General features: G+C 45.9%; 1 protein-coding gene and 1 pseudogene across 2 annotated transcripts; both read right to left on the bottom strand.

Moving 5' to 3' along the window:
- Nucleotides 1–49,644: 49,644 nt before the first annotated feature.
- On the bottom strand, nt 49,645–60,165 carry LOC144115334 (uncharacterized). Its single transcript, XM_077649676.1, has 7 exons — nt 59,767–60,165; nt 58,203–58,392; nt 57,935–58,129; nt 56,249–56,299; nt 52,691–52,741; nt 50,951–51,151; nt 49,645–49,664 (listed from the first exon to the last, which is right to left on the bottom strand). The coding sequence occupies exons 1-7, from the start codon at nt 60,163–60,165 to the stop codon at nt 49,645–49,647; spliced, it is 1,107 nt and encodes a 368-aa protein (XP_077505802.1).
- Nucleotides 60,166–73,056: 12,891 nt separating this feature from the next.
- On the bottom strand, nt 73,057–122,293 carry LOC144112716 (uncharacterized; annotated as a pseudogene). Its single transcript, XR_013310390.1, has 6 exons — nt 122,167–122,293; nt 82,173–82,448; nt 79,645–79,761; nt 77,058–77,156; nt 75,972–76,024; nt 73,057–73,328 (listed from the first exon to the last, which is right to left on the bottom strand). The product of XR_013310390.1 is annotated as an uncharacterized LOC144112716 (transcript).
- Nucleotides 122,294–144,179: the final 21,886 nt, after the last annotated feature.

The raw sequence follows: 144,179 nt of genomic DNA, 5'->3' as shown, positions 1-144,179 counted from the left end.
TAAAACCTTGGGGATATTGACCCACATCCCATCTGTGCTTTATGTGTCAAGCACGAACGGGCCTATAGAAATTCGCCTCCATTGAAATGCGACATGAAATTGTAGAGGCCCGTTGTGTGCGATGTCAGTGCAAGTTAAAGCAGCACAGGTGGTCGAAATTTCCCGAGCTCTCCTCTACGGCGTCCATCATAGCCTGACTCTCTTTGAGATGCTAAACCCCCATTAGCCAACTTCGAGGTCCTGGCGTTTTCTGTTTCCTATCGACGCCGATCTGTTGTTTCCTCTCTTTGAACGCGCTAAGCCAAGAACGTGGTAAAGGACGTCCTATCAACGAACCCTCTTCGCAGTCGTAGAGACGCCAACCTGTGCGTGTTGTTTATGCGCAGCATCCCTAGCTGAGGTTCCTCCACGGGGCCGTTGCGCCTTAAGTGCTTTCATCGCGAATGTCTTGGCAAGTGGAGGCACTTTGTCTCGAATCGTATTAATACCCGCTAACGTCAGTTGCAAGCGTTTGAATCTCTGCTGTCTAAAAAATGAAAATTGGTTTTTTGGGGGAAGGAAATGAAGCAGTAACTGTCTCACATATCTGAAGCAGTAACTGTCTCACATATCTCGGTGGACACCCCGTATAAGGATAAAGAAGGTGGTGAAAGAAGGAAAAAATGGTCTGGCTTAGCTAAGGTTAAGCCTAGGATGCGAAGCATAATTTGTGAAAGGGTATAGCCTGGTGACACTTGGTCATACTTGGTAATGCTTGGATGCACTTGGTTTATGCTTGGTAATGCTGTGTGACTGCCTCGGCGTGAGGAGCGGGGCTCTTTTATACAATGCCGCGACGACAATCGCCCCCTAGCGGGAGGAGCGGGAGTTAGCCTTGGTAGTCGCGACCGCGCGAGTTGAGCCCCGTTTCTCCACAGCTGGCGTGACGTCAGACCACGTGCTCGGCTGCAGCACCCCTAGCGGGAGGAGTGGGAGTTAGTCTTGGTTGTCGCGGCCGCGCGGCGACCGCGCGAGTTGAGCCCCGTCTCAGTTCAGAAAAACTTTATTTCCAGCAGATGGTGGTCTCCCTACCCCCTCTCAGGCTCGGCCGAAGCCTAAGCCCGATTAGGAGAAGAGGCCGTCGGCTGAGGACGGTGTAGCTGATGCTTCACGGCCTCAGCCGCCACGCGGGTGGCTTTGCGCTGCGCGTTGGGGTCCTCGCTCCGCAGCAGCGCCTCCCAGGCTTCAAAACTATTTATTTCTTCCTTAGCCCCTGGTGAGCTAAGACATTCCCAAATAATGTGGTTTAGTGTACCCCTTTCCCCACAGTCGATATATTTTTTGTCACCTGGGTTCTCAGCAATTTTGACTGGCGATATGATACCCCTGCTTGGATCCTCCTCCAGATATACGCCTCTTTGTGAGTAAGGGGTACGTCTGGAGGAGGGTATATTCTTCTCCCTAATTTGTAACCATCCCCTCAGCTGGCGTGACGTCAGACCACGTGCTCGGCTGCAGCGCCCCTAGCGGGAGGAGCGGGAGTTAGCCTTGGTGGTCGCGGCCGCGCCAGGCTGGGCTATGGTTGAGCTAAGTAGTGTCGCTATTATGCTTCGCATAAAAGAGAGGTGGCGTAGCGGAGGGCTCACGTGTGATGTCAGTTCATGCTAAAGACGCCATGTGGTCAATATTATTCCGCAGCCCCCCACTACCTGCATCCCTCTGCGCGGCGGATAAAAGTGGAAAAGGAGCGAGCACGAGCGAATGCAAGCACAGGGGAGGGAAAGCATGAGGGAGGGTGAAGGGCAGAGAGTGGGTGCCTTCGAACGCGCATGACGCTCGCTTGACCTTACCGATCACTGTCGAGAGCGAACGCGTCGGTGATGCTGGCAATTTTGACGCGACAGCTTTAAGGAGCACGTGTCCAGAAAAGCCGATGTCGTCGGCGTCCTTGGCCGTGAGCGAAAAATGGGGATCTCGGTGGACACCTGAACCGCGCCTAAGGCCCGTTTCACATGCTGCGAATTTTGTCGCACCGGCACTGCGAATTCGGTGCCGCCGCAGACGCCGCAATGCGATTGCCGCTCAGTCCTTTCACATGCTACGCAGAACCTGCGAATTCGTTCGGTTGTGACAACATTATTGCTAGATGTCTGTTTATCCAACCTGCGAACAAATGCGGCAGTATTGTAACACGGAATGTGTTTATGTTGTTTTAGTCATGCGCACTTTCAGATACAATTAAGGTAACATTTCGTATCTTTTTATCAAAGTAAACAGTTCCGAATTATTCGAAAAGTACACGATGGCGAAAGCTAAGCCTGGCCAAAGCCAAGCCTGACAGAGAGCCAAGCAGTGGATACTCCCTATTGGTCAGTCGCAGAGCGAACATACCGACGCTGCGAATGAATTCCAACCGGACGGAAATCGTTCGCAAGCCGTCTGCGGCAAGAGCGGCGGCCCTCTCCAGCCGCAGACGGAACGAATTCGCAGTGCCGGACGGTGAAATTCGCAGCATGTGAAACGGGCCTAAGGGAAGGGATTTTTACGCGGCAGCGTTAAGGGTTGATTAAGAGATGGATTGATTGATTGATCGATCGATCGATTTTTCCTTCCCTGATGGCGCGATCCGCGTGTCCAGCGAGAAAATTGAGACAGGCGTCATTTCCTTCTTTAAAAGCAATTGTTCATTTCATTTTCCTTCCTTATGGCCGGGTTCCGGTGTCCCCCAAGATATGTGAGACAGGCGTCCTTTCCTTAAATTGTCCATCGCCGAACGGGTGATGGGGTGATGGTGTTCCGTGTACTCCTCAGCAACCCTGCGACGTGCAGTCGCATCTCACTCTTAAAGACGAACCTTAAGCATCCTCCAATTTTTGTTCCTTGGTTTCGTGTGGAACCCGCCGCGGTGGCTCAGTGGTTAGGGCGCTCGGCTACTGATCCTGAGTTCCCGAGTTCGAACCCGACCGCGGCGGCTGCGTTTTTATGGAGGCAAAACACTAAGGCACTCGTGTGCTGCGCGATGTCAGTGCATGTTAAAGATCTACAGGTAGTCGAAATTATTCCTGGGCCTCAGCTACTGCACCTCTTTCTTTTTTTCTACTTTCGCCCCTCCTTTATCCCCTCTCTTACAGCGCGGTTTAGGTGTGCAAGGATATGTGAGACAGATACTGCACCATTTCCTTCCCCAATAACCAATTAATATTCTTATTGGCTTGGTGTGGTGTGGTTTGGTTTTTGGGCTAAACGTCCTAAAGCGACTCAGGCTATGAGGGACGCTGTAGAGGAGGGCTGCAGAAATTTTGACCACCTGGACTTCTTTAACGAGGAGTGACATCGCACAGTGCACGGGCCAATTTCGCCGCCATCGAAACTCCTACCTTTAATCCGGAGATTGGGCATGAAAGTATCTCATCTCGTTTCCGTGTCGCAGTGCCCTGTCACTATCACTACTCCTTGGCTCGCTTTGGCCTCACTACTTCTTTTTCGGCACATTCAAGCATTACCCAGCCTGTTTCATTTGCGGGATATATAGGGCTCCACGATAAAACTTTGCAACCTGTGTGTTGGAATTTATTTTTGATGCTCAATCTGGTGTAAAATGCTATGCCCAGGAAGAACCACGCCGAGACAGTAAACACTGAAAAAAAAACACATTTGTGTTCACGGCGGGTGCACGTGAACACAAACAATGATGATTACAGATATGGTCGAGCAGATGAGTGCTAGCTTGACAGCATTGCTTGTGAACTTGCTGTATTTGATTTTAATGGTGCTGTCTAACATGATTGAGTGATGATTGCTTTGTCGCTCCGGCGGTGTTACGAGCACTTTGTAGGGTGAAAAGTGTATTGGAATTACTCACTTTAGCATATTATCGTGCAGCGCTTTTACCTCGACCGCCCTCATCCAGAGAGGAACAGACATACAAAAGCTGTATTGAGGTGCTTGTGAGGTGTGCGCTTGCGTTGATCCAGCCCACATGCATAAGCATGCATATATGCCTTAAGCACGCGTTCTAGTGACTGCCCACCGAATCATCCATTGCTGCTTCGGCAGGTTAGTGTGGAACAGTGCAGCTTTCCAATAGCATGTGGCTGTTCGACCCGCCGCGCGTTTCAAGTCAGAAACACAAGGTAGCGTCCCTTCTGCGTCGCGTCAGCGTTTCGGCTACTGGTGTCGCCTGTGGCACAATTCCGGCGCTTAGAGGAAGCCGACACAGGGAGTCACAGATATCTGGCTAGGCCACGTGTCAGCGTCGGCGCCGGAAATACCTCTCAGGTGAAGATTGGTGGAAATTAATGTCTAGCCGCGCGTTGGCAGCGACTTGCAGATCAATCCGCATAACTATGATGGCACCCCTGCCCCTGCGGTCCCTGGGCTAGTGTCCCCCTTGCCTACGTAGTAGCTACGGACAGATGATACTTGAGTGGCTTTATACATGATATTCGAACATCCTCCTCAGGAAACGTCACAATGCCCTCATGTGTTTGGTCGTCATCTTCCGCGACCGCCGAGCGACAACGCCGGTAGACCAGACACTGGCGCTATACGGAATAAACAGTGCCTTGTGCACTCCGGCCTACGTGTTCAGACCTGGACGCTTCACCTCGGCACATTTTTAGCGCTCTCGTAGCGAGAATCGTGTGTCATTTCGCTCCTGATGGCTTTATTAATGCATATGCCTTGAATGGCTATGTTTGCGGTAGTCACAGGATCAGGGGTGTTTTCGGGGCGAAATGATGCAGTGTGTTTTCTGCTCTTCGTCTGTAAATTTAAGACAGCTGCGTCTGTAAATTTAAATCGCATCTGGACAGCCTCTGACTGCCACTAATCGGTATATCGTGTGCGGATAACCATATACTTATAATAATATATCACTGCGCCAAATTTAAATACAATGCGCAGACATCCGACCTCACAAAGCTCCATAGGGCTTGCGTGGCCGAGCCGGACAGGCAGCGGAACCGCGCATGCATGTACAGAGGACATTATACGACATAATAAACATGCAATGCTTTAATAATTATACATGCCCGCAGTCGCCGATGTGTATTCCTGAAAAAGCAAGGTGTTATTTTTACCGTTAGACATAAATGCGCACTTTTGAGGTAGCAGCTTTAGAGCGTCTTTTTGTGCGCCATACTCGTGTCTTTCAGCAGTTATAAAACTGTGCGAAGAAGACACGTAGGGAGGAGAACCCAAAGATGCACGCATAAAACGTATCTGCACTTTCCGTAACAACTGGTGATGGCGTTCGCTATGGCGAGCGTTGGACTGGCAGCAAAGTGCAAGCTACAACTGTGCTCTCTGGTTTACATACCCACTCGATCACTGCGCGTCTAGGCCTAATGAGGCATTCAGTTTCCTTGGAACCGCTCTGAAGATCAAAGAAGTACAGGGTGTTCACGAGAAAAGATCAATAAATTTTCAAACACAGGCATTTTTAGTTCAAACTCGATTCTTTCGCGATCATGGCAACGGCATTGATGGGCACCGAAGGGGCTGTGATAGAAGTTGACTATACATTAAGTTACTGAAATTTGCCAATTAATGTTTAAATTTCAAGAGTTCGGCGCTTGCTAGCAAGTAGAGAAATGTAGGGGGTCATCAGGGCAGCTAGTGCCGGTTAGTAGATGTGTAAAGATGTAATTTCTTGCGGCTCTACGATGCTTGGAATTTCGGCCGTGCAGACGCATCCAACGGACGCGGCGCGGCTGCAGAGCCCGGATAGTCACTCCCACAAAGTGACGTAGGTCAGAGCGGACGCATCACGTTCCTTTCGTGATTTCTCTCTGGTTAGAGTGGCGGTATGCGAGGCAAAGCTACGGCAGGGGTGGAGAGAGGTAGACGTGGCTGCGCTCTGCTTACGTGTCCTTTAGGTAAATCTGAACAGCTGAAATTACTTGAGCCACTGTACTAAGGGCCGTTTTACATTTCTGCACACCCGATAATTGATGTAAGACACCCTGACAGATCGCTCCTATCACTAAATGAAAAGAACATCCTAAGAGGTTATACATAAGAGTTCATTCACATATCTAAGTTTATTAGCCTACAAATGGATTATGGCGTCCGTCATTTCCATCCCTATGATCGCGAAAGAATCATTTTAGCTCAAACAGCCTTTGAGGACACCGTATATTGCTTCTCACCTTCAGAATTTCAAGTCAGTCCCTATTGAACGCCATCCTTTCGGTGTCAGTTACACTTTTGGACGGCTTTTACTTGATACTTGACGAGTACTCAGTTTTTGTCTTATTTGTGCCACCTGTGTTGGCATGAATATGAAGGGTGAAGAGCGGACTTTGTACAACGCTGTGTTCGGATGGCTGGGAATTGTTTGCCTCGTAAGCTCTACAAGTTCCACATTTTAGAAAAAAGTGACTCCTTTCATAACTGTGCACATTTTGTTTTAGAGCCACTCGTTTCATCTGACTGGTTCAATGAGGGACTCAAGCCATTTCAGATACGGACCTTGCACCGCCCACGAGCACTGCTATTGCCTTGTGCCTGTCACGTGCAAAATTAACTGTCAATGACAATTGTTCATGTCTAATATAGCTTTTGCATCCATAAAGAGCAATGTGACCTTTTAGACAACCCCGCCGCGGTCGCTCAGTGGTTAGGGCGCTCGACTACTGATCTGGAGTTCCCGGGTTCGAACCCGACTGCGGCGGCTGCGTTTTTAGGGAGGAAAAACGCTAAGGCGCCCGTGTGCTGTGCGATGTCAGTGCACGTTAAAGATCCCCAAGTGGTCTAAATTATTCTGGAGCCCTCCACTACGGCACCTCTTCTTCCTTTCTTCTTTCACTCCCTCCTTTATCCCTTCCCTTACGGCGCGCGGCGTGGTTCAGGTGTCCAATGATATTTGAGACATACTGCATCATTTCCTTTCCCCCAAAACCAATTATTATTACTTTTAGACACATTATAAAGGGCGATCCGTATTTACAGCAGTCACTCGGGGTGATTGCGCGCACAGATATTTCAAGATGCTTGCAGTTCCAACATTGCATGCATTGAAATGCGACAGCCGTGGCCCGGGGCATGACTTGATGGCGGGAACTTCCACTCAGCATGTGGCGCGACTGTGCCACAATTACAATAGCGTATGGTTATTTCTTGATTTTTTGTTTCTTTCTTGTAGTCCCTCTTTTGAGGGTACTACATAAGAGGGGGCTGTAAAAAGCAAATTTTAGTCACAATATAGTAATGAAAGCACACAGAAACAAACAAGAAAAACTAAGCAAAAATATATGCGCCATATTCTAATTAATTTTGTGACAAAAATTTTACAACGCTAGTATTATCACTAGACTACGGAATGATAATGACAGGTAAATCGCTAAAGCTGAACAAATGCATTGGAACAAAATTTTGGGGTTCATAATGAACCGTCGCAACAGGTGCATCTTCAAATAAAAAAAGAATGTAAGAAAGAAAGGGCGACACCTAATGGACTGTGGTTTAAGTTACATGTCATTCAAACCACGAATTAGCTCATGAAGTTTAGTTGTGTCTTATTTGGTACCTTTATTTATTGGCAAATGGTTTCATTCGGTGATTGTGCATAGAATGAATGACTTCGCGAATAGGAATTCCTGCAAAATGTGCGCATTCTGAGCGTTTGAAGTTAAAGGCCGGCTTTTTTTATGGTGACACAGTGACAGCGGTGTACAGCACATTCTCCACACTAAGCTTTGTGGGCGTCTGAGCCTCATATTGGACGCGCAGACTTAGGTGGGAGGGGGTGTTTTAATAATAATTGGTTTTTGGTGGAAAGGAAATGGCGCAGTATCTGTCTCATATATCGTTGGACACCTGAACCGCGCCGTAAGGGAAGGGATAAAGGAGGGAGTGAAAGAAGAGAGAACAAATAGGTCCGTAGTGGAGGGCTCCGGAATAATTTCGACCACCTGGGGATATTTAACATGCACTGACATCGCACAGCACACGGGCGCCTTAGCGTTTTTCCTCCATAAAAACGCAGCCGCCGCGGTCGGGTTCGAACCCGGGAACTCCGGATCAGTAGTCGAGCGCCCTAACCACTGAGCCACCGCGGCGGGGGGGATGTTTTGGAGAATATCCGATCTCTGGCTAGGCGACTTGCATATGCAAATGAGAGGGCAAGTGCAGCACAATCAAGGTGTGGTTATGGTTGAGCCACCGCGGCGGGGGGGATGTTTTGGAGAATATCCGATCTCTGGCTAGGCGACTTGCATATGCAAATGAGAGGGCAAGTGCAGCACAATCAAGGTGTGGTTATGGTTCACTGCGCATTATCAACGCTCTATATTTGCCCAAGCATCCATCATTCTCTGACACTATTTTTTTCTTCGATGAATCGCACAGTGTTGGCACTCTGTTCGTCAATCTTTCTTCGTTTTGCGAGGGATCGTACATAATTGCAATTGATGTCTATTAGTGCTTATTTACATGGTTAATATTCCACTCAAATCAAGCATACTCTTTCAATTGAAGCAGTAGAAAGAAACATTAGGAAGTGCATGCCATAACACAAGTGTGTTGCGACAATATGCTATGTAGCACTATACACTTTTTGTGGACAGGGAGGAAGCGAAAGCTTTAAAAGAAAACACTAAGCATCGAGTACATGCTGCGCTAGAGTCACCAAGGCCAATTTGTTCGTCAGCTGGTCAGTTGTCAGCCAGGCACGCTTGACAGGTGTGTGGAGTCCGGATTGAAGGAGATTAAATTGCTACATGGCAGGATGGAAGGGTAGGTTTCAGATTAACGTGTGCTTTCAGGGAAGTTGGAAAATGCAGGATGGCGATGAAGTACCAGGGCACCAAATGTTATTGATTAGCAAATACTCGGTTACTGAATTTCATGTTGACCTGACATCACGATTCCCCCAAGACATGAAAAAGAAAACAATTTTATTGAGAAAGGGCTTTGAACTGAATGAAGTGAGACTAATCCATCTGATGGTTTGCCCGCTCCCGGTGCATTTGCGCTGTCTATGGTATGAAGTCAGATGTTCAGGTGAAAGAGCTTTTGGCAATTTTTGGCATTACCACCTCCCCTTACAAATACAGTTTACATAGGATGCGTGTGAGAATATTTTAAGCGTGATTTGTGGGAGACAAATAATGCCTTCAGGCTTTGCACTGAGTTACTATTGCCACCTTGTTTTAGACGGTGGAAACAGCAGGCTTGTTCATCATTTCAAAGCCTCCAGAGCCACACACAATTCTTTCTCGCTCCCGGAATTCCGAAGGACCCAAAGGCCTAGTGCGATTCCCAACTCGGAACTCGTTGGTAGTTAGAGGTTTTAACCCGTGTGCTCTGCAAAAGCTTGGGAACCCACACGCAGTCAGATAACATTCTGGAGCTCTGTGATGCTAAACTCGCTCCTCTTATTGGCATCGCACCGCCTTGCACGTGACCAGCTTTCAGCTAGGGCATCAGCTTCACCGCCATTCTATGCACACCCATGAGTTTCAGGTGCCCGGAGCTGTAGCATGGAACCAGAGCAGTAGAGGGCCTGCCATTCCATCCTTTGAATCTCAGGTCACGCATGACTGTATCCTGCAAGACCGTATCCTGCAGTGGAACCAGCCTCGCGAGAAGCGTGCCGCTTTGAGGAAGGTATCTGCATTTTTTTTCGAGCGAGGAGCTTCACAGCGCCAGCTTTTCAAGCCGTCAGTGGGGCCGCAAGCTTGACCTTGAAAGTAGCTAAAAATCAGCGAGGCCGCAAGATTGACCTTCAGTGTAGCTAGAGGTGAAACCATGAGCATAACTGGTGGTAGTCACGTTCGACACATGACTTCAGCTACAGCAGGCGACCCTAGCGGCTGTTGCGCCATCTATCTCGAATTTGACCTTGACCTTCGGTCAAGCAAAACTGCGGGAAAGCGTCTGCCGGCATTGCATGCGCAGGTCATGAAAGTGGATTCTTCACAAAACGCTGCTGCGCTTTGATGCGTCCATCGGAACGCTAGATGTGATTGATGCCACTCCTGCCGTGGAGAGCGGCAGATGTGCGCTTCGTCACTGCATTGGGAAGAGGAGGAAAGGAGGCATCCAAGGTATGCTGCCTACTCCGTGCATAACGTCACACTCCTCGACCGAGCGAAGCCAGAAAGCAGGGTCTGGAATCTCATGCGCAGGGCATCAAAGTTCGTTCTGCATAATACACCTGTGAACTTTTATGCGTTTAGCCTAAAGCTAGGTGTGTGCGATGCGGCGCCTGCCGTGCAGACCACACGTTCCTCGGCCACAAACGTAACCATGGAGATGGAGCTTTTCTCTTTCGACCAGCGTTAACCAGAGCTAAACCATCAGCAATTTTTTGGACTGGCAGAGATGCGCGCGTTAAGAAATATATACCAGCTCTTGTTCACACGGCAGTCATTGTAAGAAGCAGTGCCTGTGGGGCTGCGGCTGTCATCTCTAACCTTCCCTTCTATTGTTCTTGGGAAATACTTTCATTCTTACTGTCAAAGCTGTCGTGAGGAACCCGCACTAAGATGGCCGGGACACTCTAATGCATGTCCCGGCACACAGCATACAGGATCACGAGCATACTGTGAGCTGACAGCCAGGCATGAGACAAGCGGCTAGTTGTGTGGATAATCGCTGGAACCAAGCGTCGTCTAATAAGGTGCACGAACCGCGTGAAGATTTCCTCTTGTTAAAGACGACCAAAATTGGAATAAGCGCCAACAGTCGTTGGTACCGATACCACGCCCTTCCTATGCGCCATTACCTATAGAAGGTGACCCATAGCAGTTCCTGCCGTTTTTTTTTCCGCATACCTTTCTGCGTTTTAAATACCAGTACATTGCTTCCACAGACGTCAGTGGAGGGAGGAAATTTGGCTGCTTCAAGTGCAACAACAGCCGCAGTAGGATACTTCCGATGAACTTAAATTCCTTTTAACAAAAGTTCCCAGAGGTATAGCGCAGGAGAGCGAAGGCACACTGAACACAAAGCAATGGAGGATATTTGTGAGGTGATTTAATCCTGCCAGGTTCGGTCGTGGGAACCGCAACCTTCAAGCATCTCGCGCACTCCATAACAGGTGAACCCGTAATTTATATTGTCGACAGCATGACAACTTCGAAATCCTCACTGAGTAACCTTCCGGTTCGTGTTTAGATGAAGATCACCCAAATACCCCGACCGGGCGTAACCTGAAAAGGCCTCATCTTTTCCCCTTGGGAACAGCACCAAGCATAATAAAGGTTCCTTATGCCACAATGCGTGCAGTGAAAAACGGAACGTCCAAAAGCGTTGTAGGTTGTATGTCCGCAACTCTTATCTTTTTTTGTTCTGCTTTTGGTGACTAGGTTGCGCAAATCGATGCGGACTGCGACCCCGCAGGCGGGCTGCCGACCGACAAATTACTTGAATGAATTTATGGGTGGGTACAGCTTGCCATCTGAACTTCCTTATTCTCTGTCCTCACCTATGGTTTCGGCATTCGGTATGCTATACCAACCAGCCCAAGAAACAACTGAAATACGCTGAGGCGAGGCCGAGATACGGTATGTCGAGGATGATGCAGCTGAGACAGCCACGCTTCCTGATACAGCTGAGACAGCTGATGCAGCTGAGACCCAGCCACGCACCGACTGTCTCTGGCAGCCGTGGCTCACTGAAGTATTCAGCATTTTGGTGAAATGTGTTTTAGCATCCAAAAAGGTAAAATGCACTAACACTTATGGGGAGGGCTACATTAACAACGCAAGATTAGTTCCCCCAACTCAAGCAGCTTAATATCATAAAAACTCAGCGCCGACCGCTGCAAAAAAAGGAGCACTTCGTCATCTTCAGACTGGCTGGCCAAGAAAGGAATGAAATGAACAGTTGTGACGATTTTTACGCATTCACTCTAGAATTACAGTGTCGGATAATGTTACATGTGATGTTCGGGAGCAGGCTGACATAATTGTATCTCCCTCTTTTCATCGTGTCGTGAGGGTCGAATGCTCCCAAACTACAATACCTTTTCCTGGCAGCAAACATGCTCCTTTATGATCAGGTATGGTTTGTAGCTCTCGTGATTGGGCTGGACATGGACTCTTCAGAAGACACCCTAAATCGGAGGACACTTAAGCTCCGCCTTAAAGCGAATGTTAGAAAAACCTAGGCACATTCGTTCATAGAATAAGCACGCAAATATGATAATTACTAAGCAGAAACGTGTCGTGGTCCCCTTGCCTCCTCTTATTTTGCACCTAGCCACTGAAAACACTAGACATCTTCTAAGAGGCTGCAATACAAGGACAGTGGTTCAAACGCCTGTCATTCACTCCAGAAGAAATTGGTGTTTTTTCAGCATTGTATTCAATATTTGGCTGCCTTGAAACACCGAATGCATGACACCTAATGCATGAACGAACAGTGCATTGATTATATTGCATCCTCTCGGCGAGTCGGGCAGGTTAATTTAAAACGCTGCGTTTTAAATTCGAAAAGCAGCCTTTTACCCTTATGAGCTGCTTTGAATCAACAAAGTTTTGTTTCGTTTGCACGTGATACTGAGGGTACATCTTGACAAAAATGTACACGAAAGCGAAGGACTTGAGCTCAAACGGGAAATGCCATGTTTCGTAGTATATTATACATGGCGCTCTAGAGTTCCTCACTGATAGCTGCATTGAGAACTCGGACCACTGTCTGCACGAGTTTCTTGAGCACTGCTTTATCCATGTAGAGAATGCCAGAAGACGAGGCTTTTAACCTGCCTTCGCTAGTGCTCGGCCGAAAACGTGTATTCTGCCTCGGATGCGGTATACATGTGGAGGCTTTGCAGAAATGCTGACCGATGTATGCAGAATAAATTACTTCAAAAGTGCAATTTTTCACTTCGATCAATTTAACGCCAGTGCCAATTAGGTGCCAGGCTCGTGTGGAAACTTTGACAGCACTTCTTCGAGGTTTTGCCGCGTGGAAGGTCTTATTGTTGCAGCTGAATTCATGCCTAACAATTGCCAAGCCAAATACGAAAGCTCATGTTTACGGCATTTCTATGCCTTTCCATGGTAGATGTTAGCTTTTTCTCTAATATTGAGAAACTCTGCACTTGTGGCATCTGTAGCACTTCCCTTCATGCGTGCGAGATAGCTGTAGCTTAGAGATTGAAATTCATGTTGATAAAATTATTCGCTAACCCAAAGGTACCGGCAACCGGGTTTTGACCTTTTTTGTCCTAAAGCCCCTTTTGCCATTGCAAACAAATATTTGGCATGCCAAGGCCAAGCAGAGTTGGAGCGAGGCACTTCTAGCGTGGCTGGCGACAAGTTTATTGCGGAGGCGGGAACATTGCACATCTTGTTAAGAGAGCCCACTGTCTGCCACAGTTCGGACTCATCTGCACTGTTACTTTGTTTTCAGGACTCTATGCTGCAGGCGAACAATTGGGACCTATTGTCGGATCGAAGGCTGTACAGGTGAGAGCTGCATTCCACTCTCTTATGGAAATCCATGCACTGCTCTTTTAAACGTGAATGAAGTCCAGAGGTTAATAGTTTCTTTTCTGTAAAAACTGCACAGCCGCCATTGAAGTGCCACAGTGGGTAAACAGTAAACAATTTGTCTTTCACGCAGTACGAAACTTTGAGTCTTTGAGTATAGGCGCACTTTTCATTTCGCTTTAATTGAAATGCGAACGCACCTTGTCCAGGTTTCACTAGAGGGAGGGTGGAAGCCGCGCGATTGACCCTCAGTGCTCGTAATGTTTGTGATGTCTACGGATTAGATCGTAAATTCAATCTTTAGGCATTTCCTGCTGGCTGCACATTGTAGTTCTATTGATCTGGTCGACTGAAATCGGCACACTGTGTGAGGAGCGGGTTTTTCCGGGCCTATGGGATCGCTTTTGAAGCTATCAATGCGAGGACGATCCACTTCGCCCAGGAAACGCCCATAACTGGCAAGCAGGGCTGCTACATCACTAACTGGTGGTGCAGCTGTTTGGCACAAAGTGAATCCTGGCCAACAATTCTACACAGAAGCTATTTTGATTGATGAAGATATCTTGAAACCAGTTTTGTCATATAGTGCAAGGTTTTCCTATTACACTCAATATACCTGCAGATCTCGCTATTAATGTTTTTTGCTATTGTCCAAAACGTTTCCCATCGGTTTTCTATGGCATTCTTAAATGCTGCAATGCGATTGATGGAGAAACTTTAAAAGAAAGATCTTGTTGAGCTTCCAAAGAATACAACATTACCTCAAATATTTCCATAATAGCAGGGTACATTATTTAAATAGTCGAAACTTTTATGCGAAAATGCCGGGCATGTAAAGCCTGAGAGTACTTTTTGACCATTGACAAGTGTTGTATGCCGTTCTCATCCTACTCTCCTTTTGTGGATGACCTTTCATGCGAGCCGTCGAAGGTGATTTCGACTCGTTGCGCTGCTAATTTCAATCTGATTGCCCAAAGACCCGCTGTATGCCAGAATAAGAGGTGTTCAGGATAGTGGTCCCCGTGTAGTTACTGATGCACTTTCACAGCGCTGTTATATAAAAACAGTGTGCCTAGTAACGCCTGTGTAATTTCCGATTGACGAGAATAACGCTTATACCGAATTCAAAGACTACACAACAAACGGGACCAGTTATTCCCCTCTGCATTTATTTTAAATCTTGGCCATGGGCACCTGCGAGAAATTGCCTGCTGGTTTATTTGAGGAAAATTGGCTTCCACGGAAAACCCCAAGCAATGTTCAGAGAGTACCGCCTAGAAAAACAAATATGAAAAATGTCCTTGCTTCTCTACATGCAATACACTGTACCACCCTGTGTGCGTTGAGCTTGCAGCAATCGGTATCTACGTACTTTGGAAGAAAACAGAATGCGATAATTTTCGGATGTTTTTCTGCAGGTGCAGTTATTTCAGGCATCCCAAGGCGCCCCAAACAGCTGGACCAGTAACGTGTTGGGAATTTCTGCTACTGGATTTTCTACTGTCCAGTGTGTGGCTCCTGGGACAGGCAGCACCAGTGAGGAACAAGAGGTGCCATGCTCACGCAATCGCGCGAGGAGGAAGGTGAGGGCAGTCGCCATAGTGACTCTGCATTGTACGGATAAGCTTGTGGTGATGATAATACAGTCTCTCTATGAGACGCTCGATAGCTGCATCAGGAAATGGCCAAGCCATTTGTGATTCAGTTCCTTCGCAAGTCAGTTGCAAAAGAAATGCATTTTTTCTTACTTCCGCCACTATTGCCTGAACCCGTCTTTGCACCTCATCATCATCGTCAGCCTGACCACAAACGCTGCAGGGTAAAGGCCTCGCCCATGTCTCTCCAATTAACCCTCTCCTGTGCCAGCTGCGACCACAGTCTCCCAGCAAACTTATTACTCTCATCTGCCCACCTAAATTTCTGCCTCCCCAGCTGCACTTGCCTTCTCTTGAAATGCACTCCATTACTTTTAAGCACCAGTGGTTATCTTGCCTTCGTATCACAAGCCCTGCACAAGACCATTTCGTCCCGTTGATTTCGACTAGGATGTCATTAACCCGCGTTTGTTCCCTCACCCACTGCGTGCTTTCGGTCTCTTAACGTTGCACCTATCATTTCTCTTTCCATGGCTCGCTACATTTTCCCTAACTTATGCTGAACCCTTTTCGTTAGCCTCCACGTATCTGCCCCATATGTGAGTACTGCCAATATACAGGTGTTGTATCCATTTCTCATGAGGGGCATTGGTAAACGGCTAGTTCTGATCTCAGAGAACCTGCCATATCTGCTAGAGCTGATTATTATTCTACTAGTTCATGATCCAGATCAGCGGTCACTATCTGCCCTAAGTAAACTTATTCAGTTCCAGTACCTTCCTACCAATTGTGAACTGCTGTTCTCTTGCGAGACCATTGAACGTCGCTTGTTTTTCTGCGTGTTAATTTTTAGACCCACTCTTCTGGTCTACCTGTCTAACTTGTTGACCATGCTTTGCATTTCATCTTCTGGGTGACTTAGCAAGGCAATGTCATCAGCTCATCGCAGATTACTTAGGTATTGCCCATTAACACTTATTCCCAACTGTTCCCAATCCAGAGCTTGGAATACTTCCTGTGCACGGCCAGTGAATAGCAATTTCAAGATCATGTCTAAATTCCTGACACCCTTTCTTATTGGAATTATATAGCTGACTTTGTTTATGACTATGGCAGCTGAGCAATTGTTATAGATAATTTTAAGTATTTTCACATAAGGCTTACATAAGATTCCGCAGTGCCTGCTTGTTGATAAAGTTTCCCCTGAGTTAAATGTTTTGTCGTAATCATGAGGTTTATATATAGGTGTACGTTATATTCAGGGCACGTCCCTGCCACCTGATAGTGTGAATATGGCCTATTGCCGAGTACCCTTTATGAAACCCTGCCTGATGATTCGGTAGTGAGAGGTTGATCAGATGGTTCTTGATAATTACAAAGTGAACAAGGGAGGGAAAACCTCAGGATGTTTGCCAACGTAATGACACAATGACTTGTGTTCGTCAGGGCAAAGTATTTATCATTGGAGGGGTTTAATTACAGTCATACCTTCAATGAGGAAGGAGTCGTGAGGGGTAGGAAGGTATGAAGTTTGAATGGTGTTAGGATGGGGAGAGTTAATCTTGTCTAGGCATGATGGCTGCTCAAGTTGATTAACCAGCTGACCTGCAAAACTCTAGAAAGGAAAAGGACAGCTCAGGAGAAAGGAATCCCGTGGTGTGGAGCGTGGAGAGATAGAGAGTGTGGGATTGATAGGTTGTGTGTCCAGCTGCATCAGGTGGTTCAGGTGGCGTCAGTTGGCTTGGTATATTCGGCTTTAACTGAGAAATATGCTCTTGATGTTCATGCAATGAATGATAATCTGACAGCTATCATTACGGAGTGCGCAGTTGAAGTAGGCAGTCGGACGATTCGACAGGATACCGGCAAGCTTTCTCAGGTGACGAGGATCTGATTAAGAAACGCCAATGAATGAGGGTATCTAACCCTACCGACGAATAGAACTGGCAGAGATATAAAAGGTTATAACTAAGCGGAAGGCAGCCGACATAAGAAAGTTTAATATGGAGAGAATAGAGCATGCTCTAAAGAACGGAGGTAGCCTAAAAGCTGTGAAGAAAAAACTAGGCATAGGTAACAACCATATGTATGCGTTAAGAGACAAGGAGGGCAATGTAATTAGCAATATGGATAAGATAGTTAAACTAGCCGAAGAGTTCTACACAAATCTATACAGTAGTCAATGCAATTAAAATGTTAATGAGAGACAGTAGTGCACAGCAATGCATCATCGCGCCAGTAGCGAAAGAGGAGGTAAAGAAGGCCTTAGGAGCAATGGAAAGGGGAAACCCAGCTGGGGAGGATCAGGTAACAGCAGATCAGTTGGATGGAGGGAAGATCGTGCTTGAAAAACTAGGCACCCTGTATACGCAATGCTTTATGACCTCGACTGTATCAGTAGCTTAGAAGAATACAAACATTATCTTAATTGACAAGCAAGGAGACGCCAAGGACCTGAAAAGTTACAGACCGACCAGCTTACTATCCGTTGCCTACAAGGTATTTACTAAGGTAATCGGTAATAGAGTCAGGGCAACCTTAGACTTTATTCAACCAAATGGTCAGGCAGCCTTTCGTAAAGGATATTCCACAATAGATCATATTCACTCTATCAATCAATTGATAGAGAAATGAGCACAATATAACCAACCTCTATATATAGCCTTCATTGATTACTAGAAAGCATTCGACTTGGTGGAAACCTTAGCAGTCATACAGGCATTGTGTAATAAGTGTGTAGCAGAGTCTTATGTCAAAATAATGGAAGATATATATAGCAACTGCACAGCTACCATACTCGTGCATAAAGTGAGCAATAAAATTCCAATAAGGAAAGGCATCAGGCAGGGAGACACATCTCACCATTGCTAATCACTGCCTGTTTACAGGAGGTATTATGAAGCCTGAGTTGGGAACAGTTGGGAATAAGTGTTAATGGAAAATACCTAAATAGTCTGCAATTCTCTGATACATTGCCTTGTTGAGTCACTCAGGAGGTGAACTGCAAATCATGATCAATGAGTTAGACAGGCAGAGCAGAACGCTGGATCTAAAAATTAACATGCAGAAAACCAAACTAATGTCAACAGTCTAGCAAGGGAACAGGAGTTCACAATTGGCAGCGAGGGGCTGGAAGCGGTAAAGGAATACGTCTACTTTGGCAGGTAGTGACAGCTGATCCGGATCATGAGAGGGAAATAGCTAGAAGGATAAGAATGAGCTGGAGCGCATATATATGGCGGGTTCTCCCAGATCATGAATGGCAATTTACCAATATGCCTTAAGAGAAAAGTGTACAACAGCTGTATCTTACCAGTACTCACCTACAGGGCAGAAACATAGAGGCTAATGAAAAGTATTCAGCTTAAGTTAAGGACAATGCAGTGAGCCATGGAAAGAGAAATGATAGTTGTAACGGTAAGAGACCGTGCGGCCAGAGTGGGTGAGGGAACAAACACGGGTAAATGACGTCCTAGTCGAAATCAAGAGGAAGAAATGGGCTTGGGTAGGCCATGTAATGCGAAGGCAAGATAACCGACGGTCCTTAAAGGTAACGGAGTGGATTCGAAGAGAAAGTAAGCATAGCAGGGTGGGACAGAAGGTTAGTTGGGAGGATGAGTTTAGGAATTTTGCAGGGAACGGTTGGGTGCAGCTGGGAAAGGGCAGGGTTAATTTTAGAGGCATGGAGATGCCTTTGCCCTGCAGTGGGTGTAGTCAGGCTGATGATGATGATGATGATTAAATTGTCCCGCCTTTGCCTTCTGTAGGCTCCTTGCTGTCAGCTCGATGACATTTAGTCTGGCGCTCATTGATTGCCCGGTTTACCCGATATATTGCATCGGACAAGAGGAGCATCAAAGCATGTCGATAACATTAGACAATGTGCAATTAAAGCTTGCCTTTATATCGAACCTGAAGTTCCCTGTCACGCCTCTAACAGTATTGCCGCTTTTTAAATGATTTCATATGTCTTGCTATGAGGACATTTCTACATGCCACGAAGCGAGGGTATGGGCACTAAAAGCTATGACTGCGAAATCACATTCTGAGCCTCTTTGCACAGGCACTCATGTATCAGTACACGTCATCATGATCCAGCTGTACTAGTTGTTACCTTCATGATATTAATTGACATTGATGACCACTGTAATCATCGACATCATCACTTTGTCTGCTTCCCGGAAAAGCTGCTCCCAGTAGCTCGCGGCGCGTGGCAAAGGCGGGACACTTGTTTCTCCTGCCCTCTCTGTGTCTCCTCCCTTGGTTGTGTTCGGCAAGAGCTTATAAGGAATGTTACGGACATGCACCACGCATTAGGCATGTAAGAGACTACACTTGGTACCTGTAGGCGGGGCTAGGGCATTGGCGCTCGAGCCGAATAAGGCAAACGCCACGTTTGAACTGTATTTAATCTAAATGGTGAATTGCAGCAGAAACCGACACGGGCGCAAGCAAGCGGCGGAGAGGTAAAGGTGGCGATGTGGCGCTGATACCGGTACAGCCTTTGTCCAAAGTTTAGAGCACATGGGGTCTGTTTTAATCTCTGTACAGGGGCTTTTGTAGCGTCCGTGGGAGTCTGAGTTTGCAGAAGAGTGAGGTATAGAATTACTGTTCTCTCCACGAGGCCTGTTGATTCATAACAATCCACACTTCATGCATCAAGGGCGAGCTTCCTTAGCTGTAAACAGTGCACAGAGGGTATACCTTATCTCTGAAATTTACATCATTGCAGCTAGATCAAATTGACGCCATTTACACTCCACATTTTTGTGTGTCGACAGCAGCCACTTGAAAGATGACTGATGCAAGCGTTACCAGGACATACGTTCTAAGGTGTGCATGATTTTTGAGTTTCCCAGATATTGTGGCGCTCCAATTTTCAATACTTTTTTTCTGTCAAATGTTCACAGCATAGACGAAAGTGCCCGCGATTAAAACAGCTTGCCTCTGTTCGTGACCGCCTCTCCTCAGAGAACCCCTTACCTTGCTGCTGTCGACTTCATTGCGGAAACTGTCATGTGAGCTCGTGTCCTTTAAAGCATTGGGTCGTGCATGGCGATATATGCGCACAGGCGTGTTTCATGCAAGCAATGCTGCATTTCCTTCGATATTCAATAGAGACTCCCGCTCGGACTCTACCCTGCTTCACTGCAGCAGCGTCGCTTCACTGTTGACAGGAAGCAGTGGCAAGGCTTATCATCAGGGCCGCATTATGCGCTTATTTTTTGTAATGTGAGGAATTAATCTCATGTGCGACATTTATCAATGCTCTTCCTTTTCTATTCATTTTATTAGCAGAAATGGCCACCTAAGAATACTATCACTGGAAGCCTGCATACTTCTCGGACGAAACATGGCGTAAACTCCCGGATGACATCAAGAAGCGCTACGGGAATGTTGACAGACATGGATTAATAAAGGAAAGGTAAGTTTGCACTCGTTTAAAAAGTTAAATCAGGTTAATTATAATTTCTCATCACTGCTAGAACCTTAGTTGCGTTAGAGTACAACTCATTTGTCAAGGGCTGTATCATCATTGTAAGATTTGTAAAATCAGGCATGCAATGCAAGCACCATTTTTATTGTGGGGTAGTTGAATAGGATCGAATTTCTAGTGCACCAAAACAGAAACCGAAGAACAGTTGGCTGCGTTTATACTTCTTGAAATGTGTGCTTTTTGGTTTTGTATGATTTTACCAACAGGAAGCCTAGCTGTGGCACTTAGCTTGGAGATGCTATGTGACCAGGCATTGTATGCTCCGAAAACTTCTTATGCCACAAAAGAGTGCGATGAGATCCGGCAACTTGAGTTCCAGATGCTGGCTATAACTCGGTGGCTCGGCATCCTGTCTGCTAACGTTGTAAGAAGGAGGAAATGTTTCTCTGTCAGCACTTCTGCCAGCCAGGAGTAGCGGTGCAGTAGGAAGGACCAGGGAAGGCCCAAAGCGGATGCTGGAGCAAGAGGTGGCGAAAGAGGGGGACTGGTGGATTCGACATACTCGAAACGGCAGTAATAGAGTGACTTCTCCACTTAAGCTGTGGTTCCAGGTTCGTACCCCGGACCAGGACGAATTTTTCTTTGATCGCGAAGCTTCTGAGAAAGCTGTATATCTTTCCTTTGTAGTCGTATGACTGCGCATGGATGGATGCCAGTGAGCAATGTACCCTTAATACAAATTTACTCCACCTTGGGTTTGGGGTTCCCCTAAACATCTGAGCAGGTATATGTGTACGTTAATAATCGAACACTATGCTGGAAGTTTCAAATCAGAAGGATGCATAGCGAACACGTCTAAAAGTGGCACCTCCAGCGCTGGTGCGGATTTTGTGGTTTCGGACACCAGTATTTCCGCTACTGCGACATGTCGTGTCGAAGTGCTGTAAGGCAGAAGCTATCATTCTGCCTTAGCGCATCCAACATAGTGACACTCAGTCCTCACAGAATTATTAGTAATTAGGAAACTGGCACTGGCAAATGGACCTTGTAGGCAACGTGCTAAAAAATTAAGGGGACACTTAAGCTGTGCCTTAAGGGTATGATGCCAAAGCATTAATGGTTATTTGCTCCATTCTTTCGTAATTAACGCCTCTTTCTAATCATACGTACTCATTACCATATTTAAGCACATGCACTAGAGCAGGTGAAATACAAGAATACACTTGAAGTCTTTCCTTAACCAAGTAGAACGAAAGTGCCTCTTTGGCCTAGGGATAGTGTATCTGACTTGTAACCCATGTGTCATGGCTTCGATTTCCGGTATATTTCAGCAGTTTTTTTAAAGCATAATTAATTTACATTCCTACATGTTATGATGACATTTCAGGCATGCTAAGGCCTCATAGTCAAATACAGATAGGGGTTTTGGTTGTTTTCATTCCACAGGTGAACGTGTGACCTTCAGAATGCTGTAGATCAATCCTTAATTAGTGCAACAACGTGCACGACTTTTCTTCTGAACCTCTGCTCTGCACTGTCGCGTTAGCTCTGATTTCATTTCTTTCTACTTTTGTCTCAGTGCCATTCAAAGTAACTTCATTGTGTACAAACAACGAGCCATTTGGCAAGTATATTATAAAACGATGTGCTTATGAAGAGAAGGATATGGAGAGCTAACAACAGGCAGTCTCTCCGCTTTAAAGACAGAATGTGTTCATATTCAGTTAGGAAGAAAGGAGCGTGACACTCTGTCCAAAGTCACTTGAAGAGATAACTCACCTTTTGGGGCTGACTTACTAACTTCAGGTTTGACGGGATGGGGTGCGAAAGACGCTAATCTCAGCTTCGTGGTGTATGGTGATGGAAGGCAGCCTGCAGATTTGTTTACATTGCCTGGCGTGTTTGCATAATCCAGGGCTCTTAAATCTACCGCACTGGTGGGTTTGGCCTTTGAGTTAGCTACCCTCGAATTCTCAAAATCGGCTTGATGATCCAAGTTTTCGGAATGCTCCCTGAGAGCACAGAAGAGAAAGAAATTCAGCATTAGTGCATGTTGGCCGAGGCTTGAACCTCCTGATGTTTTAAAATGACATGTGACAAACCTGCATTTCCTGCTCATGAAACAGGTGCCCCGGCATTTCACTGCTGCTTTTGACATAAGGAACAGGGATGTGGCTTGGTTTGGAGGCCTGGGTAGTTTGCTCTTTTTTTCAGCTTGCAGTTAAGGTGTCAGACACCCGTAGTCATAAGTTCATGTTGTCATTGCGGCAGAGATCACCCAAGATGCTTTCTTTCTCTAGCTTTGGTTTCATGTCTGAGGAGCATTTTTTTCTTAGCTTTCGTCAGCGAAATGAGGCCATGGTTGCTTTGCGTGTTGTCGAATATTTTGATCGCAATTCTAGAAAGTACCCAGAATAAGTGGGTTTGCTTTAAACAAGGAATGCCAATTATAATCCTGTTCACTGCAATTGCCTGTCAAGACAATAATCTGTTGCTTGCCTCATGTTGCAGGCTGAAATTGGTGTCCAGATTGTATAAGTATACAAGAATGTCTTCTCCTGCGGACTTCTTTAGGATGGCAAGAGAGTCATACACGGTATAACGTGGGTCGATTCGTGAAAAACTTGGAGCTGGTTACTAGATCGCGTTGTCACATAGGCACTGGTTGTTTGCATTCCCAGTCGCACTTAGACAGTGAGAGAGTACCTGTTGCGGTCACTCAGGAGATGCCCTTAACTCAACAGGAGAAGCACAGTGGAATCTAGCCACCAAATGGAAAAAGGGTGCCCCTTTGGTGTCCAACTTTCGGCTGTCAGAACCCGGAGGATTGGCTGGAATCCCAATGGTTCACAAACAAAGCAAAGCTTTGTACAGCCAAGAGATGATACCGGCGGAATTACTCAGTACTCATAAAAAAAATGAATGCAACACATGCAGAGCACTAAACAGATGCTACAGTACAAAGAGGGATGTTGCACGAACAGTGATCGAATGCACTGGAGAGAATAGCAAAAGAAACAATTTAGTCAGCGGGTACTATATCAGTCTGTCGACCAGAGGATCACGATGGGCTGTCCTGAAAACTGCCGCGTGCTCCCTCGCCAGTTCGTAGCTGGGTGTCAGTGGCGTTTACCTGGAAGTTGTGCGGGAGTGCGTTGGAGTTAAACTTCTCCATCATCTGGCCACCGCCGCTTGACATTCGTCAACTACAGGGTGCGCCGCACCTGTAAATCTTGTTCTGACCCAACGCTGCTGCTTCTGAGCGATTGGAAGAGGTCATCACTTAATACGAGCGAAGCCAGGCATCCATGAGTTTTTCTCCACATTAATGGGTCCTTCTGTGGCATCGGGAACCCAGTTTTCGTTTGCGCCGCTCCAACTTATGAACGTGTACTGAATTTCCAGTCATACCTCCATCGTCTGCTTTGCAGTGGTCCCCGATATTGCCGCTCACATCGCGGTTGCAGCGGCTTGCCTGAAAAATTCTTATTTAACGCAGAAGTTGGTCGTCTACGCTGAGGCACTCCCTTTCGGAAAATCGGCCAACCACTTTGAGCCCTATCCTTGCTTTGGTTGGTTTCGTTTAAAGATTTAAATGTGACAGTCAGTATTTGTACTTGGTTCGTGCACACAGGCTTCTCAAATAATAACTGAAGTTGTCTGGCTTTTTTAGTCAATGATACTGAATTAAACTCAGTGGCTTACTTATCCAGTGGCAAGCCTCTGTTTTTTTATTTTGAAATTTCATTATCTGCTTGTGAAGTCGGTGGTGTGACTTTTGGTAGCATCATGATGGTGACCTCTGGGTTGGAGCTATTGATTCGTAGTGTCGTTTCAGAATTCAGCCATCTGAATTCACATGTTGCGATGATGCACTTTCAAGCCTAGAAAAGACTGGGAAAAAGAACATCACACGCAGAAAGGTTAATAAAAGAAAAGAAAAGATGAGTTTGCCGGGTGGAGAGGAGGGTCTTCTCGGCAAGGGTTTGCATAGGACACCGAATGATGTAAGGCTGGACCTGCAGTGCGAGTACAGCCATATAAAACACTTGCAGTTCTACGAGGCAAGGCAGATGTGGAAATGACTGCTCTATGAGGTGTTGCAAACCAGTTCCGCTGCCACTTCTACCGATCTAGTGCCAGGGGTGCACAGCAAGCCCAGTGAGCGATGTAGCGATGCCCAGGGAGTCCTCATTGTAATGGTCTACAGGGGCGCTACTGCTAAACCAATATGGCTGCTGTGCCACTTTGGTGGCTCAGTGGTTAGGCATTCGGCTGCTGACCTGAAAAACGTGGCAGTTGAATTTCGTAGGACGCGAAAATCTGGAGGCCGCAGTGTAATGTGCGTTGTTAGTGCACATTAAAAAACCCCAGGTGTTCAAAATTTCCAGAGCCCTTCACTGCGCTGTCCCTCATAGTCTGAGTCGCTTTCGGATATTAAACCCCATAAACAAACCAGTCAACCAGTATTTCTGCTCTCGAGGGGATCAGGCAGCCACCGCGAAGTTGGTGTGTGTACGTTTGCTCCCTTTTAGATACTTGAGTCCATAATGCTTGCACAGTTTAGGAACCAGCTTACTGTGCGCTGCAATATATCCCACGTTAGAGTTGAGCAAGTCACCAATTTGGTGTCTTGTAGAAAGCTAAGAGGTGTTGAACTTAGGCTGGCCACATCATATCCTTTGGTGGGACAGTGTCGTCGTGCTCAGTGCGAGATCTGCGCATTCAGGCATCAGAATAGTGACAAGAACCATGTGCATTGTTATTGTGTCGATGCAGTTTTCAACTTTTCTTAAGTAGAACGACCGAGTCCTTGCTTCAAGTGCACAGCATTTGCTAAGGATATAAAAAATTCTCATTTCGAGATTGGGAAGAAAAAGCACTCTCTGTGGGTGATGCCAAGTGTTTGACCTTAGTAAAGCAGCCTGCTACAGGGCCAACACACTCCAAGATTCAGTGGCAGCTATGTGCGTGAGTGAATTAAAGCATACCTGGTGTCATAAGTACTGAGCATAGTGGTTTTAATAGAAAACATTTGTTCATTGCACCAATGGCATGGTGCAGTTCTGGTTTTAAAACCACAATGTTGCGGTCTTGATGCAGATTAGGGGAAAAATTCTTCACCCCATTCGGGGTCTGCACTAGTGGTCTTGAAACTACTATGGTTTGCTTTGCAACACATGAAAGGGTCGTATCCTTGAGAATGAGCAAAGAAAAGAGGATTCATTTGCAACCACTGCTAGCGCACGCTTTTAAGCTGTCTTGATTGTATTTGTATATAAATTTATGCAAAATTTTTTTTTCGCTTGATGGCAGATGCTAGGCAGGAAGCATTGCAAGCACTTTTTGCTAGCATGCCCTTATTTGGTCATAGGTATTAGCCACTTTCTGGCACAAGCTGCCATTGTTTGGCATCCATACTGCATGCAACATACAAAGGTGATGCCAAACCTGCTCCCAGATGGTCACAAAACCACCTGTAATGCTGCTTGACTGCTTGCATGCTGCACCCCACAAGAGACTCCAGTAGGACAGACTCTCTCTGCACTCTCGCATAGGCTTCATTACTTATCTGCCAATGTGCAATTTCATTAGTGCCTCTCGCCCAAAACAAACGCGCTGGCTGCAGATTACTATCTAATTTGTGGTATGCTGCAAATACAGTCACTGCTGTATTACCTTCTCTTTCCAAGCGTGGTAATGCACTTACAGACATCAGCATTGGCTTTCAAGCTTTTCTGTATGCAGAGAACATGTTGAAAATGAAAGGTGCGGCAAATGTGAACAAAGCAGCACCTGTGTGCTCTTCATCATTGTTGCACTATGCCCTCATCGAGTATTCCAGAGGGGGCCGTGTGGCGGTGCCTCCATTCTTGAAAATCATGAATACTGAATCGTGCCATATTGACGTGGCTGGATTGAGCGTGTAGATGTGGAACAACATCTGAAGGGCACGTGCAGAAGGATTCTGTGCTTGCATCATGTTCTCGAAATCGATAATGAACAACTATAATTAGAACAGTAACTTTGTCGGGAACCAGCTGCTACAAATACGATTTTTAAAACATCCATTTGCATCAAGCATTGCAGCGTCTGGCTACGAGAGCTGTTGTGTTTCGGATGGCATTGGAATTCCACTATGAGCATAGCCCTCAGCTGCCCATGCTGGGAAAGCACTGAAACGGCAGAAAGGGAGATATTACATGAAGCTTTGATCTTTGTGTTAATTTTTGTAGCACTTCATTTATGTTTTACTGACATGCTTTCTTTTGTTTGCATTCGCAGCATCTCAAAAGTTTTTATTGCCTGTTTGCCAAAAAAAAAACCTTGTACAACCTAGCATATCCATCTGGCTCAGAGTTTGATGCTCGATGCTACAGTATGATTTGGATGGAATTACCAAAAATTGCCAATAATTTTTGAGAATAGCATGGATTTAATAGAAATATTTTATGTCCAAAGCTACTCGTGAATATCTGCAAAGCTCTACTGAGCGAATGGCCTGTACTTCCAAATTCAACATACTTGGACTCTACAATCATTTACACCCTCCAGGTTTTAGGGAGCACAAGCATTATTAGTTAATGCATGCCTTGCATCTACTTGCTATTGACAATCCTCGCAGCTTTGGCAGCATATGCCCGGTAACTCATAATGTGCGGAAGACATGACAACGAGGTGGCAGAAAGTATAGTGGTAACAGTTCCTCAGTCCACTAATCATGAACCAGCTGTTTTTTCCTACAGGGTGTGAAATTGTATGTGCTAGCTGTGGTCCTCTATGAGAGCATTCGTGTTGTAAGAGAGCATGTCTCAATGGTGCCTTGGTCGTCTGCAAGAAAAAAATGGCTGGTAGTTTAGCACTGCTAAGCATGAAACATTCTACGATAGCATGCCACACGGCCAAGGAACTTCCATACCATGTGACCAAGCAACTGTCATATCACATGACCATTCAAGTAGCAACAGTATTTACTTTCATAACAAAATGATCGTTTCTGTAACCACGCAGTATACAAGGCAACTTTCATGCCATGTGACCATTACATTAGCATCACCGTAAGCAAGCCGATTTCTTTAAACTTTAATTTCAAATTTTATTTAAACTTGTAATGCACATGATCATACAGTAGCCGCATAACCTTCCCCTAACCACACAGTATCGGAGTCATTTCATCTAAAGGTCAAAGGGCGGAGGTCGAGGGTTAGGGGACCCATCGGTTTTTTCTGGATCACTAGTGAAGTAATACTTTTGCACTAAAAAACCAGTGCCTTATATGTGTAGTCACAGTTGCTTCACTGACAATCCACAGAAGCTCTTCCACTGTGCTGTTTGAATCTGCCTTCCAAATGCATGACTGGCACCAAGAATGTACTTGTGTTGAACACGGAGGAATTGAGCACAGCTGCCTATGAGCATTTGGTTTTTGTTATATACATGCTTTATTGCTCTCTTTATTTTCGCAGGCATTGAAGCTCCCCCAGGAAGATAAAGACGAGCTTGCAAGAAAATGCTGCTACAAAATGAGTCAAGCCGATATTCATGGTTTTATTGTAGCTTGAAATCATAGATTGTAAAATAATGTATGATGTACCTAAGCACAGTGGGGCATTCCCGTGTTCTTCCCTGTGTACCAATGGTATTGCTGTGGCTGTCAATGTCCTCTGCTGCTACAGCTAAGTATACATCTGTTTCTGCAAGTCCATGTGTATAAGTGCACATACTGCATCGGGCTTTATCTTTCTTACCATACTATAAGGTACAGTTCCTTATCTTCTGTTTCTTACTTTTCCATGTCTAGCATCTCTGCTAGCCCGCAAAGTTACAAAACAAGATTCTATGGAGTAAGCCTGTCTTTGTGGTCCTCGTTGGCTCTTGCATGTATTTTTGTTCATGTCTTTCTTTTGATGATTCTTAACAAATGGCTGTCTTCCTGATTCATTTTGATTTCCTGATTCCTGTTATGTAGTGATGTTCTGGCATTATTTGCTTACTTTTGGGCAGATGAATCTTTGGGCATCAGTGCATGTGAACCGTCACATAGACCTGGGCCTTTACTTGTAAAGTACCTTTTTCTCAGAACGTTAACGAGATGTTAACTGCTGATGACCGTGTTGTGTGTAACTGTTGTAATCGGTCATAATCTCTGTAAAGTAAAGCATTTCTCAGTGCTATGCTGTCATCATAAGCTTCTCCCGGCTCTTCCCCAATGCTTTTGCTGTCTTCCTTTCATGCTTGTGTTTGTCACCAATGGTTACTAATCAGAATACTTCACCTTTGACAACTCGTGCGGACATAAAATTTATGTTTTAGAAGTGTGCTCTACATTTTGGAGTAGAAAAAGAGGCTCTTTTTGTCTTAATATTTAGCGTAAGCATTTTATATTTGAAAAGAATGTTGAGTTTTGAATCCTTAAGTATATTATGTATGTGGTGGTAGAAATATATAAATACGGATGAGGTCAAGAAAGAAAGGTAATCAAGATAAGAAGCCTTTCTTCATGGGGCCATCCATGCATTAATTTTGTCTTGTGTTGCTCATTCAGTTTTCACTAAAAAGATGCCCTGCTGATTAGTCGTGGTCATCCTGTAACCCCATCTTTCCCATTATTTTCCACCGCCATCATTTTCCACCTCCATTGTTTTCCAACCCCATTATTTTTCACTGTTGTCAAGTGCCCACGTGCTTTGCATAGGGCCAAAGCTTTTCCCTCTGGCATGGTGTTCTGCTCCTCTGGCGTAGAACGCTTGGGAATATTGCTCTTTGATCCCACTTTGTGCAGGACTCCTTGGTCAAGCTGCCTTTGTACCATTAAAATCAGTTCGTAATCATTGTACATTGTTTCCCAGTGCACACACTTGTACCGTACTTTGCACAAGGCTTTGATGTTAATGCAGCTGTCCTTGTACATGAACAATCTGTGATAGCCAAGAGCATTTCATTTAGAGGACCTGTTTTCTATAGGGGCAAAATCGTTTTTTTAGGGTTTGTTGCAGGTATTGTGTAGGTAGAAATGCACGTTGCTTAAGGGCATTTCACACATCTATGCCATTGTAATAGGCCTCTTGTTCTGGCTCTTCTCCAACACTTGGACTACCTTCTAATGCCATTGTGTATTTGTTGCCTGTGCCAAGTAACCATAATACCTCTCCTTAATGAGAGGAGCAAGTAGCACAGGAAAGAAATGATTTGCAGCTACTGTGCACACTTTATTTGGGAGTGGCAAATAAGACTTCATTCTTTTCTTTTTGATAGTACATGAAAAGGACATCTAGTTTGCACTTCGCATTTTATATGTGGCAACAACAAGCCAGTGGTTTTGCCAATGTGGGCACTTTGCAGGTAAATGTACAACATGTAAGCTGGCCTGTACAGCGCAGCTATCTCAATGCTTCAACAATCATTCAGAGGATCCACTACTCTTCCTGTCCGAAACCATGCGTTGTATTTGAACTCTTCAGCAGACATTGCAGGTATCCTCTGGCTGTTTGCTTTTGCATTCTGCAGTGGCACCAACAAAAACCTTGACATTCTCCTCTTTTTTGGTGTCCGAAATGTCTGAAAAGGAAAAATATATTAGCAAGGTTAGAGCAAAGTCTTGGGTACCAACAATGTATTTCCTCTTTTTTTGATTCTTTTTCAGGTGGGAAAGCTATCTTCTGACATGTTTGACAAAGTGGAAATCTCCCTTTTGCAGGTCTATGATTTGCTCACAGCCAAGCCCGTCTTACTTTCACTCCTCACTCCTGTACTGATCTGTGAAGAGTGTCTCAGGATTAACTGATGTGCACCACACATTCACAGTCTGTTGTGACAACGTTATGCCTGTATTGTCTTCACCTTTTATATGATCTAGTATGCATGTTTATCTCATCTATATTCATTGCACACTTCCAGTAGCAACAATTATTCTGCAATTTTCTGTTTATGGTGTTCAAGCTGCACTTTGTTATTGGATGGCAACTGCATAAATTTTCAGAGATGTTTGCATATGCTAAACAAGAAATGGATCAGCAGTGCAGTCACATTATTGGTTCTTTTTGACCGCTATAGAATATGAAACATAGAAAATTTTACTAACTTTGATTAAAGAATCACCTAATGACACATTGCTTCAATATTAAGGTCTTTTTCCTTTTACCATAGTTTTCTTCAGGGGCAGGCTTCTAACAGTGTCTGTGCTTTTGGAGCACACAGAGACTGCCAGCAGGGATTGGATCAAAAGGTTCAGAAATTGTTCCTGCAACCAGAGGAGCCTTTACAGCATATTTGGCATTAAAATTCATGGAAATGAAAGGGGCCATATGGAAGTGGAATGAGTATTTTATGCATCCAAAAAAAAACACCACTGCCAGTTATAGCTGCAGGATGTTTGGCTGTGAAGCATGACACATTGTATGATCGCATGCCACACGAACAAGCAACTTCCTTACCATGTGGCCAAGCAACTGTCATATCACATGACCATTCAAGTAGCAACAGTATTTAACTTTCATACCACGCAATTGTTTCTTTAATCACACAGTATACAAGGCAACTTTCATGCCATGTGGCCATTACATTATCATCACAGTAAGCAAGCCTGTTTAACTTGTTATGCACATTATCATACAGTAGCCACATGACCTTCCCCTAATCACACTGTATGTGAGTCATTTAATATGAAGGTCAATGGCCAGAGGTCGAGGGTTAGGGGACCCATTGGTTTTTTCTGGATCACTAGTGAAGTAATACTTTCGCACTAAAAGACCTGTACCTTATATATGTAGTCACAGTTGCTTCACTGATAATCCACAGAAGCTGTTCCACTCTGCTGTTTGAATCTGCCTTCCAAATGCATGACTGGCACCAAGAATGTACTTGTGGAGAACACAGAGGAATTGAGCACAGCTGCCTATGAGCATTTATTTTTTGTTATAAACATGCTGTATTGCTCTGTTTATTTTTGCAGGCATTGAAGCTCCACCCAGGAAGATAAAGACGAGCTTGCAGGGAAATGCTGATACAAAATGAGTCAAGCCGATATTCATGGTTTGATTGTAGCTTGAAATCATAGTATATAAATAGTGTATGATGCACCTAAGCACAGTGGGGCATTCCTGTTTTCTTTCCTGTGTACCAATGGTATTGCTGTGGCTGTGAACGTCCACTGCTGCTACAACTATGCATGCATGTGTTTCTGCAAGTCCATGTGTATAAGTGCACATACTGCATCAGGATTAATCTTTTCTACCATAGTACAAGGGACAGTTCCTTATCTTCGGTCTCTTATTTTTCCATGCCTGGCATCTCTGCTAGCCCACATCATTACAAGACAAGAGTCCATGGGATGAGCCTGTCTTCTTGGTGCTCCTTGGCCTTTGAATGTATGATTGTTGATGTTTTTCTTTTGATGATTCGTAACAAATTTCTTTCTTTCTGATTGATTTTGATTTCCTGATTCCTGTTGTGTAGCGATGTTCTCGCATTTTTATTTGCTTACTTTTGTGCAGATGAATCTTTGGACATCAGTGCATGTGAACGGTCACATAGGCTTGGCCTTTCCTTGTAATGTACCTTTTTCTCAAAACGTTAACGAGATGTTGACTTTGGTGATGACCGTGTTGTGTGTAACTGTTGTAATCGGTCATAATCTGTGTAAAGTAAAGCATTTCTCAGGGCTGTGCTGTCATGATAAGTTTCTCCCGGTTCTTCCCCAATGCTTTTGCTATCTTCCTTTCATGGTTGTGTTTGCCACCAATGGCTAATAATCAGAATACTTCACCTTAGTATGACAACTCGTGTGGACATAAAAGTTTTAAAAGTATGTTCTACATTTTGGAGTAGAAAATGGGGCCCCTTTTGTCTTACTATTTAGCGTAAGCATTTTATATTTAAAAAGAATGTTGAGTATTTCAACCCTTAAGTATATTATGTATATGGCGGTGGAAATATATAATTACTGATGAGGTCAAGAAAGAAAGGTAATCGAGATAAGAAGCCTTTCTTCATGGGGCTATCCATGCATTAATTTTGTCTTGTGTTGCTTTATCGGTTTTCACTAAACAAGTGCCCTGCTGATTATTTGTGGTTATCCTGTAACCCCATCTTTCCCATTATTTTCCACCCCCATTATTTTCCAACCCCGTTATTTTTCACTGTCATCAAGTGCCCATGTGCTTTGCATTAGGCAGAAGCTTTTCCCTTTGGCGTGGTGTTCATCTCCTCTGGCGTAGAACGCTTGGGAATATTGGTCTTTGATCCCACTTTGTGCAGGACTCCTTGGTCAAGCTGCCTTTGTACCATTAAAATCAGTTTGTAATCATTGTACATTCTTTCCCAGTGCACACTTGTACCGTACTTTGCACAAGGCTTTGATGTTAATGCAGCTGTCCTTGTACATGAACAATCTTAGATATCCTAGAGCATAGCCTTTTAGGGGACCTGCTTTCCATAGGGGCGAAATCATTTTTTTAAGGTTTGTATCGGGTATTGTGTAGCTAGAAATGCTTAAGGGCATTTCACACATTTATGCCATTGTGATAGGCTTCTTGTTCTGGCTCTTCTCCAACACTTGGACTACCTTCTAATGCCATGGTTTATTTGTTGCCTGTGCCAAGTAACCATAATACCTCTCCTTAATGAGAGGAGCAAGTAGCACAGGAAAGAAATGATTTGCAGCTACTGTGCACACTTTATTTGGGAGTAGCAAATAAGACTTCATTCTCTTATTTTCTTTTTGATAGTACATGAAAAGGACATCATCTAGTTTGCACTCTATTTTTCACATTTTATATGTGGCAACAACAAGCCAGTGGTTTTGCCAATGTGGGCACTTTGCAGGTAAATGTACAACATGTAAGCTGGCCTGTACAGCGCAGCTATCTCAATGCTTCAACAATCATTCAGAGGATCCACTACTCTTCCTGTCTGAAACCATGTGTTGTATTTGAACTCTTCAGCAGACATTGCGGGTATCCTCTGGCTGTTTGCTTTTGCATTCTGCAGCGGCACCAACAAAAACCTTGACATTCTCCTCTTTTTTGGTGTCCGAAATGTCTGAAAAGGAACAATATATTAGCAAGGTTGGAGCAAAGTCTTGGGTACCAATAATGTATTTCCTCTTTTTTTGCTTCTTTTTCAGGTGGGAAAGCTATCTTCTGACATGTTTGACAAAGTAGTGTTCTCCATTTTGGTGGTCTGTGAACTGCTCACAGCGAAGCCCTTCTACAGATCTGTGAAGAGTGTCTTAGCATTAACTAATGTGCATCACACATTCACACTCTGTTGTGACAATGTTACGCCTGTATTGTCTTCACATTTTACATGCTCCATTATGTATATTTATCTTTGCTGTATTCATTGTACCCTTTCAGTAACAACAATTGTTCTCCCATTTCCTGTTTAGGATGTTCAAGCTGCGCTTTGTTATTAGATGGGTACTGTGTACATTTTCACGGAGATATTTACATATGCTAAACAAGGAGTGGATCAGCAGTGGTCACATTGTTGGTTCTGTTTGGCCACTATAGAATATGAAACATGGAATGTTTTACTAAATTTGAATAATGAATCACCTAATGTCACATTGCTTCAATATTAAGGCCTTTTTTGTTACCATTGTATTCTTCTGGGGCAGGCTTCTAGCAGTGTCTGCTGCTGGGGCACTGCAAGGCTGCCAACAGGGATTGGATCAAAAGGTTCACAATTTGTGCCTCCGACCAGAGGGTGCTTTACAGCATATTTGGCATTAAAATTCAGAGAAATGAAAGGGGCCATGGGGAAGTGAAATGAGTATTTTATGCATCCAAAAAAACACCAGTGGCAGTTACAGATGCCGGATGCTTTTTCTGTCAAGTAATGCAGGTTCAAGAGTATATGCATATTCTGTAGTCTTCTTTCCCCTAGTGTTCCTATAATAACTAGTAGTCATAGTGTGTTGTACTATCGGGGCCAAAATTAACAACCCCCACTCCAAGTTTCGAACTGTGCCAAATTGCATCTGGCAATGACCTGATGATGCACTCCTGGTGCCGAGACTAGCACACTGCACCAATCTCAACATCAGGTGTGCATCGGCAAGTGGTGCTCGCATGCAATGTGACGTGGTTCAGAATTTGCTGTTGCTTTTGACTCCAAAAGTACTTTTTTGTTTAAGTGTATATTAATATTTTACTTGCAAGTCTTTCCGCAAAGCTTTAAAAGATTTATTGTCTGGCCAGAATGAATAATGTGCAGTTTTTTGTGGCCTTACACTGCAGATTTTCTCAGTGAAAATCTTAAAATTGATAGCGGTGGTGGTAAGATTGGGTTAGGCGTGATCTGAACCCTGTTAAAATGGTGATGATGACAACTCATATATTATTTTATGCTGTTAACACTATTTCGACAACAGGACAGTGATTTTTCTTGTGTCTTTAAACCTGTGTTCGGCTTTGCTTATTTTCCGTAATATTTCTGTTCATGGTGTACCTTCTCATGATTTATGTCTCATACTTATGCATATGCAGAAAGCAAAAAGTAACTGTCAAGATGAGTTACAACGTGTAACCAATGTCCACTCCTAATGTCATCTGTGACTCTGGGAAATGGAGTTCTCTATTCCATTCTCCTATCTACCCATCTAGATGTTGCCTGTGTGCTTTCATGTCCTCTGCTCAACTTTTAAATTGAGCACGCATGGTTGAGCACATAAAGAAAAATTGCTAGCGTCAGGTTTGGCTCTGTGACAAAGATTTCTGTTTGTGTCTGCTTGTGAAAGCAAACCTGTTTTGTGTGTCCTCACAGCCGACTTCTAATCAGTGAAGCTTGTGAATATAAGCGAGTGATGTCATTTTCATTCTGCAAGTCTTGTTTACAAGGCTGCGCATTGCCTAAACCACCATTCATGGTTGCATGTCTTGGTTCCAGAACCTAAAGGAAGAAACAGAGTTTGGTAATGAGACCGTGCTTCAAGTGAAACTGTTTCTTGGTAGAGTTGCAGTTCATTTTGTGTAACTGCCTTTACGATCCCCGTCCTGGGACATTGCAATTGCATGTCTTTGGAGAACTTAGAGAGGCTGCAAGTAGCTGCTTTTCACATGTGAAATTTTTCTTTTGGATGTCATCACGATTTTGGAACATGTATGATATGAAGCTCTGATGTAAAGCTGTTGTAGGTAGTGTGTGGTTTGCTGTTCACTTTCTTTTTGTCAACTGAAGTGATCAGAAGTCATGCAGTGTCTCAAAATTTCTAGTTTTTAACCTAGCTGCAACATAGCCACAGCATTTTGAGATGATAAGTTTTTGTGAACTGTTATGCTGATTATAAATGCATGCCAGCTTTGACCCAGAAAATTTTTTTATGAAGATCGAGATCTCTCAAGCATTGACTCGCTCAAGTTCACTCCACATTTGCCAGCTACACAAGATGGTGTGTGTAAAAGTATGCTTCTCATGAACTAATGTTTTGAGATGTTGGCCAGCTCTAATTTATTTTTCGCATTTTCTCCTATTGCGCAGGACCTGACTCAACTCTGGCCACCTGTGATGCGCCATCTCAACAAGGATCGAAAATGAAAAAAAACCATTTTGTATGCCTTGAGTGTGAATATTCCACACCTAACAGAAGCAGCTTCATTAACCACAAGAAGACACACACTGGAGAGCTCCCCTTCACGTGCAGTTGCGGTCTAGGCTTTCAATGGAAGTGCAGGCTGGTGGAGCACCTTCGCACCCACACGGACGAGAGGCCATACAAGTGCATGTATTGCAGCCACAGCTTTAAAACAAAGAGCAATCTAACAGTGCACATTCCTAGCTGTAAGCGCAAGCTGCCATTTAAATGTTGCATATGTTCCAAGGGCTTTACAGAGAGGTCAGACCTAAGACATCATGTGCAAGCCCACTTGTAAAAACTATTCATGCGCCACTTTTGCTCAAGCACATTTGCACGCAGTACGTAAGTACGTAATGTTTAAGCCGCGAAATAAACCTGAAAATTTTAATATCCAGGTCAAGTACCAAGACTCAGCCCTTGAACGCGTTTCCATATATAGATTCTTAGGTGTCCTATTTGAGGAAAACTTAAGCTGGACTTCTCATATAAATAAGGTTCACACAAATATCTCTAGATCTCTAGGCATTTTGTATAAAGTGAGATATTTGGTTCCCAGCTCTATTAAACGTCAGTTGTATTTTGCTTTAGTACAGTCTCATTTACATTACTGTCTGTTAATCTGGGGCATCACTACCAAGACAAACTTGCGCAGGCTTGAGATATTGCAAAAACGAGCTCTGCGTTGCATAGAAGATGTAGGTCCGCTAGAACATACATACCCATTATTCTTAAAACATAATTTACTCAAGATAAACGGACTGTTTCAACTAAAGCTTGCATATCATATATATCATGAAGTCACCCGTGACCCAGTTTCCTTTTATGCATTATACTTCCCTAACAAGAAACCTTATGATTTCAGGTATAGTCACTTTCAAATGCCTCTGATAAGAACGAATTATGGTATGCAGCACATTGATTACTTAATTCCTGATTTACTTAATAAACACCCACGTATTATGGAACTTCTGCAGCAGCCTCGTTCCCCCCGTAACTTCAAGAACAATGTTAAAATTACCTTCTGTCCCTGTCTCCTCCATAAAGTGTCCAGTTTCTAGTTTTTTTGTTTTTTTTTACTCGCTGGGTGTATGTCCAGGTTCGCTATTTTTGGTTTTGTTGTCCTAAAGACGTAGGAGACATGCGATGCGGTTTTCATTGTTTTTTGTTTGCGTGCTATTTCTCCCCTTGCCTGTATGTTAATTCTGTGTATCTAATTGTTAATTCTGTGTATCTCCCTCCCCGCCCTAACTGCGCTGTCTTTTTTAGTATGTTTGTTAAATTTTGTGACAGAATTACCCTGAAATTGTATGCCCCCCCCCCCTTCCTAGCTGCCTCGTTGTCTGGAGGGCTGTTTCTCTTTTTGCACCTGTGGTTTCGGGATTTGAGACAGTGGGCTAACATGAGGCATTCGATTATTTTTTTTGGGGTGGTCACCCACTCTGTATGCATCTTTTGTACCACCAGTCATGAGTGTGTATACATTGTTATGGTTGCACTGAACAATAAAGTTCCCTTTATAAGAGTACCAGTTTTGCAGAGCTGCCGGTTTCGTCTTCAGTGTAACAAGTTCTACTTCCATGCCATTGCATATACTGTTCAAAGAAAAAGAATAACACCGAACAGGCGTTCAAGGTTTCATCTTCAGAGCCAGAAACCATCCTTTAATCCGCTGTACACCAGCCAGCGTACACCAGCGGGGCACATCTTGTGGATCGAGCGACGGCGGTGGCGCATATATATATATATATATATATATATATATATATATATATATATATATATATATATATATATATATATATATATATATATATATATATATAAGAAGGAGAGGGCACAGGCAAAAAGCACTTTATTACTAACGTTTCGACCGGGGTCCGGCCTTCGTCAGAGTGAACAATATCGTTGCTGACAGGAGACTTTTAAGCCAGCAACTATCAATATCAAAACCTTATCACGACTAGGAACAAAGTACAGATATCATGTGAATGCGTGGATACAATCAGGAATGACATTGAAAGATACAGAAAAAGCGGTAATTTAAAACGTGGCGCACATATGTGGTCAGTAAAATTGTTAGCGGGGCAGACAAGATAGTACACCAGGACTTTCGTTTAAACCAGCAGAAACAGTATCAAATTTGTAAATGAGATATGACTCACGGGTTTCTCTATCATGATGTGTCCTAATACCTGATTGTAAAATGGTAACTTTTATTTTGTCGAATGAGTGACCGGGAATTCTGATGTGTTTAGATAGCGGAAGGTTGTGGAGAGAGGTGCAGTGAGCCCTGTGGTTATTGAAGCGTAAACAGAATGCAGTTTCGGTTTTCCCTATGTACTGCTTGTTGCACACAGAGCACTCCAACAGATAGATTATGTTTGAAGTGTCGCAGCAAAAAGTCACATTAATTCTCATCTGATAGACTTGGTGCTCTGTGGCTGAGGTAGTCATATGTGCGAAGATTCTGCATCTTGGCTTATTACATGGGCGGCAGCCTTCCGAGACATGCTGTAAAATTCTTGAAGTCAACAAGTCACATAGATTTTTTGACCGTCTGTAGACTACTCTTGGTGGGTCTGGGAATGTAAGTTTAAGGCGTTGGCTTTGTCCGATGATGTTTGCGAAGAATGCCGGTGACGTTAGGAATAGAAGCTGAATGGGTCAGAATCAAGTTGGTTTGCTGAACTAAGTCAGAGCGATGGGATGTGTCCAAGAGAGCTCTTCGGTCAAGGTGGTCCGCACATGCAAACGCGTCGTCGATTAGAGAAGCGGGGTACTTTTGTTGTGTTAATGCCTTTTTCAGGGCCATGCAGTTATGGTTTAAATCAGATTGTTCAGAGCAGATCCGTTTGTAGCGGAGTGCTTAGCCGTAGAGAATACTGGTCTTGCAGTGCTTTACGTGGCTACTATGGAAGTGAAGGTACCGGTGTCTGTCAGTGGGTTTCTTGTAGAGCGTCGTTACTAGTTTGCCATCACGAAGAAGTACTGTCGCATCCAAAAAGTTAATACGCTCAGCGTGCGGATATGATATTGAAATATGTACGTGATTAAAAGCAGCGATGAAAGAAAGGAGTTCAGGCTCGCCATGCTCCCAAATTAGGAATATGTCGTCTATGTAGCGTTTATAATAAAAAGGCTTGAGTGAGCGACCGGACAAGAAGTTGTTTTCTATTACACCCATGAATATATTTTTGTACCGATCGACGTACCACTGATTTGAACATAATGATCGTTATTAAATTCAAAATTGTTAAGCTCAAGGATTAATTTCAGCAAAGCAGCAAGGGTTCCGCCATCGACACGATCGTTAATGGATAAAGTCTCATAGACTTGTTTTACGGATTGAATACCATCCTCGTGGGGTATATTAGTGTACAGCGAACACACATCTAAGGTAACGAGAAGAGAGTCGCATGGGATATGAAGGTCAGCAATGTCTCGTAAAAAGTGGTTGCTGTCTTTTATATAAGACGAAAATGTAGAGGGTATATGGCTGATAAGGGAAGCAACAAAACGAGAAAGGTTTTCTGTTACAGTTCCTATGCCTGAAACAATTGGTCGTCCAGGGACATCAGGCTTGTGTACCTTCGGCAAGAGATAGAATCTGCCTGAAATCGGGCTTAGTGGAATAATGGAGCACTTGTCGTTATCAGTGATTGTTTTTTCTTTACATAGTTTCTCAATCTCGTCTTTAATTATAGATTAGAACTGTTCAGTGGGATCGATTTCAATTGCCTGTGAGCCTCCGCGACGTAGTCGTTCATGTTCATAATGACGATCGCACCACCTTTGTCGGCGGGCTTGATGACGATGTCGCTGTTGTTCGCCAATTTTTTTTATCGCATTGCTTTCCTCAGCTGAAATATTGTGTTTAAATCGACGTTGCCTGTTGTAGGCTTCCAGTATGTCGTTTTGAACTGCCTTTATGTAAAGATCAAGGCATCTCTCGCGCTGGCTGAGGGGTTTCCACCGTTTATTTGAAACAGTGGCTAGTGGCGTTTGTTGGGGCGGGTCGATCGTAAAAGTATTCTCGTAGTCGCAGATTTCTAGCGAAATTTGTCTTTCAAAAGTTGAAATTCATCAAAACTACCGGTGCTGGGACAAAAATTCAACCCTCGTGACAAAACACTAATATCCTCTCTGGATAAGCTATAACAGGAAAGATTGGCTATGTTATGGGAATCTGCTGGGTTATTTGATGTCCTTACAGTGGTTTCATCGCTTGTCAGGGCTTGCGAGGATTCAGGCATAGGCACATCATCACGAAGGAGTTTTTTTGCTTTTACCGCGCCGAGTTCGTCTTTCTTTTCACGGTATGTGTTTAGCAACGAAATTTCTTTACCCGACAATCTGGACTGAAAAAGAAGCTGGTTCTCTGTGTTTAGCCGTGACTTAGCATAATGCTCATGGTGGCACGCGACAATACGGGTAAGTTCTAAGGAGGATTTCTTCAGCGTTTGATCCCATTTAGCACGGTTGACAGAACACAGATCTACGGCAGGCTTCTTCAAAATAGCGAGGCCTTTAGGAGCAATTGACGCAGATAGGTACGTCTTTAAAGTAGACACATGTAGATTGGAGCGGACTCTCTTCTCAACTACTTTGCGAGCCCGTAGAAAATTGCTACTTATGCCAACAGAAAGGGTCGTACCAGAAGGATGCTTAGGGCCTAGTCCTGTGCAGGCAACCTGGACACCTCGGCGGGGCTTGCGCACGGGTGAAGCGCTGGACCTAGAGGGGCACAGGTGGCGGCGATAGGAGCACTAGATGACTTGTAGGAAGGGGGTCGAGTGGAGCTAGACGTTCGACGACGTGGAGAAGGGCTGAGTGGCTCAGAGTCATGGGTCGAATTACGCTTTCCTCGCGGTCGTTTACGTGGGGGTTGGGCCGAAACTGCTTCCGACTCCAGGTTGGAAGGGCCCGCTGTAATGGACGTAGCCACAGACGGTGACGAACACGGTGGTTCAACAGGCGCAACATTTAGGGAGACAGCGGGTAGAGCAGGGTTGGGGCAACTTTGCTGAGGAAGGCCGCGCCAGACAGAGGGCCAAGATTGTGTTGAATCCAGATGCCCATGATTGGTTGCTCCGTGTCCCAATAGGGGACCAGGCAATGACTGAGGAGCAGTTGAGCTAGATTCATTCTCAGCAGAATTGACAAAGGCTGAGTCGCACCAAGAAGGCGAAGGGTGGTTGTAGGGCGGCACGAAGCACAGCCACTGGAGGTGGCTCGCTATTAGCGCTACCCCCTCGAAGCTGGGGTGGAGTCCGTCAGCAGCGAGGACACGGGACGGGCCCATTAGACCACTAAAAGCCGCCGAACATCCAATGGATGTCTGGCAACGGATGTTTGAACGTCCGCTGGACATCTGTAGAGGTCCGAAAATGTCCGACGGATGTACATCGGTTGTCCGATGGACGTCCGGCGCAAAGAAAATGGCAGTCCAGTGAGAGTCCCGTGGACGCCAAAATCGGATATTTGGATGTCCGTCAAACGTCCGGAAACTGACGTCTTTTTTAAACGGCCACAGGACGTCCAGTGGAAAATTTTTGTTTGAGTGAGGGACGTTTAGAGGACATCAGAACCCGGCCGTCGCATGCGGGACGTCCGAACGCTACCCCCCGGACCAAACTTTCTGACTTGCGGACGTCCACAGGACATTTCCTTTTGATCAAAAGAGGTATATTGATGCAGTCTGTAGTGTTTCAGCAATACTTACAACTGGCCCCTTGATCAAGAAAGCTAATTTCTGTGTGTAAACTTAATGACTCGCATTCCCCCGGCTGTCAATTTGTGCATTGTTGAATGCCACTGGCACTCTTCCAGCAGACATCATGCAGACTCGGAAACATGCCATGCACACATTGCATGTTTCTGCATCTGCCGTCTGCTGGAAGAGTGCCAGCGGCATTCAACAGTGCACAAACTGATAGCCAGAGGAATGTTAGCCATTAAGTGTACACTCTCAGAACTGAGCTTTCTTGACCAAGGGGCCAATAGTAAGTATTGTTGAAACACTACAGACTGCATCAATACGCCTCTTTTGATCAAAAAGAAATGTCCTGTACGTATCACTGACATGCAATGAACCATGGCACTCTGGAAGATTGCCTTGATCTGAACATACATACACACTGCATCAACATATACTGAGCAGAAATGGACAGTTCATTTCATATACTACAAAATTATTGTCTTAGATGCGATTGCGCATGTATCAAGTGTTGAAAGTATTAACATAAAAAAATGTATTGAAAAATGCCAAATGATGGGTGAAGAAGCACATACATGCTTTACTAGTACACAGATTTTAGTGAAACAAGTATTAAAAATTGCACTTTATTTCAAAGTATCACAGCGAAGAACACTGCGACTGCAGTTCCAGTTAAACGATAAAGATATTGCTACTAATGACAAGTAAACTACCATTTAGGAAAAGGCACACATTTCACAGTGCAAGCATGAAAAAATGATAACCATGCAAATACTTGCAAGGCACCATACATAAGAAACGTATGTTCATAAGAATGCTAAATTGGCACCAAAAATACAAGAACACAGCTTCCAGGCTTGCTGAAAAGAAGAATTGCCCTCTGAATAGCTCCAAGTTGAACTAAGACAAGATTAGGTGAACTGCCTACCAGTTAACACATAGTGCCCATTATATATGATCCGCAAAAAGCAAAAACATCTTTTAAGAATAAATGACTAGTATCATCAACCAAGTCTGCAATAAAGGCTTTGATATTGAAGGAACACAGGATTAAAAGTTAGTAAACTAGATGTGCCTTCAACAAGTTTACTGGTAAACAACAAGCATTAAAACTAAAACTATCTTGAATAAGCATTAAAACTAATGAATTGGTAAGCAACAAGCATTAAAACTAAAACAAACTTGAATAAGCATTAAAAACAAACACCAGAATAAAAAATATGACTAGTATTTCGTTACTCACAGAAACACCACATCTGGTTGAGCAGCTGTGAGAAGTTGACTGATTGTGCTTACCACCTAGCACAAACCATGCAGTACACATATAGTTGGATATTATTGAATATTGTTTGGGAAAAAAATTCCTCAATTCTCTGCAAGCTTGCCCCTCGCTCATTGTTGCACGCAACAAAGCACAGCAAACATAAACCATCACAAATCCGACACAGTTGGCCATTACAACTTCAAAACAAACATCCCACCGATAATCTCAAACAATGTATCAAGAAACACAACACATGAAACATGACTTTAAAGATCTTACAGCAAAGCATGATGTACATGAACCATAAGCGAACGGTCGAGTACTGTGTGGATAACCATTTGAACATCAAAAGGAATCAATCCCCTAAAATGTAAATAAAAAAGCTGCATCAAACAATATATGTGAAATTTAACTTGCAAAGTGCAGAAAAGCATAATAACCAAGCTTTCAGTTCTTTTCACCACTGATGACAGCGTCTGGAGCATTAAAATGATGGAAGGGTGACATTCTCCACGAGTTCTGTGCACTGCGGTGTCAACAGTAGATTGCAGAAGTCACGTGCACTAAAAAAAACCATGAACCTCTTGCTCTTCTGTCATACGTTCCAGGCACACTCAGCTTGTGATGACTCTGAGTTGTATCAGACGACAGACCAGCGAATGAGTCACTGCCCGTGATTGCAAGTGACTTGCAGAAGTTTCATACACAGACCACAGATGTCTGAGCTCACAAGAAGACACTCTAAGTGGAAGACAGCACTCTAGAGAATTATATAAAGCACTCTTAGGCACCTCCACCTTTGTCATTCATAATGCCCTGTGCATCATCCCTACCAATCAGCAGAACGCGAGTATTTGGCGTCTGTACCTCTTTAGGTTGGCACTAAAAAAGAAAAATGGCAAAAATACAGGGTGTGCCAAGCTTCAGCAAAAAACACAGGTGAATAACAAAGCACGTCAGTTCTTGTGATGGGCAGATACAATACTGTTAAATAAGAGAGCAACGCCTTTACATGACGGTTTATGTGCAGCTCCTGTGAAAGATCCGAAGACTTCAGTGGCTGACTGCTGTGACATCTTTTTGCTCTTGCCTAAAGGTAGTACTGGCTACTACGGCTTGCAAAAGGACTGCTACGGCTCACATTTCAATTGCCATCTGCAAAACAAATAAGTAAATAATGTTTTCTTAATGTACAGTTAACATAAATAGTATACTTTTAAGAAAGAAAAAGTACCAGAAAAAGAATGCAACAAAGAAACAACAGACCATGTGTAATCCGCCTGCTGTGATGAAGTAACATTTAGCTCTACTGACAGCTCCCGCTTTTCAGCACACATGTTTCTTTCCTTTCTTTCACTTCGGTCTTATAGCCGCCGTGGTGGCCGTGTGGTTATGGCGCTCGGCTGCCAGCCCGAAAGACCCAGGTTCGATCTCGGCCGCGGCGGTCGAATTTCGATGGAGGCGAAATTCTAGAGGCCCGTGTACTGTGCGATGTCAGTGCACGTTAAAGAACCCCAGGTGGTCGAAATTTCCGGAGCCCTTCACTACGGCGTCTCTAATAGCCTTAGTCGCTTTGGGACGTTAAACCCACATAAACCATAAAACTTCGATCTTATTTCTATTCTTCCCATACCCACCAGCCAATGTTCAGCGTCAATTCTTGAGTGAAGCGGTTATGATGTGGCAAGCATTGTTCCTTTTCTGACCTCCTTATTAATAACCTATCTACCTAGCTGAAACTTGCATGTAGAAAGTGAAACAAAGGTCTCAGCATCTAGAATGTGGAAAAGATTATTGCTGGTCTAAATGACCAGAGTGAAAGTCAAAAAGAATGTAACAAGCTGAAACTCCTGTTCTTTACATCACGAAGTAGCATTTAACTAATGAATAAACCAGCTGAAAACCCAACGATAACTTCAACAGAAAGAAGTAAATTAGAGCTAAAAGACTGCAAAGATCACTGAAAATAACAGAATCCAGCAAAAGTGGCTTAGTCATAACATAACTACATTACCTAGGTCCTTTGACAGAGGGTAATACATTGACAGTTGACAGCAAAAAGCTGAAATCCTTGCGAAGAACTAAAACATCGGAAGCGTCAGAGAGCACTGCTTTTGGATTTACTCTTTTTTTTTCCTCTACTCTCTTGGGATTCATTAAAAAAATTGGTGGTGGTTTAGCTCTGGTTAAACCTGGAGTTATGCGATAGCTACAGCTGTCCGAGTGGCAGGTCATGTGACCAACCACGTGACAAACCACGTGACCAGCCACGGCGCCGCGACACCGGCAGCTGCTCCGCACCACCTGGCCAACCACGTGACAGCGTGGTGGCGCAGCCACAGGGTGGCAGCGCCGTCACGCCGAAGGCTCGGAAAGCTACCGTAATGTAGCATCACTACAAAACTTGAGCCTCAGTACACCACTCTAGTAAAGTATGGCCACTCACTCCTAATTATTCTCCATGGAATAGTGGTTGCCCACCTCACCTGCTCATTCCCCTACCCCTGCCTTGCCTCACATCCACTGGATTGCCTTAGGCATAAAAAGTGGAACAAACATGCTCACACTTGTGCCCCGTTAATCCGACCACCATTAATATAAACAACTCGAAAAATGGACAATTTTTGTGAGAACCAAACATTTCCAATGCGGTTACGGCTCGTTAAAATGAAAACGGGGAGGGCGATTACAATTTTTGAGGACTAACACTTATTCCTGGAAGAGAATAAAAGCAACTGAATATAAAGAATTAGCCAAGGCACCAATCATGCCCATGCGTGCTAGTTGCTAGGTGCTAGTATATATATATATATATATATATATATATATATATATATATATATATATATATATATATATATATATATATATATATACTAGCACCTAGCAACTAGCACCGTCATAAGTGCCACTGGCTGACGCAGACGAGAAACCACCGCCAACATATCGGCCTGCCGCTGCTGCGAGGCCGTCGAGTCAAGGCTGCGGGTGATTTCGTTTGCTCGAACCACGCTTGAGAGCAGCACGATCTTGGCGTGCAAGTGCGTCAGTCAAGTGATTTATTTTGTATTTCGCGGGGTTTCTTTGCAGCTGGGAAAAAAGACACGCGTGAGGGTTTCCCTATCGTAAAATGATAGAATGGGGGTTACTGAAGGTGCTCAACAATTCTTCAAATGCAATCTGTTGTCTAAAGTCAGTATTTATTAATTTAGATAATTAACCTAATTAAACTAATAATTTCAAAACAAAAAAATGCCTGTGGTGCGCAAGATGGCTGTCACCAATATGCAGTTGGTTGCACTCGTCTATTTCTAATGATTGATTTTCTAACCCTTGGCTCTTGTTAGCTGGGACACCCGGTATATATATATATATATATATATATATATATATATATATATATATATATATATATATATATATATATATATATAGATTTAAGAGAAGTGGGCACTTCTACAAAGACACTTTTATTTATCAACGTTTCGACCGCGGTGCGGTCTTCTTCAGGACTGTAGTGGTCTGTATATATATATATATATATATATATATATATATATATATATATATATATATATATATATATATATATATATATATATTTATATATATACTTTTGACTAAGCATGAACTGTAAACACACTTTTCTTAACAACTTTATAAGCTTCAAAGCTGCCACTGTAAAACTGTAGTGGACCAATAGCTTCCTTCTTTTTTGATCACACAAGTGGAGGTTGACATCTTAAAGTATAAACATGCTGCAATGGCAAGCGGGGCTGGGTTTGATTAGTCACCCAAATTATGGCTGCTAGTGATTTTGGCGTGCACAAAACACACACCTTCAGATGGGTCAGCAGAAGACGCTGATTTCTTTCGTCCTTGACTTCCGAAAAGTCTCTCAGGCGCGTGTCTTAGCCATGATTTTATTGAATCCTCGATGTTGGCCACACTTCCTTGTGGAAACTCCGCCGCGGCAGCTAAAAATAAAAACCACAAGTTGTTAAAATTTTGTGTTTAAACTGTGTGATAGTATTTCACTACACACTAAAACACTGCTAGTGACAAATTATGATATTAGCAAAAAAGGTTTTCTTAAGAAAGAATACACGTTATAAAAAAGTTTAGAATGTACAGTTGGCAGCTCAAATAGTAATGATGCAAGAATTTGTTATCAAAGTAACTCAAACCACTAAACCCACTTATAACAGCACAAGATAGCTCCAATACAACTGCCCTCACACAGCAAAGTTTGATGCTGTACATTTCATATAATTAGGCCCTTTGTTTTAGGAGTAAAACAGTAAAACACGCTGCTGTGCTCGAGGCGGCTGAAGTGAGTGTTTTAAAATTAAAGTGGGGAATTCTGTTCAGTCGTTGAGCACAGGTAGGTTTTTTATTCTAATTATTTTCTTGAAAGAACTGCAACAACTGTTCTCATCAGCAGCAGCAGGCTTTGTGTATTGCCTTGGCCACCAGGAGCACTCGGTGTTGCTGCAACACTTTACTGTCTTATCTGGGCAGCATAAAATATAAACACCCGTACAAAAAACAAAGCCAGACACACCTTTCGTATGCTTAAAAGATGTTCGCAAACATTTTTGGCTGCATTTTTTTTTCATTGCTTTTACTTTTTGACGTTGGACAGCACTGCGATCGCAGGTTCTCGAAGGCCGCGCCTTTGGGCCCGCAAAGGTCTCGGACGGGCGCCGTCGCCTCAAAGGCCCTCAGCAGCAAAGGCGCAACATTTTTGCCGTATAGCTGCACACCTTATGCCTTTGGATATAAGAGCCGATTCTCAAAGGCCTTTTCAGTGCCCGTGTAACAGGGGCATTAAACTGCTGTGTTAAAGGTGTACAAACTTTTGTTTCATTCTCCTCAGCGATGGCCTTTGGTTTTCAGTTATTCAAAGCCAGTGCGAGTAACAGCTATGACACGATTTTGTTGAAACCTTGGGCTTTAAAGCTTGTTTGCTCTTAGCAACTGTATGTACAGCAGCATGACAGTTCCAACATTTGGCTATAACTTTTGTTGGTCCACTTGTTTGCATGCATGTTAATGCAGCCTAAATGAACTGCTTCACTATACCTGCTACAAAACTATGTAACTTCCCAAATCAACATTGTGGTAATAAGGTATGCCATACAGGATAGCCCAAAATTATTTCAGTCACTTGGGGAGTTTATCAACTTAGCAACTCACCCACCATTATATGTGTGTTAAGCAAGCTGAATGAGATGCGAGGAAGTAAAGGACAGGTAATCCAACATCCCAATACTCCTTCCCCTAGACACTCACAAACCTTACAAAGAGGAATGAAAACTATTCAGGATTCTGCAGGGAAAAGTATCAATGACAACACAATGAATCACAAGACTACATATGAAATGTTTTTCCGGGAGCCTCCACGGCCCTTATCACTCGGGTTTACCTGCATAACTTTCTATTTGGCCAGAAGTTGAACAGAGGTTAACTCAACACCAGTTATTCTATGGCAAGTTCCTCTTATAGCTCTCGCTGCAAGAGGCAAACACTGAACTTGTTTGCAAAAATCCATTTCATGCCCATGTGTCCAGCAGAAAAAATTTTGAAATAAAAGGGGAGAAATGTCTTTTTTCCAAGTTTCATTCTTACAATGTGGAGAGAGGTACAACATTTGTGGCTGCTACAGGCAACCAAAATTAAATTTTCTGCAACTGGTTCTCCACCCCACTGAAGCTTTTAAGCAAGCAGTAGCCTTTGGCTTAACTATAATTGCATTGGACATCTTCAAGGCTGAAAAGTTCAGCTTGTTTTTCCTCCCGACCTAAGAGAACTTTGTTGCCAGCTGATCACTTATTACATATGCCAGCATGCGCTTAGCAGCGACATTTGAATTTTTCCCCCCAAGCTGCACAAGCTCTCGCACCTGCAAAGAAAGCAAGCGCTGTTTTTAAGAAATGCATCTCCAGTACATAAAGAGGTGCAGATCATTTTGCAGAATATTTAGCTTTTTGGCAAGTGCATGTGCACAAAAGAAAACAAAGCTGCTGAAAAAGTGTATCACACATAAGAAACAAAACCAATGCTCAAAAGATGTTTAACAGGACACAACATAATTGCCACTAAGCATTAAACATAGTCGAGTTGCATTACTGCTAACACCGTGCACATGCTCTAACACAAGCATATTGCTCTGCAGTTAAGGATTTCTTGCAAATGTTTACCGTATACTATACTGTGGGGTTGCAAATTACACAAAAATTACCACTGGAGACTGTTTGCATACCGTATTTACTTGGTTATAGCACACACCTTTTTAATGAAAAAAATGTCGCCTAAAAATTGCATGAGTGTTACAATCGAATATGACTATGCCAGTAACACTTCTTTTTCTGACCTTTAAAAATGGATGTGCCTTACAATCGAGAGCGCGTCAGAATCGAGTAAATACGGTACTCTGGTTGGCAAAGGCTAGTTTACATAGCTTCAGGACAAAATTTTTTCACTTCACTTACAAGCACAAAAATTTTACTCTTAGTGAAGCAACAAATTGTACGTTTCACATGTATACAAATGGTAAAACTTAACGACATCATTTCCAAGCTATTTCGGGCACTCGTTTTGTAGAAAAAAAAGTAGTAAATATTTGCGCCTATGTTTTTGTTAAAAGACCTGCAATGAGGCAAGAATCCACACCGCATCTCCTTTAACATATGAATATACTTGCATCAGTATTGAAAATTGCTTCAAGATGTATTATGAGGCAGTTGACTGAGAGAAGATGCTTAAGCAGATTTTTTCCCTACAAAATTTGCCGCGTCGAACTGTACACATGTGCATGTAAAAACACAGAGCATCAAGGATGCTTACCAGCGACCAATAAAAACACGCTGAATGTCTGTTTGATAGTTTGGTAGTTTTCAGCATGCAAAACTATGGTAGATAGCTACAAGGGTAGATGTGTGGGCTGTCTACCCTTCTGCTGTCCTGTATGCCCCTTCTGCTTCCGTGTCTTTTGCGCTGTTCAAAAGAAGTATGGTAGATAGGTTCACCATTTTCCATTTGTCAAGACTTGAAGCAAGTGAGACACATTTGTCCAGGTATCCTACAAATGGTTAAACTAAGAAATCTGTTCATATTAATTCAAAACAATCATAGATGAAAAGAATAATGCTGGAAAATTCAGCTAGATTACCTACCCTCCGCAGGCGTGTTATGACAAGAACACCAGAAAAGAAAATTTCCTACACAGGTCATTTCTACTTTGCTAAGTAAACTCTGAGGTTCAATGAAAGGGGGGAAATAGATTGTGTATCTAGATGTCTTCCTATAAAAGGCACTGTTGCTTGAGGAGCTGCTAATCTAAAGGGATGCACAGTACCAAAAGATTGATGAACATAAAAATAATTTCTCATGGGCATGCAGTTTGCGCAGTTCTAGCATACATTGAGCTCTTGCTGTGCATAATGGAACTTCCGACAATAACCACACTAAAATGTGACTCCTGTGGTGAATCATTCGTGATGCATGTAACATTTTGCATTTAACAAGAGCATGTGTTAGAGTAGTTGGACAAGCCCTAAAGTAGATGCATTACTGCAATTTTTTTCGACCCAGTGCAGCAAAGCGAGGAGGGCTGCTACTGCATGTGCTACTGTCTTTAGCAACTGATCTCTTAAAATTTTCAGAAGCAATGATTCTTTGCTATGAATATACTGCCCATGTGCAAGCCTATCATATGCATCTTGAATATGTGCCCCATGGTACAGCATCCTTTGTCCAAAACGGCACCATTTGAACTTACCCATTAGCCTGCAGTAATGAACTATGTGCCGAACATACGAAAAGAGCAGTTGGCAGCAGCACCCTTGTAATCTTTTTTTTTGTCGGTCTGTGTCGAGAGCTCATGCTAATTTGCCTCTTTATATTCTGCATGACCTGATTATATGAACACTCACCAGAAGTGCAGTTTTCTTTGTCCAACTTCTCGTTGAACTTGAGCAGGTCATCCACTGAAGTGAATGGTTCACTGATAAGCAGGGGCTTGGTGATGATTGCTTGGCTTGGAAGCACTTCGCATAGTTTGTTTAGCATATCTCCGTGTTGCTGCTGTGTAAAGCGCAAGATGTTGAGTAGTCGGATAACGTGCTGCTTGAAGTCTAGAAATAGGGAAAGGGAAACAACCAAGAATATATAACTGAAACAAAAGGCATTTGGCACTCTAATTTCCTGAATTAAAGATTAGTCTCTGGCAGTTTATGTTTTGTCATGACCACTCTTTTCTTATTAGTAGTTTAAATGAAGAAAGAAACGTTAGGTGCTAGCACCACATAGATTGCAAAAATCACAAGGCAAGTGGCTAAACAGTAATGAAAGGTTGACTGTAATTTACCATCCTAAAACCCTGTAGCGTCGGGATTAATATTTTTTGCTTTCAGTCATAATGATTTGCCTGTAATCTACATTACCGAATGACCCAACAGGGGCCTGTAAGGAACATAAAAAAAATAATAAATTTAACTTTGCAACAGCACAACAGGTGGTAAATTAACCCCAAGACCGCCGCAGCACCATCCGTATCAAGTGGTTCCCGGCGCACGCGGGCGAGTGTGCATCCTCGCCGAACCACAACGAGACGGCCCATTCGGCGGAGCGAGCGCTTACCCTCCGCGCCCCCGAGAGTGACCGTTCCGTGTGGTGGTTCGAAACCAAGGACCGCGTAACCAGTTATGGCGAAGTTACCATGTGTTACCGCCTAGCTCGACGGACAATGCCGCCTCCCCACCCGGCACTCAGTCGGGAGGAGGCCGTCATCCTAAGACAGATACAGACCGGGTCACTCCTCGCCCCGGCAGTGCTACACGTACTTCACCCAGAACTCTATCCGAGCGATGTGTACAATGTTTGTGCAGCTGGTCCGGCGGACCAATGGCACATCATGTGGGACTGTGCCAGGTTCCCGACCGAGGCTACCTCCAGGATATACCCGCCCGAACTTCAAAGTGCAGTGCAGTCTGCAGACAAGGACATTCAACTATGGGCCGTCCAGCAGGCCCGGGGTGCGCTCGAAAAGCACAAGCCTCACGACCCACCACAAACGGGCCGAACGGGGGTAGTGCAGAGGAGCGCATAACCCCGGGTCGACGCTTGGCCAACGTCACGACGCGTCAAACCGTCGGTTGCCGGCATTTTCAATAAAGTTTTTCCTACCTACCTAACCCCTTAAAAAAATTTCCGATGAAAGCAGAAACAAATCCGTGAAGCAGCCACATGTACTCTTAGCTACATTCCTTGGTAGACAATGATTACAACAATTAGGTAAGGCGCGGCCGCGGCAGTTGCATTCCAGTGGAGGCAAAATGCTAGAGGCCCGTGTACTGTGCAATGTCAGTGCACGTTAAAGAACCCCAGGAAGTCAAAATTCTTTAAACCCCAGGAGGTCAAAACCACAGGAGGTCAAAAGCCCTCCACTACAGTCTCTCACAGCCCGAGTAGTTTCAGGACTTTAAATCCCTGAAAACCATAAACCAGCTAAGTAAGGCATGTCCTTAAGTAAGGAAAGCCGCTGTGTTAACTGGGCACATCTGGTTCACTACCTTACACTAGAGAAGTGGAAGAGGGAGCGAGACAGTGAAAAATTCCAAGCAAATAGCATCTAAGTATCCATGAGCAAGTGTGCATTCGATGTAAAAGCTTACCTTCATCTACTGAGTCCCGCCTGTCACTCAACCGTGCCTCTCCTTCATGCCCTGGAAATGCAAGTCTTAGTCTCTGAGCATTTGCTGTAGCATGGACAAATACTCCAAAAAACAACAGCCAAATATTTCCGAAAGAAACTAAATGCTAATTGAAAACTATTTCTAGTTGCAAAAACTAGCATGCAATAGCATCTTTAAGGGCACAGGGTAAGCCCTATACTTCCCATGCATTTTAGGCCATGTTGAGGTACATGTTTCTCACTAACTAATAACAGTAGCCTAATAATACATATATCATTGTTTGCCAAATTTTGTGCTCTTTTTACTGAACTAGAATATTTGAAATGTGTTGAAAATTCGATTTTTAATAAAATTTTCCCGGTAGTACACAAATCTGGCCTTTCTTTGCGCATTTCAAAATTCATAACAGAATAACTGCTCAGTGAAATTGCTTAATTCTAGTTCAGTAGTTGGCAACACTTATGTAGATGATTGCAAAAAAAATCAGCCGTCTGTCTTGAAAGGCATTGGAAATAATGGTACCTTTGTAAGAAAAAACACTGTTTTGAGATAATAGAACGTAAAGAGAAAAAAGATGTGAAAAACCATTTTTTATTCGTAGAAACGCCTCCATAGTAATTGGTTTAATAGCCCGCTGCTTCGTAGTCACTGTCGCCGTCATTTTTTCGCTTTTCGGCTTGTCGTTTTGACTGTCGGGCCTCTTTTGTAAGCTGTCGTGTTGCTCGGTCCGCAAAGTACATGCGCTTATGGTCAGCTTCCCTCAGCCACTTGATGGTGTTGCTCCCTGGGTTCAATCCACACGCCTTCAAAACGTTGGCCCGTGCGATGCTACCATCATTAAATGAAAGAACAGCATCCAGTGTTGCCATCCGTAGGGTCCGAAGCCTAACAAACACATTCTTTGGCGCGCGTTCCCGAACAACATGGTTGAACGACTCATTTGCATTTTGAGTTTGCCCATGCAGGCACTTCTCTAGGAGCTCAGCCTTCCATAGCTCCCTATAAATGGGTTTGATAGCCTCCAAGACAGATGCAGGCAAACTCTCCTTGTGGAAAAATGGCTTGCCCTCTGACCGACTTCTGTTGAAGGCACACCACGTATCAGGTATCTTTGGGCAAAGTCCATGGCATGGGTCATCGTCTGTGGCCGATAAGTGGAAGAAGGTTGCCCAAACGGCCTTTCGCATTTCGTCCAGGTTTCCTACATTTCTTCTGATGGCCAAACCATAGTACGTCTGGAGCTTGTCTATTACTGCATCACTCAGTCGGCCTCGGCCCGAGAGGCTCTTTCCATCAGAGAGTTTTCCTGCTTTGTTTCCTTTTTTTAGCCTTCGTAACCTTGTGCCCATCCTTTTTTGCACGTGCCCTATTACTGCATCAGTCAGTCGGCCTCGGCCCGAGAGGCTCTTTCCATCAGAGAGTTTTCCTGCTTTGTTTCCTTTTTTTAGCCTTCGTAACCTTGTGCCCATCCTTTTTTGCACGTGCCCTATGCACTCAACTTTGGATATTTCAACGGATTCACCATATGGCATTTGTGCCTTCACAGCCATAAAAGCCTTGCTGTCACCATCCCCAAGGTATTTGACGTATCGAACGCCGTGAAGCTCCTCACTCCTGCCGAAAATTTTCAGTGCTCGTGCGACTTCCATTCCACCGCTGGTGCCTTGGTAGTTGCTTTGGCACACCTCTCTATGAAGGGGGTCACTGTTTGTACCCTTGATGCTGCACTTTGGACAACGTTTAGACAAAACCTCCACATCCAGCACTTTCCCAGAGTCTACACTGGTCGCAGAGACTATGCCGTTATTGGAAGTATGGCCTCGCTTCTGCCAGCTTCCATCAAGAGCAACTGCGATGTCTTTATCCCCCTCATTCAGCTGCACAGCTTCGTCAGCTGCCCTTTTCATCGACTCCTGAGCAGCAGCTTCGATGTGACCTAGAAGCTCTTGATTGTATTTCGCAAACTTTGTCGGCGGCTTAGGAAGGTTTAGCATAGCACAGAGTATATTTCCTGCAGCCATTCCCTTACCAATGGACCTCAAGGCATACACTAACCTGAGGTTGGCTTCATAGAGGCCAGAAGTAGTTTTCTTCGACGTCTCAAATCGTTGTGCGGCACTACACACTTCACAGTTCAAACTCTAAACGCTTGCAACACCTACTCGTTTTGTCACAATTTCGATGAGCTCAACACTTCCACCGCACTCTCTGCACACACAAATCTGTGTAATTGCGGCACAAATGCCGTCCATGTCCATTAAGGCATATTGGCTGCTGCTCTGTAGCACATCCTCTTCCTGGAAGCACAGAGAAAATCTTGAAAGCTTCGATGTCGAGGAGCTGGCGCGTTCGGCGTTCGGGATCTCATTCGGTCGTGGACATCCTTTTGCTTTTTCACGATGAGCGTAGCGGTTGCCGTGAAATTCACGCCTGACGAAGGCCTTCTTTGCCCTGGGCATCTCAACTTATCAGCAGCAACCAACACCGGCACAATTTACAATACTGATCGAAAGGGATAGCACTCGGACGCAGCTGCATGAAGGTTGCAGAAACGTGGAAAAAACGTGCAAAGCGTCTCAGGATTGTCTTGGCTAAACAAGAGGAGCTGTACAATAGTTGCCAGACAATTTTTTATATGTAGCTGATTTTAGACAAGTTTTGAAATCAAGTGGTGGACTTTTTGGTTGAAAAAATTGACGTTAATCCTGAAAGGGGGCGTGGCCGCTCACTACTCGGTTTCGCAAAAAGCGTTTTTCAGCCGTAAATATGGCTTTCTGAGGAAAGTGCGATCATGGAACATGTGTAGAAAGAATTGAACTTCTAAAATTACAAAAGAAAAAAAACGATTTTTTTCTAATTTTACCTTACCCTGTGCCCTTAAGAAGGCACCTTTTTGGAGAGTTGACAAGCAATAGAGACCCCAAAGCAAAGTTAGTTGGATGCGCTGACAAATAAAAGTGCTTTATTTACGAAAATCTTTGGTTCAGAGTCAGAAAACAAATTTTTGAAGGTTTTTAAGCACTTAACCTCATGAGGTACACTGAACAGAACGCGGAGATAAGTAAATGCAAAGCGAAAAATCTGAATTTACCATCATCAACAGAAGAGTTGCGGGAAGCCCTGAAATCTGCGAGTGCAAGAAAAGCAAGCAGCCTAACCTTTAGACAGAACGCATAAATTTTATATCAAAACAAAAAATTGCAGGAATATATCACACTTTTTAGAGTTAAAGCCAAGGCTGTGCAAAGTGCCATTTTTATGAGTAAATATTACTTTATTTCAACAAAAAACTTAAATTTTTATTTCATAATCAATTGAACTTCAATTTTAAGGAAATATTTTTAAACCGTACAAAATATACTGATCTAAGCTTTCAGTTTCATTAAATGCACAGGAATGTGACTATACTACTCTGCCTTGTAGGATAAAGTATAATTTACTGACATATACTGCATCTGTAAATGCGGTGCACTTAACCCCACCACAACATTCAAAAGCGGACTGATAGAAGATTCTGGAACTGTTGCATTTACTGACCTTTATCAAAAAGATCCTTATCGCCAATGCGTACAAGCTCCTGGAAATCGCCTGGAGAGCACAAAAGGCAACAGAATAAAGCACATTTTCGCCACGCAATGCCAGAAGCTCCTGACAAATTTCATCCGGTTTGCACAACAGTGGTGTCTTGATCAAAATGTGACTTGTGAGTACACAGCATTTATAGTAACTGCCCGTAACAATAAAAATGAAACGAACTAAAATGGTGAATAAATTAGAGCTTCGAAATTCCCAATAATATTGCCCAAATGTAAATGGAATGCAAAACAAGACAACTGAGCATGCGAAAATCATTGTTAATCCTTGGATCAGCTGAGCAGTTTCTTGCAGCTAAAATGTCACTCATTTATAACGCTGCATGCGTGCAAGCGTCCATTTATTTACACACAAAGTGAACATAAATATGCCAAACAATGCTTAGAAAGCTTTATCAGATTATTTTTGATCCTGCCTGGCAGTGCTGTTCCCAGTAAAATGCTACACAGATGAAGGAAGGAAGACTCGACCTGAAGGTGTAATGTGTTTTTTTTACTTGCATTTCCTATTTCTGCTTACATGGTAGTCTGTGATATTCTCAGGTTTTTCTAGGACACCGGAGGTCATGCAATGCTCGATGGCATCAGTTACTGTTCCCTGTCAATTAATCTTTTTTCTTCTCCATCTGAAACACTTATAGTTGCCATTGGTGTAACAAATAACATGCAATACTAGGAACTTTTTGCAAGATTTATTCTGTGTCTGATACTTCACCGTCAGACCATGCCTGCGGAGGCCTTCGAGCTCTATTCTGCAGTAGTTCCGCGTCGCTGCTGAGTACTGAAGTATATTTACGCCTGTCCAGTTTTCTCCTTGACAACTCGTGTACACCTAAAGTCTTCTACATACAACTTGCTACTCTTCAACCAAAATTCCTCACAAATGTTCACTGCAAATGTTCTCCCCACTCCCAAATGTTCATCTCACTCCCATCTGCAATGCTTCGGCGATTGAGGGTACTGTAAATAAATAAATCCTGCCTTCTATAATGCCACATACAGTGAATTCATTGAAGTAAAGTTCTTCATACACACATTCAGTTCTGAAATTAGGCAATCACGGTGCACGCTCATCACTGACAAATTGTTGCTTCCGCAAAGGAGGCATACCATAATGTGCTCCACATTATTCATGTATTAAAAGATACCACACAAATCGCAATGGGGCAAAAAAGTTATCGCTATGCTAGTGACAAAAATTTTACACATCAATCAGTCTATTTCTGCTAATGAATGTTACAATTCCATGCACAGTGTTTCCCTTTATGCTTCAAATGGCACATCCCTCATTAGCATAACTGTTGATTTAGCAAACAGAAGTTCAGGAAAATAAGATACAAGCAAGTTTTGGAATATGTGCGGTCGTTTCATCCCTGGTTTAACACATTGAAGCCTAAAAATAATGTCACTATGTGTGAGCGCAACATAGCACACATCTGAAAGAAAATGGTAAAAGACGATGGTGAGCTTGCTTACTCTCATTCGGTGTGGCGCTCTCTGTGGCTCCTTGATTTATGGTACAAGGCACAGAAGAGGACAGCCCTGAAAAGTATAAAACCAAACTACTGTCTACAATAACATTACAACAGTGTAGCTGCCTAGAATTCTTCAAGAGACAACAAACAATAACCTTGAGGAAAATCATGGGGCACCGATGGCACATTTTCCCTGTATGGTACTTTTGTCGTAGGCGTGTCGGATACCTCATCTTCAGACCACGCCTGCGGAGGCCTCCGAGTTCTCTTGTGCGGTGGTTCACCGTCGCTGCTAAGCTCAGAAGTATATTGACTTTTGTCCAGTTTTCTCCTTCCTAACTTGTATGCACCTGGAAGAAATTTTTAGACATATATTAGCGCAAGGTGTCCCCAGCAAAAGGCCACTGCGTCAACTGCACTTACCAAACAGCCCTTTAAGGGCAATGTCAAACCGCTTCCATGATGAGTCTGGTGGTGCTGCTTTGCGAACAAGCGAAACGATGCGGTCGCCCTTCGCATGATCTGGCCACGCGCACTGCCTGTCATCTATCCAAGACAAAGGCACCACCTCCTCTTGCTCATGGTGCAAGAATTCGACAATGGCATATGCCATCTAAACAATGATAAAAAAGAAGAGATCAATCTTGCACAAGTCAGAAGAAACAGCAGCTTTAACTGCTAAAACATGCACTAACCGAAATCTGTGTACGAGAAGTTAGCAATAATGTTGGTGGAATTTTGTGGCAGGTCAGTTCGCAGTATGTAGTTCTGGCAATACTAAAAACTTGTCGCCCATTGGTAGCTTCACCATTTTTTGCAGCCTACGCAGACGCCATATCTTTGGTGGTGAGAGGGATGACGCAACACAGATGCCAATCCTGGAGGAACCGAAGGGCACAGAGTACAAGTCCTCCCTAACTAAGAATTCATAACCAATAATGCAAAGCTCATTCGAGCGTTTCAGGTGCACTATGCTTTTGGCTACAATGACATGGCCATCTTGCAGAAAACAGCTGTCTTTGTCATTCAGAGCAATTCTGAAGTTTTCAAATTGCACAGTTTTATACTCAGGAGGGCAGCACTCTGGCAGCAGCAGACCTTGCGAGTGTGGATGGAGTGGCAAAGGTTCCTTGCTCAACGGCTCGCAGCTGTTTGCCTTCAGACCTGCCTCAGTCATCCTATTCCACAACTGCTCCAGTGGCTTTCCATGTTTGTGAAGGCGCTTCTTAATGGCTTGCATGTTGTTCTCGAATGGAAATGCGCTGAAGGATTCCAGCTCACCATGTCTTTCAACAGCAGAGGACAGATGTATTAAGCAATGTACATTGAAGGAAACATGTTCTTCTCCATACAGATTACGAAAATCTGAAACAAAACACCTCAGAAGTTCAGCAGCATATGCAGCATGCTGATGACATAGAAGCTTGTTAGCGAGGATGGAAAGGGAAGCATGAAGAAAGAGAAAATGCTGGTACAGGTGATCAGACAAACAGAACTTCAGAATGACTGGACCGGTGTAAAAGAGAAAAAGCCTGAATTCAGAAGCCTTCCAACGGTCTATGTCATCAAGCCCTCGTGATTTGCGAGGCAATTCACGAGGTATGAAGCTACGCAACAGAGAGCTCTTTTCATTGAAATTTTGACGATGAAGTGGCCCAAAGCGTACACTTAATGGTCCCGAAACCCACAATGAAAGAAGCTTTTTCATGACACCAAGCAGCACAAGGTGCATATAGTCCAAGGGTAAATCATCGACACAGTTGATTGGGAGGTCCAAAAGAATTGAAATTCCCTTGTGATGCTCAATGTCGTGCTGTGCTCTGAAACTCGAGTCTGTACGCAGTGGGCAGTCCATGTCCAGAAATACAACTCTGCCGTGTAAATACGACCCTTCCACTGTGCATTTCGGACAACCGCTGTAGCCACCATGCCCTTTTGTCGCCATTATGAAAGCTCACGTGGGAGCATCACAAATGATGGCTCTCACAATCACATGCAGAACTCTGCCGTTGAAAATGAGGCCTTCAGAGAGCAGAGTCCGTAGCTCGGAAACAAATGGTCTCAGAAACTCAACTGAAGAGTCTGGCTTTGACTTCCCTGCAAACGCACCAACAAGAAATGGTGTTTCATCCCCACAGTCATGCGCAAGGCACTGAATGGGCCAGAGCTGCATCTTTGAACTTTTTGACAGTGGAAGACCATCTATATTAAAAGACAACGGAATCAGAGCAGGCGGATTTTCTACTAGACGGAGCAAACGGAGCAGCCCGTCTGCAAGGCCGAAATAGCAATAGTGACCTGGTGCTAATGGTGTGACCGGGCATTGTTCTTGTGGTTTCCGTGGAGTACGCAGAAGTGTGTGACCATCCATTGGTAGATCCGACATACCAGACTGACTCCATAAAATCTTCAGCAAAGCTGTCAGCGCACGCCTTTTGATTCCGTGCTCAACTGCCCACTCGCGCAGAGAATCTCGGAAATCACTTTGTAGGTCATTGGCCTCGCACTGCTGTGTCTGCACAGTTGTTGCTCTACAGTCGCTGCTCTCGGCACAAAGTCCAATTTCTATGCCCAGCGTGGGCTCATAGAAATGTGCACGATGGGGACTTGCACTCAAGGCAGCCGAGCTAGCCGAGTTACTATCACAAGCACCAACACTGACACCAGAAGCTTCGATGGAATGTTCAGCAGTCACCACAGCAGGCCCCTTCATCAGCTCACGAGGGCGCTCATCTTTCAGCGAGTGTTTACTTGTGTGACCAAGCAGTGCCAATGACTTTTTCGCCTCCCGAGAGGCTTTTTCACATACGCGTGCATCGCCTCGCTGTTGCATAGCCATAACTGTACCGACTGTATACAGAAATGTGACTTGCTGAAAAACAAACTATGACAGCACGCGCCATAACAGTACGTCCGGTTTTCACATGTACAACGAACCTAAATCGGCTGAAGATTGTAACAAAGGAGAGCAACCCGAAACTACAAACGAACGTCAGTCGGCTAAAGGAAATAAAAAAGGAAACCAACTCACGTTTCTTGCCTTTGTCCGTCCGGCTCCTTTCTAGCGTTGAGTCATCCGAAATCAGCACAGAAAAGGAAGCTCCAAAAGTACGCGAGAAGACTGTGATAAAAAATGAATTAATCGGTATTACCGCTTTCATGAGCTCCGCACCGTTCCCCCTGCGCGAAAAAGCGGCCGCGCGCGCCGCCACTGGGCCGGCTTTGGGAGTGGCTAGCGCTGGCTGGAGCGGAAAAGTATTGTCAGTTTTGAATTATTTGAATGTTTAGAAACTGTATGGTGGCGGAAATTGATATTTGACGCATGTAGCCGTTCGTTCGGCAAGAAAAACTCGTACATGTGCACTTGCAAAACGTCAAACGTACAAAAATGTACAGTGGATGACCAGAGGATCATATCGCGCCGGAACGACTCATACGTCCAAAAAAGTAAATCCGCAGGACTTTCACCGGTTCGCAAGTGATGGACGTCCAAAAGCAAAGATCCACAGGACCTCCGATGGTTTACTATCAGTGGATTTTGTTAATTTCCGGTTACGGACATCCGATGTACAGCCGATGTACATCCACATTGGGTTGCAGACAGTAGCGGACGTTCGGATCTGCAACGGATGTCCGACGGACTTTTGTGGTCCATTGTGGGGGGGGGGGCAGCCACTCCAATCCATGGTCAACGAAGAAGACGTGTCGTGATATGCGGCAGTGATTGCGTAGAATGGCATTGAAGGTGCATGCTTCTTGGTTACAACGACGAACGAAGGCTTGGTTTCGAGCCCGCCGACGTCGGTTCACAGACCTAGGCAGAATCAAACTAGCGTAGATGCGCTTGACTTCAGGGCGCTGATCCGAGATCACTTGAAGCAGGACACGGTACTTGTGAAAAGCAGCACGTCCAGAGCTCGAGACGATATCATTGGTTCCCACATGAAGAATTAAGGTCCCCGCTGTGCATGGAACGAAGTCGAGAAGGTTCTTAACGTCATCGATGACGGCGCCACTTAGAGACACAAAAGCAGGTGTTCCAGGCTGACTTGCGTCAAAATATTGGTGCAGATGCTTTGTGTGGGAGTCACCCAAGACGACAGTCGTGGTCGTACTCCTTGTAAATTTCCATGTGATGCGTTTCGCCGTGATCCGACCGGAATCCAAAGTTGGAGACATCCGAAATGAAGACGTTGGTATCCGGGGTATGTAGCTTATAAGAAGAGGGCACAGGCGAAAAGCACTTTATTACTAACGTTTCGGCCGGGGTCCGGCCTTCGTCAGAGTGAACAATATCGTTGTTGCCATAAGGCTTTTAAGCCAGCAACTCTCAGAATATCAAAACCTTATCACGACTAGGAACAAAGTACAGAAATCATGTGAATGCGTGGATACAATCAGGAATGGCATTGAAAGATACAGAAAAAAGCGGTAATTTAAAACGTGGCACACACATGTGGTCAGCAAAATTGTTAGCGGGGCAGACAAGATAGTACACCAGGACTTTCGTTTAAACCAGCAGAAACAGTATCAAATTTTTAAATGAGATATGACTCACGGGTTTCTCTATCATGATGTGTCCTAAAACGTGATTGTAAAATGGTAACTCTTATTTTGTCGAATGAATGACCGAGAATTCTGACGTGTTTAGATAGCGGAAGGTTGGGGAAAGAGGTGCAGTGAGCCCTGTGGTTATTGAAGCGTAAACAGAATGCAGTTTCGGTTTGCCCTATGTACTGCTTATTGCACACAGAGCACTCCAACAGATAGATTACGTTTGAAGTGTCGCAGCAAAAAGTGCCTATAATTCTCATTTGATAGTTACACGCGGTGCTGGTACCTGTTGCTGAGGTAGTCATATGTGCGAAGATTCTGCATCTTGGCTTATTACATGGTCGGCAGCCTTCCGAGACATGCTGTGAAATTCTTGAAGTCAACAAGTCACATAGATTTTTTTACCGTCTGTAGACTTCTCTTGGTGGGTCTGGGAATGTAAGTTTAAGGGGTTGGCTTTGTCTGATGATGTTATGATGTTTGCGAAGAATGCCGGTGACGTTAGGGAATAGAAGCTGAATGGGTCAGAATCAAGTTGGTTTGCTGAACTAAGTCAGGGCGATGGGATGTGTCCAAGAGAGCAATTCGGTCAGGCTGGTCTGCACGTCCAAACGCGTCGTCGATTAGAGAAGCGGGGTACTTTTGTTGTGTTAATGTCTTTTTCAGGGACATGCAGTTATGGTTGAAATCAGATCGTTCAGAGCAGATCCGTTTGTAGCGGAGTGCTTGGCCGTAGGGAATACTGGTCTTGCAGTGCTTTACGTGGCTACTATGGAAGTGAAGGTACCGGTGTCTGTCAGTGGGTTTCGTGTAGAGCGTCGTGACTAGTTTGCCATCACGAAGGAGTACTGTCACATCCAAAAAGTTAATACGCTCAGCTGAGTAAGCGTGCGAAAATTGTCGCTTATATGGTGCGAAAATGATCGAAAATGGAGCGCTTATTTATATATATATATATATATATATATATATATATATATATATATATATATATATATATATATATATGTATATATATATAAGCGCTCCACCTCAGTTTATTGTAGTCGTTATTGTCGTTATTTAGAGCGCGAAAGAGACGCAACAACGACAGAACGAAGCGATGAACAGAGCGCGCTCAAGAGACGCCAGAATTACGCTCCGCACGACTCGGGAAGCTAGAAGTCGTGCCACGTCCCGGCCTGGTCGCTTCATTAGTAGTGGGGAGCGGCTCTAGTTTCTGCTTCTCCCTGCGGACATCACTGCCCAGGAGTTACTCTTCAACTGCGGAAGAGACCGGTTGGAGTTTCGAGAGCTTCGGAATGAGACGCTTTGTAGACGACGTGCCGAGGAAACGAAACTTTCGCAATTCAACTATAGGGTTAACGTGAGCTAAGCCACAGCCAAATTTTTTTTATGCCCTTTGTAGAAGCTGACTTATCTCTAGTCAGAATTAGTATTTCATCGTCTTCTCGCATTTTCCTGTCGTCAATCTTGGCACGCTGAAGTGTTGGCGCCCCTCCGCCGGCCCCACCGCCGGGGCGGAGCTTCCTGTCTCGCTGGAGCTAAGTCGCATGTTGGCCGTGGCGATGGTAGGTGCCTGACATCTGAGGGAAGCTAACCAATAGCCACCTCTCAACTTGTATACGCAGCAGCGGACCAACGGAGAAGAGTGCGAGCATGAAAAGTCGCCGGAAAGGGCTCGGCAACTTTAGCTCGTGATTCTGGGTTTTCTGCTACGTGTAGAAGTGTGTTATTTGACTCAGGTGTTCATGACAACACAATGCAGTGATTAAGCGAGTTGATGGGCTCCCATCGGAAAGTGTTTCATCATCATCATCATCAGCCTGACTGCGCCCACTGCAGGGCAAAGGCCTCTCCCATGTTCCTCCAATAAACCCTGACTTTTGCCAACTGCACCCACTGTATGCCTACAAACTTTTTAGTCCCATCCAACCACCAAGCTTTCTGCCGCCCCCTGCTACGCATGCCTCTTGGAATCTACTCCGTTACCGTTAAGGACCAGCCGTTATCGTGCCTTCGTATTACACGCCCTGCCTAAGCCCATTTCTTCCCCTTTTTTGACTAGAATGCCATTAACCCGCGTTTGTTTCCTCACCCTCTCTCGCTTCCCGTCTGTTAACGTTATACCTATCACTTTTCTCTCCATAGCTCGCTGCGTTGTCCTTAACTTGAGCTGAACCCTTTTCGTTAGCCTCCACGTTTCTGCCCCGTAGGTGAGTACTGGTAAGATACAACTGCTGTATACTTATCTCTAGGGGGATAGTGGTAAACTGCCATTCATGATCTCCGAGAACCTACCACATGCGCTCCACCCCATTATCTTAACCCCAAAATTTTTGAGCTTATAGCATTTCGTTGTTCCTAGCCCCTATCTTGTATAAATGCAAATTTTTGTGAAAATAAAATGACTTAATTAGGCCAATTTATGAATTTTCAAGGAGGATAAATCCGCACATATACTTCAACACACACAGTAAACCAACAGCAATATTCAAAATCATCTCACCTTCTGTGGCCGTTGGAATTTTTAGTTTTTTGCCAGTGGGGTTAGCTTTTGGAGTCAGGGATTTTTCAGTATCTCTGACGACTTACAGTTTCAATTTACTTTCATAATTTTGTTTAAAAATGAGGGTTGTGCATTTTTTCTGAGGATTTGATCCTCTTGTGCCAACACAAATGCAAAGTATTGCTTTCGGAAAGTAACACAAAACAAAAAGGTGCCGTACAGTCGCTTTTGTGTTTGCGATATAAATAAGCTTTAGCACTTTTGGCATGAAACATTCAGTAGAAGTATTGCCATTTCAGGAGTTTGTATCGTGCCTGATACACCGCCGATAATTACAGACCCCCCTCAGCGGAGCCGTTTTCTCTTCTTAAGCTCCATCCTCCATTCCTTCCTCATGGCGCGGTTTAGGTGTTCACCCTGATTGAGACAGTTAATGCGCCTTTCCTTTGGCCGTTAAACATTCGAATTTATTGTACTGACACCTTGGCGCACGTCAAAGAAGCCAGATGGTCGAAATAATCTGAACCTTATTTCGCTGCACCATGCCGATAACAGAGGTACTGCTACCGCATGTAAAGATGCGGTAATAAAACAAGGGGAAACGTTTTGCGAGTCTTAACATAACCCAAAAGACTCTACTCCGCGGTATCTTTTGTATTAACTTACTCTTTTAGTGTTCCTGTCTTCCCCAAACCTCACAGTAGGAAGTGCGAAGAGGAAGGGTTTTTCATGAAATGTTGCCTCACATAAATTATTTTCGTTATATATGGAGGACGGCGCAATATGTGGAACAAGGAAATGGATCAGCATTTTTTGTCATTTTTTTCTTGACACCTTTTTTCCTTTCTTCGATGCGGCTAACTTGACTATTTCGTGGTTCATGCAGCGTCCCCCCTGTGTCTTTTAGGTCCGTTCTATTTTGTTTTAATTTTGTTTCTTCTGCCATAAAGTCATTCTTTGTCTACGCTCATCGCAGACAACGGAGTTTTGCAAGTGAAAATACGAGCGCAGGTGCGTTGCGGAGACAGCCTATACGCTTCCTGTGGTGGGTGCGACTAATTCGGGTATGTTTTATTTTCGAGAGTTCTGTAGTGGTGCGGACAGATGGGCAGACAAATAATTCACTGCTGACATGGCGAGAAGAAGCTGTTGACGTTTAATGCCTTCTTGCAATAAAAGAAAACGTTGGCTCAGGGTCGTTCTGCTGTCGGGCACGGGTTCGAACCCGGCCACAGTGTCCGCAATTTGCTGGAGGAAAATTGCGAAACTTTCGTGTACTTGAGACTGGTGCATGTTAAAGAACCTAAGGAGGTCGGAATTTATCTCCAGCCATGCACTTCGGTGCGCCAATAGCCTAAAATGTAATCAAAGCACATGAACACCTGTTGACATCCTTTAAATTTTTGAAATAAACCAGACCTTAAGGGCTGCGGGATATTCCGAGTAATAGGAGGCAGGTGTAGGATATTGATGCATGCATTAGTATAGGCAGAAGTTGGCTGCCTCCCGCTCTTGTGCTGTGACCTTTTCAATCCTGAAATCTTTCTCAATGCTAATCTCTGGCTGCTCATTCAACACAATAATCCGTAATCAAAAGCCCAAAACTGCTCATTGACATTTGTTCAGATTTTCAAGCCGCCCCGGTCTCAGTGGTTATGGCGCTCGGGTGCTGAACCGAAAGACACGGGTTCGATCCCGGCCTCGGCGGTCCAATTCGATGAATGCGGAATTCTTCTTCAAGTAAATGTTTGTTCCCCAAAATCCATAAACCTGTTCACATTTTCAGTCACCGATCTCAGGGGAACCTATTTGTCCTTAAGTTTATGATGACAATCTGCAATTCTTTCTTTTAACGTTTTTGAGCATCTTTCATTCGTCGCCTGTGTCTTGGCCAATCCCCCGCAGTGGGTACTCGCCACTTATTCCTTAACGTAACAATAACAACAACAACGACCTCTGGGCTGCTCCACAGTTTTGTCGGTTTTAGGTGATTCCTACTTTTTCCTGTACGTAATTACGTTCTGGTGGAGTAGTGCTGCGTACGCATCCCTACCTTCGCGCAGCTTGCACCATTCAGCACGGACCAGCGATCCAGGCGCCGCCTACGTGGAGATATCCTGTATTCGGGCCCTTTCCCACACCCACAAGGACGACGCAGCCTTGGCCCTTGAGTCCAACTGACTTGGCCTTTGATACCATAGCTCCGGGCACTGTCCTCTGCCACCCGCCTCAAACACCACCATCTTTTCATGGCGACGTGTTTGAAGACGCTGAACATGGTTGAAGACCTTCGAATGGGTTGCGTGGTGCAGCGGCTGGAATGACGAGTGCAAGCTCAGTAACGTTTACTTTGCGCTTGAAGAGTGCCCGGATGTGGCTTGAAAATCGCGAGGGAGCAACGTTTAGTCGCAATCTCCTGGCCACCTTCTCCAACGCCGATCGCCGGGAGGTAGCTAAAGCTGCACTGCACTCCAGTTTCCAGGGGAGAAGCAAAAGTGCGCCCATGTACTTTGAAGACATGACTCGTCTTTTCTAGCGCGACGACCCCACCATGACGAAGAAGCTTCGCAACCTAGTGGGTGGATTAGATAAGCAGGATCTGTTCGCAGTCCCCGTGCGCAGCCCATCGCGGACTGTTGCTGAAGTACTCGCGGAGGCGACCACCATGAAGATGACGCTCCAACAACGGGCCCTGCACTACAATCAGGACGTCACCAGCTTTGCGCCTAGGCGGCTTGCGCGAACTTATTTGGTCCGTTGTTCGGGAGGAACTCCAACGGTTCCGTCTGCCCCAAGTTGTGCCTCTTGTATCGCTGGCCAAAGTCGTCAAGGAAGAAGTGCGCCAGGCTGCACAAGAACAACCTGTTCCCGATGAGCCACCGCTGGTCGAGACTCCACACTGTTCTACGAAAGACGCCTGGCTACGGTCCCACTAACCGGACACCTGCCATGAGGCCAATCTTCCCTATCACGCACCTGCTCCCGCTGTGTCACGCCCTCCGAACGCTGATTTGCGGCACACACCGGACCGCAGGCCCCTTTGGTACCACTAGGAGGAGGCCGGTCACCTTCGCGGTTTCAGACCCGAGGCACCCTGTCTCTTTCCCTGGCACGGCAAGCGGCCACATGAGGCATAACAGCACCTCTGGACGCGCTAAAACCCTTTCTACTCCGGACGCCGCGTGTCCCGTTCGCCTTCGCCACTACGTTACGGTTCGCTAAGTCCGGCCGCCCGAACAGCTCCGCTGGCCATCATTCCTCAAGCCCCAACTGGGAAAACGCACCCGCGACCTCTGTAGGAAGGTCGCTGACGTCGGGACATGCCAAGATCCTCCATCGGGAAGCCTCCGAGTGTACGATACCTTGATGAAGTCCAGCAACGAAGGTATCCGATATTCTGCTTCCGATTTGCGTCTAGCAATAAACGGTGCTAAGGTGACCGTGCTATTTGATACCGGCGCTAATTATTGCGTAATGAGCAGTGCATTCGCCTGAGAACTTAAAAGAGTTCTTATACCGGAGACAGGGATCTATATTTGCACTGTTTGGCGCTACCTACTTCCTCCTTTGGGCAAGTACACAACTTGAGTCGGAATCCGTAGTTGTACGTCGGCGACTTTGTCGTAATTGCCAAGTGTTCCAGAGACTTGACCCTGGAGATCGACTTCCTGCAGGCAGACGGCGCTGTAATTCATTTTCAGGACGTGCGGGTGACGTTCTCGTCCAAACGGGCCGTGGCGCGCTTTGACACCCAAAATATCAGCACCAACGCTCTGAGCATTGTCGAAAATGACGTCACGGTGCCACCACAATGCGACATTATTGTACTTGGGTGGACCGACTTATTCCACGACTGCGAGAACATGTCGGACGGCCCTATTCCACTGCAGCATGAGAGGGGACTTTCACTTGCCTGAGACCCTCCAACTACGTGATTGCTGCACCAACCTCTTCCTCATAATACTTACAAACGAATTTCAGCACTTCGTTAAAGGCACGGCTGTCACCTCCTTTCAAGACGGTTGTGAATTCCCAAGCTCATGCGCCGTGGAAGGATCCCTTCACGCCGATGCTGGTCCACGCTACTGTCTTCAGTCCGTGAAAATAAACCCCGACTTTCCATCAGTTTAGAAGGATATGTTGTCCGACCTGTTAGCAGATTTTGCAGACTCCTTCACCTGTTCTTTAAGGTCGTTCTACAAGCACCCTATTGCCACCGGTGAGGCTACGCGACTCGCCTGCCACCACCAGTACCGTGCTTCCCCGACGAGACGAGCAGCCGTTAAGAATCTGGTTGCTGAAGTGCTTCGCGACGATGCCATTCAGCCGTCTGCAAGCACGTGGGCATCGCCGATGGCTATTGACAAAAAGGACAGTACCTTGATTTTCTGTATTGATGACAAGAAACTTAATCACTTCACCAAAGAGGATGTTTACCCGCTGTTCAGAATCAACGACGCACTTTACCGACTGCGGGATGCCAGATACTTGCCGTCACTAGATCTCAAAAGTGGATACTGGCTAACAGAGGTGGACTAGAGATACCGAGAGAAGACGGCTTTCGTGGCTTTCTTGGAAGACGGCCTGTACGAGTTTAAGGTGTTCCGTTTTGGTCAGTGCTCAGCGCCGGCCACGTTCCAACGCATGGTGGATACATTTCTATGCGGCAGTCTTGTATGGCCTACCAGGACGATGTTGTTATATTTTGTACCGCCTGTCACTAATACGTGTAGCGTATGCGTACTTTGCTACAGGCTCTCAAAGGGCCACAGCTCCCAGTCAAACCAGAGAAATGTCATTTTGGCTTTATGTAAGAGTGCTCTCTCCCTCATGTTGTCAGCACCCAGGGTGTTCGGCCAGACACTGAATAGACCGCTGCCGTCTCTGGTTTTCCGCGGTCTACTGACCCGAAGGCCGTTCGGCGATTCTCAGGTCTGTGCTATTAGAGACGCTGTATTCAAGATTTGTCGAGAATTGCTGAACCGTTAGCCTCACTCACTCGGGACGACACGTCTTTCCTGTGACAAAGCGAACAAGAGCCCGCATTCCTGGAGCTTCGCAGCCGTCTACAAAATACTCCGATATTCGGTCACTTCGATGAACGCGTTGCAACGGAAGTCCACACTGATATCAGCAATGTTGGTCTCGGTGCGGTGCTGATACAGTGGCTGGACGGTGCAGAACGGCTCATCGGTTACGCGAGCTGAACACGCGCGCGCTCGTAGACCAACTGTTATACGGCTGAGAAAGAATGTCTCACAGTATTATGGGCCATCAGCAAGCTCCGACAGTACCTCTTTGGGAGACTCTTCCGTGTTGTCAGCGACCACCACTTCTTTATCTGACTGGCGAGCCTCAAGGACCCTTAAGGTCGATAGGCTCGATGGAGCCTTCGCTTGCAAGTGTACGGCGTAACAATCGTCTGTAAAACGGGGCGTAAGCATCGGGATGCGGACTGTCTGTAGCGCGCGCCTTTCGCAATGGAACCTGAAGAAACCACCGATTATTTTCCTTTCCTTGGCGCTTTCAGTACTTCAGAGATGGCGTAGCTTCGAGGGTGGACTCAGAGTTAGCGCCACTCATCGATTTCCCTCCAGCCAGTGGGGTCGAATTATTGTCACGTCGGCACGGTCAACCACCCTGCTGCTACGACTGCTAGCATCTGCTCTGGTTGGGTGGTCTCCTCTGACACTGCATCGTTCTTAAGTTGTATCAGACTTTAGCACCAATATACACGTTCTCGCTAATAGAGTGCTCTATTGCTAACGATTTGGATATTCGCCACTTGGATAAGAAAGAAGAGGGTGGGAACGTAAAAGGGTATGTTGCGCTTGCATACGCACGCTGCGCGCGACTGCGTCCCGCTGCACTCGATTGCAACAGCTAAAGTTCGTCTATACCTTAGCAACCAGAATTTGCAGACACCACCAAGCTATAGGTAGGTTGGAACGAACGAGGTCATGCCGCAATGTTTTCATGTTTAGAATTTTCGCCGTGGCAGATCGCTTCAAAGTCCTCCTTCACTCTTTTGCTGCTCTAAACGTGGAACAATCCCTTAGACGTGAATGCGCAATGGCTCAGTGACTGTAGTGATTGGCTTCTAAGCACGAGGTTGCGGTTTCGAACTCAGCCGCGGCGGCTGAATTTTAAAGGAGGCGAAATGCAAAAACACTCGTGCAGCGAGGTTCTGGTGCACAATGATTGTCAGGTGGTTTAAATTTTTCCGAGCCTTTCCACATTTCGTGCCGTTTAGCTGCTCGACTTCGGCATATAAAATGGGCATTAGCTTTTTACTCTTATTTCCACAAAATTATCCTGTTGACAACAGTGCTTCTTTTTTTTTGACCTCGTACAATGGCTTCGCTGCTTGAATTTTGTTTGGTTAAAATTTCTTCAAGGTGGCACATGTAAAATAATAAAACGTTCGAGTTACATATTGAAGCGTGGTGAGTAATTAGTTTAAGCTTAGTGCTCGGAAATTCTACAAATTCCTTCAAAAATGCGGGATCGATTAATGCATATTGTCACTTCTGCAAGGAATATCCTCAAGGAAGGGCTTACTAAAAAGGCGCGTAATGGGGCATCTGCCAACAACCCTGCGCTGCGGCTCCATTTTTTATCCTTAACCATCGTGTTCTCAGGCGCCGTCAACTTCGATGCAGGGGAAATAAGTAGGCTTAGTACCATTTCAGAGACAGTTCCCACCTAAAATGCCTGTAGTGCGCGAACATTATGCAGAATATTGATGCCTCATGATAAATATCAAGTTCCAGCCGCATTTGAGACATCTTAGCAGCAAAATATTCTGGTTTAGGGCTCCCTTGCTTTCGTCAGTACTACAACTAGTAAAACCTGCGGGATGACCCATAACTTTTCCCGTCATGAGTGAAATGGGGAATAAATTTCACCACTACAGTGATTCATGGATGATGTTGCTTATTTCCGCATTAGTGTGTGCTTCTTTACTTACAAATGCAAATTAAAATATTGAAAATACCAGTGACATATACGCCTATGGAAGACGAGCAGATAGATATTCGTTCATCGCTTTGCAGAAGCGTATCCATGAGCAGCTTCAGAACTGTTTTGTCAATTTTTGGCACGGTAAGTCTACTGCCCTATTCGGTCTTAGTTTGGCTGAGAATTTGTCTTTAAGCTCTCACAGTGAAGGGTCAAACTGCAAAGCATCAGAATTCGAAATGAAGCCCCGTCAGCTGCACACAAGCGCCTGCCTCCACACGGCTTTAGCCACAGTGCAAAAAAACGTCCAGAACATCCTGTGTTTGAAAACCTTCCGCCGAAGCCTTCGGCGGAAGGTTTTCAAAGAACGTACAACGCACCCGCGAGCAGGCCAAAACGCTAGACTTCGAGTACAGCTCTCTATTTTTTGAAGGACCATCCGACAGACTTAACAGCAACCACTCGTGAAGATGGATTGGCAATGGCCACTGTATGCTATCTAATCTCATTGCTGAACTCCAGCTAAGGGACTGAAGTCTTGCCAGAAATGCGGGTTCAATCACCACGGCGTAGGTCGAGTTTCGATGGAGGCGAAATTCTAGAAGCGCGTGTACTGTGCGATGTGAGGGCATGTTAAAGAACCGCAGGTGGTCTAAATTTTTCCGGAGGCCTTCTCTACGGCGTCCCTCATAGCCTGAGTCGCTTTGGGACGTTGAACCCCCATAAACAAATATAACAAAGAACTGCCGCAGCTCTCGAGGGAGCTTAGGCGGCCTCCGACACTTTGTCCAAATTTGGAAATTGTGGAGACTCTGTTGCCTCCTGACGCGAATAAATTGTGAACTCCGGCACTTCCAGACTATTTGTGTCGTACATTGATATTTAATTTAGGACCGGTCAACATCATCCAGCCGCACAGAGCTGCTTTACTGAGGTTTTCGGTTTACCTGCCTTGAAGGCGGCAAAATTAGGTTGTTATTTACGTGCGGGTTCCGACGCAATAGTGATTCAGCACAATCCCGACGTTTCACGGCAGATTAAATGGCGCTTTTTTTAATGAGTTTTAAAACTTCCAGTCGTGTCGGAATGAGCCACCGCTGCGTTTTTATTTCCAAATTTAACCTTCACAGAGTTTCGCTCAGTGTAGGCAGAAAGCAACCAAGAAAAGGAACTAGGAAGAATATGGAGCTTCGAAATGTCAATCCGGCAGACATCATTTAATGCGTTCAAATTTCAACACAGATGGTTCAGATAACAAGTTGTATATATTTATTTGAAATTAAGGATTGTACAGAACTGTTGTGGGCTGTGAACTCTACAGCATGTAGTGTTCAGAACTGCGCAGATTATTCTGGCGGCCGTCTTCCCGCAGCATTCAGTGCATTTATGCGACCATTTATTTTGCGTATGTACAGCTTTGCCCTATAGGCCTGGCGAGAAAGGAACAATCGATGCCCGCAGCTGGAACGTGTCGATCATGTTTTTAAGTAGTGTCTAGAAGGTGTCCTGATACACAGCGCCGTCATCTGAAAACGCAAAAAAAAAGAAACAGCGTGAGAAACCGGTCAAACGAGAAAAGTCTTTAACGACAAAGTGGCTAAACAATAAAAATATACACTTACTGCAATATGCGAGCTAGTGGACCCACACTGAAAAACTAAGTTTGTAAATGTGTTACAAGAAATCAGCATTCGCGATATTCAGCCTTAGCTCATCTTAGTAACAATCATACTTTTCTTGAAGGAGCGAGAGAGAGACTTAAATGAGGTGGTTGCACTTGCAGCAGCGGAAATTGATTTGGCGATTGCAGTGCAGTCAATTTCACGTTACAGAAGCAATATGAGCTCTTCCACTGCTGCAAAGAACAAGCTCGGACCACCAGCGGCATTTCTCGCAGTCGTTTACGTCCCCACTAGTGCTGCAGCTGCACACATTATGGTCCCCAAGTAAAACTCCCATGCACTCTGGGCTGTAGCCTTCGCTGTGGTTACAGGGCAATAACTGCAACCCTGTCATCTGGCGCAACACGCGTCCTGAGCTGACCGGCCCGTTAACAGCTTACTTCTAGTACCCATAATGCGGCGGATGAAAGGCAGGAATTCTCGAACACAATGTTTCAGTATATTTCCTCGAATAGAAAAATTGGAGCAAGTGCCGAATACCGCAAGATAGCGACAAACTAGATATCAACTGGCTATTCACCAGAAACGTGTGTTTAGGGCATCTAAACACACCACATGCTACGACGAATCAAATGTAAACAACATTTTCTAAATCAAACATTGTCTTATTCTTTCGGAAATCATCATCATCATCATCTTCGTCGTCATCATCATCACCAGCCTGACTACGCCCACTGCAGGACAAAGGCCACTTCCATGTCTCTCCAATTAACTCTGTCCTGTGCCAGCTGCGGCCAAGCTTCTTAATCTCATCCGCCCACCTAACCTTCTGCCGCCACCTGCTACGCTTGCCTTCTCTTGCAATCCACTCCGTTACGTTTAAGGACCAGCGGTTATCTTTCATTCGCATTACACGCCCTGCCCAAGCCCATTTCGTCCCCTTTTTTTCGATTAGGATGTCATTACCCCGCTTTTGTTCCCCCAGCCACTCTGCCCGCTTCCGGTCCCTTAACTTTACACCTATCATTTTTCTTTGCATGGCTCGCTGCGTTGTCCTTAACTTAAGCTGAACCCTTTTCGTTATCCCCTACGTTTCTGCCCCGTATGTGAGTACCGATAAGATACAGCTGTTGTACACTTTTATTTTGACGGATATTGGGCAAAATGCCATTCATGATCCGAGAGAACCTGCCATATGCGCTCCACCCCATTCTTAGCCTCCTAGTTCTATCTAATGAACTAGATCAGCGGTCGCTACCTGTCCCAAGTATTCCTTTACCACTTCCAGCACCTCGCTGCCAATTGTGAACTGCTGTTCCCTTTCTAGGCTTCTGAGCATTACTTTGGCGTTCTGCATGTTAAATTTCAGTCCTACCGTTCTCCTCTGCCTGTCTAAGTCATTGATCACGCCTTGCAGTTCATCACCCGAGTGACTTACTAAGATATTGTCATCAGCGAATCGCAGATTATTTAGGTATTCTTCATTAACTCTTATCTCCAACTGCATTTGAGCACTGATTAACGCTCGTGATTGCGTGCCTCGTTTTCCTGCACTCAACATCGTCGCAGTGGTTCCATTCATATATTTACAAAGCACTGCCTACCGGGAACATATTGACACCGAAACCTGCGTCAGAGCTCCATGCGTAAATCAATACATGGTAAACGTTTGCATGTCGCGATTCGTGACACCCGCCATATAATAGGCTAACGGCACTGGTAATTTTTCGGAGGGCTTATAGATGAATGGAAGACCTTTAGGTTTGAGTTTTAATAGCATTTCAGGTTCTCTAAATATTAGCCGCGGTTCTGAGGCAAACAAGTATTATTCATATCAGTAAGAAACCAGAGCAAAAAAGCTTACCGTCGTGGTTCGGAGCCCACGTCTGATGAAAAGCTGGCTGCTGCGCTTGCATCTCGTGCAGCTCCCAGCAGCAGCCTTTCTCAAGGGCTCCCTTCGGATGAACCGCGGTATTACGGCAGTCCCTGAGTTCGTAGCCGATTGAATAAAACCTCGCCTGGCGCCAGCGCCTGCCACACTGAACCCCAGGTTTGTTTCCGTGTCGTTGTGGACTATAAGCAACCCGAAGCGTCTTTTAATGCTGGTACTACCCATCGGGCTTTATCTATAACGCCAATGTAAGATTTGGAGCGATTTCCCAAGCTTTGCTAAATGAGGTTCCATACGAGGCATTGGTCGCTCTCCTGCCTGGGACGTATTCACATTTTGCCGCAATTAGTCTTTGGGCAAGAATAGAACACCTCTCTTTTTGAGCTCGAAAAATATCCCCCGAGTTTTACCCCCTAAATTCTGGGAAAAATAAACCGAAAAACGAAGGGCCCCGAATACACGTTGCTATATAGGCTTGCGTGCAAGAACTTCAGCTCAACGGCCAGCTTTTCTTTTATTTTTGTCGCTGTTCGCGGTACGATACTGCTGTTTTTATTTGGAATGTGACGCGGTAAGTAGTTTCATTTCATTTCGTTTATATTTATACCATACAATTTACCAAACAAAGTTTGGTGAAGAATCTCTGGGACACTCACCATTCAAGTCTGCCTTGGCCACCTCCTCTGCTAGCCAAGTGGCGGCTGGCTGCCTGCGAGACGCGCATCACGAAAGCACATGAACCTCATTTTTGCGCACGAAGCCTCCCGAGATCTGTTGACTTTCACACGTTTCACCTTGGCACCTTCGTGCGCAGGCGACAGGCAAAGAGAGATACACAAACACGTCACCTGATGTCGTACTTCAAATTTCATCGCTAATTTTGTGTATGAGGTGCGCCACGTCGGTGAATTATCCTGTGTAGCACTTTTTTACTGTGTCGTTGGGCACAAGTTAAAGGTTAAAGGGGTGCAGACACAAAGTTTTAAGGTGTCCGTTTTTTCGAACCGAAAGAGGTCTAGGGGTCTAGTGATCATGAGTATGAGCACAGAACATCATTGCGAAGCGTGAACAATGAATTACACACGATTTTATACCGGAAGTTATGGTCTCGGTTGGTGCCAGTGCTCACGGTTGAGCGGCTAACCTGGACTACCACATTTGTGATGACGTTGCCTTTGCCCGCAAGCACTGGCTGTTCCTGTGAACCAATGTGCTCGGTGACGTCACAATAAATGGGGCAAGTGCACCTTGGCGTCACAAGATGGGCTGGAAATGCCAAGCGGCTCCTCGGACAACATTCAAAATCCCATTAAATTTTTTGTATGTGCGACTCAATGCCTTCGAGTGAAACTTGCTAGAAGGCATCTCGTTACGTCCATGAAGCAAATACACCGTTTGCTTGCGTTCGAAAGTTTTTGTCTGTGCCCCTTTAAAAGTCAGAGATTTGGTGCTAAAGTGTAGCTTTGTGGCACTGTGCGAGTAGGAATTCTGAATTTCCAAAATGCGTTCTCAGCATTTGCTAGGGTGAACACAGCAGTTGACATTCTCATTATTTTAGAATATGGATTACATTTCAGGCTGGTGTGGTTTGAATTTTTTGCATACCTGCCATTTAAATAAATGCTGTGCTTAGAAGTGACGGTTGTACAATAATTTAAATTTCTTTAAAGAATACAAGGTGGTTATTCAAAAAAATATTTTAATGTTACACAATAAACGCCGGAAACTCGAGCGTCGCTTACGCAGCAGGTTGGTAGGACTCGTCAGATGAGCCGGAGCTTAATCTCTTGCCGAATCCTCTGGCCGTAGATAAGCTGATCCTTCGGATGTCCCTTTTACTCCTGGACAAAATAAGAAGAGCGAATCCTTCTAAACATCTTGTTGCCTCACATCAAGCGCGCCTAATTACAGCGTGCATGTAAATTCAAAGAATGCCTTATTAGTACGCCCGCGTCCTGTCATGTTTCGGCAAGGAGCCCCATACTACCATCTGAAGACACGCAGACAAGCGCACCGGTATCTCGTGAAGTGCGAGCCAGTGTGAAAGCAAATGCTCGAGACAGGTAGCAAATCTGTCCTGAAATTGATAAGTTTGCGCGTCAGCACTCACCATTTCTTTACTGCTTGCCATGAAATCGACCATCCTCAAGAAGAGGCAATCATCGACTGCCGTTTTTGGGAACAAGGAAGGAATCAAGTAAGGTCGAGATACTTTAAGGAGAGCTTCTTTTGATAGTAATAAAACAAGGAAAAAGACACGAATGAGTACTAGGCTTCTCTCTGAAACGCGCCGAGGCTGCAATAAACAGAAGGAGTCAAACGATAACTATAAGGAATGTTTGTGAACAAGGGGTAGTTTCTGAATGTCTGGGGTGCCCTTTTAACTGCTGTTGTCTATACGCTACTGAGAAAATCAGTTTCTTGGGAGTGCAACTTTTCTACACACTGGCAATCGTGTGCCGTCTGGCAAGGACGTTCATAAGTAAATGCTATCCGGCTGCCGAGCCACAAGGTGGGATGGTGAACGTTTCCGCCCTCAAGGTTTGATGTTTTCGTCGAATTTTCGGGTAACCTGTGTCCCAGTTCGAAAATAGGCACGAATTTAGATGGAAAGTTACAATGATGAATAATACGGTAAGAGACGACACAATTCGATAGCAACCTCTCATTGTGCCCCTATTCTTTTTTGTTTCTATATTGTGGAGAAATGCTACATTTTGAGATAACGTTGAATATTAGCGAGCCGACCTGCTTATTAGAGTTGGAAGGCCAGGACTCGCGGGCTGTCTTTACAATTTGTGCTGTGGTTGTCTAGCTCCGTTTGCAATATTTCTGACAAATCTACAAAATGAAAGTGCTCGTAGCACCATTAAATAAACCCTGGTGGTCGAAATCTTGCCGGAGCCCTCCACCACGGGTGTATGCGTCTTTTGTGATTCTTCACTTCCTCCTATCCTCACGGCGTGGTTAATATGCCCTCCTAGAAATGAGAAAATCTTTTCCTTCCCTGAAAAATAGTTTTCATTATCATTTCACAGCGCCATTAATTACTATGGTGCCTGTTTAAACTGATATCAAGGAAACGTTTTTGTGGCAGTGGCTTTTGGCTCGCAGAGGTACGGACAAACAGCTATTTCGGCGAAGGGCATATATGCCCTGCGTAAATGTCTTATAATTAAATTTCGTATTTCTGCGTGACAGTAAGCACAAGTAATGCCATTCCGAGCATAATGTTTTCATAATATAATTTCAGCCTTTTTTTTTCTTGAGCCGCAGAGAAAAGGTGACACGTGCGAAGATTTCACGGTACTTGCGCCTGACTTCGATTCACGAGCTTGTGGCTGCGGCGGTTGCTTGTGTGCACCGGCACAGTCACTGTTGCACGCTCTAGCAGAGAGAGGGAGAGAAAAAGAAAGTAATAAAGAAGGAAAGACAGAAAGAAGGAAAAAAGAAAGAAATAAATAAAGAAAGGAAGAACGAAAGAAAAAAAGAAAGGAAGGTGGAGCGTATATTTGGATCTCTTTGTGAAAGGACTCAAGGCAAGGACAAAGACTGAATGTGACAATGACTACGACAAGCTACAACGTAAGCTTGGTCAGGGCCCCAAACTCCTTATGGATATTTGACTTTCGACCGCCCTCGTTAGATACACTGGTGATTACTGCAGATTTCGCCATATCTGGCAATAAACGTTCCACGCCGTGCGTGAGTCGAGATGAGTTAAGAACTCGGCACAGCGGTTTGCTTTCAACACCCCGTTAAACTTTCTATTTTCTAAGAACCACCGAAACTAAATAAAGTCTAGGAAGCGCCGATTTTCTTTTCCGTTCTTTACCTTGTTGCCTCCTGAACATATTATCAGAAAATATTTTAAGAGGTGCCGAGAAAGTTTTCCCGCCTGTTGAAAATGAAACCACACGCATATTAAAAGCCCGAGAGTGATGTGCCTGCGGCACTGAGACCATGCTCTACACAGTAACGTTAACTGGTCGGTACAACATTGCGTCCTAGCAAAATTAAAGAGGGCATCCGCTCTGCCGAGCACTGACACTATCGGGAACCCAGATAAACAACCTCTGATATAGCACCAGATTCGGGACCGCTCGTGCTGCCTTGAATATTCACAGCTGCGTGTAAAGCGTGCACTGTTGCAGTAAATGTAGCTTTGCGGGTAAGCTAGATGTCAAGAAGGCGAAAATTTGCGCAAAACTGGTGCTCACTCTGTTACTCGAGTAGACTGTCGGGAGAAAAACACCTATTTATATTTCTTGTACATATCAAGCTTTAAGGGTCCCACACTGCCACGCTGACCACATTAGTCGTTCTTACTTGTAATCCATTGGATCGAAGTCGTCGTTGTCCAGCAAAAACGTAGTGTCGGGGTCAGCGCGCTTTCCGAATCCCCTGGCCGTTGAGATCTTCATGTTACGAAAGCCTTTCTTCATTCTGTGGGCAACAAGTTGTGGGTGAGCAGCAATATGGAGTCAGAAGTAGGCGAAATTAACGTAATATTCATTTGTCTGCATGCACCACTGTAATATTTTTCTTGAAGCGCATTCTGAATCCGGGTGGCAAAATAAGTGAGTTGGTTATAATCTGTGGCAATGTAGCACCACAAGCACGACAACAACTAAAGGCGGCGTCGTTTTGTATGGTCAGAGAGTGACGTCCACAAAGACGCTTGATAGATTTCTTTTATTGAGAAAATAAGGACCAGAATTTGCGACGAAACCTATCAAGTCGCAAGTGCTGTATAACGCTGACACTTTGCCCGATTGACGTGTACTCTGTGCACAAAACAGTTTGAAAAGTTTGCTATCCCAACCGTCGTTGTCTAGTCTTGAAACTAGCGAAAAGAGTTGATGTCAAAAAATGTCTGCAACGAATTGAAACTCAATTTTTATACAGTGTAACTCTGCTCCATTGATCTCGAAGGGGATCGCAAAATATTTCGGTGTATCCATACTTCGATATTTAAAACATGGCAATGGATAAGCTGATCTGCAGACTAGAAGCAAGAGTACATTGCACCAACGCTAGTAAAGCGCTCGTTGCAGTGACGCGCTGCCCACCGGTGTACTGGCAGCGCACCTGCAGCGGACAGTTGTTTGGAACTGCGTACAAGATGTCTAATCCTGTTACCGGTACACAGTATATAGAATAATCGTTCGTTAAGCTCAAGGTGCGTTTGGATTCCGCAACGCATTCGTCAGCGAAGACAGGGAAGCACGCAAGGCGAGAGCCGCTGCTAGGCATTACTTAGGATTCCTTCACCGCACGGACGTGAACAGGCATTGAAAAGGAGTACAAGAGACCGAAAGCCACCCTCTACCCTCCTCCCTCATTTCACCTCGGCACACACTTTCACAGCTGTCAGCACGTGCCCAAGAACGTGCAGCCGATTCATTCCCACGAGCGAAAAAAATGATCGAAGATTGTCTTTAGGAGAAGCGCCACTCGGATGGGGATGGTGCGCCGTTCGATATATCGAACTACCGGAGAAATTAGAGTTACATATGCGCGACTTTCCTATACCTTTACACGAGATTTTCAAGGGGATAATGTTTTCGATACAGCCAATAATTTCAAATATCCGGGTATGAATTATTCGGGCCCGAATGAAGATTCGTTCCTGCATTCTATTCTCTGAAAGATTGCATTCGAACCAAACCGAGTGCGGTCCGACGCGGCAGAGTGAAATGCTGTTGAATTCATTGATTGAGCTTGAAGAAATAAAACTAGCTTAGAGTGGACGGCTATTCTACCCTGCCTTTCAAGCTGGTCAGTTTTTCATGTCTAAGAATGATTTCACCTCGGTAAGCGATGTCTCGATCACTCTATTCGAACTGCTAGTGAGTTATGTCCCCTGTTTATGTGAGTCATCGAGGTCTGTATGATGTACGGGAATACGAGATTTGCCTTTTTTTTTCTTATTCCTACCTTTATGATATTCAATAAATCAAACCCGCGTTCACTGCTACGAGATTTACACGAGTCTGACAGAGAAGCATTTTGCATTGCATGGCTTTCTTCATTTGCATTACAGAATTCTCGTTAGTTACGCGAGTTGCTCACATGAAACTTTTGCGGATACTGAATCAGTCATTTCCCGCGTACTCCAAGCATTTCCTTCCTTGGCTTGCAATGTCTACGTGCTGCCGTCTTTGCGCTCAGCAGAAAGCCCATTCTTGCTTCGCAAAAAGGTGTTGTACCATTTTACAGCGATGTTGTAGGTGTCCCTGTAAACACCGAGCGAACGCAAATAAAGCACATGTCAGTTGCTTTTCCTGCGCATTCTCAGTTCCGCCTCAAGCACATGTCGCATGAACGCCAACTTGCTACATGTCCATCTTTGTTGTCGGGTTGGAGCAGAACTGGCATAATATGTCCGCCCTGAGGGCTAGCTGTATCGATCCTCACCGCTTGTCACAACTCAGTGGCCGGCTGAGACATTTTTGGCTCGCGTGTGCGCCGCGAGAGTATAGCCGTAGGTTGCAGTCGGAGGCCGCTGGGACCGATACTCATGTGAGACTCCGGTGCCCCGAGTAGTGTCCTTCACCGCTTTTCCGCCGCCTTAACGCAATACGGGGCGGCAGGGTTCGACAGGCATCGGAACCGCCATGAACAGTTTGTGGCTGCAGAAATTCAATCAGTATGAAAGAAGGCCTGACAGAAATGAGCGCTCTCGAAGCACAATGGCTGGCTCTTGGAATCTTGTCGAGAGCTAAAAGACATGTAGGCGAGCGAACTTGTCTGTCTGCAGGGCGCTCCAATCTCGACGTCCGTGACTCGAGCTTCTGCTCATTTCGCCTCACAGGACCCGAGGCGACAGCGGCCGAACTAAAGGCGAGTCTTACAGGGGCTGCTGCGCAGCGGGCAGCCGGTGCAGGGCCACGTGGTGTCCGAGCAGGGCGGCTATAGGGGCAGCGCGCCGCGCTTGCCGAAGCCCCGCGCCGTCGAGAGGCGCAGCTGCTGGAATCCGCGGTGCTGGCGCTCGGCCCCCGCAGGCCCCACTCCGATGGGCGCGGCACCGTCGTCAGTGCCGCTGGCCTGGCCGCAGCCCACCACCACCGCGCTGGCCAGCAGCAACAGGCCGGCTCGTCCCAGGGCCGCCATGGTCGCTCGTGTGCGCTCTGCGACAAAGGAAGCAAGCCCTGTGAGGCACTATGTGCGCGCGTGCTCTTTTCTACTTGTTGAACTGATTACTCGTGGTGCAAAGGATGTAGTACATTCAACATGGCGGCGGTAACAGTAGCCTAGCCGACTACTGGATATACTACGAATCTCCCTATTTTACAACAAACATTAGCTCCTCAGGCTTGATATTTTCCTCGGACATTATATGTACCTCCAAAACCAGTGTGAAATTATTATATTACACTGCATAAGCTTACACGCAAAATGTCTTTAAATTAGTTTGGTCCACTTGTCACTACAAAATATCATGCAGTAGATCTTCGTTACAAGGATACTGATGCGAAGGTAAAAATCTTCTCATAAATGATATCTTTATATAAGTTGAAACTTTTCTGGAAGGGCGAAAGATTTGAATAAAGTGGTGCGTACGTTGGAGATGACGATCTCGTGATGACGGAAGATAACACTCCTCACACGGCTTTGATATTGTCCTGCAATCACTTCGCAGGATTGGTTCGTACGACTTTTTGACATAGCTTTTTTTTTTCTTCTTGTGACCTCTCAACGTGAGGTGACGTTGTTAAGAGTTTTGTAGTCCTTTCTTTTTTTTCGAAACCTATTGCCTTTGAAACAAAGCTGGCGCACAACATTGCTCGATAGCTAGCAGCCGGACGTCTGAGGTGGTAAGTGCCGACGACAAAGGGGCAAAATAATGGAACAGTAAAAAACTGGAACTGGAAATGGAAAAGCTTACGACCCCAGGTCGAGCAGCGCATGCCTGCTCGTGGTGTGGAAACAGAGAGCAGCTCTTCGTACTGAAAACTAAACTTTAGCCAGGACTGTGCGATGTCAGTGCACGTTAAAGATCCCCAGGTGGTCGAAATTATTCCGAAGCCCTCCACTACGGCACCTCCAATTATTCCTTTCTTGTTTCACTCCCTCCTTTATTCCTTCCCTTACGGCGCGGTTCAGGTGTCCAACGATATATGGGACAAATACTGCGCCATTTCCTTCCCCAAAAACCAATTTAAAAAAAAATCCAGGACGGAAGATAATCATGAAGGCAGCGCTGATGGCTGGAATCAATTTTTCGGTAGCCAGTAAGCAAATATGTCGGACTAAATTGCTGACATACGCATAACCTTTTGATGGTGCCCAAAATGAAGTCCCAACTTCAAAAATGAAGCAATAGAAGGACTTGCATGTTCAAGGAAGGATTTTAGACGTAGCGAAATGCCTTAAAGTCAAATAGATATTCGGGTTCGCTGTATATTTAGACCCCCACTCCCCTAAATTAGTAATCAGAAGAAGTGCACGTTTCGTCCGTAGCGTACCTGACCTAGTACTGTGCAGTGTTGAATAGCCAAAAGAAAAATACCACCCAGCTGCTTTTTGAGCTGAACGAACATGCAGGGCTAGGTTCCAAAATCTACTGCCATTACAGCTGATGGACAGCCGAGCGATTGAAAGGAGAATATAGAAAGATACTATTTCTTCTTTGACTCGCCAGTCACTTGTTCAACTCGCTCATAGGCAGAAAAAGCCAGCTAGGCTATTTTTTCGTAAAATTGTTTCACGACTGTGAATTATAGCTACTAGACCGAAAAAAAAAATGTCTCAGAAAACGAATTGGCGTCAGGAACCGACAAGTTAATACTTGTTGAAAGAAGTTAATAGATAACTACATATCAAAACTGTTCTTTGTATATAGTGTGGAGCTCTGTATTACTATCGGCCAGCTACAAGGCTTTTTGACGAGCACCGAAATGTCAGCAATTAGGAATTCTCGCATTTCACCTTCATGGAAGGGTGGCCGCCACGGCGGGGAGTGCTCAGCACTTGTTTTGCCTCTGAAATCAAACAGTCGGAACGGAAACCTTTCTGTATGCTTACCCGTGATTTTTATTATCCTTACCTACAGTGGAATTTTTTGCAGCGGGGTTTGGGAAGCAGTCAGCAGTGACCGCAACATGACTCAAGGATAGTCAAACCCAGCAGTTCACTGACACGTGACGCACGTCGTCCGATGTGTTGCCAAAGGCATTAAGGAGAGGGACTCGCTCATTCCTTCAAGTAGGAAGCCCTAAGTCCACAATGAGGCAACGTAATTTTGCCATCTCCCTATCTTTCACTATGTTAAATATATCAGGCACATGAATGCAACACAAACTTGTCGCTCAGTCTGCTTCAGTCTCCGACGAACGGAAACGGATGGCTGCGGTGAGCTTTTTGCTGCAAGTAGTAGTAGCAAGGGGTTTTAATTAAAATAGTAATAAAAAGGAAGGAAAAGATTTTTGCTAGCCTCGGCATCTGCCATCGATACTGAAGCACCTGAGCTGGGGCAGCGGATGTAAAGGATAGCAGGCAGAATGGAGAAATGAAATGAAAGAGATGAGGGGACAGGAAGAGAGGATAGTGGAGGAAACACGGACGTCACAGTCATCGTTAGAAGAAATACAGTTCCCCTCAGTAACAACCTTTTTCATATTTCCTAATCAGCATCGGTACTCTCGCCTCTTGTGCTGCTTGCGTGGCTCAGTCCACATTACGATTACTCCGCTCGTCTGCTCAGTAATTTCACAGCTGGCTGTCTTGAGCCTTAGAATGCCCTTGCGTGCATACAGTTCCGGCTACGGACGATAGCAGTAACTTCGCAAACGTTTACTCTATCAGTAAGAAAATGCGCAAAAGGACACGTGTCCCTCTTGGAACCTCGTGGTCGCGGTGATGAAAAAATAGCGCGCGCGCATCCAGGCTAGTGCTATTTATGACCTCGCGACTTTTTCGCTTCACGCCCAGCGAATTCGCTACGATCGTAATGGAGGCATAATCGCATTAGCCAGTCCCTTTGCCGGCATCTCCTGCGAGACATGCGGCGAGACTGGGCGCGGCGGCGCCTTTAATGGTGGCGTTTTCTGTGCATTATCCAGTGGAAGAAGCGTAAAGAAACAAGCGGGGCTTTTACTCGACGTAGCTTTTAATTGGAGCCGCGCCCGGGGGCAGCAATTAGATTGGTCCGGCTTCCTCTGGCCATCGACACATTTCCCATTGAGGTGCTCGGGAAATCCCTCGAGCTATGCCGGAGGCTGAGCGCTGCCCTTCAGTGTGTGGGCAGCTCTTCTAGAAAATCCGACGCGTTCTCTTTCTTCATCATCTCCTCCTACTTCACAATACTACACGTTTTTCACCTGCAACCACTAGCCCCGTGGTTATCATGACTGAACAAGGACAAGGGAAAAAAATAAATTGTGCCGGACACTCCATTATCGGTCCTCTCTTACTTCGGCCACTATATAAGTCTGCTGAATGATGATTGTGCCCGGTATGCGCTTCGACAGAACGCCTAAATTTTGCACAGCCCTCTGATGCCCAAGCGAGCGCTTTTTCTCGACCGTCGTTCCGATGCAGATCTGCAGCATACGAAATACAAGCCTACACCAGTGGACGTATTACGAGCGCGAAAATTCGGATCACGGTTTTGCCTTTCAGATCTTTTGAAGTAAACCAGTGAACCGCCGCCGCGTTCCATTAGTTTTCTACGTCCTCGTGGAATGGCAGATAAAAACTCTTGGCCCTAACTTTCGTACACGATGTCATCTGGGACCTCGTTCTTTTTCTTGTTTAAACGAGGCTTAATATCTGGCTATGGCATATAATGCACCAATGTTCGTCGCATGTCAATTAAAACTAAAAACTTGTGATATTAGTCCTGCGCGATGCTTTCTGTGATGACAGGTACCTGAGTTCTTTTATCTGAACCTTAGTTTCAAGCGAAATGGGCATGTTATCTTTAATTTAAGCTTTCTAAATCTCGACCTCTACACTCGCATCTCAAGCGTTCTGATGTCAAATCATTACCAAACTCATATGGTATTCTCTCTGGCACTGCATAAAATTCACCGAACAACTTCAAGTGACAAGAACAGCTGCCTTTGAAGTGTTTTATTTTGTACGTTCGAATTATCGTAGAGTAACTAGAGCTTTACAGTACGGAATAAAACCACTACACTTACTTTAGTTCTTCCAGAACATCATAACGTCGCGTTTTGCACATGTAGCTTGCTGCTAAAATAATTCTCTCGTAATTACCCAAAATGCAAGAATTCTTAATGTTTCATAAAATAAGGCCAATAACCAATTGCAATAACTAAACTTTTGCGTTAATGTAGGACGCCAGGCTCAATAAGCTGCACAGTTTTGAAAAATATGCCGTGCAAATTTATTAAATTTTCAACTGGTTTCTAGTTCACCAAGGCTGACTTGGAAAATTTTTTCTACGCTTTATAAAAACCAATCTGTTAAACCAGCGAACATGTGGCAGGTCATACCCGATAAATTTAAAGTTACTGTGAGTGCTCATTTGAAAGTTAGGGGGCGCTAAGAAACGAAACGTTGTATTTTCCCCACTCTCCTCTAGTGTTTACTATATGCATAACTCTATTCTGCACTTCTATATTCAGATTGGTATGAGCTAATGAAAATGACGTTTTTGTAAGCGGCACATACTATAGTCTATGTTAAAAAAAAGTGTGGCTTTTTGTCCAGACTCCTGCCGCTTGCGCGCGTTATAAGATGCGAAACAATTGAAATTTAAACTGAAATAGCTCTAAAGCACCTGGCGAATCGTAGGCCCCATTTCTTTTTTCCTGGGGTAGCAGCCTCAGCCGCACTTCTTTCTAGAAAACAGGGACACTTGGCATGACCTTGTAGCTACTGCAGCGCCGAGCGTGACACGTGCCAATCGAACGAGCGCCTTGCGGCGTAGTCGTGAGTGCCTCGAGGCTGGCGCACATTTTGTCTCCCACAATTGACAGAGCCCTGCGTGTGCGAAGAAATGCAATGGCCGTGCGAAATCGACTTTGCGGCAAGCGCTCAAATCACGGAGCACTGCGGATGCTTTCCTTCGTGGTACGGTCCTCGTCTTCCACTTTCTCAAGCGAGGACACGGAAGACCGGCGACAAACCCCGCCCCAGCATGGCATACGGCGACGTTGCCTCACGTTCGATGATATTCTAGCCGGCAACGTTCGCGCCTACCGGCCAACAGGTGGTTGCTCATTGTCACTCTCCTGGTGGTTATCTCCAACGAGATGGCCACATCTGCGGATTTCCTTCCGCGTCAACCCTGTAGTTTCGTCTGAGGCAGGCGTGCGGCTCTTTTGCGCTTGTTAACGAATGCCCCGTGCCACAAATGTCTGTCGAAGCGCACGTTGCTCTGCATGTCAGAACAAAAGCTGTGCTCGTTAGGGGCGTTCCTGGTCCCGGCTGCCGTGACTTAAATCGTTTGGCGCTGTCGTGTAGTCATTCTTCACATATGAGCAGAGAACGACTTGCAATCATCTGCTGAGTTGCTTATTTATTTTATGTGAGGCGTATTACGCCACAGAACGCGTAATCAAACAAGCGAATTAACTGCAGAAATTAAAGGAACCATGAGATTATATTTACTGAGGTTAAGAAAAGCGCTCGAGTGATCGGTATTCCATCAATAGTCGCCGCAACAATTTTTTTAAAAATCTAGCTGCACTAGCACTGAAAATATCGGCGATTAAAAATGGCGCTCTTACTCTTCCCCTCAACTCAAACATGTCGACGCGCCATAAAAATAAAGAAAACAGGCCGGGACTGCACGCCGCCGCGCCCCATTCCGCCGGTGTCATTTAGGCGCGCCCAATGAGAAGGCTCGCCCAGAGTGCCCACTTTATGTCATCGGGGTACAGAAGCGGCTAAGGACGTGCGGTGGGGTGTCGCCTTGATCAGTCTTTTTTTGTGTAGCCTTGATCAGTCTTTTAAAGTTATTTGTAAATTATATGATCCACGGAGTTTTTAATTATCACTATAATGCTGATTAAGACCACCTGTACAGATCTCTTGCTTTAGAATATGATCATCAAAATCATTTCAGGGTTCCTTTAAGGAGCTCTGGAAACAATTCAGCGTAGATAGCCGAAATAAGCTAGCGGTTCTGGCAGAAACCAGCATTATACCTGCATTCCCTTCGCTGGCAGGGCGGGGTAGAGGTCTTTCTTTTATCTTTCTTCATTCTTTCCGTATTTATTTATTTATTTATTCTATGAGACTACAACTCTCTCAAGTGCTGCAGCAAAAGGATATATTTTTGCCTGACAAAGGCCGCCTTAAGTATGTGTACACTTTAAGTATGTGTACCTTATGTGTACCTTATGTGCACTTTAAGTATGTGTGCATTAAGTATGTGTACAGCACCTTAAGTATGTGTACACTTTGCAACCTTCACCAGGGCCAGATGGCATCTCATATACTGCGCCGTTTCACCTTGGCCACGACGCGCGAAGAGAGTTACTTAACCTTTACAATCATTCATGGCAAAACGGTGTTGTTCCTCATCAGTGGAAATCCAGTCGCATGATACCACTACTGAAACCAGATGAATCCCCGCTCGATCTGTCATGATACAGGCCAATAGCTTTGGCCAGTTTTGTGGGAAAAATCATGAAAATAATGATTCTGACGCACCTTGAGGGGTACCTTGAACACTATCCCTAATGTCATGACGGGTTCCCGGCGGGGTCGCTCCTCTATAGACAACGTCATTGATCTCGTGTCCACAGTACAGCAACAGAAACGCCAGAAGCGCGTGTGCTCGGCACTTTTTCTTGATGTCAAATGTGCATACGATAACATGACACATGAGGCCATCCTTGATGCGCTAGAGGCTGTTGGAATTGGTGGACGTATGTATAGGTGGATCCAAAGCTATCTGACCATATGTGAAGATGGCTCGACACCTGTGCAGTACACCAGATAGGGCGTGCCCCAGGGCGGAGTGTTCAGTCCTACTTTGTTTAATCTGACTCGTATAGCGCTCCCCAAGTACCTACCGAATACCGTCCATATCTCTATGTATGCCCACGATATCTGCATCTGGGCCTCCACTGTGGCGCGTCTCCAGGTGAGAGAAAGACTTCAGAGGGCAGCAACCATAACTTCCTCCTATCTCCGAGAGCAAGGTCTGAGCGTGTCAGAAGTGTGATATAGTGATATTTACGTGCAAATATATGACTCGTTATCCACTAACTATCGACGGCCGTACCATTGCATATCGGGCTTCTCATCGTTTTTTAGGGATCATCATAGACCGAAATCTATCATGGAGCCCGCATTGCAGTTTTGTAAAGGAAAAGTTCATCTCTATCGCACACCTACTGAGATTTCTTGGGGGAAAATCAGTGGGGCTCGTCTATTCAGTCCGTGCTGCAGCTGTATAGAGCACTCTTCTTGGAGTTTTTGACGTATTGTACACCCGTGCTTTCGAACACATGCAAGACGAATTTGCATGCCCTCCTGACTGTACAAGGCCACACTCTTCGTACATGCCTGGGTCTCTCTCGCAGCGCATCAACAGTTGCAACCATTATTATCGCCCAGGGCTACCCAATTTCGACGCATATAACCCATGACACCCTGCGGATCCACATACGGCATCTAACAAGGATTCCCCCTCACAACCTTGTGTCAGTCGCGGTACAAAGACCACACGCAGCGTTTTCAAAGGTAATAGCTGCCCACCAGTCGTTCATCCCATCACAGTTCGCCCCGGCGGCACAGCCTTCCTCTGCGCTGTGGTGTCTGCGGGAGCCATGTGTGCGCCTTACGATTCCGTGGATAGCGAAAAAATCGAAGTTATCGACACCGGCCCCTAAACAGTTGATGCTCTACCTAATCCACGCTGAATATAGCGACCGCACTCATATGTACAAAAATGGCTCGGTCTCAACTACATGTTCAGCTTGCGCCGTGGTTATTACTGTGAGAGAGGCAAGTATTAACCAGCTAACTTTGCATCGGACAACCTCCGCCGGGTCAGAATTGGCCGCTGTTTGCGTGGCTGTGATCGGTGCACAAACGCCCCCCAAATGGGCTGTGTCCTACGATTCAAAAACTGACCTACAATGTCTTAATTCTGCTCTACGCCATGGCTATCATGAGCAGCTCGCAGTTGAATTAAGACATCTCCAACACCAGGCGCAGGAAGAGGGTCATGACATCGTCTTCCAATAGAAACCGGGACACTGTGGCATTATCAGAAACGATGCAGCTGGCGCTGCAGCTCGATCGGCCCACGGCAATACCAAAATTGTCTATATACCACTGACAAGAGCCGACGCAGCAAGACATCTCCGAATGCTTGTCCGAAATGAGAATTTAGCGTTATGGTCTTCCCCTGGGTACCCCGCATGCCGTCTGCACCACCTCGACCCTTTACTTCAACTCAGTCCTCCGTCCGGCCTCTCCCGCTGCGATGCTGCGCTGTTGTGTCGCCTGTGGCTGGGTGTGGCGTTCACAAATTCCTCTCACTTAATCACAATGGCAGACTCTCCTGCGTGTGAGAGCTGCGGGTGCGACGAAACAATAAAGCGCCTACTTTGGGACTGTCCTCGGTTTGAGCGTGAGCGTGCCCTCCTGGCTGCAACGCTCCGTCGTTTAGATCCTCGTTCGCTTACAGAAGCCAAGATTCTGGGTTCTTGGTCTAAACCATCATCTCAGAGGACAGCTATGAAGGCGCTTCTCAAGTTCTTGAAGGAAGCAGGATTGAGTTCAAGGTTATGAAATTTCAGAGTGTGTGCCATGTGTACCGTGCTAGTAATGGCCTACGGACACGTGGAGAAGCGATTGGCCTGTCCTCTCTTCCTTTCTATCTCTCCATCCGTTCCCCTTCCCACGTGTAGGACAGTATAATGGGCGTCGTCTAGTTAGCCCCTCCCTGCCTTTCCGTTCATGTTTTTCTCTCTCTCTATCTCTCTTTCCCTGCAACAAACCACAATGCAGCAAGTAATACATTCTTTCAAAATATAATAAAATATAATAAATAAACACCAGAACAACAAAACGTTCCAAAGCGTTAGCACAAAATTTATAAATAAAAAATAAGAATGAGGTACAAATTGAAGTTATTCATTAAAACAGTGAAGAAGCTGTGATTTAAAAAATTTCTTAAACCTCAAGGTTAATCAAGAGGTCTGCAATTTTTCCAGTATACTAGGATTATTGTTCAGTAACGTCGAAATTAGGAAGTGTAAGATCTGTTTTCTGTACTTTGTGCGGATTAGTGGTATTGAAATTGTGCCATGCATGCCTAAGGTTACACAGAGTTTCATTTGAGGCAAAGGTCTTATTAAACTGTACGTGATAAGTTTGTCCGAGACGGAATGCCTCGAGTAGCAGTCTACGCAAGAACAGGTGATCTGTTGGGCGTATTCCAAGCTAATTAAAGACTGGCCTAATGTGTAAAAATATATCAAGGTTACGAACCGACCTTACTGCTCCTTTCTGCAGCAGCCGCCGCGGTGGCTGAGTGGTTATGGCGCTCGGCTGTCGGCCCGAAAGACGCGGGTTCGATCCCGGCCGCGGCGGTCGAATTTCGATGGAGGCGAAATTCTAGAGGCCCGTGTACTGTGCGATGTCAGTGCACGTTAAAGAACCCCAAGTGGTCGAAATTTGCGGAGCCCTTCACTACGGCGTCTCTCGTAGCCTGAGTCGCTTTGGGACGTTAAATCCCTATAAACCAAACCAAACCTTTCTGCAGCCTGAAAAGTGGCATCAGGTTTGTGCCCAAACCAGAAGATAAATGTGTAGACGAAAGTATTTATTGAGTAATATAGCTGTTTTCGTACCTTCATGGAAATGCAATTTTTACCGTATTAATCATTCCCGTTTATCTAAAAACATCAGCTCGGAGGGACTTTATGCCGTCTGTAGCGTTTTATTTCGCCGTCGTTTTGGTGCTTTCCTTTTCGTGCACACATTTTTAGCGCTTCCTGCGTGAAATGCAAAGCTGACGTTATGATAAGTGGCGGGGGTGTTTGCATATTTCTGATTATTGTAGTTTTGCGCTACGAAATCTGTCAAAGCCTGTAGTGGGCGCTTAAGGCGCCAAGCCTCACTTTTTTTATTTAACGCTATTACGCTGTCCGAGTGCGAAAGGAAGCAGAGACAGTAAATGAGGTGTGGCCTTTTCTGATAGCACTGCGTGCTGCTGAAGGGCGACTTTTTTCTGGGGATCACGTATTCGACACCCAGGTCGTCCCAATACACCGTCCGGCCGGACGACTCGGGAAATCTTGCTGATTTCATTCTCTCCCCCCCCCCCCCTTCCTCCCTATCTCCTATACCTTTTTCGCGCTGTGTCACCCGTTCATCTAATTTTATTCCAGCTGCATTCTACGGGCCTTTATCGGACCCAAGGAGCAGTAGTTACTATATTTTCAATGCGTGCCTCTTTTGGAGTTCCTTCGAAAAAGGAACTACAAGAAAGAAAAAAAAAGTTCCTCGTGGAAAAACGCAGCAGGGCGAACAGTAAGACTGGCCCTGGCCTTGCGTCCGGAAAGGCTCCAAAAAAAATTTTGCTCCCCCCCCCCCCCCCGGAGAAAAAAAAGAAAAGGAGGAAGATTTGGAGAGGCTTCCAGCACAATGGAAGAGGCGCTCCTACTAGGATGCACATTGAAACCCAGATGCCAAATGCTTCTGTTAAGCGTCTGGGCTGACGTATCAGCTCTAAGAAAGATAAAGAAAAATAAAAATGTTTTAATATACCAGGTGTTACAGGAAAGACTCAATAATTCTCAGAAATAGGTTTTTTTAAAGTAAAAATATGGCTTTTCCAGCATAGTATTACCAGTGTTAACGGACACCAGAAAATCGGTGAGTCGTTTGGTTTGGTTTATGGGGGTTTAACGTCCCAAAGCGACTCGGGCTACGAGGGACGCCGTAGTGAAGGGCTCCGGAAATGTCGACCGACTGGGGTTCCTTAACGTGCACTGACATCACACAGCACACTGGTTTCTAGAATTTCGCGTTCATCGAAATTCGACCGCCGCAGCCGGGATCGAACCCGCGTCTTTCGGGCAGCAGCCGAGCGCCATAACCAATCGGCCACCGCGGCGGCTTCCCGGTGAGTCGTCTTAAGTAACAACCTGGTTAACTAATTTTTACGTTTTATGGGGGTTTAACGTCCCAAAGCGCCCAACTCTACAAGCTAAAAAGTTCAGTATTAAAACTTAGTTAACCAGCTTACTTCTTAAGACGATTCACCAGTTTTCTGGTGTCCGCCAACCCTGGTAATACAATACTGAAAAGCCCATGTTTTTGCATTAAAAAAACAATTTTTTTCGATAAAAAAAACTATATTTGTAGTATTCTTCCCGGATACACCTGGTATAAGGTATATGCAATGCTAGAATTAAGTAAATTGCCTCGCGTTCCATTCTAACCGCACCCAATGCAGCGCTTCGTGTGGGTTCAGTTGGAGAGCTACCTAGCGCTTGCGGCATTTGAGAAAACTACCCGGGAGTTGCGACGTTTGACAAATCTCAAAATAGAACCAAGTCGCTCGTTTGGAACAGTCGACGGCGCGCTAAAGGCGTCTGGCAAGGTAGCACTCTAGCTTCGATTGTGCCTGAAACCACAGCGCGGGGCTGAGGGCGGAGATCGAGAGCGGACCCGTGATGAACGCGTTGAACACTTAGTTCACGAAATCGAGGAAACGGGCGGCGAATTTGTGGGCCCCCGGGTTTTAGAAAGTGGCGACCCGGCCTTCCTTTACGCGGGCACCGCGAATCGAATGTCGCCCCTTTCTTGCGGAGACAGAAAGCACCGCTGATTTCGTTACGTCCTTATCGCTGCTGCCCGCCGTCATTGCCTACCCATAGAGCATAGCCATCTTCGACGGCGGACGGCAAGCAGAAAAAGAGCTTTTCACCGATTCCCAGGCAGTCTTCAGGGATGCTTTTGCGTTTTATTCGGGTCCGCCGGGTCGCGATGACTTTATCGAACGAAAGCTGGGCGGAGAAAGGAACAGAAAGGCTCTCTGCGAGCGGGGGAGAAGATATCTCGCACCTTAGCACCCTCTCCGGCGCACAGAAGGGGCGCGCTGTATAAGAGTAGCGCGGCCTCTGGGGCCACCGATGATGCAAAGCTGCGCGCGCCCGTTTGGGAATAGAAACTGGACCTCTAAACTGGCACTGTTCTCGCAGCAGCGCAGAAGAGCAGGCTGTAACTACGGCAGCGGCTGGCCGAGTCCTGAACAGAGGCCCTTCCACACCCTTAATGCCTTTTCCGTGTTTCGCGAGGCGCGCCGAATGCGCCGTCGTTGGACGCCACCCCGGCCCTAAAGTGTACCCTCCTCCGGCAGTGACGAACAACCCTCGGCTCCGCGTAGCACCGTTGTGACGGCCAGTGGTGCGCATCAGTTCAAGGCCTGCTGTTTTTAAGCCGAGCGAGAAAAAAAAGCGAATAATGTAAAGTTTACGAAAGGGACCACGAAACCCGCGCGCGCAGAGGACCGGATTACTATTATTGTAGCTCACTGTGGCCACTCATCACTATGTGTTCCGCCCGTGCGGGCACGAGTTGGCTCTTCGGGTCTGAGTAGAGCACGTAGTCATTTTAACGAGGCGCGCGAGAACTGTTCGCAATGATTCCGCGTTTCCCAACACGACACAAACTTCTTGCTTGGACTTGAACTTGTGAACTCAAAATTGTTTACTTTTTCGTCCTGTCTTATCTGTTTTTTATTGTTCCTCTTTCAGAGTGTGCAAGATGAGCTGATAGTACGTTGTAAGCAGTTGAGTCCTTTGCAGGAACGCAAAGTTGAGTTTCTAGTTGCCTTTTCGCTTGTTAAGCTGGAAGTGGACGTCCATACGCTGGCGGTTATCGGGTCTGGGTGACTGAAGCAACGGAGACACTACGTGGTTCGACTGTGAGACACGGAGTGGGGCAAATGGTCTCGACTGAACGCCTTAGCATGCACCTGTTAAACTAGTTTCGGCAGTGCCCTTACCCCGCAGAGCTCCTGCCTTTGACTTTATGTGGAAATCGCGCTTACACTGATTGGATGTCTGAAAATCTGCAGCATCCCTACTTTTCAACCAGTTCAGTCGGAGCTCGCGACCATCATTAGGAAGACACGACCAGCTTTAGCCGAATATGACCGCTCGAAAGAAAAACGAGCGCCTTGCACTGAAATGAAATGAAGTGTGACTATATCACTCGTCGTCTTGTGAACAAATATACATTTTTACGCACTCTGTTTATAGTTAATTAGACGTCCTTGGGCAAGTTTCGGGGATAAACTACTGAGACAAAAATATTTTCTTTTTTTCCCAATATCCCAAAATTTTCTTGTTCGTTGAACAGTTGATTTTATCACATTTTTCAACATCTTGGCGATGTAAAGTAATTCAATGGCGAAACCACAATTGTTTTGCTTCCTGCTTGCGTCTTGGTTAATATCCTCCTCTTCGTTAGTAGACTGCGACCTTAGGTAAGCAGGGGCATTTGATTCTGCTCGTGCGGTTCAAATAAGATCAAAATGACAGAATGCATTAAAGCATGAAATCCATCTTGCCGCGCTTCACCGTTACTCCTCTGTAGCTATTCGATCCTGTTCATCATAGCATATGCATGCTACGTCCATTCCGTCTTGTGCGGACCGTTGCATTACACTCGCAAGGGAAGCATACCGCTGGCGTAAATCACACATCCAGCTGCTGCGTCGCTTCCCCGTCACCTTTTAAGCGACAGCACACCGGGCTTAATGATCTGGTCGTTCGTACACGCAACGTTTGAGAGCATTGCAGTCGCGGCGCGTAAGCGGGCATGTCACGTGTTTTTTTTATATTTTGAGGGCATCTGCAGTGAGCGAATAGATGTAAACTTACAAACTGTTCTATCGGACTTTTTCGGACCGTTCTACAATTTTGTCATTAGACTTTTTCGCCTATCTTCGCTGCATGCGAAGTTAATTAATCTCGACTAATTATGCAATTAACCCCAATACAAAAATAGTGTGACTTGCTCCATACAACAGCTGGCAGTATGCATTTGGTCCCGTCGTCTCGGGGTACCTCAGCGTATTTTAAGTCCTGGCTAAAGTTAGCTGGGACACCCTGTGTAAAGTCTTGCTTGGGCTCGGTTCGTGATATACACAACAACGGTTCAGACCTGAGAAGAGACAATTTAGTTGAGGCCGCCGTGGTGGCTAAGTGGTTATGCTGTACGGCTGCTGACCCGAAAGACGCGGGTTCGATCACGGCCGCGGCGGTCGCATTTCGATGGAGGTGAAATGCTAGAGGCCCGTGTACTGTGCGATGCCAGGGCACGTTAAAAAACCCCAGGTGGTGGAAATTTCCGGAGTCATTCACTACGGCGTCTCTGATAGCCTGAGTTGCTTTTGGACGTTAAACCCCAATAAACCAAATCCAGCAGTTTACTTCACGTTTCGGCCGCTGGACCGGCCTTAGTCAGAAAAAAGCGCGAATGGGCTAGCAGCGCAATATATATGGGTGGTGATATCTGTATCACAGTGGAAAGAGGATGCAATCTTAAAAGAGCGCGAACTCAAACCTTGGTGGCAATCGCTCCGTGACGCATTAAAAAATGTGCAGTACGTTAAAAAAGGTAAAAAAAAAGCATATGTAGCCCCAAGAAGGCACGTGGCGAAGTGTCAAAATAGATTACAATGGCTCAAAACAAGCAGTGATTACATGTAGTGAATGTGGGTCAGAAAAATAGAATGCGAATTAGAATTATAATGCGAAGCGTTAAAAAAGTGCTAAGCGATTCCACGTGGCGAAATGAAAACGTAGCTCAGTGCGATATGGAGCACGCAGTAGTTATACAAAAGAATGAAAAATGCATGTTTAAAGCGAATGACATACAGCTGCGTTAAATGCGCTAAAAATAAAAAAATAAACAAATACGAAGGCAATTACGTGTTACAGAAACATATGCATTTGTTTAGAAGGCACCGTGTCTGTGCGGTTAAATTAAAGACACCCATTAGGTCCCCATTGATACGAACAAACTCGTCAAAAACGGCGGTATGATAATATACAGGTTAATTTTCCAACGCTTTCGTTTAAGACTGACGAGGCAGATTTTAATTTATGAACTAGAAACTCCCTGACTTCTCAGTCGCGGTGTGATCGAAATCCAGATTACAAAACTGTAGCTTTTAGTTTATTTGAATGAGTTACCGGAAACGGCTATGTGTTCGGGTAATAGCAAATTAGGAAAGCTAGTGCTATGAGCTTTGTGATTATTAAAACCCAACCGAAAAGGTGTCGCAGTTTGACCAATACATTTAACACTGCATACGGAACATTCAAGCAGATAGACTATAGATTTTCTGTGTCGCATGTGTAGTTTCCTGTTATCTTCAGTGTGTAATTAGAAGTGGTGCTTACCGCTACTTGTGATGTCGTCATTTCTGAACAAACTTTATGCCGAGGTTTGTTTCATGGGGAACAGCCGCTGAATACGGTGGTAATTTTGGAAGGAAGTAGAAAATCATAGAAATTCTTAGCACGTCGGTTTACTGCTCTCAGTGGTTCTCAGAAGATAATCTTCAGCCGCCGCTCACTTTGCGTTAGGATATTGTGATGTTTTCGCAGAATAGCTGCTACATTAGGCACCGATGCCGAATAAGTTGGGACGAGGTTAGTATGTAGCAGCGTATGCTCTTTAGTTTCGTTAATAAGGGCACTACGGCCAAGTGTGTCTGCGCGTTTTGCTGTGTCATCAATCATCTTTGCCGGATATTTTTGTTTGGCAAGACCTTCCCGAAGCTTTGCGCAGTTCCGGCAGAAATCAGATCGTTCGGAGCGTATTCTTTTAAAGCAGACAGCTTGGCTGTCCGCATACAGTACTGGTCTAACACTTGGCTCCTGTCATTGAATGTCTCTAAAACTGCCTTCATGCACATCCACCGTCGTTGTAGGTACGTTGTGCCTGAATATAGCATCAATGACATCCATATTGCAACAATTGAATCGTTTAAATATTTCGGTGTGCATATTTCGCTTGGCCTAACTTCGACGTGTCATGCTAACAACCACATATAAAATTCTACAAACCATGTTCTAGGTTATATACGCCGTAATCCGTCCCTCGCTTCTCCCCTTATTAAGCAACTTCTATTCAAACGTTTGTGCGACCAAAGCGGGAGTACTGATTGAATAACATCGCAGGGAAAAGCGACAGAGGAAGCAGACCGGACCGGCACTGCTTCCTCTGTACCTTGTCCCTGCGCTGTTATTCACAGTCAGTACGTTCTAAATAGCTCAACTCGCTGTCTTACTGAAGCTGGAGTATGCTAATGCTATTTTAACCAACACCACACTAACCTTACTAACACCCTGGAGTCGGTTCAGAGCAGAGTAATACGATTCATTTTGCCCAATTATTCCTACGATTCAAGCATCTCGGCGCTAACAGCTTAAATCAGCTTACCCTCTATAGCCTCACGAGTAAGATAGCGCGTCTGAGCTTTTTCCGCGAATTTTTTCATTCTTTGCCTTCTGATAACTAGTACGTAAAGAGAACCCACCGCATCGCCCGCTCCAGCCACCGTAATGCAGTGTATCTACCACGGGCCCGTACTAAGACTTTTCAGGAATCATTTTTGCTGCGGACCGCACAAGAATGGAATGGCCAGTCCACCGAATTTTCCACCACCATCCACCCACTAGCATTCAAGCGGCTCATCGATAGCAGTTCACCATGATTTTTATTGTTTTTGTCATGCAATATTGTATTTGTCAGCCTCATGTAGTGTCCCAACACGATACCCCTGTGGACTTCTACTGGGCTTATTTTGGGGTTCATGGTTTATGGGGGTATAATACGTTAAAAATTGCATTTCCATGAAGGTACGAAAACAGCTATATTACTCAATAAATACTTTCGTCTACACATTTATGTTCTGGTTTGGGCACAAACCTGATGCCACTTTTCAGGCTGCAGAAAGGTTTGGTTTGGTTTATAGGGATTTAACGTCCCAAAGCGACTCAGGCTATGAGAGACGCCGTAGTGAAGGGCTCCGGAAATTTCGACCACCTGGGTCTCTTTAACGTGCACTGACATCGCACAGCACACGGGCCTCTAGAATTTCGCCTCCATCGAAATTCGACCGCCGCGGCCGGGATCGAACCCGCGTCTTTCAGGCCAGCAGCAGAGCGCCGTAACCACTCAGCCACCGCGGCGGCTGCTTATTTTGTGAGTTTTCTGCAAAGTACCCCACGAGCAAGAGAAATAAAGCACCCTGTGTTGCGTGCAAAGAATCAGATTCAATATTCTACGCACACTCCGTCTTTTCCTTTATTTAGAGCATTATGAGCCCTTCGCAACTGCTTTTGCGATTTTAATTCTTATACACTTTGCAGCGATGTGCATACTATGAAAAAACGATAGTTTTTACTTTCTACCGGGTTGCCCCTTTCTCATCCCAGTTCGTTTGCGTCTTCTTTTTGCCATTTTTACGTTCGTACATCACTGCGACGTGCGCTTTCAGCAATTTCTACAATCAGTTTCCTTTTTATTTGGCATTCTCCAGAAATCGTGAGCAGGCCATTGCGGTGGGGGTATGTGTTTTGAATGAGAAGGCGCCGTCTGACGCCCAGGGCGCATAATACTTCCTGGAGCCAAATTTACGAGCGCCCCCTTTGAAGCGCACGCGTCTAACACTGATGGGGCAAGCGCAATGACCAAAGAAACGCGGAAGAGGCGGGTGACCATCCGCTCGGGTAGACAGCGCCGGCTCTTCATCGTCAGAGGCAGCGTAACGTGAAATGGCAGCGGTTTCGTGAATTTTCCGTGACACAGCGTGAAACGTTTGCCGGAAGGAGTGCCAACAGCAGCCTCATTAGCTGCGAACGTATTCGCCACAATGTCATGTCACTTTCGCGTCTGTGCTGAACTCCACTAAACGATCCTCCTGCCTGACATATTTAGGACAACTGATGTTTATCACTCCTTCGCCGCTTGAGTTCGCTACGAGCAGTACAAACGGGCGTTATAAGAAAGCGTGAACATTCTTGACATTCGGTACGTTTGTGCCTTCGAGCTGGCCCTCCAGCAAGACTGCAATAAACTGACAGAGATGAAAAAAAACTAAAACAGGCAAAGTCTTGACACTTCTTGCAATCAGCGCGGGTAAAACGGGCACTTTTTTTATAGTACTGCACATCGCTACTACGCGGCCCATGATTACGCATATCGTTCGTAGGCCTCAACAAAAGATATCAAAAATTGTGTTACGATACGTCGGTACCATATTTTAGGCAGGTATCCACACCTATATATGGTTCCTTTGACGTTTGTGTTACGCCACGGCTAAAAACAAATAGCTAAATGAATAGGAACTTCGTGTGAATAAGCCCAGATTTCTGCACATTGTTGAAGGCGAATGGAACAGTTCAAAGTACTCCTGCGAGAAGGAACTTATCGCGTGGTTCCTCCTGCCCTTTCGCAAGGGCGTATCCGGGATGTATTCGGGTTGATACCCAGAGCCAGAGATGTGAGCGGTCCAATGTAAAGCAAGCAGCTTCCTCCTCGCCCCTCTTCTCACGAGCCAAACAATTGCCGGTTTTGCCTAGAGCGGCGCCCACTATTCCTAATGTCGACAAAGCCAGAACACGGGCCTCCGATCGTGAGCATCGCGCGACATCAGCCGTTCACGAGAGATGCGCTGTTGGCCACCGACTCGGCAGCCACCGGTTCGTTCATGGGTCGCGTCCCGACGCACCCGGCATGGGAAGATGCACCAGCGACCGCCCGCACCTCAGCACTGGCGATGCATGGCGCGGAGAAGCCACCTCGGGTGCGTGAAGGTGACGCAGCTCGGAGCTAGCGGCGTAGGCGGCGGCTGCGTGAAATGCGGCCCCGAGCGAGATTTATGAAGCCGCGCGGGCCAGGACCTGGGCAGTGGGCGGCGGCTCTCAGAGTCTGGAAGACGTGTCGTCGCGGCGCCATCCATTTCACTCTGGGCTCCGCGTGCTTCGTCTTGGCGCATCGGGCAGCCCCATTAGGCAGAGTAGGTCCCCTCGCAGTCCGCGCAGAACACGATGCCGTGCGAACGCGCTGCTATTCTGCGCTCACCGCTTGCATCTCTCTCAACCCTTTGTCGGAGCACCCGCTGCCTTGAGCATTTTTTTCTTCGCTGCCGTCTTCTCCTTGCCACGTCTCTTCTTTAGTTACCTGTCTTCGGCAGGGTAGACAAACACGATCACGCATGTTTGCGCCCCGCCTCGCCGAGCGGGGTTGGATCCCTGTCGAATGTGCCGGGACTCTCTCTTTCACGGTGCATAGTTGATAGCTTCGATGACATCCGTTCCCTCCCATCTCTTGCATTATTTCGTTGTCCCGCACGGCTGTGACTTGCTCTTTGCGCGACGCGCCTTTCTCGCTCCCTTCCCCTCTCTTGGAAAGGAGAAGCTCCCGCGTCGGCGACATCTTACTTGCGGCACAGATCGCCCCAGGACTTCCCTCATGCGCAGCTCACAAGAAAACAACCGTACAGAAAGTTCTAAAATGCAACGCACGGATTTATGTGCATATAGTGTTTTACACTGTTCCCTTCCCGTCAATATGCCTTGTGCACAGTAGAAAACTTTGCGCCTATAGCAATCGACTTGTGAAACGCTGTGCGCCTTTGACGTCGTGGCTAGCAATGGCACCCCTCCCCCCCCCCCCCCCTTTTTTTTCCCGAGCTTTTTTTCCTTAACTGGCATTTTACTTTCTCAAACCTTTCCTACAGTTGTCGTAACTGAGCAGCTGTATAAGCAAACAAAAACCCGCCTGTTTTGCTTCAAGCCTCAGTTTCTGGCATCCTGTTCTGTGTTCCGATACGGCATACGCCTGGGCATACTTTTCTAGCAGGCATGACGCGATAAGATATATGGTCACGCATGACTCACTTGCTCTCCACTCTTGGATGCTACATCACGTGTTGTGCTTTTAAGTGAAGGTGATCTTTGACGATGCCACCTGATTACCAGTAGCAGTAGTTTTGGATTGAAAATTCACGTCAGATTGCCTGCACTGTGGTTGACGCAAGGTATAAGAGTTTTACCTGTGAAGCTAAGCATGCTGTGGGACACCAACGGATTGCAGTATTGACGTCACTGGTCGTCAAGGCGCAGTGACGGGTTTAAATGTTCAGGCATGTAAAGGGATCATGAGGACAAATTGAAGTTTCATTTTTTTTGTAGATAACCGAACTCTAACGACCAATACAATATTTTCACCTAAAACGAAGTTTTCAAAGCTAAAAGGCAAAAAAATACAGGTTTCGCCACTACCGGTCGATTTCACAAGTAAACTGTGGTGCATCGACACAGCTTTTGTGCGCGGATCCTAGAGGCTAGAATACGTTGCCATTCACTTAATAACTACGAACACGGAGTCCTTATTGATGTAGACGTCGCGAGTTTGAATCGAGTCGCGGGAGAAAATTTAAATGTCATTTTCTCAGCAATAAATGTGTGTGTTGTTGGCGGACACACATGTACATACCCAGAAAAAGCCGAGATCGATTTTTACCAAGACCAAATATTGCACAGAGTTGTCCTCAGTGTGCCCTTAAAAAGTCTTGATAAGTGCACCAAATTACAGACGTTGTGCGACCTGGCAGAGGCTGAACCAATAAAAATCCCTCCTTTCCCGGCCTCGCCACTTCAGTGATTATGCATATCGCAAGTCTTGCTGAACGCCGCCGTAGCCGGCTCTATATACCTCCGCCTGCATCATCAAAACTCCGTGACATCACTGTCTTTCGCGAGTCGCGTACAGACTTTTTCCCATGCATGCATACTCAAGAAACACGATCTAAGCAGCCCTCAAGAGCAGCGGACGAGACGAAGAAAGCCCTACTGCTTACTAGTGTGCTTTTGTCTCGTCGCTCAATGCACAACAGCGCATGCCGACAATGAACACGACAACGAGGACGATGAAACGGGCCTGGCATTCAGCAGTGCTTTGATGTAACAAGCAGCAACAAAAAAACACAATAAACTCCAGCGTCTAGAACTTTGTCCATGCAATTCAAGCTGTTCGCATAAATGGATAAAATAGCCGGGATTGCGTGCTAGCAAACGTCTGTTCACTTTTTGAGCGCGTATCAAAATATGCTCGTAATTTTACAGTACTGGCAGTGTCATCGTTGTCAAATGACGTGGATGTTCTTCGTCTTCAGCGTGTTTCTTGAGCACTGGCATTACACCGGCAATGGTCATCAGCTTTACCAGGTACTCCGCCATTCTGATAACGACCGACAGCTCGGCGCTCCTCCTGTGAGCTTTGGGGATGTCGGCTCCTGCTTCGTGCCTCTGCGCAATCTGCACTGCGCCGAGTACTTCGAGCCCCCTCTCGGGTGCACTGGCTGCCATGGCTCTCGTGGCTCGTGCGTGGACTGGGTTCGGCGCCACGACGGCCTTCAAGCTGGCGGTGCAGCACACGCCGGTGAGCGAGAGCGCCTCGGGGGACCCTTCGTACCAGCCACTGCGGGTGTTCCCGGCGGCTACCCGGTCACCGGCCTTCCAGACAGCGCAGGAGATCCACCCGTACACCCAAGGTGCATCGGCGGAGCTACCACCGGCGCTGTTCCTCCGTGGAGCTCACGTCCTGGCAGACACTGCGGTCTGGGTCGAGGAGTCGGTCGCAAGAGGAGAGGCTCCACCCACAAGTTGCGCTCTTTGGGCGTTGATGGGAGCCTGTCGAACCCTCGGCACGGTTTTTGAGCCGGACGCGCGGTGCTGTCCTGCATGGTGACGTGAGGCGCCCAGCGTGCGCTCATACTATTGACGAACGAAAAGTGATTCAAATGCTGGCGCACAAGTTCCCGCGCACCTCGGCGACGCTGTAGGTGAGGAGCTTGCGCGGAGAATATACGTGTGTGCAGTAGCTGATGTTGCAAGCGACGCTCTTTCAGAAGTGCCACTGACTGCAAGACGTTTTGGCGTTTCTAAAATTTGTTACGTCATGTGTATATGAGTCTGTTGTGCGCCAGTAGAACTCGATTTTAATGTCAGTGTTTTGTGTATGCGTCTTCTTTCGAATAGTCTTCGTCGTTTTGTAAGCTTGTAATTGTCGTGCAGAGTTAACTACTTTAAAACATAAAATTGGCTCAGCAGTTACGACTTGGACGCCAACTATGTGCTGCATGTGCCTCTCACAGGATGTCGCCGTCCCAGAATCAGGAGGAGGGCTGGATGTAGAAGGAACACGTAGGACAAACGTCTGAAATGCATGCGCTCAAAACAAACTGACTCAGCAAGGCAGTATCATCAGCGAATCGCGGATTACTTAGGTATTTTCTGTTAACTCTTATCCCCAACTGCCCCCAATTCAGGCCTCGGAATACCTCCTGTAAACAGGCGGTGAACAGCATTTGGCTGAATCGTGCCAAAATACATGCGCTTTCGAAAAGCATGCCGGCAAATCAACCTTTTCATTGCACGTAACTAGTAAAAAAGCCAAATTTTGTCGAGCCACCGCGCCAAAGGGTAATCACGTCTTTGAAATTCTAACAACTGATATGGCAATTACTAACAGCCGCCTAAAAGTCTCTAATTGCAACTAGAAGTCTAAATCTTAGAGTTAGAAAGTTAATTATTAAAAATTATTTAACCAGCTTACTATTTAATGCGAATCACCGGTTTTCTGGCGTCCGCCAATATCGGCAATACTATGCTGAAAAGCCATATTGCTTCCTCAGAGAGCCTATTTTTGAGAAATACTTAAAGTTATAAAGCACTTAAAGTATATAAACACCCGGTTTATATAAGCTCCTCCTAAAAACGCCGACATGCCATATCGACACACAAGTGCACTACTTTGCGCCGCAGGAAGCAGTTCCGAAGACAGCGTGATTCGTTAGAACAGCTGGCGTCTTCCTCTTCATTCGCTTAGCCCCCGTCCTCTACGCTCCTTCTCTACAAGTATACTCTTGAGCGGATCTAGTTTAAAGCTAAGTGGCACTGCCCGCCACTTTCTCCTGGCGAAGATTTCAGCGCAATTTCGAATATGATCGGGTGTTTTCTGCATAACTAAACGAAAAGCTGCGTTTTGTTCTCCGACAAATGCATATACCAAAATGGCCGGTAAGGGCCAAGATGCTCGCCTTTACAAGAAGGCAGCAGCTTCGAGCCTGTACCAGCTGTTCGTGATCTTTTGCCCCAGCTGACAGTGCCGACAACTGTTGCCTGACGCGCAAGTGTTGCGTAACGTGGAAGTCAAAGTTGCATAACGCAGCCTTCCGGAGCCAGCGTGTGTGCTTAGAGCTGTAGTTGAGACGTTAGTCGTGTGCAGACGCAGTCGACGTTGCTGCCAGTCACTCACTCGCGATGTGAAAGTTGTGCCTGGCAGGAAAAAAGGGAAAGACGCACAATGCACATGTGCACGCGCTCATACTGACCGCGACAACGACGACAATGAAGCGGGCGTTGAATTAAAACATAATTTGTCTTGATGCGCAAAAACGAAAAAACAACGAGTGGTCGCGTCGTGAGCTTTTCCTTTCTTTTCGAGCTGTTCACGTAATTAGATACAATAGTCAGACTTGCGGGAAGACACATAATACCTATTCGTCTTTTCAGCACGTGTCAAAGAATGTGTGATTTTTCACGGCAGCGGCAGTGCCATCGCCGGCAAGTGACGTGGACGCTCTCGAGCATTGGCATTTCCACATTCTACGAGCGTCAACTTTGTTAAGCCCTGCGCCATTGTGGTACAAGGGAATGACCTGCATCTCAGCGTTTCTTCCGTGAGCTTCGACCACGTCGGCCCGGGAATCGTGCATCCCCAAAAGCTGCGCTGCTTCGATTGCGTGAGTCTCCACCGGTCCAGAATTACGCCCTCAAGTCTGCGCTGACTGTCAAGGTCCTCATGGGTTGGGCGCTGACTGGGTTGGGCGCCAAGGCGGCCTTCAAGCTGGCGGTGCAACACAGGCTGGTGAGCGAGATCGCCTCGGGGGACAGTTCGTACCTGCCGCTGCAGGCGTCCCCGGCGGTCACCATGTCGACGTTGCAAGGGCTGGCCGTGCAGACAGCGCAGGAGGTGTTCACTTATTCCCAACATCTGACCGTGCTGGTCACCGGAACTGCATCGGTGGGGCAACAATCGGCGCTGCCTCTCCTGAGGGTTCCCATTCTGGACACCACGTGCTGGATCTCGGACTTCGCCGCAAACGCCAAGACTGCGGTCGGGAAGTGGCGCTTCCTGGTGCTGTATGAGCCCCATGTGATGATGCGGGAGCTTCGCGCCAGTCTTGCGGAACAATTCGAGTACGCTTGCTAAATTTTCGAAGCGATTCAAATGCTGGCGGCAAAGGCGCTGCGAACCTTGGCGATGGTGTATGTGGCCGCCTTCGACGGAACTTATTGGAGCTGGTGTTCCAGGTTACGCAGTTCGTAAAGCGCCAGTGCCTGCTGGACATTTTCGTGTTTCTCATTTCTTTTTAAATCTTGCGAATGTGCCTAACTTTCTTCTCGAATAAAATATATTTTTTGCCAGCGCGTTGTGTGCGTTTGCCTTTTACAAGTCCTCGTCGTTTTGATGCCTTGCTCGATCATGCTGGGTTCATTAGTTTAATTTACTGACAACCCACGAATCGGATACCATCGGCACACTCTGTGCGCCCTTCAACGCTCTTCTCGCCCAAGGGCCACCTCCGTAAGCGTTGGCCATGCATGGGCTTCCAAGGAAGGCCAGTGAGTCACAGTGCCGTCACGCTGACCCGGTGAGAATATCTCAGAAATCGGCGAAAATTTCCGGGTGAGATATTTTCCTTCGCACAACTGTATTATTACATGCGTTGAACCAGTAGTTATACTCATCACTCAACCGCTGAGAGTGAAGACTCCCTTAATATTCGCCCTCTTCGAAGGCAAAGCGACGAAAGCGATATGCCAAAGGAAGATGGGTAGCCTCGTAGCACGCTGACTTCGCCACCAGAGTAAATTTTGTCTTAGACTGAGGATCGATCCTGAGACCATTGTCTAGCTGGCGAGGACAGTTCCTTAACTCAGCTGTTCAGGCGGCAAGTAAGTGACTGTGCGAGGTTGAATTAATCGGCAAATTGAAGCACAGAAAGCTCGACATAAACCGCTAAACAATTCAGTTGTTCAAAACCACTAAAGAAGGTGATAGTATTATGAGGTGACACTTTTTCTCTAGCCTTTTTTAACAGTGCGGTTAGAATGCACAGAATGTGAACAACCCGATATGAACCTTCACAGATTAAGAAGCATCACGTTAGCACGTAATCAATCATGCAGCACGTGAATGGTGGGAGAAAATTTAAGTACTTCCACAGGAAAAGTTATAGAAAACCACTCAGAAACTATGCCAGGCAATGTGACACCTCTCTTTGCTGCTGCTGACCGCATATTTACGGAATAGTTAGCGATAACAGGCAATGAAGAAAACGCTGCTAATCTTCGATTTGCTGATCTCACTGCGCGGCTGCGTGACTCAGGGAAGAAACTCTGCCGAGCGTGAGACACTCCTGAAAAAAAAAAAACCTTAAGAGACTGAGCGTTCCGTTGGCCGACGTCTCTCACATCGTGCACCCTGAGGGCTGCCAAACAAAGCGGCACAATCACTCTTGAATTTTTTAGCAGACACTGGCCTTATGGAACAGTAGCAGAGGCGCAATCATTTCAATCGGAGACTTAGGCGCAGCAATTACTGACAGGCCACCGTAAGGCTAATCCTGCCAGTACATTCACACCACCAGCACCTAATCACGTAAATAACCATGGTAGGACTGACTATTAACAACAAAAAGTTGATGCCTTGTGCAATAGCCTGGGACAGAAACAACAGTTTACTGCGGGCGGCATAGCATCGGAAAAGGTGAGCCAGTACACCTCTCTGGGCCTAGAAAAGCCGCAGGTTCGAATCGCATGAGAGAAAAAAAAAAGCAGGAGAACAAGAATTGGGTGCAGTGCATTTGGCAGGCACTTTAGTGCCAAGAATACCAGCTTACCAATATCTCTTGAAAGGAAAGTGCATATTCTTCCCAGTGCTCGTCACGGCGCCTGAAGAATGGATCAAAATTAAGGTGAGGACAACGCAGTGAGGTATGGAACGGGAAATAATAGGGGTGACGTTAAGACATAGGAAGAGAGGAGCGTGAGTTAGGTAGTAAACACGATTTAGTTGTATCCTAGTAGAAATCGAGGCACGGATGAAGAACAGATTGTTTCTTATCAGGTAGCAGAGTGGATTCGGAGGGACGAAAAACGAAGCCGAGAGAAACAGGTGGGTGGATGAGATGGCAAATTTGCTAGCATACGGGGACTAGCAGAAGGCGCAGGACGGGGCTGCATGGAAGAGGCCCTTGTCCTGCAGCGGATGTGAGCCGGATGACGGTCGGATTTAGCTTTCGCGTCATTTCTCTGGCAGTAACTTCAGACGCTGGCTCCGCAGAGTAACGCTTATCCGAGCATAAATTATTTATGGCGTTTGCATTCGAGTTCTGATTCCCCTCGGCGACACCCGGCTATCCAACTAGCTCGCCCAAAAGAGCACTCCTCCTCTGTATGTCCGCGTAAATCCAGCGACTCTACGGCGAGCGCCAAGCGACGGCATGCTGAACTACGCGGCAGCCGCCTTACGGTCCGCGCCAATACGCTAATGGCCGGCAGCTTTTCTGTGGTTGCGAAGGGGGCGAGATCTCTCCCGCGAGAGCCCACTCGTCGCTGTCTGCGCGGCAGAACGCGCTTCCCGCGTCAAGACGACGAGTGGCCACCGCTTGTCTCCTTCCCGGCTGTCAGCGCGCCGGTGCCACGGATGGACCGCAGAAAGGATTACGCACGTCCATCGTCATGAGCGGTGCTCAGACTGCCTTGACGCCAGCCTGGTCCGGCATAAATGCTCATATAAGGGACGTCGGTAATGTGAACGACCGTGGAAGAGGAGAGCAGCCGGGGATTAACGGCGGCGGCCGTATACGCGCAGCCTGTTCCGACGTCTCCCCGCGCAGTCACGCCTCGATTAAAGTCAGCACACCTTTCTGTTTGACGACGGCGGTCGATTATCTTTCGGAGCTTGAGTCAGTTTTGGCCGGTAGATCGCCAAGCTGTCCGAGGCCTAGCGTTTGCGCAGCCAAGCCCGTGTGATGCCGGCTCGGCAAAGCCCATGAGACTCGAGCTGATAGCATCCCCCCCTTCTTTTTACTTTTTTTGTTTTGTTTTGAGGAGCGCGCCCTTTGAAACGCTGTACGTTGCCGGCGACATACCCTTGCTGACGCCAAGCGTGTCTTATAACAGAGGAATGACAGCCTCGTAAAACTGAACAAAGACCAGTGGTGTTATTAGTCGTCTCTCTAACTAAGGTTTACTTGCGTCTAAAAGTAAAGCTCGCTTGCAGTGAAAAACAAAGAAGTGATACACTCTACAGCAGTGTCAAACAACAGGATATCACGAAGCTCATAACCAATCGCTGGTAAAAGGGTCAGAACGAGAGCTACTGTAGCAGCGTCATCGAAAGCTGCTTTGGGTTGAGGTTTCCGCTCTGTTGACAAGCTTCCAACATCAGCTCCTCAGAATTTCCGGTCTGGGTCCGTTGCGCTAAGTACGCCTTGGCAGTTCTTTTCGTACGTTTCCATGTTTTTCTTTCATTGCGCACACTTCGAAGTGAAGTGCTTACACACCTGCCACTTGCGGTTCTGCTGCTCTAATGGACTGGAGTCCCCCGTGGAAAGATATCCGGCAGCAGTCCCGCACTATAAAACGGCATAGAACCCGGTCTACGAAATTGAAGCGGAAATTGTTGATGCGGTAATTTTCGTGCAATTTTTAATATTTTCAGGAATAAAAAGATGTTCAGAAAAAATACACGTTTAGAAATATATGTTCACAAAAAAAAGAATTCAGGCCTGTGGGACATCCTCCGCAGAGATATAACCAGAAAATATCGGTAGCCGAAAAAATGAGCCGACGCTGAGGCAGCGGGAAATATCGAGCGTTAACACGCCCAACATAGGTCGCCGGTTCGAATCCCTGTCGCGAGCTAGACTATAACTTAACTAGTAAGTTTATGCTGCACGAAACGCGAAATCCTATGCCACCACCCCGACCAATCTGCGGCAAACGGTTGAGCCGCAATGTTCATAAGAAGATTCGTAAAGGCGTGAAATTGGGGGTATATAGCTGGCTGGTTCGAATCCCTGCCGCGAGCTAGGCTTAACTAGTAAGTATATGCTACACGAAACGCTGAATCGTATGCCACCATCCGGAACATCCTGCGGCAAACGGTTGGACCACAAATTTTACACGAATGTCGGGACTAAGTGGCCCGACTTTGACGCCTGCCAGACAGGGATATATATATATATATATATATATATATATATATATATGTTGCGAACGTAGGTTGCGTTGGCTCCGCAGAATAAAGATTTAAGAGAAGTGGGCACTTCTACAAAGACACTTTTATTTATCAACGTTTCGACCGCGGTGCGGTCTTCTTCAGGAGTGTAGTGGTCTCGCGTCAGATGGATGCGGTCTTCTTCAGGAGTGTAGTGGTCTCGCGTCAGATGGACGTCCATCTGACGCGAGACCACTACACTCCTGAAGAAGTCCATCTGACGCGAGACCACTACACTCCTGAAGAAGACCGCACCGCGGTCGAAACATTGATAAATAAAAGTGTCTTTGTAGAAGTGCCCACTTCTCTTATATATATATATATATATATATATATATATATATATATATATATATATATATATATATATATATATATATATATATATATATATATATATATATATATATATATACAACAGGCGGCAGCGTGACGCCTAATCACCACAACCCGACACTAAACGATTCAGTTTCGGGTTGTAGTGCTTGGGCATCACACTGCCGCCTGTTATGACTTTAGTTTATTATGTAATCACGTCGGTTACCATGGCAACCACTTGGAGCCCGCCATCTTGGATTCTACGCGTGGAATCAGCGTAACTCGTAGGCTCGAAACGCGACATGTAGAGCTAAAGCTCTAAATAGAAAGTGTCCCATAAGCGATCTTTTATTCGCCGGGCACCTTTTTTTAATACACCGCGGTCCATCGCAGATGAGCTCTTCGTCCTAACCTTAGTGAAGTTGTCCACAAAAAATGGTCGTATGATAGGTGGGTTTAACCTCCCAGAGCGACTAAGCCTATGAGAGGCACTGTAGTGAAGGGCTCTGGATTAATTTAGACCACCTGGGGTCTTAACGTGCCCTGACATCGCACAGAACACGGGCGCCTTTTGAGTTTCGCCGCCATCGAAACGCTGCCGCTGCGGCTGGGATTGAACCCGGGTCCTCCGTCTCAATAGCCAAGCGCCATAACCACTGAACCACCCCGGGGGGCACAGCGCAGGAAAAATTCTGTATCCTTTCTTCAGGTGCGGACTGGAAATTTATTTTTATTTCATTTTCTTGCCCATTCTTCTCCTTGTATTCCTTCTTTTGCGTGACGACTTATGAGTCTTGTTGTGTGCCTTATCCCTGTTTCACGGAGTGAAATTTAAAAAAAAAAACGTTTTTATTTCTGATTTGTGAAATTGGCGGTACTTTTGTTACAGTTTGGTTCCTTCTTGATTTTGGCAGCTCACCATACGAAAACAGCCCATGTCAGTTACGGAAACCACACGAAGCAGGAAGTTGTTTTCTGCCAAATGGTGGGTGGTAAGTAATCTGTGTGCACCATCGGCAGTAATGGAAGTCTGAAAACAACGTAGCATCTTACTCGAGCATCTGTCTCTTCCAAAGGGCGGTCGCGGAACAAGCGCAAATGGAACCATGACCTTGAGACAAAAGTGCCAAAGACACGTGCGCAAATATGCTCTCAGTATACGGGCTCTCTGTGCGGGATGCGCCTGGCTGTAATGAGACGCGCGAATCAATGGCGTATTGTTCCAGGCTCAGATGTTCTACTGTGCTGCAGTGCCCAATCTGTTGCCCGCAACGAGTTATCTGGCAGGTCCGTAGCTTCCAGTGCAGAGACGGCCGGCAAGGAAGGCCGCCTAATTGAAAGCGATGGGAACCCCCGGCGCAGCAGGGATCAGAACCATCGTTTTCACCTCTTTCCCCGTCAGCTTATGTGCGCGGCTGTCGCCCACTATCAATGAAGCCCATGAGACGAGGCCCTTCGGACCATTGTCGTCTGGCATCTTTCTTGGGCGTCTGCGTCTTCTCTCCCTCGGGCGGTTGTGTCGAGCGCGGCAACCGAGCAGGCGCGGAACCTGGCTGCAACTTTTCTTTTCCTTACTTTACCGATCCTCCCTTTCCACTGTGCCTGCCATCTTACAGTGTAAAATGTAGTGACGCGTCTGCGCCGCCCAGATGCACTCCACGTAGGATCGACCCGAACGCGGGTTCGCATCTTTAGGTGTTTCTAAACACTGAGCACGTGCTCTGCACTAAACCCAGTTTGAAACGTTTTATTTTTCTCGTGATCTGTACTAAAAAGCGGTTCTTGAAAAGCTTGCTCTCACGAAAGAAGAGAGCAGTTCGCAGATGTTCAGAATCTTTTATAATCACTTTTTATTTTTATTCGTCATAAAATGATTCAGCTTGCTGTATCTGTCAAACTTCAGTTGGCTGCCTAGCTAGCACTGTTCCCTTCTGTTCCTATATACAGTCGCACTTAAGAATTTACTATTATTTAGGCTGTGCGTGTGTAACACAGTGAACATTTACGATTTATCGCTGGTTATTCCTGCGGTACTAGGCTTTTTTCTTCTACTCGAACGAAAGGCGAACTGGTGGATGTTCAGTAGCTTGCACACGACCTCCACTAGTGAACTTTCAGCATAGGCTCCTAACCATCTGAAGCCCTACTGGGTGAATTAAACGAAGCCCTGTCGATTTATATCGTGATTGAGCACGAGCAGCCATTGACAATGACTGCCCTGCGTCGGGCATACAGCACGTTCCGCTCGTCTACATCGCAAAAAGTCTGCCAAAGCACACTTTACCGCAGTGCACAATTAAACGTGGTAAAGCCCGCACAAGAAGCGCCGTCGCAAGGAGGGGAATGTTACCTTGTTACTTGCACGTGACAAGCAACGTGACCACGTTGGTGTTCACGTGATCTGGAAGGGCGGTGCAAAACCTGTGACGCGGTCTTCATACACTGGCGCTGTGAGAGCTACTCTGGCGAACTTTCTCGGTACACTGCAGTTTTCCTGGCGTCGGTTTTTGAAGCCTAATTTAATTCCCCTTTCTAAATTTCTTCCGGCTATGTAACTAATCCGAAAGTTACAAAGTTTGGCTCATTTCGTTTGAATAGCGCTTTGGACAGCCTGACACAGCTTAATATTGCAAAAACGCGATTTCCAGTGTGTCGAGCTTATTGAGAACTGTACGACCTCGAAAAAAAAAACCTAACACTTGTTCTCATGCACCTATTTCAGACAAAAAACATCGTGCTTGACCTCGTTTCTTGTTTCTGCTCATGGATCCGGTAAAAGTTTCTAGCTTAAGTTCTGTTGCACCTGCTCTAAGACAAATTACTTCCCGTTTAACCACTAAGGATAATCAGTAACCATGCTAAGAATTAGGTGTCAAGAGTGCGTTATAAATACCTCATGTAGCATTTAAAAATTATTTCGAGAATGGCGTCCGCAGATGTGGTGGCGCTGGAAGTGATGTTGGCGACAGTACCGTGCGCACCCAGTTTAACCACACCCGCTGAGAGTCGGAGAAAGCAAACAAAAGTGCATTCGGCGCCAACTAAACAAGAATACAGGCGCGCTTCGCCGCTGCTCATGCAAAGCAGCAGTGGAGGAGGCTGTCATGCCATTAAACTAGCACTAGACCATAGGAGAACTTTGCGCTGTTTTCTTTTGAATTTTGCTAAAAAGAGAAAGACGTAGACACAAGAGAGGCCCCAAGACACTCACCTGCACTCAAAATGGGAACACCGGCAAATGACGAATATTGTGGGTGTTTGTGCGCGTGGCAGATTAGGTGTGCAAGGTCACAGATCTGCAGTCGTGGAAATTGCAGAACTCTTACCATCCAAATAAAAAGTCGCCAGGGCGCAGCAAGTGGCGGCAGAAGTATCGCAAGGCTAACCGGCGAGTAGTTTAGAACAACTCAACTCAGGTCCCGCACAAACATATCTCTGCTAAGGCGGTGGCGCCTGTCTCCAGCGTACGTTCTTGCGATGTTCTCTTAAACTTGTCACACCATGCTAGCTCACTTTACTACTAACAAAATTGGGTTACTTTCCCCGAATAAGAGAATCTGTAATTTCTTTACATAATGCATCACCAACTAGCCCAACCGCACGCCCTTCTGAACTGTATTTCTACTATAATGGGCCCTTCCTTTTGTGAGTTACCTCCTCAACCTTCCCTGTTGGAACAACTAGTACTGCACATTGTCAGCGCAACATATCCAGCCCGATAACACGACTTCTGCCTCAGGGAAGGGGTGATCCCTGGTAGTGTAGGTATAGCGCTTGTTATTCGTCTCGTATGTCTCGCCCGTTGTCATTTGTCTGTTTTTCGAGCTAATTTCTTTACATAGGAAAATTTAAGCTTCCCAATACGAGATTAGTCGTCCGACCAAACTTTTTGACAATTTTAATTTATTTATCATTTGCAAGTCTAACGACCTGAACGCACTTGAGCAGCCCGTCACTGAGATAAATGAAATAGGCGTCACCTATCTAGTTATCAGGCAATTTTTCTTGCTCTCAGCCATCGCTTGCTTACTTCCTTAGCAAATCGTCAAGAGTCACAGCTATGGTCCTTTCTTTACGGGCTCTTCTTTTCCGTCTCCTACGGGAGGCAGGCAAGAAGTGCAGTGGACTCGCGATGGTCGGACGCGTTCTCCGTCCTTCCAAAGGGTCGAGAAGGTCGGGTTTTAACGAGGCGGTGCAGGTGCAGTGGATGCCTGGAGCTCGCTGTTCGGCATTACTCCCTTCCCCAAAACGCTCGATTGTTGGCCACGCTCTCCCTGTTGTCACCGTGGCAGCATTTACGATACCCTCCGATCGAGAAGCGAACACGTTTCATTCCCGAAAGGGACCCATTTCCAAGAGCCGCACTGCAAGAAAATGCCGGCTCGCCCAAGCGCGCTGCTCCCACCGCCGTCGCCAATCAATGCCCCTCGAGAGGGCTCTCCCTGGAGCAAATAGCCGTCGGGCTGTTTGTTCTCGCAGTCGGGTGCGGTGGCGATTCGAACACGTCGCGGCCCTGACGGACGACGCGCAGCTGTTGCGCTCTCGCCCCCCCCCCCCCCCCCTTCCCTCCGTAGCACGCGCTCGTAAAAGGGTCCCGCGCGAGAATCGCCGCGTGCCGAGCCACCGGCAGCTGCTGCTGCTGCTCGCGGGCTTCGCCGCCGTGCGCGTGGCTCGGGTTGCGAACAAGAGCGTGCGAGCCCCGTCTTCCTCAGATCGATACTTCGCGCGTCCATCCCGCCTCCGGCGAGCCTGGAGAGGACAAAGATCTGTTTCTATTCTCGAAACACAAAAACGAAAAATAGTGGTAGATTGCCACATGTACAACACACGAGTCGCCTAGCTAGAGGTGGCGATCGCGCATTATTGCGCATTCCGGTTTTATTCGATTGCGCGCAACGTTTGCTGCGTGCCGGCATGAGGAAGGCTCTGAGGCGGGGCGTCCCCAGCCTTCAAAACTGTCGATTCAGTGGCGTGTCGGAGGGATTCGTTCGAGCAGTTTGTGGTTGCGTATGTCGCGTCCACTGTGCTCCCACTCGAATGAACAACGCGAGCTCAGTTCCATTCGTGGGCGTTTAAAATCCATACTGCTTTGTTTCCTTCAAATAAAGAAAATAGTCCCCTTCAAAATCTGTCGGGTTTATTTTTTTTTTCATTTTACCTCCTCGGAGATACAAAATGTGCGTGCTTGGGCACTTCCAGTTTAGAATTTTAAATTTTGGCATCAGAGCAATAACCAGCCACCTCCATGTGCATGCGTTCTTAGTAAAGCTGGTTTTTGACGGGTTACGTCCCTCGACATGTGGATTTTTGGAATATGTTGTGAATTGCATGATTGAGAAGTTCCGTCGTAGTGCAAACAGTCACTAGGAAAAGTTGTTGAGGCTGCGGTACACGTGAATTTCTGCTGATGTTTCTATCGTTGAACCCTATGCTGATAGTGTTTTTCTTATTTTTTCTTATTTTCTCTGGCCTTATTAACGATCTGTTTTTCACAAATAAAATCAGTTGGAAGTCTGCGCTTTGTTTGTCGATTTGTGTGCCTCTCGTCCCGTCTTGTTCGCGCAGTTTATACCCTTTCTGTACACGTAGAGTTGACGCTCTGAAAGTATCGTGAGCCGTCTGCTCGGGATATTCTGGGATGTGCGTTTTCATAGCTACTATATTCATTTTTTTTTTCAGTTTGCTCAAATGACGAAAAACGCGTTTTACTACCAAAAATCTATTTGAGCAAGAACTTTCACGTCAAATATAGTAAGACTGGAACCACGTGCACAAAAAAAAGCTCGTAATTAGTGACCAACAACTTTTTTCCTCGATTTTTTTTTTGCACGAGATTTCGCTCTTAAGAACAGTTTACTGCGCTGACAAGATAACTGCAGTCATATCCGGCCGTAAAACTAAATACTGGAAAAAGCGGCTTGCACGATAACCAGCTGGTGACTAATATCCAAACCAGGCAATTCTATTTTAGGCTCTCCAGACGCGAATTGTCCCAGTTCTCTCTGTCCCTAGCAGAGCTGGGCGGAATGCAGCAGCATGCTTCATTCCGCTCAACGCTGTGACAAATATTCCTGGAGGCCCACATCCCCCGCGAGTAGGATAACTACGACACCGCGCTGACCTCTAGCAAATTTAGGAATCTGCACTTGACTGCTTTAGCGGCGGGCATTCTGGCGCAGTAGTTCACACTACATGGGTCCACATTCATTGAAAATTCTGCTCGCCAATGGACGCTCTTGCAATGTCACGGGAAGAACAATTAAGGAACAATAATGCAGCTGGTGGTGAAGATCACATTTTGTTGCTGCTCAAAGCAAAATATAGATCCCTATTCGGGAACTATAAGCTCTGAATCGTTTCTGACTCGCCCTTTTCAGTACAGATCTCTCAGGTATAGAACGAATTGCATGGGCGCGAGATGTGTTCACACGGGTGTGCCGTTTGAAATTACGGAGTGACACCAAACCAATAGCATACCTATTTGGTTTGCTTTGGTAGCATACCTTAATCGCGTTTGCTTCGGTGTGTCATTTTCAGACACCAGCCGATACCCCATGCCAGCGCGGTAAAAAGTTTTGTAGACTCCGTTCCAATAACGACTTGATTTTATGAACAATTTAAGCTGCATTAAAATTTGTTAATTATTCTCTTTGAATCAATGCGAAGAGGCGGCTATAACATTCCGAGTTTGCCAACGTGGAGACTGAACTACGTATGTACGGTGTGTCCAAATACGAGACTATTTGCAGCTTCGCGAGTGTGACTATGGCACCGTGCCCTTCGCGACAGCCAGTGCTGAAGACAATGCTATTCAGAAAGAACATTGCCCCCACGAATGACGCATAGTTTTATTCTCTTTGTTCGGCGGGCACTGGCCCCAACAGACAATGGATACTTCCCCCTCGACAGACTTGCACATATAGAGGAGGAGGTCGTGCTTTGAAGACGCGCATTTCGGGCTCCCCTGGCGCAATGAGTATCATGTACAGAAGCCCATTACCGATACGCTCCTTTTTATTCACTTCTGATACCCAGCCACAGCTCTTCGATCACTTCAGTTACGAAACTGCGAATCAATATCCATGGGCGCAGTTGAAGACGCCACCCACGGAACTGTGCAGTTAGCTGTAGGTGTCATCTTGCAGTCTCTATACCACCAAGCATAGAGTAGCCCTAGCAATCCAGACCAATGGTTAAGTTTGGTTGGTATATGGGGGTTTAACGTCCCAATGCGGCTCAGGCTATGAGAGACGCCGTAGTGAAGGGCTCCGAAAATTTCGACCACCTGGGGTTCTTTAACGTGCACTGACATCGCACAGCACACGGGCCTCTAGAATTTCGCCTCCATCGAAATTCGACCGCCGTGGCCGGAATCGAACCCGCGTCTTACAGGCCAGCAGACGAGCGCCATAACCACTCAGCCACCGCGGCGGCCCTATCCAGACCAATCAGTGTCACAGATTTCGCAGCACCAAGTCTATGGGGACTTTCGTATCTGGTACGATAAAAGACCTATAACAGCCGACCCTCCTTGTTTAGTTCATCTAAATTGAACGCCCCAAAGTCCGTAACCTATGCCGCCGAAAGAAAGTTGTTACGGCAAGTATAGCTTTTCCTGGCACATCCCGCACATTTTCCTGTTGGTTGCACTTCCGTTATCATCACGAGTTTCAGTGCTTCAGCATAAAGGTGAGCATAAAACTTTGTGACCCAAAATTTATTAACTAGAATTAGAGAATGGCTGGTTCTGCACTGTGCACATGAGATTAAATTAAAAGTTATTTCGGAACACCGACTGCAACAAAGGCTGGCTAACCTGCCAATAAAAAAGGGCTTGACAACCTATCCCGGCATTGGCAGGAATTAGACCGGAGCCCTCCCAGCCAGCCCTTCGGTTATAGCGCCCGTCTGTTTCGAGCCATGCGCGCTTGCGGCGCAGCGCTCCAGCTCCGAGCACGTAAGCAACTGTATTTATCGTTACCTCAAGGAGACGCGCGTTTCCTCTCAAGCAGAGCATCACCATCCACCATCTTAGCGCGAGCTGCGCGCCACTCATGGCAGTTTGCGTTTGGTAGTTGCACATTACACTGTTAGCACAATGCACGCAAAGACAGACCACGCCGGGGCGGCGTTGGTGGTTCAATGACTGCGATATGAAAGTAGTTCTGCGGGTGACGTAATAAAAGAGACTTGGAGTGCCGGAGTGCAGCGGTATTGTATGACTCAGATGTATTTGTGCCAACTGCGTTGAAAAACACAAAAAAAAACGCTTACGCACCCGACATTGGCCTACGGACTCACTTCTAGCTGGCATATGTTTTTTCTTCATTTAAAATTCACTAATTCGACCGAAAATCGAATACGCATGCGTTGTTTGGGACCCGTTTACTAAACACAATATTGCCCGTCTCGAAAGGTGCCGAGGATAGCTGTAAGGTTATTCACTCAAATTTTTTACCGTATAGCTCACCCTCTGAAATAATCCAGGCTAATGGCATTCAATGTCTCAAACAACGAAGGAAAAATTTACGTTTGCAGTTTCTTTTCTTTCTTTGGAATAGGAACCTAGCAATTAACTCACCACTCTATCTGTCTCCTTTAGCGTCGATGCACGCTCCCTACTATCATCCAAATTCGCTGACGCCGTATTTTTCACAAAAAAAATTATTCAAATTTTCATTTTTTTCCTCGTCCTGTAGCCACTTGGAATGATTCTTTATTGCCTCTCGCCGTACTTTGGTAGTTGGATGTTTTATTAACATTGTTTGAATTGCTTTGCTTATCTTTTTGCCCACCCTGCTTAAACCTGTACAAGGTTTGCAGTATTGAAAGAAAAAAAGAAGGAAAGAAAGGAAGGAAGGAAGAAAGGAAGAAAGAAAGAAAGAAAGAAGGAAAGAAAGAGAGAAAGAAAGAAAGAAAGAAAGAAAGGAAGAAAGAAGGTAAAAAGAAGGAAGGAAGGAAAGAAAGAAAGAAAGAAAAAGAAAGAAAGAAGAAAAGAAAGAAAGACTGACTGACTGACTGACTGACTGACTGACTGACTGACTGACTGACTGACTGACTGACTGACTGACTGACTGACTGACTGACTGACTGACTGACTGACTGACTGACTGACTGACTGACTGACTGGTTTTAACTAGGGTCCGTACTTTTTGCTAAGCCAACATGACGAAGTCCAACCAAGAGGGCAGCGTTTGCCGCAAGGAGTGCCAAAATGAACTCACCACCGGGTTTTCACAACTGCACGGATGACTTCACAAGTCAAATGACCGCGGTAAATGCAAGCGGCCATTTTGGAAAGCGTTTGTACTGTGGAGCATGGCCGCATCAACACTAAGCAAAGAAAGCCTTCGTGTAAAAAGTCTGAACTCATGTTTCTGGTAGCAGCATGCGCGAAATCGCTTTTAGTGTGATTTTGAAGGACGCACACAAAACGCAGAGCTGATCGGTATGGCCACATCACCTGGTATCGCCAAGTGGAAAAGACTGGAAGGAGTATCGTTGCTGGCTAAAGTTGCGTTAATAAAGTTGTACTCGATTTGTCGTACATTCTTAATGCGTTGCGTACGACCAAATTAATTTCACTTTTGGTTTAGCAGTAGCAGGCTGTCCTGCTTTCTTCTAAACAGCTGTTGGTCACCAGCTGGATGCGGTCTTCTTGCTGAGAAATGCTAGTCACGCGCATGCAGCTAGCACACCATTGAATGTGCAGCCGCTATAGCAAGCGAAGTGACTGACAAAAAGTCTACCCAGCGCAACAATTGAAGGACACGTTTTTTTAATTAGCAATAATTTTGGGGGGAGTGCGGAGACTGCCAACTTTTCGGAAGAGAGCGGTACGAAGGAGAGATATTTTACCGAATAAACTTAAGGTCTTGCTGTTGGGCAAAAGCCATTTCCAGGCCTCAGCTGCAGACTCGGAAATTTTCTGCCCATCGTCTGGGACAAAGATAACGCGGCAAGTTAAACGTGGAAAGGTTGTGTTGTGAGAACAATACCGGTGAACTACTTAGCATGTTTCATAGGCTCTGGATACAAATTAATAGGGGACATTTTCAAATGCAAAGTTAAAGCTGTATGAGGAAAGACGTGTTGCAACTTTTATTTCTTGCTCCAGTTCTCTATACGAAGGTGAAAATGGGAGTTAGGGACATTTCGAATGAAATAACGGAGATCAGGATGCAAGTGCATGCGAATACCTGTACGTCGTGAGCGCGGCGACACACCAGATGAAACGTGAATTCTCCATGAAAACTGCACAGAGATATGTCAACCAACACTTCTCAAGTGATGACTGCACTCTCAGGTTCTCCAATACTGTGACATGTAACGATGCAACTGATCAGTTCCAATTTCCTACCGCATCAGGACGCTTCTAGCTTTATGCGAAACGGCTTATTAACATTTTCGTTCTTTAAACTTTCGGTCCGTGCTAAGCAACAACTCGCAATGCCTCGTGGTGAGATAACGAACTCTGTTATTGCGCTTCCAGCAATAAGCACTGCACAAACCAGATGTCCACCTTGGACACATGAACCCACGTTTGGAGCCGTGCGACTGGCTGTTGGACGTGCGACAGCCAGTCGTGTCTCGACTCAAGGCTCGACCTTAGCAACATGATGAAGTAAATATCAGAGGCACACACATATGTTTGCTGCTCTTAGCGTGATTTAGGCTGCACTAGAGTGCCTGACAGCGTAAATGCAGTTGTACATTCGGCTTACCGACTGGTAGCTTGAATTTACTGTGAATGAATTACAGCCCGGTTTCACAAAAAGAATGGAAACACATGCTCACAAAAGAACCTAAGTTTGCTGCTTTCTTTCTATAACAGGAAACCTCAGCAGAGCTTTTTTTGCGACTGCCAAATGAAGAGCGAAAGAAACTCCTTTAGTTTGGTCTGAGTAAAACGCCACCATTCAACATTGCCGTCCGCACTAGTAACCCGCTCTCGCAATTGTCAGCGGCGGGAAATCGTGAAAAACTATCTGATTATCCTCCGTGCGCGAAAAAACCTATTGTTTACAGAGGCTGCGTTGGCAACTTCAAGCATCAAGATTTGGCGCTTACAAGCGCCGATTCATGCCCTTTCTGCCAGTTTTAACGCTTAGTGAGTCTCAATCGCACTCAAGCTGAACAGGGAATTTGCGTTCAAGATAGGCGCAATACGGACGGACGGAAAAACGGAATGTGCGCTGTCCCTCTCACCAGTGCTGTTCGACGGTCGGGAAGACGCCTTCCTGGGTGCTTGCCACTTCGCGGGACGCACTTGTAGCGGCAGTTTTTTTATACCGGCCGCCCTTGCCGGGACCCTTCCCCTCTCTCCCGAGCCCGGAGCCACTTTCGGACGTCGTCACGTGACCGGCGACGTCGGCGTGGGCGTGCATCGAGTGGGCAGCGCGCGCGCCAGTTTGCCGTCCGGCGCCCAATTGATGCCACGTGACGTCACTCGGCTCGGTCCAATCCCGGACTTTGCGATTTGCGTGCGCGCTTTGGTGCCTCTTTTGCGAGGAAATGCACCAAATCTGCGGCATTTATTCGAGTCCGTCTTTTTTTTTTCTTTTGCGATTAGCCCGCGTTTCGCACGAAACCCGCGAGAGGTTGTGAGTGGGGTTGCGGTGGGGGATAATTGTTCTTGTCTCTGATTGATTATGTGCGTGGAGTTTGAGAGAAGCAAATGGGTGACACCTGAGGGTTCTCAGGCGACACTCCGAAAAAGCAAATTCTGCGCCCTGGCGTTCTATGTGCGCCTGCAAACCGAACAGGAGTACGCAATGCCGTCTAGTCAGAGGAATAGGAAAAAAAGAAAGGTGAAAAGGGGTAACCATTTCTTTGTGTGTGTGCGCGCTTATGATGGTAAAGAAAGAACAGAAAAAGCTACAGTACTTCTTGTCAAGTTCAGACGTCAAGACGTGTCGTTTGCGTCCAGCACTAGCTGGCACAGCGCGTACTTGTGCGCCAGGATCCCCCAATACAGGGACCACCAGCAAGTAAAAAAAAAGTTAGTTTTATCAGTCAGTTATGAAAAAGCGGCTACTCGTTGTTGGGATTCGTGAAAGGCAGATTGGCGAAAAAAAAACCCAATAGAAATATTAATTCAGAGATCAAATAATTCGGTCACTCCATTCGTTACCCCCCCCCCTCTTTTTTTTTTTTAATTGAAGAAGTTGTACATTTCAGTCGTGACTGCCGCTTTTCTTTAACCTGTACTCTTCGGCGTCTCTCCCGCGAATGTGTTTGTGGATCCACCCATGACTTCCTGCCACCATGGGGCTCGTGTGGCAGCAAAGAAAAGGAAACTTCACGCTACTGCATCTCGACCAAAGAATTCCTCCAAGGCCGACACCAATAACAATTCCTTCATCGGCCTCTGGTTAGTAAATTCAAGTCTTTTCTAACAAACAGCTCGTTCAGCTCATGTGACAAGTGCGTTTCCTGCCTAGCTTCTGCCTCGTGTTAGTCTTTCGAAGGTTTTTTTCCCCCACTCTTAAGCGACGAGAAAGACACATCCCATTTAATGTGTGGTATACAGACGTTATCAAATTTCATGCAGTCAGTTTATTTTTTCTCAGACAGTTTTAGCAGCCGAAGCCTTGGTTTAGCGGTTCCCCAGGAAAAAATGTGCTGTCCAGAAGGGCATGTATAAATCCCTATTAAAACGAGCACGGGTGCAAGCGGTCGGCACTTTTGTAAGCGACCAAATGAACAGGTTGTTGGTGTTGTCTGTGCGGAGCTGACATTTGATTCTGAATAAATGAGCAGCACTGGTTTATGCGTTCAAGCACACACATGTGTACCTCGCACATTTCGCAGAAACTGCGAGACAGAAACAAATTTGCCTGAGCTTAAGACAGCTAAATTAACCTATTAGTGTCGGCGACCTGGTGCAAGCAAGCAATCGTGAATCACTAGATCAATTTGTGCCAAGTGGTCCTTCATTTCGCAGAAAATGATCTAGCGAATTATGATTGCTTAATTTCACCAAGCCATCGGCACAAACTGGTTAATTTAGCTGGGTTTAGCTACTATATGATCCTTCGTTTAGAGCGCTGAGTGGCTTGCTGGTGACCTTGCATGGTATGTTAGCGGGAAGCAGCCATTGTGCCAGTGTTGCAGCCGAAACTAAGCATTTTTCTCTCGGTCACTCTGCGCAAGAGAGATTTCGCAGGAGTTCAGTACAAAAGAGTAACTGTCGCTGACGTCAGAGAACAGATATATTATTGTAAACGTGACGGCACTTCAAGGCCATATCGAAGTGATGTAAATGTCATTGTCGCCGGCCACAAAAGCCAGTCAGGGTGTCGGTGCCAGCGATATTGAGCTACAGCTAGGGACCGTAATTCAGATGCTTTGAGGAAGACATGAAGCTCATGGTTCAGGAAATGTCCTTCAGGGTTTATGACATTCTTAAATGTCTCCATGATAAAGATGTGCACATAAAGTCACTTAAAAACCTGTTAACAAAATCGACAAAGAAGCGATTTCTGAAAATGTTTCCCGGGTACAGGAAGCTGTGAATAAACTTGAATGGCGCAGCGGACGCCTGAATGTGGAATGTCGTGGTACATCCGAAGAAGACCTGTGAATGAAAGTTTATAGGCTCTCTAGTGTTCTCGGTGTCCCTTATCGTCTTGATACGAATGACGCATCCGTCATTCATCGCCTTGCAGAAAAATGCAGATAAAGTCTCCGGAATGCTACTACGCTGAAACTGTCAAGCAGAGAGAGATTTGTGGCTAAGCAAACACTGAGTGCTTGAAAGATACGAAAAGCCATTGCGTTCATACTAGAAAACGTGGCGAAAAATAGGCGGGGATTTTTTGTGGAAACAAACGGCTGGGTTACCAATCATGGATACCACTTCGCTTGTCACACAAACAGAAAGAAAAATTGATACGGCAGGACACAGGCGACACGGCAACTGCTGTGAGATCATTGACGCAGTACACGGGTTGACCTGATGCAAAAACTTAAGTGTACAATATGGTCATTTTGAGCCATAAATTTTTGGCTTTTAGCAGAAAGCACAAGCCTTGTTTTTCTTGTCTAGAACAGGATTGTCACTCAGCAAAGTGGAAAGTTTATGGATAGAATTTCTTGTTGATAGCCTTAATTTTTAATTCATAGTGTTCATACTCATCGAAGCATGGTATAACAGAAACTCAAAGATGTATACACCACAGTCATACTCTCATTTCTCCGTAACACGGTAATCAAGGCATGGCCACGGCGTCTCCCTTTTAGTTAAAAAAGCCCTGTGAATGTAACGTGGAAAGTGATTATACTGCTGCAAAAGATGATTACAAAACTGTAGCTTTTCGTGGCAACAAACTTACGTTTGTGGGACTATATAGGCAGACAGTGGTATCGTTCGATATATTTTTTGTTTAATCGAAAATATGTTTTGCTATGCAGCAGAAAACAAACTTCCAATTGCTCTTGGAGGGTATTATATGTTAACCTACTTGAATATACTACGAACAGAACTTCCTTTTCATCTGCTGTTGCTGCATGCGTATTTGATTTTGACTGCACACCTGCAACTAGAGCTGCAGAAACTTCGTTAACATTACTTTATTTATTTACTTTAAATGCTTCACAACCACTAAATAAGGCAGATGTTATCGTAATAGACAACCGCTGCCGTGTGTTTGTTTTTATGTTTCTGTTTTGTGTGAGAGCTATTGGTAGCAAACGTGACAAGAGAGTCTTCTTGCATAACTTCCAACATGGATTCCGAAAGAAAACGTTCCACGGAAACCACACTGCAAAAGCACACAGGAATTATTCTTAGAAATCATTCTTTAACATTAGAGCTACATGCTGACTTATCAAAAGCTTCTGATTCCTTATGTCATACAACTTGGGTTAAAAATATAGTAATGTGTTGTTCATAGTATAGCATATAACCTTTTAAGCTGTTACTTGAAGAACCGTAAGCAGCACGTCTCACTATATTAATATTCATCATAGTTGAAAGCCGTTCTCACAGCGGTGCCACAAAAAATTATTTTAGGGCCCCTTCTTTCCTGTCTGTACATTAATAATTTACACAGAATAATAAAAAGAACACTAGTATTGCTCATCTACAACGCAGGCGCCACCAATTTGTTAGTTAAAGGTAAAAATTCTAGACACTTAAACAAATGCAAAGAAACATTAACCTTCTTGTTACATTTTCCTGTATCAATACTCTGTATCAATAAATTTTATAAGACAAAAGGCGCTATAAGAGCAAAACCGTTTTTCTACCAAAAATAACATTTGTTACAAAATGGGAAGAGTAAATCTAAATATGGTTCTTTCCCTTTCTCCGGAGGGACCCAGACCTCTCCAATCGTGGCGATTCAGCCGTGGTGGAGGAGCAGACGATCGATGATACAAATGAAGAATTATATTTAAATAATTTGCAGGAGTATTACGTAAGCAGAGTCACACAGACAAAACAAAACTTTACCTTAAACACAAAACAATATCGCACAGAGAAACGTTTAGAGAGACTTATACTTATTGACTGATGAGCTACTATAGCCTAGGCCCTGTGGAAGTATCGTCTTTGCCAAAAGTAAACGGGCAACGGGGGTTCCTTTCTTAGCAGCGTAGCGAAGCGCTTACAGCTTACAGTAGTCCTTAATGCAAAGTGAGGGGAACCTTTGTCCTCACGTTTTGACACCTTTAGGTCTTTAGCGTTGCCGTCAAGGCTCAGTTATACGGTTGAGAAGCAAAAACTAGCTTCTCGGTTACTTCTGGCAAAGAGAGGACGTGCAAAGCACGAAGCCTCTACCTATACTGCTGTTTAAAGCCTTTCCTGCGTTTTTAAGGCCTTCAGAAATACAGAAGATTGGGCAGTCATTCCTGGCGACCCACCCCAGGTTTCAGTAAACCGATGAAATTCTTATCCAGCCCATGAGGGTTGGGAAACCTCAAACCCAGGGCCCTAGAGATAAGAACCAACAAACATACATACAACAACAAAACATTCGTAACCCCTCCCCATGCGTGGGTTTCCGCCTTTCAACTTTGTTCCCAGTCGTCCTTACCTCCGACATGCAGCCTCCAACTTAGCGTGACATGCTCAGGCAGGGAGACACGCTCTCACCAATGCTGTTCCCCGCCTGTTTACAGGAGGTATTCAGGGACCTGGACTTGGAACAGATGGGGATAATAGTTAATGGAGAATATCTTAGTAATCTGCGATTCGCTGATGACATTGCCTTGCTAAGTCACTCAGGAGATCAACTGCAAAGCATGATCAACGAGTTACACAGGTAGAACATTACTGTAGGTCTAAAATTAATACGCAGAAAACCAAAGTAATGTTCAACAGTCTGGGACGGGAACTGCAGTTTTCAGCATGGTTTTCACGAACAGCGACTGCGCATGCGCCCATCCACTGGCAAGGTAAACAAACTGGCTGTCTGCAGTCATGCGGCACATCTGACGAAAAGGCCTTGGCTTTTTTCTCAGTTGCCGGGCGCTAAATTCACGAGACCGTCCCTAGTCACACGGGCGCGCTTAACCGCGGTTCAGATGAACGCGGTTTTCGCTAACTATGGTTACTGCTGTTCACGCGGAAGACCAATTAAACCGCAATTACGCGAGCTTGGCGACCTCGGTTTGAGTCGCTAACCGAGAAAATGGCAGCTTCTGTGGACGGAAAGTGCCCGTCAACGTCCGAGCGAGAAAAGCGCGCGAGCTGGCCCGTGTCAGCAACGCACATCTTTCACACGAAATAGTGTTTCAAGAGCAACGCATTAAAATAGGCAGCGTAGAGTGCCGTCCGATGGCGCTTTCATTCAGCATTCGAGTACTGTCCGACGGCGCAGCAACAGCACATTGCAGCAACGTCTCGCGGTACTCAAGCTACGCATTCGCCGTAACGTCGAAAAAGGTCCGGTCCCTGCCGCATCATTAAATTAGGCAACAAGTTCGCAACGCTCGCAGCACCGTATACCGTGAGATTACCGCAATGATGCCGCCCGCGCGCGCGGTGGACGACGGCGCTCTGGCAGTGCGCTATCCGAGGTCGTCACTAGGCCTAATTTCTTTCACGTCGAAGCCACAGTGGACTGCTCTTTGGAATTGACCAGCGCAGCGCTGCAGTAAATGGTCTACTGATGGCACTAACTAGCACTAACTGATGGCACTAACGCGCCTTGCAGCCCAGCTGGCGCGCAAGGCTGCAAGCAGATCGGGTCAGCCGCGAAGCACCGGCGGCGACTGCTACGCGGCTGTGGACAGAAACTATAGTTGTATCACAGTGACTCGGTACGGGTCCGCGAATATCAAGAAGGATTAATTTTTGACACTCCTTTATCCCAGCTTATTTACTAGAACAAGAGATTTTAGAACGGTCTTCTGACGCTAGCGCTAGGGATCCGCCGTACAGATGTTGGCTTGGCGCGGACGGCTTGAGGGAGGCGTTGCATGATATTTGCAAAAGCAGCTTCACTCTATCGATCACCGCGTCACCTTGTTCGTTGCGCCCAAGCGGCCGCTGATTCGCGATAACCGCACTTACGCTCAATAACCGCAGTTAAGCATAACCGCGGTTAGGCTGCCCAAGTGACTGGCGCAACACTAAGCGTGGATCAAAGCTGTTCGCAGGCTGGCCGATCACGGCAGCCCTTTGGAGCCGTCACTTCAAGACTGTGCGGGAATCACTTTGTGACAGCCAAGGACGAGCTAATAAGGTTTTGAAGAAGCCGTCTATTGATAGGTAGAAAAGGCCTGGATGTCACGACGGTACTTAGACTTCGTCCCGACGCTTTTCGCTTTTCCAAGCAAGAAGGCCTAATGGGCGAGTGCTCTGAGCCGTTTTCAACCCGGGCCTGCATGCCTAGCCTTCGCCTCGGACTCCGTACTCAGCCATCATTAAGCCCTAGAAATCTTCCAGGAACTAGGTGCTGCCCAGGACACGCCATTCTCGGTCGAGCTAAGGGAAGCAAGGCCAACAAAACGTATTCCGCAGTGAAAACTCCGCACTCAGCTATACAGAGCAGGTTTCTCCGTTAGGTGTGGTGGGAGGTGCTAGAAGTGGTAAGGTAATACGTCTACTTAGGGCAGGTCGTGACAGCAGATAATGCGGTTCTTTTATTTGTTCATATAAACAAATATATTCACGAAATGCTCGGTGGGTTGCCATAAATAAAGCTGAGGAGTACGAATGATCTATGCCGTTTTGCTTAATATAGCATTCAGAAAATAAGAAAATTGAGAAATTGACAAAATGAGAAATTGAGAAAATGAGGAACAAATCGGGAAGCTTTTCAGTGCACCAGATTAGGGTAGTGCTGTTTTTGTACTTGTGGCAAATAAGCTTATTTTTGAGCAGATTGTTGTAACATTGATTTCTATTGTAATTAGAATAATATAATCCTTCCTACCAGGGCGTCTCCCATGCGGCTTGCCTTCGCTGTTTTCTCACTATGGGTCTCAATATCCTAACCGATGGGTAAATACTAGATAAAGGGTCTGCCTCAAAGCTGAACAGAGTCTAAAATGGTTTTCAGAGCTTCAGATCTTAAAAATTCGCCATTTGCCAATGTACACTGATTAACAGAGACACGGCGGGTAAATATTGTCACGTAGTGGTGACGGCAGTCGAAGCAGCGATGAAGACGGACGAAAGGGTCTTCTAAAAGAACTGTTTATTGGGCTGACTTGCACCCAAAATGGACTGAATCACTCGGCGGCGGCGAAGCGACAAGCGTGCTCGGCGGTCGTCGAACAGAATGCCCGCCGCTGTCAGCCGTGCTCAATTTAAAGCTGATAGCGAACATTCGAGATAAAGGGCGCAAAGTTACTAGAACATTCCGGAACAATGTATAATCAGCTTTGCCTGGCTGCGATCAATCGAGATAAATCTAGTCGCGTCTTGCGTCGCAAACAAAGCGATAAGGTGGTGTCGCGGCAGATTTGAAAAACGAACAAACACTGCAAATATTGGCGGCAATATGCCGAACAAGGCTTCTTCAGCTGCCCCTCATGACCAGCTTCCGTGCTCTACTTCGGGTATTTTTTCTTCTTACCTAGAATACGCAGCAAATGCTAGGGTTCTAACGTAGTTAAACCGAGTAGACGTGTGAAAGCATGTGTTTAGCCTGACTGGCTCATTGTTTTACTTAGCTGGGTCGTCGGCACATTTGACGACGACATTAGACTCAGGTTATGCTCTTATCGAGGTTAAGCTGATCTGATCTGTTGGTGCCGCAGATGGAAGTTGATCAAGACGACAATGTGCGATGAACAGCGCTAGAGTATGTTGCAGGTTAACACGAGGTGTGATCGGCTGCGGAGATAGCGAAGTTTTCGTACACTCCTATGAGCGTTTGCGCTATAGTACGTACTAAAAGAATCTGGTAGCTCAGCGGGATTGATGTCCATGCAATAAGGGAAAAAAATTCGGCAATAGCATAGCGCTCTCGTGCAGTGGCCAAGGAAGCTAATCTGTTCGCGCCGCAGCCGTTTCGAATCCAGGTTGCAGGAATATTTATTTTACTTGTTTAGTTATTCAAGGTCAAGGTCAATACTTCTGCGATAGCCAAGCTTTTGAAGGTTTGGTCGTGAAGTCGATCTTTCGCTCTAAAATCCGGACCCTTTGCTTCGCACAGCTTTCGGAACACATGACGCCGCTCAAATGAACCCACATGTCCCAGAAATTCAGCATTCATGCAGTTAAATATTGTGTGGCGACTCCCAGAATGCATCGCTGCAGCGGCGGAGCAGCGGTGAAATCGATCAACTGTTGCTTGAGCTGCTCGCCCGCTCCTTTCTTGGTTCTGACGGCACAACTGCTTTCGCTGAGCAGCGAAGGGCCCCCCGCCTTATCAGCGGCGATAAATCGATTATTATTTCGGTATGTCCACTCGGTGAGAGGGTTGTAGGTGCCCGCGCAGCCCCAGCAAGGAAGAAATTTCCAGAGAACTGTGCGCAGTCCAGCGGTGTAACCCCCTTCACAACAATGTAGTAATTAAACTAAAAAAAATGAGGCCGTAAATGAGCTTTTCGCGCTGGCTGTTCGAAAGCGCTCGTCATTTCACGCGAGATGGCCAATATTTGTTGAGCCACAGCGCCGATGACAATCGCGTTTTCGGAATTATGGAAACTGATAGGGCTATTATTGATGGCTGGCTACAAATCACTAATTGAAATCAGACGCGTAAGAGTAAAGGATTAAAATTAAATTTCAGAAATTTTAATGTTATCTTACTAAGTAACAATACTCATCCCTTTTCTGATGTCCACCAACCCTGGTATTTTAGCCGTGTTTCTGCTTCATAAAGCCTATTTTTAAAAACTATTGGCGTAGTTTTCTGGAACACCTGTCATATAGGAGATCCTTCGTGATGTTGCTGTTTGCTCCCAGCGAGTTGTATCGGAGAGGTTTGGAGGCAACTTTCCACTCATGTGGTTTTATTGTGAACTGTTCCGCTTAAAACAAAAGCCGGGTGCGGCCACAGTGAAATTTTCTCAGCAGAATCAGTTTCTCGCGCGCCGACAGCGTCCATCTGCCTCCTCCAGACCCCTCAGCTTCATTTAGCTACACTCTATCGCATTAGACTGCCGTCGAGGACATCTGCATCACCGCTCTATTTTTTACCTTCCACTCCTTTCCCATCACCTCTTTTTCGGTTTATGGGAGCTTAACGTCCCAAAGCGACTCAGGGACCTGATAGCCTGTCTTTTTTTTTCATCTTATTGGTCAAGCATACAAACGGCAATCTAATTATAATATTAGATTAGAGTGCGTGAACAGAACGCCAATCCGAACCTAAGAAATAAAAGAGTTGGGCTTCCGTTCCTGCTGCGAGCTCCGTAGAACTGAAGATATGCGGCACGTGTTATCATGTCAGTGATTTCTGATAGCACTATTAAGTGCGCAACAGGCTGTACATTAACGTATTCAGCGGGATACTGCCCGCTTCATGCGTTTATATGTGTCCTTACAAAGCCAGCGCTCAAATATCACCATTCGGTGCACCACATCTGAATTCATATAAACGTGCAGATGCTACTACTGCTAATGCAAGAGTCATGCTGTCATTGAAATATAACGACTGCCATGACACCTCAGTTATTTTGGCTCAGTACTGATATCTTAGTACGTAACCTGTCAGATGTTAAGGGATAAATGTTGGGTATACAATAGCCTATTAACCTTAAGAGAGAGCATATATTTTTGAAAAATTGATGAAATTTTTTTCATTGCACGAGCAAATGATGTGCACAGAAACGGTTCTCAACAAACTTCACAATTTTAGTATTAATAGTTGAGTGAAAAAAGTGGGACATATTTGTCTCATTGGCACTAAATTGGGATAAAGGAAATGCGACGTATTTGCCCCTTTGACCTACATGGGTTTCCTCACTGAGTGTGTTTGTACTAACTACTTCATGAATATGTACGCACTTTTTCGCCCTACTTTTCCTGTCGTGCAACACCGCTGGCATCTACGCCTTTGTCCAACTTTCACAGGGTTGTGCTTTTTGCCAATGAGCCGAACTTCACTCGAAAAGACTATTTTCGGCCATTTTGTTTTTAGCGCCCTTGGTCATTCGGAAGGATTTCTTGCTGCTGGTGGTTCTCAATGTGTTGCCATTTATGATTTGGTGCCCCAGAACAAACTCAACATGTGATACCTGAAAACTACCACTCAAAACTCAGTCATTAGGCTTAGCTAAATGTCCAATTATTTTCAGCATGGTAAAAAAAAACGTGCTTTTTTTTGTTACTTGTCGTCGCAAATCTTCAGAACAAGTGCACCTTGTGATCTCAGGTTGTTCCTCTCTATGAAGAAAAAGTTATCACTTACCGGGCATTTTTTTCCCAGATTGAATATAGGCAAAAACTTGCAACACAGCCGAAAAAAAGAACGGAATTTCAAAATCTCGACAAGCTACCTCATCTAGTGGACACGGCTGAAACCATTTTTAAAGAAATCATTTCCATCTCGGAAGATTTATATGGTTAGAACATAATGGGGAGTAATTTTCATGTTTCGAAAATTTGACTTGTAGATAAGCTAAAAATTTCAGCCGAACAGCACAATGAAAGTAAGTTTTTCTAACCCTGCTTTGTACGTTTGATGAAAGCAATGAAATCAAATTCTTTGATTGTTTCATCAGAGTAAGAGCTCAAATAAACTTTAAGGTCGTCTATCAGTGTGTACCTTCTGTAAACTGGATAAGAGCGAGAGGAAACACCTAGGAATTCACCGAGAGGCGAATGATCAGATCGCGGTCATACATTTTGTTTTTTAATGGTACACTGCGCCTCAAAGATATCATTTTCGTGGTCAGATCAGTTGCGCTCCGTGATAAAGCCCTGCTCCTGTATGTAGTTCCCTTGAGCCCTCGTTCGATATGAGCGGCAATGCTATGGAGCTGATCGCGTCGTTCTCGAAATTCAGCAGAAACGCGGTGCGATCTGCAGCCCCCCATAAAACCTCTCCTTTCTAATCCCATTAGGACGCATCCTTTCCCGGCACCTTTGCCCGCGAACTTAATTTCCCATCACATCGCGCATCTTTCAGATCATACCCGGAGCGACTGCATGGATATATATACCTACATATATGCTTGAGCGTCCGCATTCCGATTCCTTTTAAACAAATATATAGCTGCAGGCCGGAGATGTTTCAAAATCTGCCATTGTATCGAGCAGATAGAGATAAAGTATTTCGTGACATTAAACGCAGTTTGTGTGTGCGATCTAGTTTTTCTTTCCTTCTGTTATTTTTCACGTGACTGAAAGCTGTCGACCAAGTATCAGCAATTAAACGAAAAATTGGAAACTTAGTTCCATGCGAAATGGGCGGACAGAGTTTTCATTATTTCTTTCATTTTTTTTTCTCGTTAAGCTTCCGTTGTAGGATTAAGAGCGAAAGTTGAAAGCCAGATCATGTGTGACGCCAGTCCAGGGTTTCGAAACAGCTAAACCATGTCATAGGCTTGATGACATCGCTATTTACGCATATACGTACTCAGCGGTTAGCGATAAATGCAACCGAGCAAGTCAAAATCACCCACAGTCGGCACACGCAGTGCCAGAGATAGAGAGATAAAAAGAGCAGTCAGAATTTGACTAATGGCTATTAGAGGGGGAGGAGCAGGTGAGCTGGGAAAAAAAACTTGTTTAGTACGCCGTCAGAGATTAAGCGCGTCAATGCGGGCGTCAATTAGCGGTGAGGGAAAAACGATCGCTCGTGCTTTTGCCTCAGGCGACCCATCCCTGTACAGAGGAACGTTGGTTCTTGTTTGCAATTTGCTGACCGCCCTGGAATAAAAAAAAAGGCAGTGAACCGCTACAGACTGTGATTTGGAGATTCTGGAACGCGCTTGAGTAACACAGTAACACGGCGGCCGAGACGTCAGCGAGCGTGACTTTGGACTCGTCGTAGAAAATAGAAATTAAAGAAGAAGAAACCAAACTGGGCGTCTGCGTAAGCCCTCCACTTACTCAACTTGATCTGCATCTCATATGGTTGCCAAATTCTTGTAATGAAGACTTTATTCTAGTGCCCATTTGATATTTTGCTCAGCTCCATATATGCTCTCAGAAATTCATTGGCGCGAGAAATATCTCTCGTGTACCGCGGCAAGATAAATAAGAAAGAGTTCGACATTTCATTTACACAGGTATCAGTCCTTTCTTTTCGCATTTACTGTCATCGTTCTCGGTTGAAAACGCTAATTCGCTGTTTGGTCGTTAATATTCATGGATTGCTTAGACGGCTTCCTCGAGCACCGCGTGCCTCCCTTTTTAGGCAGTGCATGCACAAGAATAAAAGGTATCCGTTGCCAACGCGCATGACGCTCTACGCATTGCTAGCTGTGTCGATTGCAGGGAGTACAAAACCGCTCCGGGCACAGCGGGGCAATGCTTCCCTCTGCTGCGTTCGTCTGTTTTCTTCTACAGCGCCGAATCACGGCGGCTGACTGCGGCTGGTCCCGCGGCTGGTCCCGCGTCGGCCATGGCACATACGCCTAGCGTGGCCTCCGCTCTCAGCAGCAAAGAAGGCACTCGAGCTGCGCCCGCGGCACGAGGAATTATTTGTCATGTCCAAGTGTAAAACCACCTTTCGTTAGATGGTGGGCAGCAAGGAATATTTTTTATTTCCCCTTGCCGCATCGCCTATGGCACAACAGCCTTAAATCAGTTGAAAACAATGAGGCACGAGGCAATAAAAAAAATTCCACAGCAGAAAAAAAAGGAAAAGAAAAAGTAATCTATTATAGCACTAGCTGCTGCGGAAGAGCCAGGCTTATTATGAAATTCTTAAACTATAGTTCAGTTATGTTGTTAAATGTATGCTCAACTATGTAAAAAGTAGGAATATAGTTATGAGGTCACGATAAATTATAAAGTTGTTTATATTTTTCAGTGAATATTATATATTAGTTTATAAACGAAAAATGATAAGAAATGTGACATACATTATACTGTCTGCCTATTGGTTATGCAATAGTTATGAGTGTTACAAGATGCAGGAAGCATTTGCGTAATTTTAGTTGAACATTATACATGACTATTAAGAAAAATAGTTACTCTAGGTGGCTTGATTTCTTTATACAATAGTTATTGAAAGGATGGCTTGAATATGTCCGCGGTCATTTGAAAGTGTCAGTTCTTAGGTGGTTTGAAGGTCGACAGCTGTGCTTCTGGTCATCTCGCTTGCTTTTTGCAGCCGTCAATCCTATTTCCCCTGGCCATGGATAGTCTCGGCCATACGGTTTGCTTCTATTTCTTTCTGTTGTGCAACGCGCCTCACCTGGAGCACTCTATTTGGCGTGCCTATAAGGGCACGACTGCTGGGAGCCACGTAGGTATCATGGAAGTCTATATAATCTTAGAGTTATCTTGCTAGGAGTCAGATGAGTCCCCTGCCGGGGGCCATCCGCGCAGTGGTTGGTGAGGTTGTCTTCGAAGCACGCTTGAACTTAAAGGAGTATCGGTTAGTGGCGCTTTGACCGCAGGATTTTTAAAAAAGATCCGCAACTTGACACAGCGCCCCTGAGCTGAGGCTGTTCGTCTGCTGAGACGCGCGGCAATCTGCGTCGACGATTACGACATACTGAGTGAGCAGTTCGCTAAGGATCATTCACGCATAACTGTCAGGTACCAAGTGAAAAAAGAAAAGAAATGTACAGTTCACTGCTAGCCTGACAGGAGCAAGCAATGCATACCATTTGGGTAGGAATACTTAAGACGGCATGTTGTACAGAGCTCGACTGCTTCAGCAGAAACACGTGGGCGATGGCCGGCGATCCACAGTACATCGTCTGCCGTTAATCGTGGGTGATATTGGCAAGGCTACAGGCACGCGCTCCAGTGTCTTGGTCGCCGTGTCGACCTCCTGGATATCGACTTTCTAAATTGCGAGCACACATACGACGGTTTGAGCACGAAGGTTCTACCTTAATGCAGGCTTATTTCAATGCGATAGCATTGCAGTTCACATCAGCAGGGAAACCTGGCGGCGTCTGTCATGAAATTTCTCGATTGGCCGAAAGAGTCACGATGTCACAAGGTCACGTGACATTACCAAGCACTGATTGGTCGACGGGGTTTGTGACGTCATGATACCGCCTGACATGGCTGAGATGGCAGGTGCGCTGAAAAAGTCCGGTGTGGTTAGTTATAAAATTCCCCGATAGGTCGATACGGTGATGGTTTCACAGGGATACGTGACATGGTCGGGCGCTGCTCGGTCGCCAGCGTGCGTCGTGACATGGCCGAGCGACACATATTAACGGATAAAATAAGTTATAAATACTTTAAGGCCGTGAGTGGAACTTGAACCATCCACGGCGCGGACTGGTCAGCTTCGCTAGTCAATGCATTGTGCCACTACGCATCACCACAGCCGGACAGCCCGCGTGTTAAACTGCCAGTCTCTTGCACTGATCTTTGAGTGCTGTCGTCTTCATCAACTTGCACCCGCGCGCAAGTCAGTCCAAAACCAAGAGCACGCGGGCGCCTGCGCGTGCAAGCCCAAATTTGAACGTGTGGCCGCTTTGAACGGTGCCGTAGTGAAGGGGAAATCAGGGTGTATGGAAATCAAGCTGCGATAACAAAGATTGCGAACTCAGTTGTACTGCTCTCAACCGCTGGTTCAGCTGTGGGTCGGGTCAGAAGCAGGCAGCTGTGGAGTAGTAGCAACATAATTCCCGGAAGGACTTGACGCAGACATATAGATAGTGATAAAGTGCTACAGTAGAGCTTCCTGCGCTGGCCACCAAGTGGCGCCAGACTGGGCATCACAGAAAGATGTGCGGAGAGATGACATTCTGAGCCACGGTCGTCCCGTGGCTGCACAATAGACTTGGTTCTGTCAAAGAAAATGCCCCCTCCTTCATGTACCCGCCAAGTCCATATGGCATCTTGATATTCAACGGAGCGAGTTGTGCAGCAGGCAACTAGTCACTGACGGCCAGCTATGTAGCTGCTAACTGTAACCGCCAAGTCACAAATGAGCTAGAACAGTCACTCCTCACTTTCTCCACTGCGTACAGAAAAAAACGTTCAAGGTCAGCACGATTCTCTCTGCTGTGTGAAGAAATGGTGCAATAAACACACTTTGCAGCTCAGCGTAAGCAGTCTTAATTTGTGCCCTGCTGACAAACACTGGAGCCAAAAAATATGACAGGACACAATTTATATACGCCAACCAACGGTTACTCTCTGAATGTATTTAGTGAGAAAAGTACATTTAGCTTTATTTTTGAGCAATCTTGCTCCGAGCGACTGATCACATGATACCCTTTTATATTGAGTGTAGAACTAAATACGGATTCGGTTCCCGAGTGTTTCCCTTACACAAAGCTTTTGTTTTGTACCTCGGCTCATTTTCTCATTTTTGAAACGCCGGCTAAGACGCCAGATGGCTGTGCTTTTCTGAGAAGAGGAAGAATGACTGTAGCAAACTGCATTGCCGCAAAGTCGGCCTGAGAGTTAGAAGAGCATTTAAGTACGAATCCGGCCGATTGCTTTCGTTGGACAGCCAGCGCTCTCGGAATAGGCGCTGAACAACAACACTGGGCCGCACTCAGCACCATGCGTTGGCTAGAATCGATAGAAGACAAAATCGATTCCCGAGGTCGAACAAGAAGCACCGATGCCCGCTGCGAATATCGTGAGACAGCGCGCCTCTGCATGCGCTTGCGGGGCGCAGACGTTAGTTGGTTTGGTTTATAGGGGATTAAAATACCAAAGAGACTCAGGCTATGAGGGACGCCGTAGTGAAGGGCACCGGAAATTTCGACCACCTGGGGTTCTTTAACGTGCACTGACATCGAACAGTACACGGGCCTCTAGAATTACGCTTCCATCGAAATTCCCGATCGACCCGATGACAACGAAAAAATTAAGTCTGTTGTTGACAGTAACTGCAAGCATGAACTAACAGCCAGCAAAGCAAAATTAGTTCGGAACTGTGCTCCGTCTCAATAAAATCGGCCTTCACGAGCCAACAGACTTATCTGAGAGGCGATGACTACCAGCTTTGCACTATTCTCCTGCATTTCTGCAGCCTCGTAATCGCTTTTGATAAACCTCCCAAGAGCCCGAACTTTCCTCACGTCATTCAAGAAACGAAGTAGCACACCAAAAAGTTTTGCGCAACCTATGTGGGCTGCACTAATAAACCTCACAGCAATGTTTGTTATACCAGATAGCTTAGTTTAGAATGTAAGGAACAAGACATTGAGATTTGGGATGCTTACATATTATTATCGGTCCCTGAATTTAACAGACAAGAGGGAATTGGACATTCAAGTGCAAAATCTGAGATCTTTTGCAAAGAAGGTTGAACATACGTGAACAACAAAAAAAATGGCGCTCTTTATGGTAGCTGAAGTCGCTCATTGGACATACATAATTTCTGGAAATGCAATACTCAGTATGCGTCAGTATCTGTGGCAGCATACGCAGCTTGTACTACTTGCTTCTGTTACGTTCTGGTAACGTTATTCAGGCCAGAATGATGACCAGAAAGCTTGCCTCCAACTCGAAAACTTCCTTGGGGCGAACTCGTGTCTCAAAGACAAAGCAGTTCACCGGCACAGCGATAAAATAAGTGCTCGGCCAACTAAAGTCAGAAGGACGGTAGCTCTCGGTCTTGCAAAATTTAAAGGTGACAAGGAACTTGAAACATTAGAGGCCTAATGTGCTTACGAAATGTTGAACATGAAGAGAGACTTTCGCGTGGCTACTGTCATTCCAGAGAAATATGGTGGTCTCTCGTTAAGACAACAAAAGCGGAAAGACCGCGTGCCAAATGGCTTCGAGCAGAGAAGAATGCATTACAATGCTTCTTGACCCTTGCATGCAGATTAGTAGTCAGTATTCTTTTGAGCTATCGATACACGCCTCTCTTTTAAGGAAGTTGTGACATATATGAGGGTGAAAATAAGCACGTTCAGGAAGCGCTAAAAGCGATATCCACGTAAGTATACCTCCCAGCAATCATTTAGTTCGACAGTTCAACGTTAGTGTACATGAATCTGACTTTCACCTCTACGAGTATCGTCTCAAGCCACCAGCTACGGTGCTATCGGATTTACAGCTCACGTGTAGTAAAGAATTTTCTCCGCGATATAGAGTACTTTTTTATGGGACAAGCGCAAAAGTTTCGTTCTCTGAGTTTTTACTACCTTCCCCGCAGAATTACCTTGCCATTTAATCACGGACCATGAGACATACGAGAGGAAGTCATCACAGTATTTTCTTCTCGATATAAAACGAGACATGCTCGACATAGTTCTAAGGAATGGGAGAGTACGTGATTCCTCATTTTAAATGTTTTCAGCGAGCGAAGTTTGCTATGGAGAATCTGTGCACATGTAGACTGTGTTGAATACTCAGCTTAAGCATCTGCATTTTGGTTTCTGATTTCTGTGTTGCGCTCACCATGAACCAGCGGGCTACAGAGCGCAGCCAGCGGTTGGCACTCTAAAAAATCTCCGTTGCGTGGGGCCATCAGTCCGCGTTCAAGAGGAGCACAAGGAGCGGCGAACATGATGGTCGCCCTGTCGGACGCAGTCAGCACGGTGAAGCTTGAACAAGCGCAAAATTTGGAGGGCGCTTAAGCTTCCTCTTTAAGGGTGGGACGCGATAGCGTGTTGCTGCGTTGCCTACTAGTCCACGGAACGCCATCGCCCGTTCGGCGCGACGCGTTCCCGTTGGACAGTTTAAGGAACAGAAATGCCTCTGTCTTGGTGGGCACCCGAACCGCGCCGTAAGGGAAAATGTAAATCAGTTTTTGGGGAAAGGAAATAGAGCAGTATCTCTCACATATCGGTGAACACCTGAACCGCGCCGTAAGGGAAGGGATAAAGAAAGGAGTGAACGAAGAAAGCAAGAAAGATGTGCCGTAATGAAGGGCTGCGGAATAATTTCGACCACCTGGGGATCTTTAACGTGCACTGACATCGCACAGCACACGGGCGTCCCTTGCGTTCCGCCTCCATCGAAACGCAGCCGCCGCGGTCGGGTTCAAACCCGGGAACCCCGGATCAGTAGCCGAGCGCCCTAACCACTGATCCACCGCAGCAGGGTAAACGCCGTAAGGGAAGGAAAATGGAATCGAAATTCGTTTTAAGGAAAGGAAATGACGCCTGTCTCGCATATTTCGGTGGACACCCCAACCGCGCCGTAAGAAACTGCTACTGCGACGCCGACGGATTTTCGACCGATCGAGCTGTATAGCATACGCGGACGAGTGATGTGAAGCGTGCGTAAAGGCTGCTATTCATTGAAAAATGCGCACGTTACAAAATTGAAATAACAGGCCAATACATGTCAGCAAGTGCGATGCGTCTTAACTACCGTAGTAACTCTCGCTCTAAGTTTAAAAAATTATCTCAACCTCAGCCGCAGTCTACCCGGTTCCACTGTGTGTGTCTCTCTATGTAGTATGGTAACAAGTAGCCGTCGTTAATTGGATTATGTAGTGGTACGAGCGTGGTATTTCTGCTCAGGGCGCAGTGCCCTAATAATGATAATAATAATAGCGTATGCTCGCACGCAAAACCTCCATGTGTAAGCGGCCCATATCATGAATGGTAACTATGATAGACCACAATTACTCGTGCGATTACAATCTAGAGAGGCTTAACAGAATGTTACACGAATGATTTCCGCGCTATGTTACCACCGCGCGCGCGATATTTAACTTATCGGCCAAGTGATTTGATCAACTATAATAATAATAATTGGTTTGGGGGAATGGGAATGGCGCAGTATTTTTGTCATATATCGGTAGACTCCTGAACCGTGCCGTATGGGAAGGGATAAAGGAGGGAGTGAAAGAAGGAAGAAAGAGGTGCCGTAGTGCAGGGCTCCGGAATAATTTCGACCACCTGTGGATCTGACATCGCTCAGCACACGGGAGCCTTAGCGTTTCGCCTCCATCTAACGTGGCCCCAGCGGTCGGGTTCGAACCCGGGTACTCCGGTTGAGTAGTCGAGCGCCTCAACCACCGAGCGCACTAATATGTTAACTGCGCCAGTTCTAAGAGGGACAGTGTGCCGGGCGGTCTTCTTTCTAAAGGCATCGCGACTGTGTTTCCATTGCACTGCCGCGTGCTTGCCTGCAAAGTGAAGCTCCCGATCCCAGCACAACCCCTATGGTATGCAGCGCTTGGGCTCCAGGTGACGAGTCCCTCACCGTTAACGATCGCCCGCACCGCTCGCACGAGAACCTAAAGGTCGGGCATCTGGCGACAGCCAATCACACCTCAACGACGAACTATCAACAGTGCCACTCACATACCCACACATACTCGAATACTCGAATACTAGACTGCAAAGCAAAAGTATTCCACAACTCTACCCATCCTTCCACACAGCGGACGGCGCGCGGTGGTGTCAGTTCCAGACGAACTCCAGTGCGGGCGACTGGAACAATACGGGGACAAGAGCATGGCTTATGCACGACTGCTGGTTATACTTGTTGGTTGGTACGCCTGAAATAAAAGTGGCACATGGGGGAGTGGCCAAGAAACACGCGGTGAATTGCTGGGAACAAAAGTGTTTAGAGAAGAAAAAAAATAGTAATGGGGTGTAGGCTGGCAGATTGGACGAGGCAATGACAAGGGACCTGTTAACTAGGAGATCGAAGACGGGAGAATGGCTTTATGTGCGAATTCGAACATAATGCATGTAATGCTACAAGTTCGCATTCACTGAGCGGGGATTTAAAAAAATAACCATTAGGGTGGGAGTCGCTGCGTTTCTAGAAAAAAAATTTGCATATCAGAGCGCACACACTTCTTGCTTCGATCAAGCAAAGAAGCACCAATCGAAAAAAAGCCGCATTGTGCACAGGCAGAACTAACTGGTGAAATTGAGTTTGTAATAAGGAGAAGCGGTAGCAGAACAGTAGATAGTGATCAATTGCCTCAGGTTCATACTTCTTCAGTGGTCTCTTGTTCACATAACGTGCCCACGTGCGCTGCTAAGGAGCAGACGTTCGCAGTTCTGCTCACACCCAGAACTCATAGGATAGGATAGGAAAACTTTTAATATCCAACAGAAAGAGGGTAGCCAGAGGGCTACCCGCCTAGACGACGGCCGAAAGGTCTTGACTCTCGGCGGCGGCTTCGGCCAGTCGGACGAGTTGTAACTGAGTCGCCGGGTCGGAGCTCAGTAGTAAGGTCTCCCATTGATCTTTTGTGTTAATACCTCGTCCCTCCCGGGGAGCATGAGGACATTCCCATAGTATGTGGTCCAAGGTGGCCCTAAGTTCGCAGTTCGCGCATTTTTCTGAAAATTGCCCTGGGTACATAAGACTCCAGAGGGCCGGGTTGGGAAATGTGTAAGTTTGTAACCGGCGCCAGTTGATGGCTTGGTATCTGGACAAGGATCTATCCGCTGGAGGAAGTCTAGCTCGTTGCAAACGATAGTGTTGTGTAATTTCTCTGTAGGTCACCATGCGATCCCTGTCTGTAAAGACCACCTCGCTCGGGTCCGCCCGGAAAGAAAAGCCTCGGGCGAACTCGTGGGCCGTCTCATTACCAGGCAGGGATGCATGTGCTGGTGTCCAGACTAGCGTAATTTTCCGGTCTATTACATGACGGCTTAGAATTGTATTCGTAAGAGGGGAGACCCGGCCCCTGCTGAAATTTAGTATGGCAACTTTGGAGTCACTGATGATGTATCTCGCTTTTGTGCCTACACAAGCCAGTGCTATGGCAGCTTCCTCTGCAGTCTCTGGGTTACCCGAGAGTATGGAGGCACTTATTTTGAGGAGTTGTTTATTATTGACGACCGCGACGGTCATCGTGTTCTTACCATACTCAGCGGCATCCACGTAGACCACGTCCTCGTCTTTGTAGGAGCGGAAGCGTTTCTCTAGCGCCTCTGCCCGCTTGGCCCGGCGCACTGAGTGATGAATAGGATGCATATTCCTGGGTAATGGGGGTACAACTATATTGTCTCGAATTTTTCCGAGCATGTCAACTTTGGCGGTTGTTCTGTTATCTCGGCTAAGATTGAGTTTTTCTAGAATGGCCCTGCCGGTTGTGGTCCCGGCTAAGCGTTCGATTTGGGACGTTCTCACTGCTTCCGTAATTTCTTCCAGGGTATTATGCATTCCCAGCTCTAGGAGGCGGTGAGTGGATGTACGGATGGGCAATCCTAGAGCTTGTTTCGTGCATCGCCTGATAATTCCATTTATTTTTTCCTTTTCTGAAACTTTAAGATCAAGGAAGGGGGCAGCATACGAGATACGGCTTACTACGAACGCCTGTACCAGCCGTAGGAGATTCTGCTCCTTCATGCCGTGTCTTCTGTTGGCAATCCGCTGTATGAGCCGCATAGTTTGTTGCGCGCAGTTTTCCATCTTAGTTATTGCATCACCGTTATACCCGTTGCTTTGTATAATCATTCCTAAAATTCTGATTTTTTCAACATGAGGAATCTCCGCCCCTTGAGTTTGTAATTTGATGTTAGGGATGGTTCTAGTTTGTCTTTGATGCAGAGGTCTATAAAAAAGAAGTTCAGACTTCTGCGGCGAGCATTGCAAGCCCCTACGGCTGACATAGTTTTCGACCTCATTTATGGCCTTCTGTAGCGTACTTTCGATGTGCGCGTCGTGGCCACGGGTCATCCACATGGTGATATCGTCCGCATACATGCAGAAATTCAAGCCATCTATCCCCTCCAGTCTCTTCGGGAGCCGTATCATGGCCACGTTGAAGAGAATAGGGGAAAGTACC

This window comes from Amblyomma americanum, chromosome 1, assembly GCF_052857255.1.
Source record: "Amblyomma americanum isolate KBUSLIRL-KWMA chromosome 1, ASM5285725v1, whole genome shotgun sequence".
Lineage (NCBI taxonomy): Eukaryota > Metazoa > Arthropoda > Arachnida > Ixodida > Ixodidae > Amblyomma > Amblyomma americanum.
The sequence above is the reverse complement of the archived record's forward strand: the minus strand, read 5'-3'. Positions and strand labels throughout refer to the sequence as shown.

What these genes read in the sequence shown, in the direction of transcription:
- LOC144115334 (XM_077649676.1), bottom strand. Translation starts at nt 60,165, where the DNA reads ATGTCGGATCTACCAATGGATGGTCACACACTTCTGCGTACTCCACGG. An exon ending in TGCCCTTAAAGGGCTGTTTG is followed by an intron (nt 58,130 to 58,202) that starts GTAAGTGCAGTT and finishes AATTTCTTCCAG; the next exon opens with GTGCATACAAGTTAGGAAGG. An exon ending in GCCCCATGATTTTCCTCAAG is followed by an intron (nt 56,300 to 57,934) that starts GTTATTGTTTGT and finishes TGTGCTCTCCAG; the next exon opens with GCGATTTCCAGGAGCTTGTA.